Here is a 102851-nt window from a genome sequence, read left to right on the forward strand (position 1 = left end):
TTGTGTGTTTTCTGCATCAATTTAAAGTGGAAACAGCAGCTGACAATTCAAAATATGATGGATAACAATGCAGTCAGGCTCTCAGGAAAGTGGCTCCTCAAAATAAAAGTCCTGTTACTGCAGGTAACTTCTTCTTTTACTTATTTTTGTAGTAGCATTTTCCCCCAGAAAACATTTTCTAAATATTGAGAGGGACCTGTCCCCTTCTAAGGTTTTTATTAATTGTTTTTTTTAATCTTGAGTTGGATGGAAAGTTAAATAAATAAATAAATAAGAGCTGCCAGAACAGCTTCAATGCTCCTTTGTAGATTCTTCATGTCCCTGCACCACAGGAGGTATTAACAGCATTCTTCCAGAAGGTATTTTCTCATTTCATGTTTTAATTGTTATTTTATTACTACGTTTAATTAAACTTGAAGATCAATGAGGACAGGCCCTCATCTACAATGATGCTGAGTAACAGTTTTAAATGACAAATATTTAATGATTAAAAAACATTTAAAAACATTTCATTAAAACAAGTGTATAAATACAGTTCATAAAAGATACAAGATACAAAAACAATTCATTAAAACAGGTAGAAACAGAAGCTGAGTAGTTGATTGTCGTGGATTTAAATTCACCAAATGGCAAACTGTTCATTTTTAGGGTGATTGTAATGTTTTCCCGGTTGTCGGGGCATAAAAACTAAAAGCAGACCTTTCAGTTCAGTGCAAACCTGAAAGCCTGCCACCAGACCAAGTTGGATTAGGTCCAGAGGACAGGGGTGGATGTTACTAATTACAGCTACTCAAATCAATGTAATTAAGTATGTTTTTGGGCATTTAGTTGTTTTTTTCAAAATCTCACTCATACTTAATTATGCATTACACCATGTAATTTACTTAGTAACTTTTAAATCATAAAATGAGAACCGAGTACAGTTTGAATAATATCCAAACCTTTAGCCAATAAGGCTATCTGATCACAAACGGGCTGATGAAACCCTCACATACGGACAAAAACCACAAAACTCTGCAGCAGGCCCAGGTTTGGAGATGTGACCATGACCACTGAGCAGAACAGAGCAGAAATGTAGACTGAATTTTTTTGGAAACAGACACCTCTTTGATTGAACGCCTGCTATAATGCATTAAACATCAACAGTTACAAAGTAACTCATACTCTGAGTAGTGTTTGAGAAGAATACTTTGTACTTTAACATAAGTATTATTTTAATACCAGTGGTTTTACTTGTAATTGAGTAATATTTCAGTAGTGTAACTGTACTTGAGTTATTGATGAACAAATATAAATGTCTTTCATGTCTCACGGACATTCAAATAAATGTAGTTGAGTAAAAATACAAGATTTCCTACAAAATGTCGTGGAGTGTAAGTCTAAAGTGGCAGAAAATAAAGCCTCAAGTTAAGTACATGCACCTCAAAATGTACTCTGGTACACTAATTACGTAAATGTACTGTACTTAGTTACATTCAATCACTGAAAATTAAATGGTTGAGATCCTGTGACTGAACATTCAATTCAAATGAATTATGTCCCTTCAAAGCCACCATAAACAAGCAAGTTTAGATTTCTTTTCCTGTAAACTAGTAATTGCAGATAGAGAAGAAATTTGTTTTCAGCTCCACAATAAAAAAAAAGAGTACGCTCAAAACATACATCAAATTGCATATGAGTGTCTGAAACCAATAAAAATTAAAGTTGATGTAGCAGACAATCCTTCACTAAACTAAAACTACTTTGCGTCCCAGCCCACAGCGTCAGGAAGACTGATAGTCAGCAGTAAAAGCCTTCTTTATTCAGCAGGTGTTTTTACCACTTTGGCTGTAAAGCAATAATGAGTTTATGCCCTCTTTGTAAACAAGCCGTCTCCTGTCCATTTATTCCCACAGGCATCTTCTCAGCCTCTCCCTGGACGCACCATCATTACACCATTAGACTTCAGTGTGCTCTGTCACCCGTGACCTGATCACACACTGACTGTTGAAGGCCAACCAGCTGACAATGTTATAATAGAGAGAGTGTTTGACTTTCTCATAGAGGCCTCGGTGTTAAGAGGCACTGTTCAACACGTCTGTTTCCCATCCACCACTTAGCATTATGGTCAGGATAGATGCACGAACGAGGAAGGCAAATGACCCACTGTCTGAGATCTGAACACTTTCTCATCTGCACTGACCTGATCTGAACACTGGTGGGTGAGATCCATAGTTCCTAAGCAACTGCAGTATTACCAGTAATGTAGGACGTGTGTGGATGTGTTCAGTGTTAATCTTGGACATGATTTCCCTCCAGCTGCAGGATAAATGTTTCCCACAAGAGGGCAGAGTTTACAAAGTATTATCACTCCTGCTGGTCCCATGGCTCTGTCACTGTTTAAAAGACGCCCTGTTCTCAGTGAACTTTGGATGACATTTGAAAGACTAATAAAACCGTTTTGTTTGAGCCTCTCACTGGGGTTTAACACAGTTTAACGTGGCAGTTTGAAGATGGCCTAATGAATCCTCTTTTCAGAAAGGGGAAAGTCAGTTTAGAAACAGTTTATTCAGCCACGTCTTTTGTGACAAAACAGAAACAAGGGTCCCAAACCATCTTTCCCTCAGTATTATTGACTTTATTTTATGTCGACTTCCTGCTCCTGCCGCTGATATAGCCAAGAGAATTAAAGTCAATAAAAGCAGATAAAAAGCTTTGTGTGACGTCTACAGCGTGAACATGAAACTGAAACATCTGAGCTGTGTGAGGTTGAGAAGTGAGGTGGCCAGATTGAGAAGAAATTAAGAAAACCTTTTTGTTTGATTAGATTTGACTATGTCACTGAATCTCAAGAAACAAGTTACATTTTTTGTCATACTTTTTAAAACAGGTTGCATGCTGCAGGTGAAACTGACGTTTATTGGGTGGAAAAAAATGTCTGCACAAGAAAACGTAGTGTATAGCAGAAATAGAAGAAAACAGCGTTGCTGAAAGAGTGGAAACATTTACTGGTTTTAAAGGTCGGCTTTGCAAGATGTTCTCATCCTGGGATGCAGTGAACACCTGTGAGATCTCCAAAACACCTTTGATGATAAAAACCGATGCCAAATAACAGGTGGAAAAAAAGTAATGTTTGTATTTCTCCCCAAGTTTTACACTCAGAAGTCTAGTGTGTGGCTGGATGGCCACAGAGCTCACACTGATACAAAAACAGACGCTGCCACTTCTACTCTGCAGACTGTGATGCCACTGATGAGGGTCATCAGGTATCTATGACACAGCATGTGACAGCCAGCAGTGAGCACACATTACACTTCACTAACTAGACACACACTCACGCTGATACACTGTAATCTGTGTCTTGTTATGTATCAGTGATTAAAGCACTTTGGACCATAAGGCTAGACCATATGGCACACACTCACCTTTCCATTTCGCACATAAGGCAATTTAATAGCTGCGTTTTCCTATTATTTATTACTGAGGTCCGACTGTATAAACTATCTGTGCTAATGGCCAGCCGAACTGGCAGCAAGAAGTACCCCACAACACACAGGATGTTTGAGATTGGAAGGCTTTATGTGAAAAACTGATGGACTTAAAACCACAAATGTTTCTATCAGGGCTATGAAAATCATGTGCTCCTTTTCTTATTCAGCATGTGTAGATCAAATGTAAAGAAGAGTTACTAAGTCTAGTACCAAGAAGGACTGGCCTCAATCTCATGATTTAGAAAATCTGTAAAAACAGGCCATTAAACTTGACACAAGTTTCTCCTTTAAATTCACAGTCACTTTTTACACCCTTAAACCTGCATTACGAAATTTTTTTTGGTCACACACGGGTAGCCGATACAAGACACATAAAGTTGATGATGCAAACCTGCGAGCAAACAGTTGCTTATTTACCCACGTAAGAGTTACAGTACAGGTCACATGAGCTGTCACTCATGTCTCTGGCCACAAGAAGGTGGATACTAAACTCAACCTTGTTTTTTTAAGGGTGTTTCAAGCCTTTTCTTGGAAACAGCTGCCCGCTGTGGCTAAAACAACTATGAGAATGATGAAATTAAAGTAACGCAATAAAGGCCTGAAAACCATATCAATGAGCTAAAAACACATTAAGGAGCGCCACAGAGCTGAGAGCCGGAGTGTAAAGCAGATAATTATCCATGGATTGTGACCCATTTCATAAACAAGTAGTCATGTGATCCTTTGGGATATAAATACAATGAAGCTTTAATGAATAGTCGGCAGTTTCTTAAAGGTTGACACGTCTATTTCGTCTGGAATACTTGCAAATGTTCTTTCTGCTTAGTATGTATCAGAAGGTACAACTTCTATCGGTCAATCATTCCTAGCCACATGTGGTTTGGAGTTAGTATTGGTTAAAATAATATGCTAGATGGAGTAAAAGTACTTTTAGTCTTGTTGATGCTTGATGTTTTCCATTAGTGCGATAGATATGTGATTGTGGGATCAGATAAAACCAGCAATTCCTGGCAAAATTCCTGACATAATTGAAGTCAACCTTCTCCTGAATGATCATCTACTCAAAGGCAGACAGTTAATATATATGTATATATATATATATATATATTATGTAGGTGATATATTTTCCATTATCATCTGACATAGTTTTGCTTTTAATCTTTTCTGACAAATTAACCAGAATCAACATACACATGAAAGAACAAGTCAAGATTGTGATCTTTATTATTTCAATATGATCAAATATACAAAAATAAATGTGTCATATAACTGAAGTGAATGTGAGGGACACAAACAACTGTTGGACTTTCTGCCCTGTGCGTCATTACACATGATATGTATCAGCACATATAAAGTCAGCTGATCACAGCCCTTTCTTAAAACATAAATAAATCACAGTATAAATCTGTACAAATACAGTTTTGAAGAACACATCAACTCCATTGACGACCTCTTCATCCAGGATGTCATAACAATGCTCTACATGCCATTACACGCGAAGAGCACTAAAAGTTTATCTGCCTGTTTTGAATCACATAAAAAACCTTTTTACATAGAAAACTGCTTCCAAGTACAATTTCTCCACAAATCACAGTGTTGTTATCTCATCCCAGACGGGAAGCGTTAACCCTTGTTGCCAATTTTCTTGTAGAGAACCATCGAAACGACCATGGCAGCAATCTGTAAAGACAACAGATCATCAGCATGTCACCTGAACACAGTGTAATGCAGGCATGTGCAGAGGGGGAGCTAACAGTGCTGCACCTGCCCCTTTGACCCTGATGTCCAAAGTGCCTTTTTTTCGAGCAAATTTTATTGTGTGCGAGTTTGGCTGAATCGCAGGAAATAGTTCTCCAGTTGTTTCGCTAGTTTGGAGAACAGAATAACATCCTTCGCAATCAATGTGTGATTTAATTGGTCTTTTGGCATCTTAAAGCAACATTATGTAACTTTTTTACCTGAACCCTAAATCTAGAATTCTGATTTAAAGCCACAAATTTTCATGGCAGCACATCTATATAGACAAATCATTATTTTTTTGAATAATACATCTTCAGATCTTGTAGAAAGGTGCAGAATAAAAGTATCTCTTTTCCTTAAAAACAGTATTATGATTAAAAATTAATAATTTTACAAACTTTTTTTGGGTCCAAAATATTTGTTTAGTTTATGTCTGTGTAAGAATTCTAGCCAAGTGGCCGACACAAAATGTTATTTGCTACAGATTATGAAAATCACTGAAACTCTTAACCAGTACACCAAAATCTGCAATCCTAAGTGGCCAAACTCATATAACAAGCAATGAAAACAAAAACGACAATTTCTATTCCAAGACCTCTGTATAAAAGCAGCTATGGGGCCAAAGTAAGCAGCACTCTGGTGGCCGCTTTTTGCGGCCCAGATCTAGCCGACACCAGATATATTCATCATACAGCGTGGAATGATCGCACTTGGGCGGTCCACTCCTACTTGTGGCAGCGTGGCCAGATGTCAGCCAAGAGTGAACCAAATAACCCAAAACTGGCCCAAATGTGGTTTATTCAGTGCCATCATTCCAGGCGGTATGTGGGCTGGATGAGGGTATCTGGTACATTTTGATGTCTGGGTGAGAAAATGTAAAGCACCTGGGCTGTTTAACGTGGTTTTCTGTACCTCAAGAGCAGTGATTCCAAGAGCCACAGCAGCAACAATCACAGCGTTGTCCTCTAGCAGCTGCACTATCTTGTCGATGCAGCCATCAACCATAATGGCCTGGAAGAGAAACAAGAGGTTTTAGTTAAGATATTGCTGTTGCACTTCATCAAAGTTAAAGTTAAATCAAAAGTAACTTGGTCTCGTACCGAAGCGCTGTTTTCGTTGCATTGACCCTTGGGGGTGGTTGCATTGCAGCATGCATCTGGATAAACTTGATTTTTATTGAAAAATGGGGAGTAAGCAAAATCTGTGTAGTTCTTGCCTCCACAGCACTTTAACTAGAAGAAAACAGAGAAAAAGAAGTGTTAGTCCCAAATCTTAACAAAACCTGTTTAATAGTCGTGTCAATTATGAAAATGAATTAAAAAGTTCTCAATTTTTTCATACGAGATCTCTTAAAAGAATACAATATTGGTTATAATTTCTTTCAATTAGGGAAGAAACAAAGAAAAGACAATGCAACTCATAGTGTATGCTCAAAGAGCCACTGCTTTCATTGGTTCAAATGATCGCCCGTGACTATAGATATCACCGTAAAATATCATTTCAAATACACTACCTGCTCCATGGTGCTGTTCCAGAGAGAGGTCACACCTTCATCCTCCCCGTACTTGTCTGAGATGTCTTTTCTAATTTCATTCTCCAGACCCTGAAGGAGCTGATCAGCCTGAGAAGGTGGACAAGTAGACAATCATTGGTACTTGGTTGCTAATTCTGACAACTACTGCGGAGCTGATCCAATTCTGTTTTTTGTTTTTTTTTGCAAGACACCTACCAAACCCTGGAAGACGAGCAGCACCACAGCTCCTGCAACCTCGATGAGGAACAGAATCAGGACAATACAGAAGAACTGAATGGGGACAAAATGATAAATGACACTGTAAAATCAAGCCTCGCCAACAGAGTGATGAACAGACCTGAACAAACAACATTTAGGCCATCAAACATAAGCATGAAATATTTCAGCATTTACTGCTATCAGAATTCAAATTTCCAGATATGAAGGTAGTTTTCTTTGCTTTCCAGGTATAATTTAAGAATTGTTTTGTATTGATAAAGAAGGCAGCTTTATACAGTATGTAACTTAGACCTCATACAACCACGACTTTAAAGGTGCAATATGTTTTAAAGTTTTAAATTAGTAAAATTATCAACAGAATGTGAAGGGATAACAGTTTTGATTATGGTTGCATGTCGGGTGTGGTTGTGGCAAGGATGTCTATGTATTATGTTGCAGAGAAATTTATTGAAGTTAGCATGCTCAACAGCTAGCCCCTAGCCATTTTGTACCTCCCAATCTGGGCAGTCAGCTACTATGACCGCTAGCTGCACGGTTAACTAAACATAGCTAACGGCAGCTATAGTTAAGTTGAATTTGGCAGGTGGCCAATTCTTACATATTTAAGTCCCAAATCAAATGATTAATTCGATAAAACATTTTTTTGGTCACATACTATCTGAAAGTTTTCAATCTCCAGCTACGAAATCTGTGGCATTATTTAAAACATATGAAAGCCCAGATATGTTCCGAACATAAGTAAATAATAATAATATTTTTCTTCCACAAGCTTTTCCAAAACTGACATGAAATTGAACTCCTTCAGTCTGTTGACCTGAAGTTGACCTATCAAACATGGCTCACCGTCAGCAGCATACACCTGCTCTCCCTGATAGCTCCACAGCAGCCCAGGAAGCCGATGACCACCAGCACAGCACCCACTCCGATCAGCATGTAGCTGATGTTGGCCAGCTGGGATAACTCAGACGGAGCACCTTCCACGCTATCCAGTACACCCAGCAGAGAACCACTGTCCACCTTCACCCATATTCCCGTACCCAGGATGGCTGCACCTGCCACCTACATGACGGGTGAGGACAGAGCAGAGAGAGTGAGAATGGACTTGGCATTAAGACTGAATAAAATAATGTAAAAGTTGTGAAAAGATACAGTACAGACAGGTGACATGACTAAAGGAGTCACATTTATCATAATCAAGCACTAAAGAGAGAAGTCACGCGGAGCTGTACCATAAAAGACAATGTTTCGCTAAAAAAAAATACCTGTTCTGTTGTGAGAGCTACAGGTATGAGACGTCATTAGCAGGTGAGCATGAGTTCAGCCTGATAAGGGTAAAACATCAATAAAACAGAATGTGCAAAACCTTTTTAACCCCAAATCCCAAACGATTTGGGACAGGGGTGACAAAAGACCGGGGAACAGGGAAACATCCGTTGGGAACATTCCCCAGGTAAACAGGTTTATTGGCAAGAGGTGGTAGTATTGTGATTGTGTATGAGAGGGGCAGCCTCACCAGGTTCACTACTTTGTGAAACACATGATTGTATAGGGGACAAATACACTTAGCTTTCTTGGCAAGCATGTGACGAAAAGACTGATACCACCCTCATGTCTTTATGGTAAGGTAGCTGCTGGTTAGCTTAGCTTAGCATGCAGTTTATGGCAGGTTATGTGACTTCCTAGAGTTTCGTCGGAGAACCTATTAAGCTTCATCTTTAGCATAAAGACTCAGGAGTGGTATTTAACTTCTTGTAGGCCTCATGTCTCGGCAAGAGAGCCATTAAATGTAAAAGACTATGTTCAAAATGTTTTTCTTTTTCAGGTTTAGCTGTAAAGGAGAATGTTATACAAAGTCAAAGGTAATGGCTTGCCCTCTTTGACACATGCTGTTCAGTGTGTTTTCCTGTTGGATCTGGACTATGAGTATGAGCACGACAGCAGAAACTGAAAATGAGTGGTTATCTTTATTCCAACTTACAAAGATGCCGCCATTGAAGATGAACATCATCATTTTGAGAAAGCCGGAGCAACACATCTTGGCTGATTGTTTGTTGTCTGTTACAAAAAAAAAAGGAAAACATTGTTAGTTCATCTGCTCACTAAATGACACTATATCGCTCACATTTCCTTAATTATCACTGATTTTGGTTATGTGGCCAAGTTTGCATTTTATCTCTCATAGGAAAATCGATGACATGAGGATGGCTTTCAACACAAACAAGCACCAACATGGGTCGAATGGCATTTGCTTTGGTTATACATTAACCACAGTCACCGGCAGAAACAGAAGGGGTCTGAATCTCCTTTAAGTAAATAAAAAGTGCTTCAAACTGACGTAATCCAAGGTTTCGGTTGAAGTTTGAGAAGACGTAACCACACTTTATTTTTAAATTTGTCTTGCCTGCGAGTTAATTCGCAAGAAATAACTTATAAATAACGTATAATAACGTAGAATTGAACACAGAGGAAGAGAAATTCACTTCCCCCAGCTTTGAACTTGTATACTCTTCATTGTAAAACTGTACAGGACGTTTTATAGTCTGGTGCAATCTATCAATTAAACCTTAAAATTATAACCCCTATCTATATTAGCAGAGTCCAAAGCTCTGTTCTGTTCAAGCTCTGTTAAACGTTAACAACTTAAATATTCCAGTGCAATAAAATGAATGGCAAACAGGATAAAAATGACATATCATCATGATCTGGCTCCAGTTAACCAAATGCCATGAGTTCATGATTAATGAGGTCAAGGTGTCTTCTTATCAACTTACTGGTAGCCAAACTGCAAGGAGCCCAGAAGAACCATAAAACACACACACACACACCTTGTCCCCAACATTGCACCACATGTTTTTCCATCTACAATCTGCGTCAGAGAAGGGAGCTCACTTTTATGGTTATTGATCATATTTTTCTTCCTTATTGCAACTTTGACTGGAACTGTCTGTTAGCAGCTGTTCCTTGTTTTTTTAAGAGGCAATAAAATGTTTCCATGACACAGAGAACACCCAGTATATGGTTTGGCTGATATCATCGGCAGATATTGGCCTGTTACAGATACAGTATATCTGTATTGGTATATATACGTGGTCCGATATCAGTGATAGGAAAAGTATTATTTGGAGAGGTTACAACACAGAGCAGGATGGAGGATCATTGCCATACAAGTGTATATATCGCTCCATGTGTCGATTTAGAGACTTTTTACCAGTGTTGTAAAAAGTACCCAGAAGTTATACTTGAGGAAAAGTTAAGCTCTCGTAAAGAAATATAATGTCATAGTATATTATTACCTGATTAATATTCTAGATATTACCTTTCTGAATTTCTAAATTCCTTTTTAAAAAACTACATACAGCACCTTTAAGTAACAAAAGTAATTTTCTGGCAACAAATGTACTCAAGTATCAAAAGTAGAAGTAAAAGTAAATTATGCATATATTTATGTTTGTATGTATAATATACTGTTTTTCAAATCTAATTGCTGATAGAATAAATTAATTGTAAAGTGTGCTACTTCCGCTCTGATGTTACTTATAATCTGCAAAGTTACTAGCAACTAAAGTTATCAAATAAATGTGAGGAGCAGAAAATAAAAATACTTAAGTGAAAAACAAGTAAGTCAAAACTGCACGAGTACAATACTTAGTTACATTTATCACGGCTTTATAATCCCTAATATCAGCATCGGCTCCAAAAGTTGAGTATCGGTCCACATGACCTCAAGATCACATGCTGTTTATTTGAATACATTTAATGGAAGACTTGAGGCGTCTAAACAGGACAAAATGCAAAGTCAGAGAAAAACAGTTTAAGGTTCCTGCATCAGCTCTGTTGGTGCCAAAGGAGGAAGTTTAGTAGGTAGAGTCCAAGTTTTTTTATTATACATATACTATTAAAGAGGACTGGGCTGGGTGATACTTGGCTTATGAAGTCTGTAGGTGGTTATTATTGTGTTATCACCCATTAAACAAGACAACAGCTTCAACAAAATGTCAGTACTCGGACATTACAGGGAAATGGACATCAGGTAACCACCAAGAACCTCAATTATCAAATAAAAAGTATGTGTCACTTCTCAGCCTCTCTCCCTTTGTTAACTCTTAAAAGCATACCAGATCAAGTCATATGCTCATTCACTATACTGTGTTTTCAGGTGGGTTTAGACGTTTTTTAACTGTTAATCATAGTTAATTAAAAGTATGAAAGTATGAAGCTCCTACCTGTACTGCAGAGAAGTCTGTCCGTCCGCCGAGGTCTGATCAATCAGGAGTGTCTGCTCAACGAGGCTTGCACATGCCCCTTTATCTTCTCGTGGGTTTCACACACACACACACGCACACACACACACACACACACACACACACACACACACACACAGAGTTCATGCCCTACATGACACACACGTCACCGACTTGCAAGCGACACTTCCTGGTGACCAAAGTCCCCTTTTAAAAATAGAGGGGAAACTTTCACAACCACCAACTTTACAACCAAGTCATGGTCCAAATAATAATATTAACCTTCATTAATGATTCTTTACATTTAACACAAAGCTCAAGGACTGTTTCAAAGAGAGCCGCCAATTCAAGGAATTATATCATTTTACGATGGGAAAAAACACAAAGTTGATGAATGTTTCATTTTGTAATGAATGGGAAAACACTTTGTGGATAAAATGTAGCGACTGACGACTAATAACTGTCGACACTGTGTAGATACTTTTCTTATTATTTAAAAGAGTTGTTTGACACAGAAAAGTAGCATTCATTGATTTTCACAAATGAAAACCAACAGACACAATGTATTGATCCACATCTTTTAATCTCGACTTTTAGAGGGACATGATAAAACTGGAAAATGAAATATTGAACAAGCATTAACCATTAAAACACAAGCATTAACCATTAAAAAACACAGAAAACTATAAATTAAAAGCAAATGAGAATATCCCTCCAAAACATGGATGGATCTGAAATGACACAGCACCATCAAGGTATGTTTGACCTCAACCTTCAGGTATGTTTGACTTTGGACTGAACAGTTAATGAGCTTTTTCTTCCTCAGCAGGATCACACGGGGCAGGTTCACAAGATACACAGTGTGCGGTAACGAGTCATAGTGATGTATTTTCATGCAACACCCACAGGGGGGCAGCATGATTAAAGTAAATCACAGTGATCTCCACACCGTGCTGACCTGTTTCATCGCCTTTCATTCACATCCTCGCCTGCAACAGGTGCTGTTCACCCACTAGACTAGAGAGAATAAAGCAGAGGTGTCGGGCAGAAGGCACAGCAGCTCTTTGGCATCTCAGCGTAACAGTCGCATTCAAATTACAATGAAGGTTCGCCACCAAGTTGGGAAAAGATCAAATGAAAAATAAGGGAAGCCAAGCATCCGTGATAGTATTGCAGTAACATATGATGAAGTACATTCACAATGAGAGATCTTTGACTGTGAGTATGAAACCCGCTTTCTATGAATTTCCAGCTATCAGCATGAGCAGCCACCCTGGTTGCTGCGGGGCGTCTCCTTCAGGTCGGTTCCCTTGTTGCTGGCCATTGGACTGACCTCCCCGTTGGGGCTCTCGTTCATCTTCTCACAGATTGCGTCCACCAGATTGTCAAAAACCTGCTTCACATTGATGTTGTCTTTGGCACTGGCCTCGAAGAACTGGAAGCCTGGAGAGAGAAGGGAGAGGAAGAAGAGTTAGAGATGATTAATAAGTGATGTTTGGTTTGTGTGTTTTTGCTGACTGTGATAAAAGTGTGTGTGTGTGTGTGTGTGTGTGTGTGTGTGTGTGTGCTGACCGAGCTCTGTAGACAGTCGTTGGGCATCTTCAGTTGGGACCTGCCTGTCGTCTTCCAGGTCCAGTTTATTGCCTACCAGCGCTACTTGTGCGTTCCCCCACGAGTACGTCTTGATCTGGGTTGCCCTGGGAAACACCAACACAACATTTCACAAGTATTTCATTGCTGTGCTACTTTATTGTACTTATACTCCATTACATTGATCTCAAAGGTAACGTCAACTCCACCTCAACCAGCTGTGACATTAAAAATGAGCCATCAGTGATAATATTCCAGTCTTGCATTGGAACTAACCAGATTTACTTACATACAGAACTTAAGTGCAATCTTGAGGTACTTGTACTTTACTTGAGTATCAGCATTTTCTGCTACTTTCTACTTCAATACTGCTGTTGTTTTGTAGGATTTAAATCAGTAGGTCTTTATGCTTTGACTAGTAAATATTTTACAAGTTGTGGAGGTAAATTGTCAGATATGTGCCTCTATATGAACAACTTTTTACTGTGTTTGTGGTCATTTGCAGCTTTTCTTCGCTGTATGCTGTGAAATGGAACATTTTCTGCCAAGTTTTGTTTTGTGTATTTACACAAAGCAAAAGAGCAGCGGGGTGTCTCCAGGTCGTCGACACCAATAACAACAAAAAAGACCAACTCCAAACAAGTGTCTTCACCTGCTGGATAACAGACACATACAGGCATACATGGTGGTCTAACAGCATGACGTACCATGCGGGGGTTTACTCACCAGTCCTGTACAGCACAGAACGACTCCTGGCTTGTGATGTCATACATCAGCAGAAACCCCATGGCTCCTCTGTAGTAAGCTGTGGTGATGGTCCGGTACCGCTCCTGCCCGGCTGTGTCCTGTAAAGAAACGACACACCTGAGAAATTCTGGGTCTTTTTTGGGACTTTTATTGTTTAAACCACATCTCAATCTCAAGAGAACAGCACAGTCAGAGTTATATTATTCCCCTTCCCACATATACAGTATAGGCCTTATCATTAACTTTAACAACAAACGTATTCCTCCCATGAAAAGATTCCTGAGGGAAGAAAAGAAATGGTTAACCTGCTTCCTGAGGAGGAACGGTGAATCATTAACTCTGTTGTAACAGAAGTTAATCCCTCCCTGCATGTGTTGATTGTTGCCACACCCTGTAAATACACCAGGATGTGCTCCCTGCTCTGTAGCCATGCCTCAAGGGGCAAAATTGAGGCCTGAAGATGTTATTTCTCTTGTTAAGCCTCTTGTCTGATTGTGGGAAAACCAGTAAAACATTAAAAGATATATCTGGTGAGGATAAAAAATAAGGGTTTAACTGATGAATCTAAGGTGTAAATGTTCACTCCGAAGGTGAGGATTTACGGCTTGCAGGGACCCACATTATATGTCAGAGCAGTCACACTGTGAGAGTCACAACATGAGATGTTACCACCGTCTCAAAATTTGGTGCAGGGTTTTATAAAAATGAGCTCATCTTGTTTTAATGGCCCCATGAAACCCATTCAGCAGCCATTTTCCCTTCCTTGCGAAAAAGTATGCAACCGTATCATTGTTAGGCAGAGCAGAGAAGCCATGCTATGCTGAATATATTAAGCTAAAAAAAAAAAGAGAAGATGTATTACTTTCATCTAATAGCAGTGCTGTGGGTGAGTCCGTGCCTTCCACTAACATTCAGTAATAGATCTGTCCTGGGTGTCAGTCTGCGCAGTAAGCACATTCAGCTCCAGCAGCTCAAACACATGCATCTTTCATGAACCCTGCCGTCTGGGGACGATGTTAAACATCAACTGTCATTAACTCCGCAGTGTGAGAAATTAGTTTACGCCACATCCATGACAGGCAGCAGAGTGTAAGAGGGCAAACTAGGGACGAGACGGGGTGACGATAAACAGTGTGTGTTACGTAACAACACTTTCAAAAGCACTTTTCACTCTGCTGTGTTTTAGAGGTAAATGCCGTTAATTACCTCGAGTAAATTACAGCTCTGACATTAAAGAGACTGCAGCGTTTCATACTCAGTTTTGCTGATATATTATGTGTCAAACCTGTTTGCTCTCCACAGTGTAATTTTTATCTGTTGTGTGTAATGAAAAAGCTTCCTGAGCTTTCTACTGGAAATTATGAGGAGGCTCTTTAGACCTCAGTTGTATGAGTGTCACAGCTTTTTATAAACTGATATCTCTGCTGTAGGCTAACTAGACTATTAATCCTATAGACCAGGGCTGCCCAAAGTGGAGCCCATGGGCCAAAGTTGGCCCGCCACAAGGTTTAAATCGACCCACCAGATTTTTCAAGAAGAAGAGAAAAAATATATAATTAAATGTACAATATGTAAGAGTTTTAGTGTGAAAGATTGAAAAACTAACTAAAATTATCAACAGAATGGGAAGTATCATGTTGAAGAGGTCTCTACTGAAGTTAGCATGCTAACCAGCTAGCCCTGGCCTGTCCTGGTGCAAAGCTCCCGTGCTAGTGGTGTAAGCACCTACATTTCCCTGGTGCTCCCAGCTCACAGTCTGGACCTCTAGCTCTGGCGAAATGCTGCCCCCTATCATCAGTTTGACAGGTGGCAAAATCTTACATACTGCACCTTTAGATAATTATGATATAACTGTCTGTTCATTGCTGTTTATTTTTTAAGGAAAAATATGCTTTAACTATGCAGGATCTCTAATTCACTTTTCATTTTCACAGTCCGAGAATGCAGGTAGTGACACTTCAGAGTCAGTTGGGATCCTAGTTCCATTTTACATATTGAAATTGCTATACTATAGGTTTACCTTTGGACCCGGACCCTGCCTCTCAGTTTCAGTTTTGGCCTTTCTTTTGGTCACGAGGTGGCCAAAACAGACATTTCTTGACCTGATTTATAAAACAACCCTCGGTGTTGAGATGTACAGGTCAGTACAGCATGATCCATATCTGGCTTTTCTGATATTGAGGGTCAGTTGTGGCCATTTGATCAGTGCAGGGTTTCTTTTTAAACACCAGGCACGTGAAAAGGTCAGTAAAATCTGCCATGGATTTGGATTTCCTTGCACATCTGTATGCATTTAATTGATCAATAATATTTCTTAAAGACCATAACATATCACAAAAAAATCATTTGTAAGAATGTGAGAGGCAGCTAGTTATGTGCTGATCCAACTAAAACAATCATATCTGGGTTTAAATTTAGAGTGTTTGTGTGTCAAAGTCTCTGAGTTGTTTTCAATCCACAAACAGAGCAAAGGGCAAATAATTTAAAGCAAAAATAATAACAAAATTAGTGTTGTCATCCAGTTTCAGTGATCCAAATCTTTCCTAACAGTGTCTAACTGTTAAACATGCACAGAGGTAAATTAGTCTTGAGATTACAAAAACTGAGGCCTAAACAAGGTCACCAAATCCAATTTCTTCCAGGCTGTCTGCCATTTGTGACGTCAATTCAAATACAAGGCTACTAGCAGTTCATAAAAAACGCGATAAAACAAAACTACAGACATTAGGCTTTTACACTCAGCACTCAAACTTTTGTGTGCAGAGTTAAATCGGTCAAACTGTAACTCAGCTTCTGCGCTGAGTAAACATCAGTTTGTATAGTTTCTTATCTGCCAGACTTCCACTCATTCTTCCTGCTGCAGGGGAGAAACTAGACTGTGCGCATACAAACAGTTTGAAAGCAGGAAGGTGAAGGAAGGTAAAGGATAGTTCAAACTTTTCTCTGTGAATCTTTTTCCATGTCAGGACACTTTGCCACAGTTGCAGCTCCACAGCACAACAGCCATCTATTGATTTTTTAAAAATATTGCTTTAAACTACAATAGATTAAGATAGTCACATATCTTCGTCTGTAAAGTATGGCTTTTGATATTTCTATGAACATTCATGCATCTGTCGACAAGGGACAAGATTTGGTGTCAGAAGCGTTTGTTTACGTTTGCAAAGTATTATATTTGAGTGGGCTTTGGTTACATACAGGTAAACTGGGCCAAAAAGCTATCTCAGAACCCACCAGCCAGTGTGTGGTGATGCTTTTTTTAAGAAATAATCTGCATTCATTGGCAGACATGTGTTTATAGATATTAGCCAAATATGGGAAATATAGGCTGTTGCTGTTAAATCAGATGATAGCTGATGGGCTCGATATCAAACCACTAGTGATCACTAATTGGTCCTTGGACAGGAAATATCTAAACTACAGTCCTAAACGTCTGACCAGCATGTAGAGATTAATATTGTTTATATATCATATTTCTGGGATCAGTGTTTCAGTGTATTTTTCATACCCAGATCTGAAGTTTGACCCTCTTGTCGTTCCTGTAGATGGTCTTGACTTTGAAGTCGATGCCCACCGTGCTGACGAAGGCTGAAGTGAAGGAGTCGTCTGCGTAGCGGAACAGGAAGGAGGTCTTTCCCACGCTGCTGTTGCCGATGATCAGCAGCTTAAACATGTAGTCAAAGTTTTGGTCGGTGGCATCTTTCTGCTCCTGGCCCGTCCCTGGATCTCTGGCTAGTGCCATCTGTGGAGGAGAAGGACGGATACATGGACTATGCAAACAAATAGTGCTGAAACAATTAATTTATTAATTAATTGGCAGAAATTCATCACCAGACATTTTTTCTTCCAGTTCTGCTGCTTCTCTCCGATATACTTGTAATTTTCTTTTGGTTTCAGGTGGCATGTTTGGGAGGGAGAGAAACAGAACCGCTCTGTCATTGGCCAATACAACATTTTTGTTTGAGATCTTAAAAGATTTAAGGATTGTTGAACGCCTCGAGGGTCGAAAGGCTCAAAACAAGTTGTTCGAACAAGCGTTTGAGACAATGAACAAAGCCGGAATCCACTAAACAAGAAACACGATCGGTCTCTGAATATTGTATGAACATTGTGAATGAATTGAATGTTCTCAGTAAAGCTTCTTCTTCTTCTGCTGTTGTAGTTTTAGCAGATTCAATGCTTCACAGCAGGTAGAACTGCTTTGCAAACACAGAGTCGGTGGTTCAATCACCGGCCCCCTGCAGTCGACGTGCTGAAGTGCCCATGGGCAACACACCGAACCCCAAATTCCATCCATGACTTCTCCATGATGTCTTCCCTACATAGTGAGTGCACCTTTAAGTTGGAATCTCTAATCAGAATGATTTCAATCGGATTAAAGACATATTATCCCTGTAACCACCCAGCTACTGGGTCACAACATGCAACAAGTATGTCAAGTATTTCTTCAGCTGATAAATAGTCTATTCTGGTGAGAACATGCAGCTAAAGAGCTGATCTGGAGGGCCGGCATTTGACATGAGTGGTGAGTATGATTTGGCTCCATCAGGCTTATTTAAAGACTGTGGGGGTTGGATGTCAGAGAGGAGGGTACTGATGTGCTCCAATGTCAGAGTGAGGAATCTCCGCTATTTGAGAATTCAGGTTTGCCCTCACATGCCTGAAATTCATCCAGCTGAGCGGATGCTGGAAAATGGAAGTGTTGTTTTAAAAATCGTCCGTCTTCCTCCCTCATCCCTCTTGAGCGCTCTCATCCCTCTCGTGCTATGAATCACGGCCGAGGCGTGCTCCTTCCACTGTTTCTCCCCCTATCCCTCACCCACTGCCCTCTCTGGACATCCGTCACGTGGACGCAAACTTATGGGATCTGTGGACGCTGAGCGGTGGGCAAGGGGCAATAGATCCTCCGCCCCTCCTTGTATGTTTCATCCATCACACATCTGACCATTCGTCGACACACTGACACTCCCATTTAAGCACACACACACACACACGCACGCACGCACACACATACACACACATACACACACACATTTATCATCCTTTACTCTCCCTCATATTCATCCATCTATGCATCCCTCCTGTCATCATCCATCCATATCTAACCCTCTCCACACTCTCTCCTTCCTCCATCTCTCTGCATCATGAGGAGGCCGAGCCATCCATTCAACCACACATCCACCCCACCCACCCTCCACCCTCCTCTGTCATAGAGCCTGCACTACACACTCCTCCCTGATTGCTGTGATCTCTCTGGAGACCAGCTCAGCATTTACCGCTTTCAAGACCATAAAGTAGGGACTGGCCGCCGGGTATCTGCTGTTGTACACCGATATATATTCACGCATGCGCCTGGACATGAGCATGAAAAGAAGTGCAAACTGGTGTGTGGAGGTTTGTAACGCTGGGTGAAGAAAACAGGTCGTCATGATACAGGAGCGACAGATGTTGACATCTGGTCTGAAGTGGCTGAAGTTGATGGAAATGGGGTGTGCGCACTCTGGATGATGACACTTGTTGACACTCTCATTATTTCTTTATAAAGCAGCCTGATACTCTGTCAACACAATAGTGAATGAGACGTAGGCTGACACTGTAGTAACTGTTAGGCTAATTTGCCTACCATACGGCAGCTCAACCACAGCCTGGTGACATTTAAACAAACCCTCCGCCGTGACTGAAAGCTCTGTGAGCGCCTCTCACCTCGGATGTTGTTTACGAGTCTGTCTCCTCCCTGTCTGTCCTTCCTGCCGTCTTCCACCTCGCCCTCAGAGCCGATGGGTGTGCGCTGCTGTCGGGCGCTCCTCTTCAGGCGCTCCGCTCCCGGATCTCCAGACTGTGCATGTGCCTGTCACCGGGACACGCACCGTGTGAGCACGAGACAAGTCAGCCGGAGTGTATACACGGCGCTTCCTGTGCACACTTTCAAAATAAAAGCAGCCGTTTATAAAACTAAATCCATGTTAATGCAAATATGTGGCATGTCTGTAGTCTGTGTATGTATGTCTATACATACAGGCAGTGCATATTTACACCGTGCACCTGCCCTGAGCAATACCTGTTTGTAACTTGTGCAATTCAAATTTTTATACCTGTTAAGGTAGTTTAAGTTCAATTATCCTGTGTATATATCCTTCTGCATGTGTCATATCTGCATGTTAAAAGTGAATAGAGTGTGTATGGTCTTTATTGATAATAATAATAATAATAATAATATGTTAATTTCTTAATTCTTTAACTCTGTCTATTTTCTATTACATATTTCTTTTCTGTATTGATTTTGATTTTTGTAATCTATCACTCTATAATTTATAATCTAATTTGGGCTTTATTGCTTGATAAAAACCCTTAAACAACATACCAGTTAAAATTATTGCCAAAACAAACTTTAATGCACCAACTGATTAATCACCAAATGGTTTCAGCAAAAGTAACATGCTACTACAGAAACACATTTCGCTTGAGCAACTGACCCACAAGACCTTTAATCTGAAGGTTAAATCACCATATTTCCGGTTTCGCCTTCTCCCTCACTGGCTACTTGACGCAGTTTCAACACTAAACTTCAGGCGGCCCTGCTGTTGTGTGTTGAATGGCGCAGGCGTTACGCACCAGTAACGCATCCAAACTCATGACCTCCAAGTTACATTGATCATTTGTACCGTGGATAAAATATAGCAGCTGATTCGTGAAGTCTATCATTCCCATTTAGTACGCTGAACTTCCAAGTAGTAAACTGCTGAATTATTACACGTCTTCAGTCAGACAAACCAGTTCTGGCCTTTATCTACAAGCATCAGCCTGACTGTTGAGCAATGCAGGGGAGTCATGCACCCAGGCACATTTAATCATGCCCAGACCAGATCAAGTCTACTTGTGTTCGCAAATCTAAAAGGATGGTATTGTCAAGTAAGGAGAATGCTGGTGTGTATTTGTTCTGTAAAGCCTTTTTGTGATTTCGAGACAGAGTAAATCATGTTGGAGCAAGAGAAAAACTAGAGCTGCAGGGCAGTGATGCAACAGACCTGCCAAAACTGCAGTGTGGAAGAGGGGTTTTTATTGGTGCTTGGCACAACATCGTCCCTGAGACAGCAGGAGCACACCCTGAACTATACAGTGTTGTTTCTTTTCTTCCCACAGTGTAAATTAGAATTATACACATGAAAAACTGTGGATTGTTTATTAAACAAAGACATTAAACTCAAATTCCTAGATAACTCCTATAATTCTGATAGGGAAGGTGTATCATGAGTTCATTATCATATGGTATTATATATTAATAATATAGCATTATATATATTTTGATTATACGATGACCATGAAGAGAGAGTATTATATTGATCACCTCAGTGGAGAACTGTTATACTGCTTAATGTCAAACTGTGATGTAAACTTAAAAAATTAAAGGATAAATTCACCCAGAAACGAAAATTCAGTTATTATCTATTCACCCACATGCTGATGGAAAGTCAGGTGAACTTTCATAGTCCACAAAACATTTCTGGAGCTCCACAGCAAAACAACATTGCAGCTTTCTCCTAAACAACTGAAGTAGATGGGGACTTGTTTCAAAATGTAAAAAAAAAAAACAGAAAAGAAAAGAAAGAAAATCTCCCTACAGCTTGTCCAGTGTAATCCAAGTCCCCAGATGCCTTGAGATCTCAAATTGATGTGAAAAGATGTAATTTACGCTCTTGAGGTGCAGTTGAGCTAACGCTTTTAGCTTAGCAGCGGAAATAAAGAAAGGGTGTAAATAGCGTCTTTTCCCGTCGCTTCTGTAGACTTGGATTACACAGGACGAGCTCAGGAACCATTTTATTTACTTATTTTTGTCAGTCGTTTTTTTTTATGTTTTAAAACAAGTCCCTGTCTACTTCAGTTGTTGAGGAGAATGCTGCAACACTGTTTTGCTGTGAAGCTCCAGAAATGTTTTGTGGACTACAAAAACGTTACTTGACTTTCCATCAGCATAAGGGTGGGTAGATATTGACTGAATTTTTAATTTTTGGTGAACTTATCCTTTAAAAAACAGAGGTACTCCCTTTAGAACTGGACCAAATCTATGCTGTGGATATTTCCCTCATTGCAGGGTTTTAAAGCACAACTATTCTCATCTTACGCCTGTGACCAAACGGTTCTACTCAAGGTCATTGTTCTTTATAAAACAAAAGAAAAAAAACAAACCAAACAGGAACTCTTAACTGCAGAACGAGCCTGACACAGTTACATATGAAACCATCATTCAATAATAGACAGGTTTTCATCTGAGGTATATTTGAAATAAAGCACCATCATCTTGAACAGTAACAGACACTTTAACGTAAACAAGTCGCTCAAAACTAGAAGTAACATCTCAAAAAAAGATAAAATTCAGTCGACAATTTGTGGCCAACCTTACAGTCTTAAGCTTTAGCTGTAAAGTGAGCAGGTTTTCTGTCACTCGAGCTGTGGTGTTGTGCCGGATCATTCAGCGCCCACAACTTGTGGAACTCCTTCATGAAGGGTTGCACCAGGTCCGGCTCCTCAGTGACGAGGATGTTCTCCATGTTCCCCTGCACTGCTGTCAGCGTCCAGTTGAGGGAGCCGGTGATAAGCAGGCGTCCGTCCACCACCGCAAACTTGTGATGCATGTACACACAGCCCACGCTGCAGCGCACACAGATCCCTGCGAAGAGGGTAGACGGGGGAAAGGGTGGAGGGTAATTCTTTAATGCCTTGGAGATGTGTAGAGATGTGGTTCTGCACAAAGAATATCAATGAATATTCCTGCTCTTTAGAAGTCTTCTAGAAGTTTCTTAATAGACAGTGCTGACATGACCTGAGGAGTTGTAACAGGGTAAACAAATTTAAATGCATTTAAACTGCTGCACTTTGGCTTCATAGACTATTCAAGCCCACGGCAACACTGTTTCATCAAAAGCCTATGACAGTCAGCAAATAACATTCTCAGTCACATGAATGTTTTCGTCTTCTACATAACATCATGAGACACTTGTTTATTTCTTTTATCCAGTCTGAGCAAAGGAAACGCTTTGGATAGAAAATTTGCAACACAAAAGTGGAGAAGCAGCCATCATGTCTGACTTGTCTGATTTCTTAAATATTTACAGCAAATATTTGAGCATTACAACTTGTTTCCAACAATGTTACACAAGGTAACGTCTCATTTGGTCATCCATCGCTACTCAGTTCCTTCTATTCTTTTCCCCTCTCCTCTCTGTAATGTCTTCATGAAGTAAAGTATATCTCACCTCCAGCTAAAACCGGCAGTCAACATTACAGTGGCTACATAAACACTCGACAATGGAGGTCAACTCGCAGATCACTGCTGCAGTCAGGTGAATAATCATGAGTGAAGATAAATCCATTATTTAATCCTTAAAGTTAAAAAGTAATCTCTGAGGTCCAGATCCGAGCAGAATCCGATGAGGTGTTAACTTTTCTGAGCTGGCCGGCTCTGAGCAGCTGATCAGCAGCTATGCCCCCCACTCCACACGGCCCCATGCACACAACGCTCTGCAAATGTCCTTTGTTTTGTTTTGATAGAGATCCCCCTAGCGGCAGAAGTTACATATTGTACATTTAACTGAGTACATACGTTATAAATAATAATAATACAATTTCTAACAGAGAGCTTGATTGAAATGCTTGTTTAATCTTTTGCACAGTTTCACCTCAGCTGTGCAGAATGAAAAATATCTGAGACAGAGGCATTACTCTAGGAGATTTGTTATGCAGAATACTAATTAGATACTGCTATGCAAGTTCCCTCTTGAAAGGTTAAGTGCATTTCACTTTAAAAACAAGTGAAAAACAATTACCAGAAATTAGTTTGTAAGAGTCAATCTTCTGAGCATTTCTCTTAAAAGTGCCACGTCCCTTTGACCCCCCCTAATCGCTCCCTGACTTTTTGGCTTTTAAAAAAATATTCAGCTCAACATGAAGAGAGCACAAAAAAATGCACGAGAGTAAATGCAACTGGGAATGTAAGGTTTTCGTCTTTCCAGTTTTCTCAGAGACAAGCAGTCCAGAGGATGCCCCTTTAATAACCTTTCAGAGTCCACATACATCAGTGAATATCCCCCTTATGAGGGAAAACTACCCCAACCAGTGACAGCAGATAAAAGTAGAGCACTGTGCTTAGTGCCAGTCACATTCAGCTATTTGGGGATAAAAGGTTTCTGCAGACAATGACAAAATGTAACAGAGACGGTATGGAAAGAGGAGTTTATTGTCCCTCGCACCAAAGTCATTTTCATGAGGTTTGCAGTCAACATACACACACACACTTGAAAACACTTAACCTAATGAAATTCGCTGTCAGGTTGCCAATTTCTTACTTACTTAATTCTTACTTAACCATATGCAGCGGCAGTAATTGATTAAATGCGGAGGGCTGAGGGAGAAAGCGAGACAGTGTGAGTCTGACACGTGACACAAAATCTTTCAGAGCTTTGGGAGCGTGATTACTCTGACTGAACCTCCATTCACCCCGACAGTTCCTATCATCTCTCTATTCACCACTAAGGAACCCCTGTGAGACTTACTGACAATGACACTGATGGTCCGAGAACACAGAGTGAGCACCGTTAGTTGAGTAGTCCCTTCCCGTACTTCAAGTGAAAATTGTCTATAATAATGATCCCACAGAAGTTGGTGTGACTTTTTTGACAAAAAATATCTCTGTAAGTGTTAAATATGTCCCCCTTGGGCTGCATTTGTGTATTTTTTTTTGGCAAAGGGATGCTTTGTCATAGTGACAATTTCAGTCACAGAGTATAAAGACATTTTTTTCCCTCACCGGCCTTGCGGAGGACCCCTATCTGGGTACCAGTGACGGCGGCGTAGTCCTTGTCAACAATGACTCGAATGGTGATGCCCCTTCTGTGCAGCATGAGTACAGCCCTGCTCAGGTCCATGTTGGAAAAGGCAAAGATACACAGGTCCAGAGAGGAGGAAGCAGACAGGATGTGTCGCAGAAGACGGGACAAAGAGGTCTCCACACCATGAGGCAACGAGCAGAGGCAGGTACTGGAAAAGCAGAAAACAAGATAAGAAGAGAAAATGCCTACTTGTTTAATCATCTACTGACCTTCTGTAGGGTATACTAAATATGTTTCCAATTTATATATTCCATCTTTCACCCAGATCCTAAGTGCTCTTGTTCATAATTATGTGTAAATTTGTTTTCTGGGTGTAATTTAATGCAAAAAAAAAGTATTCAGTAGATAAAAGAATAGTCCTGTGAGGTGAAAAGGGATTTGGATGAGGAATAGTAATCACACCGACTAAATCCTCTTACTGAAAGCATCTTGGGGCTGAGAATATTTGTATTAGTGGCTATTATCACAACACAGTTAACAATGATACAGAGAAAAAATATACAGTATATTGGTTCCTGTAACTCAAAACAGAGATTATGTCTCACTTACTCAGATGAACGGGGTGTGAAGATGTGCTCCACACAGGCCATCTCTGTGGGAAAGAAGAGGACCTCGTTGAGGGTTCTTTGAGGCCTGAGGCGACGGACGAGCAAGACGATCAGCTCCAGACTTAAAGAGAGGGCCACCACACCCAGACCGACCACCTTCACCGTCCACATCACTGAAAGTTACCACCGAACAAATCAAACATGCAGAATAATACAAACGTTTTCATCCTTATACATTAATAGTTTTTGTGAGTTTTTTGATTACGTGATAATGAACATTTTCACACTCATGTCTCATCAATAATAAATTATAATTATACTATCTGTCTGAATTTTGAGGTGCTGCAATTCTTGGCGTTATGTCATTTTAAATTCAAAAGCTTGACGATGTCACACATATCCAACATTTATTAGCATTTTCTCACATTTTGCAAACAAAAACAAAACTCAGATCAAGAAAATAATCAGCAGATGAGTCAGTGAATAAAATAATCATTATTTGAAGATCAGATGTCGTGTATATATCAAAAACAGAACATCTATAACGCTGCACCTCAATTAATATTTTTATAATCATGTCCAACAAGAAGGTTTATAAATTTAGCAGACACCCTTTTTGTCCTTTTCCAGTGCTGTAACGGAACAACGTACATTTACTCAAGAAATGTACTTTTTTTTACAATTTTTATACCTTTTGTGTACTTTTACTCAGTAGGTGATTTGTTAATTAATAACATCTCTAGTCACGTCTCCATAAAAGATTTTGTTACAGGTGGCTTAGTCTGGGGTGTATTTTCCGCAGCATTGACTGAGTGATAATAAAACAATTATAGGCATATTACAGCACGAATACGTTGATGACAAGAGTCTATAGAGTGTATAGGCTAGAATATAGTATGGAGTTGAGTATTTATTCTGTATAGTTTCAAGAATATTACAGATCCAAGAAGAAACTGACAGGAATGCCATGGACTTATCAAGATACAGCAGAGTTAGGTTACTGATATTTCGAAGCCAAGGTTGGGACCACAGATGCTCACTTTCGCAAACCTCACTCAGATGAGAGATCAATAAGTCAGGCAGACTAAGCTAACATATTCAACTAAGAAACCCCTCTGTCCCTGAACTGTCTGTGCTGTTATGGGGATGGAGAGTCGGCATGGCAGGTTAACAAGAGGGGTGCATTTTGGTCATTTTGTGAAAAGGAGGGTAGCATTTCGGTCATTTTGTTAACCAGGGGGACGCATTTTGGTCATTTTGTTAACAAGGCGGATGCATTTTGGTCATTTTATTAACCAGGGGGATGCATTTTGGTCATTTTATTCACCAGGGGGATGCATTTTGGTCATTTTGTTAACCAGGCAGATGCATTTTGGTCATTTTATTAACCAGGCAGATGCATTTTGGCCATTTTGTTAACCAGGCAGATGCATTTTGGTCATTTTATTAACCAGGGGGATGCATTTTGGTCATTTTGTTAACCAGGCGGATGCATTTTGGTCATTTTATTAACCAGGGGGATGCATTTTGGTCATTTTGTTAACCAGATGGATGCATTTTGATCATTTCATTAACCAGGCAGATGCATTTTGGTCATTTTGTTAACAAGGGACATGCATTTTGGTCATTTTGTTAACCAGGCGAATGCATTTTGGTTAACCAGGGGGAAGCATTTTGGTCAAGGAGAGAAAGAGGGATGGCATCTTCCCTCTTTCTCTCCCTCAAATTGCCAATTTGCCAACTTTTGAATACAGGAGATTTACTTTTCCAGTACATCAGTACTTTCCAGTAGTTTTTTGACTATTTTCTCTTGATTATTGTTATGCACGAAACACAAACCCAATCGTATATGAAAGCCTAACATTAATAGGCAATAAACTCGAATCCGATTCACTTTCTTTAGTGGGATTCAGTGTATTGTGTAAAGTTAGCTACCATACTCATGTTAAACTCACTAGCTTCGTTGACATTGTTGTGATGGTCGGTTGTAACGTCATCATATCGCATCAACACCAAACACTGAGGACATGTGACGACACCAAAGCTGTTAACACCAAGCTAACTACCGACATAAAGAGTTAACTTTGACAGCATGTTGGAGGGCAAGTCTAAACATTAAACATGGAGCATTTCAGGCAACACACCCAACCTGTCTTAGCTTCTGTCGCCACCACGCGGGAATAGGCTGGTGTCAGACGCTGTTACGTCACTGCCAATCATCTTAACTGACATGTCAGTGAGCCAATGACTGGCCGTCAAGCGCACACGCTCTCCTCCAATCATTTAACGCGAACAGTTACCGGTGGCGGGTCTTCAGGAAGCCTTTTCCTCATAACCACAACGTGAATTTTCTACCCCCAAAGGTAAACAAGACTGAACTTTTATAAAATAACTTTATCACGATACATTTAGTAGCTACGACCAGTCGAGGCATAATGAAAGTCGTTTTCTTACCAGCAGCTATTTAACTCGTCTTTTTATTGTGAAGCGATTAATGTTTTCCTGGGGATCAACAACAAACATGCTAACGTTAGTTAGCCTGCTAACTTTGCCAGCAATGTGGTACAGCAGCTTCTGACCCGAGTTGTTTCCCAGTCTGGTGGCCTCACATACTTTGTGTTGTGTTCTCCACGTTGAAGCCGCCGTGTTTTTTGTCTCCTTCACGCAGAGACCTGCTTCAGTTTGTGCACAATGGGTCGCCGCAAGTCCAAAAGAAAGCCCCCTCCGAAGAAGAAGATGACGGGAGATCTGGATTCTCAGTTCACCTGTCCCTTCTGCAATCACGAGAAGTCATGCGATGTCAAGATGTACGTACACTTTCACCACACGCTCAACCCAAGACAGCTTGACTTCAAGTTTCATTTGTTGATGAGGTGATTGTTGCCAACTTTTTAATTTCTGAATCTGTCACCAGGGAGAGGAGCAGAAATACTGGGATAATATCATGCACCGTCTGCTTGGAGGAGTTCCAGACCCCCATCACTTGTATCCTCACTCGACATAATAATTACACAACTGTGCAGTTTGGAAATCCAATTCTATCAACTTTTGGCACGAAAGTTTTTGTCTTGGTCCTGCTCATGGTAGTTGAACAAATCAATCTCAAACATCCACTTACTTGATTTTGCCGGCCCTTCGACTGGATCCTATTAAGGGCCAATATACTCTGTCAGAAGTGCCTGTCAGTTGGTTGAAAGGTTTCAGAAACTCCCTTCCCCCACAGCTTTCGGATATCAGGTTAATCAGGGATGTGTCTGACCATTTCTTATCAGAAACTGACGTTCCCATCACGTCACATTGTGATTGATCAGCTTTGTTGAAGTGGAGAAGGAGCCAAGGTCGGAAATTCTCTAGCTGCATTTCATCCACCGAGCAGTGCAGTTCAGTTTGTTACACATTAGATCACCAGTTTGCGTCTGTTTGATTTTAAACGCCATCAAACAAAATGTGTTAAGACCAGACTCTGACGGAGTATGCCCCGGTCCACCGTCTTTATCAGCAAATGGAGTTTGCTCACTTGTCGTGGCTGTAACTCAGTCTGCTTCAACACTAACTTGTCTTTTTTATAAGATGCTGTGTTCGTGTTAAACAACCTGCATCTAAACAATTGTTTCCAGGTCATTACTTTAAAGGTCTCTTCCTTCAGTTAAACACTTAAACGGCTACATTTCTTCTCATCATTTTTGCAGTTGGCATACAACAAAACTGCACATCACAAAACGAGAGATCTCAGAAAAGGTTAGAGGTGACCGAACATTGTTAACTTTCCTGTCACGCAGCAGATTTCCCTGCACATACTGAAACAACAGGCTGTGTTTTTATGTACAAACTCTGGAGACTGTTCTGAGAAACCTCTTTTTTTTTGTCCGAATGGACGGCTGACAGAAAAATAGCAGATATTTCTTGACTCACTCTGTTAAATGGCGTGGAGATTCATAATGTGATTATGACTGGAGGATTGTTCGCCCTACAAACATTCTTTCCTGGCAATCGTTCACATTTTGTTTTCCCTTCTGTATTGATTTCCAATGTTAATATCCCCGTGGTCTGCACTGATATAAACTCTTTTATTTTAAGGATTTTTTGGCCTTTCGTGGCTTCATTGATAGGACAGTATAGAGAGATGACAGGAAACATGATGACTGAGAGGGGGGATGGCACGCAGCAAAGGGCCTCTGTACATGGGACACGCGCTCTACCAACTGAGCTACTGGGGCGCCCAAAAACATTCCTTTTATCCTTAATCCATTGCTCTTCAGATCTGTCGGAGCCAGTTGACGTGTACAGCGATTGGATAGATGCCTGTGAAGCAGCCAATCAGTAGCCCTCATGGAGCTGGATGTCTTTCAGGAACAGGATGAGGATGTGTCTGGTGGTGGTCGTGGGCCCAATACGATCAGGCTGGTCAGAGGACATTTATGAAACGCTTCTGCACAAAGTGGCTCTGAAGTGTTCCTGTTGTCTTCTCCAGTTTCTGTTTAAGCCACAACACTAGTTCTGACTGCCGAGATATATTACATCATCTGTTCTCTTCAGTGTAACCTGATTTATCTCCACACATTGACTGTACATTGACAATATTTGTTTCCTTTTTTTAAAAATATTTTGGATTGTTCTCAAAGATCCTTAAGATGCAGCTCAGACGAGCCTTTAAACAGTAGCTGTTATTATTATTAAATTGCGTTCCTTGATTTTTATTTTGTGTTAAACTGCTTGATATCGTGAGCTGCACACATATCATTTAAATACAAGAGGCATCCCATTTTGGCTTTTTAATGTGAAATCAATAGAACATAACATCTTTTTGGTAAACATGAGTGAGTGGTGTGAATGTGTGGATCTTAATAGAAACAGGTTGAAAACACTCATTCTCTCTTACAAACTGAGACTAGCAGCAGGACCTTAATTTCCAGGTTGGCTACACAGTTCAGGCATAATGTTACGGGTCTCGTTCACAGTAATAATTTCCCACAGCTCTCCTCATCCTCATAAAGAGTTGTGTCACAACATTAGGTCATTCCAACGGAGAGAGGAATGACTGTGTGTAAGCTTAGCTGCTACATTCAAAAGTTTTGAATTGTGCTTAAATCATTCAGTTTTTTTCAGTTGATTGTACGTTTTTAGCTTACATGTTCAAGAAATAAAATTTTTCAAGAAGTACAAATGATGTTTGTTGTTAAGCGCATATGTACAGAGAAGTGTAATCTAATCCAGAAATCAAGTTATAATATTGGGTGTTATTTTCCTATGCAACAGCCATCAGTGTTAATAGCAACATTATGAATTTGATAAGTGTGATCTTGGAAATAAAAGAGCAATAAGACTTGATACCAGTAAGTGTTGGTTGGTTTTTATTGTGTAATAAATTAAATGTACTGTATTTTGAGTGCATGATAATGCAGATGTTTAATCTGTTACATGAAGGATTCCAGTTGAAGCATTAAACAGTGAGTAACATATTCACAGACCTGACAAACCCTCTTTCTGTTAGTGATCAAAATGTGTTTATGCAACCTTGATTTGGTTTAATCAATATAACTCCTATTTTTATGTAATTATTTATTGATTAAGGGGACAGGAAACCAAACAAAGTGATTAGATCTGATGTGGCCACATCCTGTACAGCACTGAGCACCACCAGCTGGTGACAAATGGAGGGACAGCTTAAGAAATGCCAATTAGGCTTTAGATGAATAGTCAAAGAACCTGAGATTTAATAAAGACAATTAATAAAGTCAATAAAATCAACTATACTTTTACAGGTGTCAGTACCGGGATAAAATAAATTAAATGACTGCCTTGTAGACTATAAAACAGATTGAATAGTAAAATTTGAATGAGGTAAAAGAACAGACTCAACTTCCAAATGTGTGGTTTTTATTTGAGTTCGCACTGTTCCAGTTTTGATTCATCATTACACACAGATGTGGTGAGCCATTAAAAACAGGCTTTTTGATTGGACAATGGGACACTCTCAGCTCGTGAATGGATGGAGAACCACCCAAAACACATTTTACTTTAATTACAGCACTTAAATCCAAAGGCATCAAAGACGCTGGCAGTTTCAAAGTGAAATATCTAAGTAAAGTAAAAGCTTCTGATCTACTCTCCTGTGGCATCTGTGACCGTGGCACATTTTCAGGAGTCCAGCATCCCATTCATCCCCGCAGAGCACGGGATGTAGCAGATCACAAATGAAAGAAGACACAGTGTAGCAAGGCTGTGCACCAGGCAGCGCTGAGTGATAATAGATGAGATGTGGAGTGCCTGCCTAGGCTCTCTCCACCCAGGAAGAGTGTGTCCGTGCATGCGCGCTCTGCTCTGTGCATTGTGTTTGATGATGGACCCCAGCTGGAGAGGTATTGCCGACGCCTTATGAAACATGCTGGAGGATGATTACAATGGAGAGTGATTATCACTTAGTCTCTCATCTGTCTCTGCACGTCCCCTCCCACTCCCTCCCCCTCTCTTCTATTTCTCCTCTCCCATTCAGCACGCGAGGTCAAGTGTCACCCCGTCTCCGTTGTCAAGGCTGCCAATCACCCACACAGTGAGTGCGCGGCAACTGTTGCCAAGGAAACAGAGCGATTCGGGTTGCTAGGCACCTGGAGCTGTGCTCACAATAGTCATTTTGTTGCTTAGAAGCACACACACACACACAAATACACACAAAACCAGAGAAAGAGCTTTGCCCAATCAACAAGTTTACACAACGTGCAGATTTGTATAAATATAATTACATACTGCGCTAATAAATAAGAGATTTGCTTACGCAGGAGTAAGAAATCATGAAATAGTAAATGATGGGAGTGTAATTTATCATGGGCACATTTGCGAAACAGATGCTAATATATTGCTGAATTTGCAATGCAATGTTGATTTTCTAATTTATAATACTTAGCAATAATGCTAATGTACCAAAAATGTAATTCAGGATGTTTTATTCCAACACCTATGCTACCTGATTAATCAGCTTGCCCCGGCGTCCAAGATTTCTTCAGACCTACAACTCAACTTGATCAATAAAAGACATAAACATCCATCATTGTGACTAAAAATAGTTACCCATAAAATCAATCCATCCCTTATTTCCCCACTGGCACACGGACCCAGTGAACCTAGCTGCGAGGCGTGTGCATTCATATATGTAAGGGGGTGTATCTGTGTGCTTGTTTTTATAAGCTCCATCAATCCCCCATTTCCCTACTGGCATGTAGATCATATGAACCCTCATGCAGTTTATGTATGTGTGTGTCTGTGTGTGTGTGTGCGCGCGCCTGAGTCTCCGACATGACAGCCAGTCAGCTGAGCCGAATGCTGAAATGTCAGCAACGGGTGCAAGCCTTGACATGTCCTCATGTGTTACTGTCTCCTGTTGCTGCTACAGGCATCAAACTCTCACACATTTTTAGCTTGAGCCAGGGAGTCAAAAATAGGAGTGCAAGAGTAGTCGGTTATGCAGTGGGATGATGGTTATGCACAGTTAAAATGTACCATCCCATGGCATCGCAGTTGCACAGGAAGCCGAATATTTCAGCACCGGTTTTATACAAACTTTGTGAGGGAACATGTTTGGCGCAGGGTGTGAAGGGCTGTGAAAGACACTCATCAACTGATAAGATTATAGGCTCACCTGTGTGCACGACTGACTGACAAGGGTATGTAATCAAGAAGGTTTGGAATTAACGTCTGAGTCTGGAGACTTTTGTGTTAAGCTCCCTGAACTAATGCCCGGGGGGTTTAGCTTAGTGGCATGCTGCGAGTCTTCCCCACCAGCACCTCTGCACGAGAGCCCGAATGTAGCCAGCGAAACAAACTCATTTCCTCCACAGGTGTAAGGAGTGACATGGTTGATAAACCTACGATGATAAAACCTTTTCAGCGGCTGGATTTTGATTTGGCTAGCCCTGATTGCGTTCTATTTAAAAACCTTTCTGATTGAACAAAATAAGCCCCCTTTTTCCGTAAAAAAAGTCACCTCTGGGTGCTTCATTAAAAAACACCCCCATGTCTTGTGTCACCTCCTCAGCTTGGCTATACGTTGATATGTGTCTGCCATTGTACTCGACTGAATAGAGTCTGCTTTTGGTCCCATGTAGATGATAAAGCTTCCACTCGACTACGCGTATTCTCAAGCAATAACATCCACATCTGTATTATCAACCCAAGAATACCCGTGGTCGAGACCGGAGCAAAGAGGCCCACCTCCTCCTCCCCTCCATCCCTTCCTCTCTCCTCTCGGCTCTGGAGCTCTTCCTCCTCGTCTGCTTGCATCCCTTCGGCTCCTGCACTCCTGAATGAGATTGCAGCGTGGAAGGGAGGAGGAGAGGTCCGTGTGGAGGCAATTTCTTTAAGGGCTGCACCTACGATGAGAGAGACAATAGACATCATATTTATCCTTGAATAACAATGCAGCAGGAGGTTATAATACACATTTCACGCATGCTTCAAGTCACATCTTGAGCTCATTGTTAGACTAATAAGCCGATTGTAAGCTTTACGCACCAGCCGCACACACACGCACACAGACGCACACACGGGCAGCCTGCTATGCATCTTTACCTGAGCTGCACCAAGTAAACAGATTGCACTGCCAACAGCTAGTCCCTTTGCTCTCCCAGGTATCAAGCAACCGTTTAGCCGAGCGCTGAGGGAGAGGGCAGGCTCACCAATTATCAAATAGGTGTCAGTGTGTGTTACACCACACTGAGGGGGGAGACTGATTACCAAACAGATGTTCAGCCCTCACCTCCATCCCCTCCTCCTCACCTCATGCCTTCCTCCACTCCATTTTCCATTCCTTTTATTCCCCCCCAGCATCCATCTCTGTCTACCCATCTTTGTCTCCTCTCCTCTCTCCTTTAGACTCTCCCCCACCTCCTCCCCCGGTTTGTCCCACGGAGAATAAGGCCGACTCTTCCCTATCCACACTTGCCAATTAGAGACTCGGTAGTTGTCAATCAACAGCTGAGGAGGAGAGAGAACAAGAGAGGAGGGGAGTCATTGGGAAAGGGGGAGGTTTGGGGGAAGTCGGGGGGGGGTTGCATCAGCACCACAGACAGCTCCCCCTGGAAAACTCGGGCTAGTTCAGAAACATGACTTGACTGTCTTTCTTCTTCTCCCCACTTCTTCTTAACCTCTCCTCTCTAATCGCCCTGATCCCTCTGTCGTCATTCACGTTCTTGCCCTGCGTTTACCCTTTCACCCCTCTCCTTCCTGCCTCCCCAGTCCTCCATCCTCAGATCGGCGTGTTCCTCCGTAAAGCCCATCCAAAAAAGAAAAAAAAATTGACACTCCCGGAAAGTTCCCATTTGCCACCGACAATCCTCTCACCTCACTCACACCTGTGATAGTCTACATCCGAACCCGCTGTCATTTGCAAGAGGAGCTGCCAAAGAAACTAGCCGGAGCCATCACGTCGGGAAGATCTTGACACTCGTCTCCCTCATTACCTATCCTCCTCTAGTCCTCTCTCCTTATCTCATCTCATCTCCCTCTTTCTCTCTCTCTGCTCGTCTCTTCCTCCATCCCAACTGTCCATGTCTGGGGCTGCTGATGATGACAACTCAAGTGGACGTGTCTTCTGTTCTCACCAAGAGCTGTGAAGAGATGTACGTAGGTGTCAGAGATCTGGTGTAAAAATACACCCTGCTGCTGCCCTCTTCACTACACAGGACCGGTCTGTGTCTGCTCGGTGTCACTGGAATGTCTCCGTCTAATTTGAAGACATGCTTTAGTGTAGTTTTAGCTGTGTGTGTGTGTGTGTGTGTGCATGTGTGTGTGAGCTATGAGAGAGTGACTGTCACATACAATGGGTGTGCCTGCAGAGCCACTATTAAAATATGTTTTCTGTCACTTGTCTGTTTTACCTTTGACAGCTTATTCCCAATAAAAGCTGCACGGGCTGCATAGAGAACTTTGTGTCATGGCGAAAGACATCTGGTTTGCATTTAAAAGAAAATCCATTTCCTGAATTGACTTGATTGAAAGTGGACTGGCTCCAGCTGGAGGGCCTAATGAAAGCCAATCGGTCTGCGCTTCATATTTGCGTCTGACGCACGCAGACCTATCAATCCTTTAATGTACCTGGTGCTTCGGATAGGATGCAGAGTCACAAGTGGCCATGCCAGAGAGCAAGAAGAGAAGACAGGCCTGAGATGGAGACAGAGACTGAGCGGAGGCCAGGCTGCTGCTCGCACATTACCGCTTAATTGCTTGGAACTAAAGGCGCTGTTATGAGGATGTTTATGCCTATGCTTGCAACAGCAAATCTTTCCAGTCATTTTGGCTACACCGTGCAGCCTAATAGTCGCTACCCAGACAAAAATAATAAATAAATAAATGACCAAGTGATGGCCATTGCAACAATTTCAGCTTAGAGTGCAGAATAAGAAACTTTCAGCTGAGACACTTTGGTTTTTCTTAATCTTGCTGGGCCTGAGTGCACACAGGCTCCAGTTGGCCTACTAGCCCAGATAACCAGACAACCAACACACCACTGTAAAATTGCAGATAGCCAGCAGCAGCAGCAGCAGCAGCACCTGTCTTCTACGTGACAGGCTTGGATATTAAGCTTTCTTTGTTTGTAAATACATCCGCTTGCACTCACAAGGAGAACCCAGTTCAGAGTGGCACGCCTGGATTGAATCTTTAACCCTTCGCAGGGGGAGTGTGAAAGAGATTTTTTTTTTTTTTTTTTAACCATCTTTTGTCTTTTATCCAACAGGAGGATGACTGACTGACTGACTGACTGACACGCTGCTGCTGCTGCTGGTTAAATATTAAGCTGCGTGCAGGTGCAATTCTCCATCAAGTCGTTTGATAGGAACTTGAGGGAGTGATGCTGATGGGACCAACCTGTTCAGTTATCAAATCACAAAGCGTGCCAGCGAGGAATTGATCGTCGGGCGTTCATCCCGTGCCGTGCCGTGCCGTGCCGCGCCGTGCTACAAGCCGGCTCCCGAAAGCTTAAATCTACAAGTCTTGTTTTGGCCACTTCAGAATATGCGCACACATATCTCCAAATATCAAGACGGAATAAAGTGATGGAGCAAAAAAAAACAAAAAAAAACCGCGCTGTGAACTGTGTGTCCAACAACAAAAGGAAAGAAAAACGCTTCTCATGGAGGAGGTATGAGCGCAGAATATTGAACTTACCGCTGTGTCCATCTGTATGTCAGCTCCCCTGAAGATGCAGCTCCATATGCCATACATTGTATCCATGCTGAAGTGTGAGAATAGGCTATACTGTGCAGGGAAACGCCCCCCCTCTCCTCCTCCTCCTCCTCCTCCTCCTCCCCGCTATCCCTTTCTCTCCTGTGCGCTTCTCCTCCTGCTTGTGGGGGAATCACATAACCACTCCTTGTTTTTTCCATTCTCTCCGAGGGAGGGATGGAGGAGCGATGGAGCCTATGCAGCAGCAGCAGCAGCAGCAGCATCACCACCAGCATCCCATGCAACTCAGCTGCAACCTCTCACCTCTCCTCCTCCTCCTCCTCCTCCTCCCCTTCTCCTGCTGCTCACGCTTCCTCTCTCGTCCATGCCTCCCTCCAGCCCTGACGCCGAGGAGCATGCCCCATAGTGCAGCGGTTCTCAAGCCGTGGCCCGGGGACCACAGAGGGTCCGTGACGGAGCACACGTAGTAAAAATGGAAAAATGAAGTTTAGGGGTGGGTGTTGTGAGTGCACTTGAAATCAACACAACACATGGGGACAATTAGTACATCTGTCTTTACTGTGAAGTCCAATCGGTGGTGACTTCGAGGGCTGCAGGAGATGCAGCCGCTTAACATTTAGAAGATGTGCATTTGTCAAAAAGTGGAAAGTAGCGGAGGACTTCTCGCCGGACAGCCTTACTGCATTGTATTTCATTATATTTTCGGTTGTCACCATGGTGCCTGAATTTTGTGATTTTCTTTTAGGTTAATGGATGCAGAAAAGACATCTCCAAAATGGAAATAGTGTCTGACACAGTGAAACTAAACCAGCTCCCTCTACAGGGGCTCTGTGTAGCAATATTTAGCAATTCATACGTGTTAATCACTTTTTTATTGACCGTATGTGAGCTATTGGTTATTTGAAGGGGCACTATGAGGAAATTCAAACTCAGACACTGTTTGAAGCCAGGAAGGTGGCAGGGTCCGCCAAATATAAACAAAGTAAATCAGTATGAAATTGTGTTGTCCTTTAAGGTCAGTTTGTAAAATGAAGAGCGTTCCCCAAAACTACATAGTGCACCTTTAATGCTGCTGGACAGTGGATTTCTTTGCAAAAGACTCGGGTCGCGTTTTAAACGACAGTCTAAACTAAAGGATGTGACTTTATGTACGTTCTCGAGTGCCTTTCCTCAGTGCCTCTCTCCGCTCCGCTAACAGAGAGCAACAGTAGCTAATGCTAGTTTAGAAATGGAGTCTGCTAACATGAACTAATGACCGGCTTCCAGCACAACACAGAAGTTCAACAGGGCCGCTCCAAACTGAAGCTCACAGGAAAAGAGCCCTGAGACAAAATCTGAGGTAGTGTGGTTTCCTTACATTGTCTGCTTTAGGAGTTTTATGCCTTATGACTTAAGATGTGTTTGTGTTTCTCACAGAAGAGTTTATTGCACCCGATCTATGATGGTTTTTATTAGCCTTTTATGACAACAAAACATAAGCTAAAATGTTAAGACATGGTGGTTTATGTTGCATTCATAGCGCCTCCATGCTGTGTTGTGACTCCTGTAATATTCTTAATAACGGGGGTGGAGAGACCTGTAAAATACAACGCAATCCTGTGCAATAGCCATGCAATAAATAACCTAAGCCAGCTGCCCTTTCGAGGCTTAATATAATGGTGTAAAATATTGCTTCAACTCATGCATTTTTTAATTGTGCTGTTTACACCATAAAGGTATGTTAGCATTGGGCTAAAAAGCAAAATGCACACAATGTAAAGCAAAGCAATATGACAATACATTATATAGTTGCAACACTGGACGCAACAATAAGAAAATAATAGAATACACTCATAAAAGAGGTTCTACATTAATGCTGCACAAAACAAGCACACACACGACACATGAAAAATCAGCTGACTGACAGGATTTTAAGGATTTATTGCTGGGCTGCTGCAGTGCGATACATTTTGCATTTCATACACTTTTGGTTGTATTAATTTTAAAATCTCTCTCTGATTTCTGTCTTTGTAAATACATTCTGCTACGTTTTTTTACGCTCCTGTTTTCTCGTATCTGTCTTTTTAAGTGACTTATTTTTATTCCAGGCATATTTAGGGTATGAGTGAGTACAATTAGATGCCAATCCTTAAAAAAATAAATGCTTCAAGTGGATTCAAATAGGTTTTATTTAACATTGAGTTTGGCTTGATTGAATTAAAGGGGGCTGTTGAGCCTTGGCGGAGGTATGCACACTACCATTATAGTCATTCTTTTACAGTTAATCGTGTTGTTGTCTTCACTCTTGGATATACTTTCCCGCTTTGTAATATATATTTATTCATATACATAATACATCAGATACAGAAATAGAGGATTATATTAGACAAAGCTGCCACTCAGTCGGTCATTAGTGCTGAAACCGTAATAGACTGAAATGAGACTCAGTTTGCGTGTCCTGAATCCTGTTCCCAGCAGGGTCTTAACAGAGGTTTCTACATGGCCTGTGGTGAGTGCTTGTGTGTGAGTGTGTGTGTTCCTACTCCTAATCCAGTCTCTGGGGACCTCTGTATCCGGTTGATGGTCTTCCTTAGCAGACGTGCTGGATGGGATTGATGGTAAGGCTCTTTCTAATCCTCTCCTCATCTGGTGGCCTGTAAAGGAGCTGCCCCTTGAAACCCAAAACGTGTGTGTGTGCGTGCTGAATGCTCAGTAATGACCCACACAAGCTCCATGCAAGAGCTAAATTGACTTTTGTTTTTGCCATAACTTATCTTTAATTCTCATCCATTTCTTCTCTTCCTCCTCTCTCTGCTCTCTTCAATTCGTTCGAGGCATCAGAGACCGAGCCGCAGACAGGCAGCAAACATGTAAATTTGATGTTCGAGAGCCCACAAGGCTGATGCTGTAAGGCACTGGAGCCTTCAAGGCCATAAAAAACCGATAGCATATTTCCTCAAATAAGCAGAGTCTTTCTCTCTCGCTCGCAAACACACACACACATGCACGCACACACACTCTCACACAGTGTTAATGGCTTCATAATTGTCAGAGGCAGACCATTGAGCATAATCAGGAGACTGCAGCAAGGCGAAGACCAATATTTGTAATTTACTATGACAGATAGTACATTTTTATTACCCAGGGGCTGCTGGTTTGTTTTGGGATGCGATAAACCACACTCATCTACAGACTTTTTATCTCTCTCAGCTCGCATACTCACTAACACTCACTTTTTTCCTCTGCATTTCTTCTCGTTCTTCTCCATCTCTCTCTCTCTCTCTGTCTCTCCATCTCTCTCTCTCTCTCTCCCTCACACACACACACACACACACACACACACACATACACATACACATACACACAGCCCCAGACAGTGTGTGACCTCGGGGTCAGGAGCATTACACCAAACAGACAGACACTGAGTCAGGGAGCAAAGTTCAGCCCATCACAGGAAATCACAGGTACACACACTCAAGCAAACCTACGCACACACACACACACACACACACACACAATCACTCATATATCACCCTCTTACGTATAAATGAAACGCCTCAGAACAGTTTGGTTTTGGGTTGAGGTCTGAAAATGCTTTTTCTCTGGATATGTAAATGCTTTAAAGAGTACACCAACAATTTAGGACTGTGTGACTCACAACAGACGTTTTTTAAAGATGATCAGAATCGATGCAGGAGAACCACAGATATCATCTTCTTTAGTCCACACATTCTCCTCCCTGTCAAAACCTGTTGACATTACATATGATACAACTCGCTCATCAGCAATTAGGTAGAGCTACCATCCTCAAACAGAAATGAGTACAGAGGTCTGGTGGTAATTTATACATAATGTTGCTTTAAGGTGCTTATAATGAGTCAGTTAGGTTCAGGTTCAGGCTCAGGTTGCTTTATATGTGCCTGTAGGTAGATCTGGTTTGCAGAAGATGGATTCAAAGGATTCAAAGGCACGTTATCAGTGCAATTATATTCTTAGTTCACTTTGTCTCTACCTAGTGCCATAATTAACTTATTTACAAATGTATAAACTCTCATTCATACACACTCTCTTGGATAAACTCATACATAGAAAAGAAGTCTTTCATGTTGACACACATTTTTCAGCAACACCGACAAACATAATAAAACCAGATAAAAGCACTCATGGCTCCACTAATCAGGACTTAGCAAAGAATAAACAATAAAAAAAAACAATAAAATAAATACCCTCTAGAATGAATGGGACCAAATTCCATTAAAAATATGAAATAAATAAATGAATAGACCTTGCTTCTGAAGCATTTGCAAATGTTAGGCCTCATAAGCTGCTTATTAATATTATGTGTTAATAAGACTATATGAGTTGATATCAGAGAACTCTATACAAGAGTTAATAACAGCAACATAAACACTTCTAATTATTGTAAGATTGATTATCAGACATTCGTAAGCACTTAAATTAAACTTGTTAACAGTTTATAGACACTTAAGCCTCATGAGTTTCTAGTAATTCTTTATAATAGCATGAACAATCTATTTATTGAGTTTAAAGGTGCAGTATGTAAAAATTAGTGCTGGAGGGCGGCGGTAAGTTGAACCAATATTTGCCATATTTGTGCCAATATGACACCTGATTTTCTGTCCGAAAATGCAAAAAGTTTAAAACATTAAAAAACTAATTAAAATAAAAATATTTTATGTCAAAGACGTCTATGTACTGAAGAGATACTTGGAGAGGTTTGCATGCTAACCAGCTAGCCCCAGCATGTCCTGTCTGGTAATAGGCTACCACTATCTACCTTAGGGGGCAATAATCAGATAGTGAATGATACCAACACTCCCTCGGTGCTCCCCGGGCCTGGCAGAGTCAGCTGATAGGACGGCTAGCTGCGCTGCTTACTTAGCAAACTAGCTTACAACAGCTACAGATAGCAGCAATTAGCAGTAACTCTGGTGATATGCTGCCCCCTATTTGTTTGGAGTTTGAATTCGGCAGGTGGTCAATTCTTACATATTGCACCTTTAACTAACTTCGATATTACCCTTGCTAACCTTTACTAAGCCTTTTTGTTGCTTTATTAAGATTAATAAGCACTTTATTATACATTTAAGTGAAGTTAACTATAAACTTATAAACAGTTAATTATGTTTTTTTTAGCCACTGGATTTAAAGTGAGAACAATGCCTTATTAAGTAACTTATTAACAGTCTATTTGCAGCTCTCCATTTGGTATGAGCCCTACGTACACATTCAAATGTTCTTCCACATAAGATGAGTATGTACCATGTGCATGAGTACATGTTCATCACATGAACATTACACTGCGTCATGTCACTCCCATTCACTAAAACTAAGTGATGTTAATGTGGAGGCGACCAAAGCAAAAACAAATCACTTGTGTCTCACAGGAATGGCTTTGAATGTTTAATATATCACATAACTGAGACAAAAACCTTAAAGCACTAAGTTGGAAGAGCATTTATAATTAAAAGCTCATTTCTACAGTTTGCTCAAATCCAGGAAAACGCTGAATGAATCACCAAAATGAGTTTCTCACTCGTCTCTGAAGGCGTAAACCTGGCCTGTTCACTTCACTTCAGTGACATGACATATTATGAAATGTCTTGTTTTCCCAGTGTGTGGCTTTGAGAGAGAATTATTCACGTCCAAAACATTGATTTAACACTTGCACGCCATTAGAATAACACACGTGAATTATTAAATTGAGTGGTTTTTGCACTCTGGTGCAGAACTTTAAAATGTCAGTGATTCATACTCTAATTGGAGTGGAAGGATGCTTGTGCTGCTCAGTAGTCAGTTTGTAGGATTGGGAACGGGGGAAGCTGGCAATCAGGATGGAGAAACTCTGTGTGTGTGTGTCAGCGTTAACAAGAGAGACAAACAGGACACACAAATAGGAAGAGAGAGAGAGAGAGAGAGAGAGAGAGAGAGAGAGAGAGGGAGAGGGAGGGAGAGAAGCAGGTGCATCACTAATGGCTTTTTAAAAAGGTTACAGCGTAGAGCTCTTCTTTTCTAATGGGGCTCCGGCTGTGCTTGAGAAGCAATTTCCGGAAAAGATAATGTTGTCGAGAGAGTGCATAGAGTTCTCTGTTTGTGTGAGTGTGTGTATGTGTGTGTGTGTGTGTGTGTGTGTGTGTGTCTCTTGTCGTTAACAAGACTGACAAAAGCATACTCAAAGGGACACAAGGAGGGGGGCGGGGAAGGATTGGGCCAATTGAGGGAAAAAGCAAAAGACATAGAAAAAGATAAATTGCCAGTGTGTCTACATTTCAAAGTTATTGTGCCATTACATTACATTTATTAGCTTGATGACTAATGCCTAATGTGGGCCAGCGGAGGTCTCAAGTGAAAAACATTTAAAAAATGCTCTTTCCTGTTTTAGCATATTTTTACATCCTTAATGTGCCGCGTTTCATTTCATAAATACTAAAACTGGTGAAGTTCATAAGCTTCTCTCTTGGTTCTCCTGTCTTTATGATAGCGTGGTGAACACTGCCACCCTGTGTCTACAGCACACAACTACAGCTTTTTGAGCTGAGCTGGTCCCATATTTCACTCTGTGCTGGTTTTCACAATCTCCCGCCATGTTGGCAGTAGTAACTGTCGATCACAGCATTTACTGCTCATGTGCATCCTTCATAATCAACCGAGTCAAAGCGAATCATACATACTGATATCTGATGTTCATACTGTATGCCATCTCTAAGAATATGTTGGGTAATGGCCACTAAGAGGCAGTACTTTCCCATTAGTGTTTCCCAATTCCTGATTCTGCTGCTACTGCTACTACTTAAAATGTCATACCACAAACTAAATCTGAAATTATTATGTACTGCACAGTACTGTGGGACTTTCTGGCATGCCAGAGTTTAAATATTCACTGAATGATGGCTGAATTCTATTTAGCAGCTTCATTTTAGAGACCTGGTATCGCTCAAGCCAGCTCACTGTCACACTGTCAAGGCTTACTGGGACACTTAAATGTTATTAGTAACGCCTGTGTTTCCCCTAAAAAGTCTGCAGTGAAAAAGATCTATTGCTCGTAGTTTGACTGACTAATTGATTTAAGACAGGTGGATACAACACAAAATGTCTCTTTGTACTGAAGCCTACGTCCATGGCTGCTGTATGTCAAGTTACAGCAGTGAACAACAGCAAAGATATATCCTTACTGAAGTGTGCGAAGAATAGCAACATATCAGGTGAAAAATGTAATTCAGGCAGCAATGTGTGGTAATTGCAATTTATTTTGGTATATAAATACAAAACAGAGACATTTTAACATGAAAATAACATTATTTGGACAGTTATGGTGTTCTCTATCTCTATCGTCAGTTTTCTTTTTCTTTCTTTTTCAATTTTTTTTTTTACAAAAAATTCCGACTGAAAAGTTTTACTGTAGGTGATCTCAGAGCTATAATGAGCACCTTCTGCTATAACAGGCATTGTTAGGACGCCTTGGCAGGGGTCCTTTGAAGGCCTGCAGTTCCACACAAGCACAAGTGTGTAATTATAGCAGCTACTTTTGACAGTTTAACTTAACAAAACAGATTGCCAAATTAACAGTTATGCTGCCATACAGTGTGCTCATTATAAACATACACACAAACCCCTAGAAGCACACACACACACGCACACCTTACACACACACACACATAAACACACACGCTTAATAAAACCATAGCATTGTCTTCTTTATATAACCCATTGTCAACTCTCCCGCTTGTATCACCTGCCTGAAGTGTCCTTTTGAACTGAGCAGAACCAAAGCAGGTTGCGAGCCAAACACGGCGGCCGTATGCTGTTAGATTTCACACCTTTCTCCACTGCGCTACTTTCCTGCTTTAGACCAGGCGACTGCTCGTGTTCTTACAAGACGGCTTCAGATAGATTCACATCGTTCACACAATTTAAACATAATGATAATGTAGTTTACTATACTGTGTAAAGAAACCTATATACTGTACAAAACTATACACAACTCAGAGGTCTTACCTCGGTGTTACACACTGGTCTGTGCCATTGGTTTTCTAAAGTCAGCGTGAGGAAAACGATGGCGGACTGAAGCATGAAAATCTGGACGTAACTGAACAGGACAGATGGATAAACAGTAGCATCAACAACGGATGCCATACTACACTTATAAAACATTCATTTTGGAAAGCAACGGGAGAGAATAATTTAACATTTAGATACAGTTAAAGAAACAAAAGTGGTATAAATGTGTTGAAGCGGGTAAGGGAGAGAGAAAGTGAGACTTTTGTGCAAACTAACACGAACAAGGAACACGGTAATAGGCCGTCAGGAAAATGATAAAACTTTCCAAATATTTCACAGCGTGGACATAACACTTATAAACACACACACCTGAATAGTAAATACATAAAATATATTTGGAAAGTTAATGGAAATCTAGTTCAGCTCACCTCAGGGATAAATTAAGTGATGCCCCAAAACAAATGTGGAATCACAAGCACAACTCTAGCATGTATAAATCTCTCTTCTGTCACTTCACACAATGTACAGCAAAAGATCAGACCCATAGTCCCCAAAACAAATAAGTTACAACACAGTTGACAGAACACTTCATCTGTGCTATAATTTACAAAAGTGCTTTCCTCTTTGACAGCGTCTCTTTAGTTAGTTTTGAGGACAGAAAAAAAAAAAATCTGTACCATAATACTTGACGGTACCTGCATTTTGATAACATAAAGGTTTTTGTTTTTAATCTTGTCCCTTTTTTCCATTATATTGTCCTGAGTGTTACAAAATGGTCTTCTGAGGACGATCCACCAGCGATTGGGATTTTCTTCCATCGAAAAACCCTCAGCTCCGCTTAGTTTTTTGTTTTGATCAAGTGTTTTATCAAGTCATCACCAGCCAACAGTCTTTAGAGTCACTGATGGGTGTTTGTGGAAAACAGGACAAGCAAATAGGACACAGTATTGCTTCAACAGCTCTGGCTTTGGCGAGTCTTTCATTGGTTCTTTTACACCTGAAAGAAAAAGGAGGCCATCTTGGAGGACAAACAGGTCAGAAGAGGACGGAAGGACGTGTATCCATCTCCTTTTGGTCCTTAGCGGATGACAGGTTACAGCCATGCTCGCCATGCGCACATGTTGCTGTTCTGCCTCCTGTGATTGATGGACCTTCAAACCTGGGTGGACTTGACTCGTCGGAGAGGATGTCGTCCCTCGGGATGGGCACGGCAGGGCGGGGGGCATTCAGAGGGCAGGTCTAGACTGCGCTGGTGAGGCAACGCCGTGAGGGAAGGAGCACATCGGGAGGGGTGGGGGACAGGATTGGCTGATGGTCATGTGATCTCAGAATACGGTAGCCCTGAAGCCTAACAGGCAGGAAACGGACAAAAAGAAGATTAGGAGAGGTAGCGAGGAAGTGAAATGTACAACATCTCAAACATTTGGGACGTGAAACATGAAGGGAATAGAGCAGATAAACTTTGCTTGACTGAGACAGTGAGAGACAAGAATGCAAAATGATGATGTCTAGACAACAGATAGGGTGTTCGCAACAGAGATATCAGACAGTAAGAAGCATCTATTACATGCAGATACAATGAGACAACACAAGTGACAACAAAAAGAGGAGTAACAGATACACCTTTAAGACCACTTAGAGCCTACAGCCATGCTAGCATGTCTCTGAGGCTGTACTTGAGGTACAGGCGAGTTATGTCTGTTGCTAACAACACAGTACCTGACAACACAATAAGAAAGGAGCTCATGTATGTGGTGTTAAGTACATTACATAGTTAACATGGGGAAACACTCACCGTTTGCCCAAAAGCTACTTGATTAAGATGAAGCTAGTTAAGTTACGTACGTAAGTATGTAAGGGGAGCAGCCTGACGTTCCGAAACACCTCCATTGCGAAACCCCTCCATCCCGACACACCGCTGTTCCGAATCCGACTTTCAACTTCCAATTACTTCCCAATATGGTTAGGGTTAGGGGTTAGGGTCAGGGGTACTACAATAGCCTTTTCAGAATAGCGGGGTCTTTTGAAAAAATGGGAAACCACGCCATTGCGATGAATGGAAGTCTATTTTCGGAACAGCGGGGTTTCGGAAAAGCGGGGTGTAACCGTATGTAAGTACTTTTGAGCAAAGGACAAGGGATGAGGTTGGGGTAGATTGGTGAGTCACTCCCAGGACCTTTACGCAGGTGACTGGGATTTAATTCCTATGAAGGGTGAAGCTGTTTTAACGTGTTGCACCAATCACATTGTGATCATTAGCACACTAAAGCTAACGGGGATATAAATGTCTGCACCAAAAATAAGAACAATCTTCTTAATAGTTGTGACATGTTACAGTAATAACCACACATCAACCTCATGGTGGCGCTAGAGGAGAAATCTGGGGATCAGCGGTGAATAAGATCCATCCGCATTGGAACATGAATTGTCTGATAGCTGGTGAGATATTTAATTTGGACCAAAGTGGTGGATGCTTGGCCAATACGTAGGCCTATTTGCGTCACCAAAAGACACCTTTCAGGCAAAAACAAATACATCATGGACACTATCGACGATCTCAGCTATTTATTTATATTCTTCCAGAATGATTTCCCCCATCCCTTACCTGGAGGCCACTTAACTTTTCGAGTGGACTCTCCACGCGGGGCAGGGTGAGAAGAGGCACCCCCATAGGGGGTTCTTGGCGCTGTGGAGGCGGAGGAGTCGGCATAGCAATCTGGGTCGGCTGGAAATTGTTGATCACACATGACACCTAATGGAGATCACAGCAAAAAAAGGTTAAAAGAAAAAAGGAGGAGGAGAGATTTGTTCCACTGCAGCACAGAGATGGATGATTTTCTGGTTCTCAAAATGCTCCGAATGCCATGGGAACGGATACTGAAGAGGACACTTGTGTGAGGGAGAGAGATAGAGAGATAAAAGAAAGAGAGAGGAAGAACGAAATAAGGGAGGAGGCTTGAAAAGATAGGAGGGGCACTTTGATTTTAAAGTGAACCCTAACCCTAGAAGTTTTCCCAGAAAATTGATTCAGGCCAAGAGATCCATTGTGCCATTGTAAAGATTCAGATCAGCCCATTCACATTCATGAGTGTAAAAACGTGTATGTCCTCTATCACACAGGCTCTTATGCCTCAAGCTCACCTCAATCATCAGTCCATCCTCCCACCATCTCTCCTGCGCCCACATCACACCAACACTGCTCTCTCTTTGAATTCTCCACCGATTCAATCTTTCCCTTTTCTCTTTATCATACCATCCTATCCTACAAAGGCAAAACACAACGACCTACGTATTTGGTCAAAGTTGAGATAGTTCTGGTGTCTGTTGTGCTATTTAAAAATGATTACAACACCAAAACTACCGCTCCATGGTTTGCAAATCTCTGAGCACTGGAAGCTACCCTCAGCATTTAAAGCTAAAGCCAAAGAGTGAGCTAGCCGGGACTGAACTATTTCATGACAGATTTTGTTTCTGTGACTGAAAAAATACAACTAATTAACCAGAATCATCAGTTTGCAATTCTACATGACTCAACGAGCCAATACAGCAGCTAAATTCAACATGATGGAGAGGAAAACTAAGCTAAGCTTCTGCTAAAGCTGACTAGCCAAAAGGGAAGCAGTAACTTATATGTTGACTCCAGTGAAATTAATCTGATTCGATTTAAATCCCATATTTAAATGTATTACATTGTAAATGAACGTATTATCAAAGCAGATACTTAATTACTAATAACTATGGATTGTTAATGATCAAAATAAATCTTATTTTCTTCAACATACGCGTAAAAATGGACAGAGTGGAATAGAGTGCAGTATCCTCTAGTCTTTTACTCGTGTCTTTCTCCCCTTTCCATCCATCCATCTATCCTCCTTCATCCTTTTGTGATCCCTGAATCCATCTCTTCTTCCACCCTCCTCTCCCTCCCCATATCTCTACCTTCCCCTGTCCTCTCCTTCTCACCAGGAAGGCAGCGATGGCTCCTCCGGTGACAAACCCAGCCAGGACATCGTTCCAGTGGTTTCTGTGTTCAGTCACCCTTATCACCCCCACCAGCACGGCCAGAGACAGCAGCACCAGGCACAGGGTGGGCTTGGTCAGACGAGTCCCTTTGGTCCGGAACACCAGGGTCACGTACATCTGGATGACAGAAACATATTTGAAATAAATACAATAGCATATTATCTGTTCGTGGCGAGCTGAGCCAGGTGTTGAATCCACAGGTCTTCAGTCAGCCAGTTGAGATTATTCGAACGGTGCTACAGCTTGAATGGCTTAATGGGCTGAACAGCTTGAAAGAGCCACAAGAGGCCGCACTCTGCAGTGATTTTAAAGCATCTGGAGGATTTGATGGGTACACAAAGAAAGCAGCGTGAAAAGACTGCCATGATTGGTTTAATGCTTCCAAAAAAATAACAGGAACATGGCACTGTAATTAAAAAGAGAACAAACGCTCCGAGGTTGTTTTTTTTCGCTTGCGGTACTTAAATCATAAATAAATGTTTCCAATTATTTAGTACTTGTGTTAAGATAAGGTGATGACTACCACACATTTAATTTTAAAATTACTAAGTTAAAGCAGTTGTTTACTTCAGAAAGTAGAGTCAAAGTGGGTTTTTTCTTAATATCTTCTTATTCTTTTCCATATTAAACTGCCACAACAGTAAGTTGAAGCTTTCCTGCCATTTTAAGGCTCTGACACACCAAACTGATGAAGTATCTGTGTTGAAGACTGACTGCTGTGATGCCTCATGTCTCCTGTGCTCAGGCCAAAAAGCTTTACTTGAACACAGTGCAAAGACGACAGCCGACAGTTAACAATCTTGTATGTTCTGCGAGTCACAGGAAATACCTCTACGCCAATATACAAACTTCTAATTGAGAATGTGTCTGATGAAAAGTAACAAATGGCAGAGGAGAGGCAGAGGAGAAAAATAAGGAGAAACCGCCTTAATGGGTGAAATCATGGATACTACAGCCACAGGCTCAAGGGGTTTTGACTTTTGGGGTTTTTTTTCTTCTCATGCACCGATCCATATACCATAACTAGGATTTTTTTAGTCAAACTTTAGCAAAGAAAAATTATGTCGTGTGGTACACTTTCTAGTTTTTGTTTGACCACACACCATCATCACATCCCACAATTACCCTTGTGTGTCTCCCTTCACACAGCGCCTTAAAAAGGTTCCCTACCACTGTGTAGATGGCTGAATAAAAGCTGAGCGCTGCGTCTTTGGACGGGAAGGATTTGCGGGCAGACACCACCAAGTACGGGTTTCCTGTGCAGGCTCTGCGCTCTGCGATGTACTGCAGCGGAGACTGGCAGCCCAGAGCCGTGTAGTTTGGCCTGCAGGCGGACAGAAAATGAGGCGTCTGGTTTCCTGTCACCACTTGACCTGCGTTGGCAAAGATGGTGGTGGTGAAGAGGCCGAAGGAGTAGACACCTGTGGAACAAAAAGAGAGACGAACTGAGGGAGAGAAAGGGTGTGTGTGTGTGGAAGCTCAGGATAAGTGAATCAGTGAGACTGGTAGGAGTCAAAAACGAGCACTTAAATGTGAAGTAAACGGTTGGGCTGACTGGTGTCTGTGTGGGAGGGAAAGGCCAGGGAGACATAGCCTTTGCTTTTATGCTTCATATCTAAAGTCCATCACTTTAAAAGTCTCATAACTTTGATAAACAGGGATGATGAAAACGATCAAAGAACATCAACAGAGCAGGACATGAAGAGAAGGGCAGGCGAAATTAGTCCACAGGAGACCTAAACTAAGGACGAGGGCTCTTTCCGGCCTCATGACAGAGGAGCACCAGCATAAGACTTAATGAGCCTTGGTCCCAGAGTACAATGGCTTTATTTAGCCCATAGACTATAAAAGAAGTAGCCTCGGGGTCTGAAAAGTCAGTGTGAAGTGCCTTAAACCTGCATTCTCTCTAATGTCCAGCAAGGGGCGCCTCAACCGGTGCCAAGAAGAGGCTGGGGAAGCGAAGATGATTGAATAGAAGGATATAAGCAGAAGGATATAAGCAAATGACTATACTTCTCGTTTGATTAATCACCTCAGCAAACTGTTTCCTAATGAGTTTCTGATCTCTATGGCTTATTTCAAGTCTTGTTCAGTGCTTGGTTGCACTAAAAGACTCTTAGGGAGTCAGACTAGGGTTGGGCGATTTCATGTCCACAGTAAAACATCATGATGGATGATGGGTAATTAGTGTTTCTGAATTTGAGGTAGTGTGTCCCCTCAGTGTTGCCGTAAGCCAGGAGCAGCTCTTTAGCACACCACTGTAGTCAAAATAATGAACAAGACATGAAGACGTGACGTAAGTGCGACAAACTTTTAATATTTTCTACCACATGTCACAAACACCAACAACTCTTTCCTTACTGCAACTCTGAGGGGACACACGCTTTGCTGTTGATGACTGTCAGCCGTCAGCGATGGACGATGGCATCGTAACCAAGCTAGCTAACTATGGCTAGCACTACATGAAAACTTAGCTCCACCCTCTTGTCCAAGATGGCGACAGTCAAAATGCCAAACTCAAGGTTTCAAAACACTAGTCCACAAACCAATGGGTGATGTCATGTCACTGGCTGCATCCACCTGTTTGATGCAGCATGTGATTTAGTGAGAGCCAAAGAAACTGTGATCTTTGGGACTATAACTGACCCAGGAAACGTACGATCCTTCGGAGGAGAGGGTTGAAATAACAGCAGTCAGCGGTCACTATGGTCTTCTCCTGAGCTCCCTCGCTCTTCACCAAGAAACTGGTCACTTCCCCGATCAGAATCTAGGACAGAAAGAGAGAAACAGACACACAAACATTTTAGCCAAACTGTGTCGTTAAGGATTGAGCATCTTCACTGAATATTGTGTCAGTTAAATATGGTGTACAGAGAAATTATTCATGAGTGTTCCTCCCTCAGCCTTGTAACGATTACAGTTTTCCTTGGCCAGCCTGCTTTTATATTTCCCTCACCATTTGGCTGATTTTATGCTGCTTTACTAAATCCCAACATTAACACCTCCCATCCGCTCACTCATTCTCATCAGTGGGAGTTTGTCGACCTCAGTGTCTCATAGATCTTCTTTCTCGCTGTTTCTCTTTTTTTCCGCAGCTCCATAAAACCATGACTGTACTTTGATTAATAATGTCATGTGGGCTAATAAACTCAAAAGGGAGGATTAGATTTGGCAGAGGACATGAATCACACACATCTTATACTACTTTTCGTGAAATATTTTAAATATATTAGCAAATATTTTATCCCACCTTTATCACACCTCAATAAAACCTCCATTATCATTACAGCCTTAATGCATTTTGAACACCCGTTTACAGAGCACACACCCCGAGCCTCTGGCAGCCGTTTGAGAAGCCGTTTTAAGAGTTTAAGTCAAATCAGCAGGACATTGATCTCTTTTGACAGGGAAATAATTTGACTTAACACCAAGTAACACGTCCCTGGACACCATTACACCCTGCATACTGAAGCTGTCTGATCAGGGGACCCCTGCTGACAGAAGCATGGATAGATGTAGGTTACACGCTCATACAATATGCATGGCCCAGAGCCAGCAGTGTGGGACGAGGCTAATGCACCAAAGCTCAGTGCGCTCGGTGTGACAGGCAAAAAGGCCGAGGTTTACCCTGATGTTATGGGCCAAGAAGCACTGAGGGAGGGTTTGGTGAGAGTTGTGGAGCTTGCGTGTCAACAGAAATCATTTCTTCTTTGGAGTATGACATGACCTGCAAAACTAACCAGCCCTGAAGTAATGTGCGCTGGGCTGACAAGGTTCTCAGGTATTTAAGACGTCATATCACGACTCGAAGGCTGTGTGGTTGTTGTTTCCTGCTCACCTTCAAACTTTTGATTAAATTTACAGTGACAAGTTCTACAAGGTCCTTTTATAGGTTAATTGGATCGTTAACTCTGACTATGAAAGAATCAAAAAAACAGTATGTGAGTGATTTTTTTGGTTCTTTCCTAACGATGGATGATAGTTGGCTTTATAAGTAAGTAAAGAGAGATGAGTCATATAGAGGACAGCTTAAAATGAAAGAGTATCCACTGCTAAAGCTCAGCAAACCCTCCAAAGAAAAATAAAACTAAACTAAAGAAAGAAAAATTTGAGCAATGAAATGTTACTGCACATGAACACAATCATACATTGGCCTCAAATTCTTCAAAAAACGTGTAAAATAAGACTCAGCTTCTCTTATATTGGGCCTTCTTGAAGATTCTCCCCACCAAGCACACACGCAAGTTTGACTACACTTCAGTCATTCCTGCAGGGACGTTTGTGTGAAGGGTCAGCCATAAATCATTATCCCCAGAGCCGGCGGAGGTTCGGTACCCGACTGCAGGGGCTGTGGCAGAGCTGGTGGGTGCCAAAGATTAGACAGCTGGATTATGTGTAGCACATTTTTACCTCCAGGCTGCTCCGAAATCACATCAACCACTGCCTGTGATGAAAATGACTCTGTGCTCCCACCAATGCTACAAGTGAAAGCCTTAAAAATAACCACATGAATCAGGTACTGGGTTTGGATATACAGTATGTTAACATTAGGTGGTGTTTATTATGTCAACATCACTTTTTTCAGCCTTTCTTGGAGGGGACTTCCTAAAAGCTAGATATTTCATCCAGGACGGCACCTTACATCCTGTGTCACACTGTTTTACTGTTGTGTGCCTTATTGTGCGTTGTCATTGGCTCGCATTTGGTGTCTCGTCAGTTCTAACTTCAAACAGATGATTTTTTATTTTTGTGATCGCTGATTGTGTCCTGTGTGACATCAAAAGTGAACGTTGGCTTATTATTTTAATCCAAACTATGATCTTTTCCTAAACCTAAGTAGGTAGCGTTGTTGCTGAAACCTAACCAAACTTTGACTGATTACTAATAAAAGATTCTTTTAAACATCTGAAAACAATAAATTCAAAGTTAAAAAGTAACCTCTACGCACACACAGGACACAAACTCGCCCACATGACAGTCATGTGCAAGATCCATTCGTCCAACACTACATGCTGTGTACAATGTCTTTGCCCGTCTGACTTCCTAAAGGCAAAGACAGCGGAAAGTTTCTCATATAACCGTCCAAGGCAGACTATAATTTTCCATGCACATAGATGTGAGGTCAAAAACACAAATTATTAAAAAGCAACATGCACTCAGTCTGGAGCTTGCAGACGCGTGCAAGTGCTACATCCTGCAAAACCAATCCCAAAGTTTTTACCTGGGTCAGTCTTCTACTGGGCAGGGACTCATACAATTTCACAACTTCACCCTGCAATGCTGGCTTCAGAGTGAGATTTGAGTTTGAGATGCTTAAGTAGTACGTGATGGCCTTATATACACTGTACAGTGGTATAATCCTGCGAGAACACTGCCTGCATACGTACAGTGTATGTACATTTCAATTGTCTGCTCATGGTCATGGTATATTGAAAGAGAACTACAAAGGTAGGTTATAAAACTAATGGTTCATTTATACAGAGGACTGAACCTGCCAAAATAAAAAATAAATGGCTCAATAAACACATGAATATGCCAAAAGTATAATTGAAAATGAATGTAAGCATATTTTTTTTTATTTCTGTATTTGCATTATGAAGCAGAAATGCATTAAGAAAAGTAAAAAGGAACAAGACCATGACAACATTCAAACACCACGATGCAAGTGTTTCTACAACATAAAACTATGTAGACTCACTTTAACATAAAGTTGATGTGTGCTCTCTCAACCTGACTCAAGAGTCTTGACTAAACTGTTACTGTCCTCATGTATTTCTGGGAGATGCTCTTGTGAAGTGAGTGTGGGGGAGAAGAGGAGGAGTGGAGGAGACGGCAGCCACTGATGACAGTCAGCTCGCAGCCAAAGGGGGCAGAAGGCATAAGAGACTTGTAAATGGTGTTGTTGGCGAATAATCACTGTGAAACTGAGATAACGAGAGTAAAGAAAAGAGGTTGATTGTAACATAATTAAAACTATCAAAGGATCATTCTGAGCGCCAAACTGGCTTCAACAGCTGTCTTTGCAAAGCGGCCAAAACAAGTTTCTTTTTTTTTTTTTTTAACCCGAGGGAGTTTCCCACTTTAAACGTGTAGGACTGAGGAGGAGGCAGAAATATAATATAATAATATAATATTCAAATGATGTTTTTGTAAGTGTATAATAACCTGAAACTAAGAAACCGTGGTGGTTTTCGTTTCTTAAAATGAGCCTTTTATATCTTCATGAGGTCCGCCATGTTTTTACAGTAGCCCAGAATGGACAAATCAAATGCTACCTTAAGAGAGAGCTTTTCTCATTTTTTTCTGTTTTTACTGGCCGCTGCAGGTTCTCCTACATATTTGGAAGGAGAGGCGAGGTCATGGGTATTCAATTAGCTGCAATCTGCAAACTCACCAATAGATGCAGGTAAATTCTACACACTGGACCTTTAAATGAGTTGCCTTAAAGCAGGATACGCATGTATTAAAGGAGACATGTTGTGCTTTGTTTTTTGTTTTTTTCAAAAAAGAGAGGGGATATAAAGAGACAGGAGCTAAAACAGAGTGTTTAGACAGGGGGATAACACTGTCCAGTGCTGCATCACTGGATAATATGAGAAAACTGATGTGTTTTTGAGCACTAAAGCATGTAAACCTATTCTAGCAGTAACCCAAAATTAAATTATGAACCTGAAAATGAGCATAATAAATCTCCTTTAAGAGAGTTTTAGAGTTGCCACAAGCATTCCCTCAAAGAAGACCTCTCTGCACTGCTACGTGTGCTAAATGGCTGCAGCACATGCATATGTATGTACATTCACAATGAACAAAACATAAATGTAGTGATGTTGAAAACTGCGAAAAAAAGAAAGAGAATTCAAATGTGAATCTGCTGTGAAATCATTTTTTCTTCATGGCACTTAAGACTGGAGCCATACTAATTATTCTGATATGTTTTTACATCATCACTAACCAATTAAGGGACATAGTAAGCTATGTTTAGAGGTAAAAAATACGCATCAACTTGTTGGAAAGGACCAAGTTGGTCCATCTCCAGCTTATAAATTGCTTTTGACTGAATTGACAGGTTTAGTTACACCGACTTTCATACTTTTCATACCATATTTTCGACAGCACGGAGCACGACTTCCTTCATGATTCCTTAACGGGGACTTCAAACAAAATCGGAGAGACTGAGGGGCGTGTAGAAACAGAGAGGGGGAGATGTTTGTGATGTGCACATCTGCACATGTTTGTTAATAATATAGAAGCTCCTGGTGTTGGCTCTGACTTGTTGACACATCCATTTGAGGTTCTGCATTTGAGGTAACAAGCTATTAATTTTGGTATGACAACAGCGCTGTTTGTCGCTTTAAGTCTAGTGTTGTATCGTATAAAGCAGCAGCTTCAGATAATCCCATTGGACACTGAACGTTCTTGTTTCTTCTTCTCTGGCATGTTCTCTCCCTGTTTCTCTGTGTGATGGAGAATGAAGTCTACGTCCCCATTAAGGAAGCAGTTGCCATGTCCTTTCTTTCATCATTCGCTCAATTACTTTTATTTTTTTACCACTCCCAAGCTAATGTGTTCACGCTGACGTTCGATGGTGATGGGCTCCCACTGAGATGCCACATTTCTCCCACAGCCGTGTATTCAAAAGTATCTAGAGTCAATACTAATCCCTTTTCATACTGATCTCACTGAAAGGTTGCTTCCTGCTGCTCCACTGAACATCCACTTTAGTCTCAATAAAAGGTCTGCAATAGAAAGAACCAACAAACGCATTGATAGCACAAGGCTTTGATGTAACCTTGGCACTATCCAGCAGCTTCTAACTGAGAAGTCTCTGTACAATAATCAATGTCCATGCAACGAATACACAAAAGCTACAATCTCTTGGCCTTTTCACTAATGCTAGCACAAAGCTTGGGGAAATTTACCAGATGTTTTCATGGCGGTTCGTGGTTACTTTTCTGTGTTTGAAATAAATTTAACAGACAGAATGAAGGTTAGACCGGAAACTCATACAAGTTTTTATCTTCTGTGGCTTTTAAAGCGCCTTTGTACGCTGCTCATAATAATAAGCATATCTCAAACACTAAACGATGTAGATAGTTCGAAATTAGTTGTTAAAAGAGTTTTCAAAATATGTTGTTCATGTTTCTATTCAACATTTTAGATCAGTATGTTTTGTGTTTTCATTTGGTAAAATTTGATGGAAAAACGCTAGATTTTTGATTGATTTATGATATTTGTTTATTGACTTAAATAACCCCTTAGGTTAAGTTTAGGTTGTATAGATTACAGGGCTATGAAGCATTTGAAGACACTTCAAGCAAGCAAAAATACCAATGCAGACAACAGTGGATCATTTGTATTGCTTTTATTGAGTGCACAGGGTTCAGATTTATCACACTGTGTATTTAAAAGGTACACCAATCATCATACTTATATCAAAGCTATGGTTGGTAAGTTTTTATAAATATTTTTGTTATATTTCTAGAAAATCTCTTAACCCTCTTATCCTGACTGCAATCAACTAGTCAAATGCTCTGACACATAAAATAAACAAATCCAGTATCTGTGGCTGTTGCAGGCCTCTAATAAGCAAATCCAATCATCTTATTTGGCTTGTATGAGAAATTGGACGGACTACCTGCCTGTCTACCTACTTACATGCCTGCCTAGTCTTCCATAAGGCTGCAGATGTATTTTTAAAGCTATTAGTGAGCTAGTCGCACAAGAATGTCAGAGAAAGTGCAGCCAAAATTTCCCAGTGCTAACGTACAGCTTGACAGCGATGAGTACTAACATTAGCCATGTTCGCTGTTTACGTTCATCATGATAATGTTCGGTGGTATCTTACATGTGAGTGAGATACTGTATGAGATAGTTGGGTATGGTTAGAGATTTCTCACAGTAGGCCTACAGCCTCTGAGCCTGTTGTTCAGCAGCTAGCTACCTCAGTGGCACTAAGCACGCAGTCCCTGAGCCAAAGAACGAGTGAGTGGCAGCAGCAGAGACAGACTGTTGTTCGGCTGCTAACAAAGTAGCACAAAGCACACAGCTGCTGAGCCAAAAAGCAGACCAACTGCGGTAGCAACAGACTCACTCAGACGCTAACGTTAGCACAAAGCACACAACCCTTGAGCCGAGCATAGGGTGGGCTTTTCAGACTAAAGTATGTTTGTGACAACTATTTTGCTTGTGTTTATATGATTGTGCCATTTAACAGAGTTGTTAATTCATGTGTTTATCGGACTAAAAGAGCTAAGAGAGCTTCTTGAACGTAGCTAATTAGCTGCAAACACATCTCCCAGCTGGCTGGCAAGAGCTATGGAGCAGTTGGTGTCTGGTCATCTTTTTGGTTGGATATTTTCAAAATTTAGCTTGCTTTTGCTTTTCTACAATCCTACCAAACCAAGCTTAAACAATGGATTAAATGACTTTGTGAAAGCAGTGTTGCTCTGAGAATCCACAGTACACCACCAAAGACACTGTTAGAGATTAGCTGGTGAGTATAGTGGAAAATCTAGCAGCTATAGAGACAGATATTTCTCCCCAGAGTTGGTGGAGACGAAAGCAGAGCTAAAAGGAGACTGAATATCGGACTCACATTCATCAGGTGAGCAAAAATGAACGCTAATGTTGCTGTGTATCAAATAGGCAACTATTTGCTAACTTTTTCACCATTAACAGCTTTATATGGTGATGATAATATGTTGATGTTGTTTTTAAAGCTGGTGTGCTGCCCCAAGGTACAGAAGGTTTGATTATGTACATATTGCATATGTACAGGTAGATCACAGGGCTTCAAATACAACACTAGCACCACCGAGTGTTTATCCCAACATACAATAGGATGTATCGTGATAACAACAGCCTTGAAAAGAGCTCATTTGTTGCAATTAACTCCGAAAAACATTTAGTTTTTGTAAAGTTATCCATCTTTTATAAATCATCAGCGTGGCTCTCTGTCTGCCTGCTTTCATCCAAACTACAGCTTAATTTCCGCAGAATTTCTGTCAAACAGCAGGAACATGTCAAAGCAACTACAGTAACTCCCATCTGACATTTACAATACAGCAACTGCTGATGTCTACAGACATGCAAAACAAAAAGAAGTGAAATTACACAAATTGAACAATAGGGCATCTGGGAGAGAAAAGCAAAGAAAGAAGACAATAAAATAACATGTGAATGTACGTATGTGTTTGTGTGTACGTGTGGGGAAAGGAAGGGAAATTCTTAAGCGATAAGAGGATAGGGAGACAGATTTGGAGACGAGCCAGAGCTGCGTGGAAGAAGACGTGATGGACCGACATTCAGCAATTATGGGATACAAAACATCAGATTTTCAAATGCACTAGTCTGCCTCTAAGGGGAGGATGGTAAAGTTTGAGAGTATTTTTTGAGGTTCGGCGGATGCTTTTTGAGGCGCCAGCATGTGGCTCACAGCAAAATGACGCTCCTATCAATGCTGAGGTGTCTGCTGCTTCCTCTCTGTGTGTCATCAAACCAGATCCTTCAGGCCTGCCCTTCTTCAGCAGGTCGATCTGAAAGGGCATTTTGAAGCAGCAGTGGCAAAACATGTATTCATCTTTCATGAAATATGAAACAAAAACACCACAGCACCTGTTACACACTGAATAAATGTAATTCAAGTTTTCTCTGTACTTCTTTGATATCATCGTGAAGCAGTAAACAGCACGGCTCACAGTGTGGCACTCTCCAGTATTTCTTACACCTCCTCTAAACTCAATTAATTGACAGAATGTGTCAGTTTTTATGTTGGAAACTGGAATTACATCTTCAACTGACAATAGTGCAGCAGCCTTCACGTCTGTCAATCCAAACAAAGGTCTGGCTACACACATCATCATTGTGCTGTAGGGGAAAAATGTTCTGGTTTGTTTGTATTTCTTTTAACCAGTCACAGTCGTCTTGGGTGGTGCAAAGCCCAGGATGCAGCCTGCGAAATAAATTTGAAGGGAACTTGTTTTGGTGTAACATTTAAACTTGGGGGAGTCCTGACGTTAAAATTGCTGAATCCACACAAAAGAAAAGGTAACAGCTGCATGCTTGTAGGGTAAGCTCCACCAATTTTACACATTAAAGTGTTTTTACAGGTCTTGGAGAGTACGACTGCATATGTGAAACAAGTAGTACAAAGACTTTTTATGGCTCCAGAGGAAGCTGCATGTAAGTGATGGCACTCACTGGCTAAGTTGCATTTTGGGTAACGTAGGCACCAGATTTTGAAAAGGAAAAAGAATCTGTGGAAAAAGTCGACATCGCTGGCTCTGCTGTATTGATTTAGATTATTTGTTTTTAAACTGTCCATTATGAGTTTGACAGTGTTAACAGAGTACAATGCAGACCAAGGGACTACTTTTCAAAACCTGGTGCCTACATGACCCAAAATGCAACTTGAGTGACATCACCAGAGGCAATTAATCAGATTACATGCAGCTTCTTCTGGACCCACAAAAGGCTGTGATGTGTAAAACTGGTGGAGGTACCCTTTAAATTTGTACCGTTAGGGCCAAGACACATCAAACCTATAGCAAAGAGCTAGTGGCAATGAAGGCTGACTTCGCATTACTTCATGTTGCTTGGGTCTTGGCCAAAAAGCTGCCCTTGAACACATCACAAAGACTAGAGCCAACAGCTTACTAGCTTGTACATGCTGCTCCTGTGTGAGAGGACATAACTCTTCATACCAGGTGGTGGTGGTCTGTATTTTTCATTCAAAAAGGGAAAAACTCAAGCTACAAAACTTAAAATGTTTAAAATTGGACTTGATCTCAGCTCTGTTTGAATTCCCTGATATGTCACATGCAAGATTGTGAAGTCAAACACTGAAGTATGGTCGCAGTGTGACAGATCCTGGTTGACATGAGGACACTTCACTCTGAGTAAGACTTTACAATCCCTTTAAAGCAGAATGTTTCTTCCTTGTTAGGAAAATAAAAAAGCATCCAGTTTCAGGATGTTTCAGTTCTTTAAAAGAGGATGAGAATATGTGTGACAAGGTGCTCATAACCTGAGAGATGTGTTTTCCCAACATCTACTTACGACCTGCCAATCAGTTCAGTGATAACTTTCAAACTGTAATTTCTTAACTTAGTCTTAGTGGAAGAGAAATTTTCATACTCCACTGGAAATATACCGGAGCGAGGTGTAAATCACTTGGCAGCCAATTAGTTTTGAGCAGATGTTGACTGTGTTCTGGAGGCAATCGCTATGTTTTTTTTAGGCGGCATTTATTTCATCCTTGAATAGTCAGAGAAATCTCAACTAGTCAGAGGAGGTGGTATGATTAAGATACAGGCAGACGTTTGTGCGTAAACACCGGCAGAGGCAGAGAGATGACGGAGAGCAGAAAAAAGGGTAGGAGAGAGTAAGAGAAAATGGCGGAGTTGATGAAAAAAAAAAAAGGCAGATGAAGAGCGAGACGAAGAATGACTGACACAAACTGCCTTCTCCTGCCTCAGAGAGCAGAGATCACATAACCTTTGTTGAGTGTGTGTCTGTACTGTAGATTCATCAAGAGGGTTGCAGCTCTGGAGTTTTTCACCTCTGACAACTATATGCGATAAGTTGAAAGGATGCTGGCGGGAACAGAGGTGGCACAGAGACATAAAGGTGTTTGTGAGAGAGTGATGGGAGAGTCTCTGGAGGTTGAGTGAGTCTTAATTGGTTTTCTATGATTTTTCTACCTATTGTGACACCATGACAGCCGATTGTAGGATGCTCTTTATCTTTGTGGGCAGGACTCCGAACAGTGTGTTTGCGTGTTTGGGGAGTCTTGCTTGATGAAAGCTGACAATATGGATCAAAAGGAGGAAAATGTGAAGAAAGAAGTTGATCGTAACACATAAGGGCGCTTCAGAAAAAAACACATTCGTTGACAAGCTAATTTTCCAAGAATGTGTAGAGGGACAATAAAGCATGTATGGAACGGTAATGAAAGATGTAGCTGGAGGTTTATTCAATCACCACTTTCAATTTACAGCTGCTCCACGGAGAAAAGAAAATATACATCAAACCACAGGGGTGTGTACACAGATCCATACTGTCTCAGAAGAGTAAGATATCCTCACAGCATGCGCTATGACTAATGCCAACAGCAATCAGAACAGGAACAAGTGACGCAGCAACCGATTCCTGTTTGACGTCACAACATATAAAAAGCAACCTAAGCTCAAGGCGGAGTGTGGAAGTGTACGCTACGTGTGTATGCGTGTATTTATTGCAGATGTGTTTGGGATTTTTCGCTCATCATTAACAGCTCCAAGGTATTGTGAGAAAACACTAAATTTAGATACGCGCTTACGCCGTGGAGTGTTTCTCAGTGAATCATCTCTGTCGCAGTGTCGAATCCGTTCACGGATGTATAATGTGTGCCTCGGCGGAAGTCCTTTACTCTTACGCACCTTCTGAAAATGATGCAACGCAGACTGAAAGCAGCTCTTCGGCAGTTATAGTGAAAAGAAAGACTGAAAACCTTCACGAGGGTCACACCGAGTCTACATCAAGCTTCTGCAAATATCACATGACATTTGTTGACATTGCGAGCCCAGTGCTCTACTTTAAACACACACACACACACACACACACACACACACACACACGTTCGCAGGCAGCCTTCTCACACACCAGCGATGGTAACCATGACAATTTAGCTGCTTCAGCTTCATCATCACCCACACTCTCTCCATCCATCTCCTTCTCTCTGTCTCACCCTGCTTTTATTCGCTAATGGCCGGGCAGCTTTCCCAGGTCTTTGTGGAGGAGAAACTAGGCTACCAGAAACATCTTCCTTTTTTTTCTCTCTATTTTTTTTCTTTCCTGATTCAAATATAAATCATCCTTTCTGGCCTCCTTCTTACTCTCTCTCTCTCACACAATTCAAATCCTGTTTGTACTCGGCGAGGTTTGAGGTATGACCCCATTCGCCTTCTTCCCGCTTTCCTACTTTCCTTTTCTAGTCTCATTGCATTTTCCTCCCGCCTCTCCGCCCCGTCTGTCCCTGTACTCTTCTTCTCTCCACCTCCTCATATTCTCCTTTTCTTCCAATAAATTCTTCGATCTGCCAGCCCATCCTCCCCGTTCAGAAGAAACAGAGGGATCCTGGATCAGTGTGGGAAGGGACCTTGCAGCTAATCTGCCAGCGTTAGAGTGCTGCTGGATTAGGGTTCTCATCTACGGGATAGAGCATGTCTTACAGGCTATCACAGTGGGAGTGTATAGCTGGTCAGGCGCATCGACATGGGGCTACATGGCCTGCTGTCTTCATCTCTCAATCCTCTACCCAGTGTGATTGGCAGAGACGGGATAAAGCCGTGATTATCCCTTATTATCCGTGCCCTTTTGTCACTGCTGTGTCTCACGGGCACGACTGCTGCAGCACTGATCTGCCCGTCTGCCTTTCTCTCGGTCTCTCGTCTGCACAGAGGAAGAGAAACACATGGATGGACGGACAGACACAGACGGACAGTTGGTGACAGTCGATTGCAAAACTAATTATACCATCAACCTTGGCCCTTTTGTTAGGATGGTTAGGATTAGATCAGTATAATAATAGTAATACACTGATGCAAGCATCCGTGAGAGTCACATTACCTCACGTTTCTCTCATAGTGGCTAAGAACAAGTAGTTCACCCCAAAATCAAAAGCACATCATTTTCACATTACCTATCGCACTCATTATCTATCTATATTGTTTTGGTGTGAGTTTAGGAGATATCAGTCACAGAGACGTCTTCCTTCTCTAGAGTATAATGGAACTAGATGGTACTCCAATGCGCCGAAAAAAAAAACTCAACAGCAAAATCATGACTCAGTTACTCAAGATAATCCACAGACCTTGTTGTGAGCAGTTTCATGTTCTACTGAACAACACCCATATCACCACGCAGAGAGAAGAGGTCTACTCATGGACAAGAGGCTAGCTGGTCTGACTCACCGGATGTGCACTGTTGGTGTAAAGCCTGTCATTGGGCACCATTTCAGGCGGCATTCCCCTCTTCCTTCCACTATCTGGCATTACTGTTTTCAAAATCCCCGTCCCTATGTGACACAACAACAACCTCCCACACCAATCGACTTGTTTAAATACTTTCTGTGCCAATGTGACGGCCATGTTGGTGTCAGTGACGTATAGTGAGCGAGATAATGTAGTTCATCGAGCAGTTACACACAAAAATAAATGGTATTTTGTCTTTACGACAAACTGCGACTGTGTTGACCTGCGAAATGACCTTTTAAATCGACAAACATCACATGTGTGATTCATGGCACAATTCAAACAGGATCAAAACGCATTTGCCGTTCCCCATTGAGTGCAGCACAATTTTCGGCCTGATGTGTAATGCTGCGACGGCCATGTGGTTTTGGGAGAAGCTGATTTTGGTTTGAGGACAAGTTGGATGAAATGCATGAGATACGTTCTGGTTTTTGAGTCGTCGTGCACAAACATGTAAACGCTGTAACAGGGTAAACATTAACGTGCTAAACTGCTGTGTCAATAACAGTATTTGTACAGATTGACTTTTCACAGCACCAAATACATTTCACACCACCACTAAAATCTCTTTTGCCAAATTTGTGGCGTCTCCCTTTTTCCTCCACCCTTTCTGACGAGTATCATCCGATGGATCAAACGATGGATTGTGAATCCACCGCTTGGGACAGAGAACGATAGGAGAGTTTCTCCCGCTCGATGGTTCACCCCAATCCTCTTCTGCCTGTCATCGTGACTCCATTATTCATAAAGGATCGTCCCGAGGCTTAACAGTATGCAAACTTCTGGAAAATTTGCATATGGGCATTGGGACTGATGTGTGAAGTCTGTGCGTGTGTGTGGGTGCTCTTTCCTGGCATGTGTGATAAAATACAAGAACGATGACAATCGCAATCAACTCGAAAATGCCAGGAGAAAAGGATGATTGCACGAATGATCAAAAAGACGATCTATGAACACGCTTACTTCAGCTTTACTTTACAGAGCATTATGTGTGAGTGTATGTGTGTCTGCGTGCGTTGGTGTGCGATGTCGCTTGTCAAAGATGACAACTCTGATTACAATAACAATAGGAGGCAAATATAGAATAGAGAAAGGCGTAAAATGAGAACAGGAAAGCCCGGATTTTCTGAACATAATTTTCTGAACATTAGCATAACAATGGAGCAGTCAGGGAACATGACGGGAGCCATCTAATACAGGGGAACTAAGCTAACAACAGGGCTTACCTACAGCCTCCCAGCATGTAAGCGAGGAAACACATATGCAAGGAGTAAAGAAGGAAACTAATTTCCACATCCAAGTGATTATGACTGAGAGAAGGGGAGGGGGAGTGTTGCTGGCTGCAGTTAGATTTGACATTTCCATTTTAATCCTGAAGTCTAATCAAGAAATTAGACGTTTTTTGAATACTGCTGCCTGTTCCCACAGCTGGAAGCGTAGCCTTGTGGTTAGAGAGAAAGTACGCCTTAAAAGCAAAATCTGCTCGAGCTCAGCGACAACACATTTTGGAACGGTTTGGATTGAAATCAATTCATTACAAGGACAATACCCCAGTCAGCAGGAGGGAAACAGGGGCAAGTTTAACTTTGGTGAACTTGATACATGAATTCAAACTAGAGCAAGGATTCCTGACCCCAACCCCTCAGGCCCCGAAGACTTAGAAATGATGTTCTGGTTCTGCCTGGCTTTGGTCACATCATCGATATAAAATAATACATTTGTGCATACTACAATGCCTTTTTTAAAAAACTGTATTTTGCACTGCACGTCTGTAATCAGGAGTACTAGGCAAGTTGTAACCATGGTAACAACTGCGTGACGGGGTAACACAAACTCAGCGCTTCAGCCAACATTAACTGCGTCGGGCTCAAGTCGGGTTCAGACATGAAAAACAGAACGCTACTCTCTCGGACTTGGAAGGGGGTTTTTTTTGAGAGAAGATTCCTACTAGGCTGTTTACATGTCTGAAGAAAATGATTATTCCACTGATATCCCTGTTCACACGCAACAGCTGCCTTTTTTCATTCGCTCAACCGCCTTCCAGAAAAGGCAAGCGCTACAATACCTGTACATATCCACAAACCTGTTAATCTCCAAGTCTTTCATAATCTTTGGAAGTATGTGTGTTTCTTTCTTTTGTGCGTACGTCTCTACGTCCCTTGCAAACGGTGGGCAAGAGGCTGAAAAACCCTATTTGAGATGCATATTCTGAATGCACACGGTATGTGTCAAACGAATGCTCCTAAAAACTGAATAATATTAACTTATTTTAAACGGAAATGCTACATTCAGAATACATGAATAGAATATGTTGTTTACATGACACCTATTAAATTCAGTATACTCTCATATCGAGAAAACAGTGGAACGTATGATTGTTGATCTTTGATGGAACAGAGAGAACAAGAGTCTGATATGAACTGATGTGACTACCTAGACTAACTGATTCACACCTTAACAATCAACTAAGGACTCATTGTATGCTACAGAAGTCTGTGCAGTATCCTCAGGTGTTATTGTGTGTGTTCAGAAAAGTGAAGTACATGTGGCTACATCTCTAATAATGCCTGCTTTATTGTAACATTTCATCGTTGGTGGCAAGTTAAGTGTGATGAATTTTCAAGCATCAAAAAGCATTGTGTGTGTTTATGAGTGAGGTCATTATGAACGCATTATAATTTAATATTTACCATAACTCACTCCAGATATTGGCTTCATAGAAAGTGTAACCAAACTACTTGCCGCAGGCTAACTCTATTAGCTTCTAATATGTCAGAATGACTTTGGGAAATCTATGTTTGTCCAGTTATCTGAAGGAAAAAGACAAACCATCAAACAACGAATAAACATTTCTTGAAACGGAGCCCTGTTTAGTTTCCTCATTTTCTCTTTACCTCACCCTGACCTTTGACTTTTAGAAGGCAAAGAAAAATATCCGTCTTAGCATCCTGCAATTATTCAAATCTGCATCTGCTTTACTTCTGCCACTTGTTCTTTTCAACTCAGACTATTGTGCCTCCTCATCTCCTCTCACTGAGGCGGAGCACATTTAGACTGTGAAAAGTCCAAACACAATGTGCCTTTGACCACATCCAGCATCTGCTTTTGAAGATTTGACAGCAACAACAGCACAATGCAGTTTTTTTTCACGTATCAAGAGCTCTCACTTAATAAACTCTGGCATGACTGGATGATATGGTCTGCCTCCGTGGTTCGCCCCAATCCCCGTCTTTCTGTCACATGGAGCTGCATTATGCATGAAAACTCTTCCCAAGCTTTAACCAGCAGCTGCAAACAAACTTGGCATCGGACAGACTCTCTTGTTCCCACTTTCCTCGCCTTCTCTCTTAGTCCTTTAGCTCCTCTACGTTTCTTTTTGTATAACTTCTGTTTTCGCTTTGGTACCTCATCTATTTCACACAACCTGTGTTCCGCAACCTGTGTTTCTCCCTCCTCCTCCTCCTCCTCCTCCTCCTCCTTCCCCTCTTGTGGTGTTTGTTGCATTTTGAACTCTTCACTGTCTCCTCTCGAAGAGTGGCCTCGCTTCGCCTTCCCATTCTGTTTGAGAGGCTTATATTTAGCAGCATTAGAACGGAGCTCTCCGGGGCAAAAGTATTTAGCATTATGCTTCTGACCCACATAAAAAAAGCTGGAAAAATAAACCTCTACATTCAGAAGTTCATTCACTCCCCGCCTCATATCCTCCTATTTGAGCTTACAAGTGTGTGTGTTTGTGGGGCGCAGTGTGAGTCTCCACGTGCTGTGAAGGCTCATTCTTAAGCCTACAATTACTATTTGATCCTGTGATTGGTCGCAGCTTAACTGTATCGACTGACTGGTGGGTTGCAGCGTGCAATCAGCACACACTGTGTTACACAATACACACCCTCACAAAGAATTAGCTAATGCTTCAAATGGCACTTTTCCCTGCTCTTTCGGCTACCATGGCATGATATTTGGCATGAGTGTTGAGATGTCACCTGTGCTCCGTCTGCTGAGTATATTGTATATAGGCTAAGCACAGTGTGTGTGTGTGTGGGAATGGAATTAGCCACGGTTGTGGAGAGTCATAGAGATCGCCTGTAGCCACTCTGACTACTTCTCAGATCTAGTCAGACGCACACACACACACAGACTCGCACACGCAGAATCCGTTTTCAGCGGCGGTGGAGGAGAAGATGTGCGCCGTCATCCACCCACGCACTCACCTCCACTGATGCACCGAAAACTTGCAGCACATTTGCCGAGTACCGCACAAGTGCCTCTATTTCACCCTCTCACTTCCTCTCTCGCTTTGTCTGCCTCACACACACACACACACACACACACACACACACACACACACACACACACATACAGTACTCTGCTCTGGTTCTAATCTAGTAAGCACATCAGTATTCAACTGTGATCAATGCCGGTGTATGTTGCTTAAATCTTACAGGTTCAATTGGACGTGAAAGCCCCCGGAGACGGCTAGCTGCTTTTCAACATCGTCAGTTTCCAGACAGGCTTTTGATCCGGCCCGAGAGACTGGATTCTGTTTTAACCTGCAGACAGGGTAGCATTTAAAGAGCCCAAACCCAACTGTGAGAAAACATTTTCATCGTGGCCTGTGACGGTCCTTAGAGGATATTCATACAGTGAAAAATGAACAATATCTTATCACTGCTTGAGATGTATGTATGCCAAAATGTATGAAAGCTTTAATGTACCAAAACAAGAAACCCCAAGAAATGTTTGTGGTAAATATTCTAAATGCAAAGTCCTCTTACTTTGCTATTCCCCAAGCTTTTGGCTGTATCTCACATCCTTCTTCAGAGGAGAGAAACAGCTCAGATGTTGGCAAATGACCTAATTACTGGACTTTGATCAGGTGATGAAGAGGTGGTCATATAACCCAAAAAATTATTTAGAAAATCTACCACATCACTCTGGTAGTCCCATGCTTGAGAACAACACTCCACAAACACACAAAAAAAGTTTAAAGGATAAGAAAGTTCGCCCAAAAATGAAAAATTCAGTCATTATCTACTTACTTTCGTGCTGATGGAAAGTTGGTTAAAGTTTTGTGTTGTTATTTAAGCATCCTTCTAATATATTTATTGCAGTGAGATCACAGAGAAATCTCTTAGTTTTGGGTTCATACCGATGTGGTTTGCGGTTATTTTTATTTACGTTGCTCACACGACGCAAACATTTTATTCGTGTTTGGTCTGAACATGGCATAACGCTTTCAGCTTCGCAGCTACAGTGAAGATTTGAGCTTTAAAAGGGTGTAAAGAACATCTTTTCTAATCAATCTGGGATCTCGGGGCTTCTGGAGACTTGGATTACATTGGATGAGCTGTATGGAGCCATTTTATTTTTCAGTGATTGTTTTGTTTTTTCAGTTGTTGTTTTACGTGTTAAGGAGAATGCTGCAATGCGGTTTTGCTGTGAAGCTCCAGAAACGTTTTGCGAACAACAACATTTCACCGGCCTTTCCATCAGCATGAAGGTGAGGAGATAATGACATGATAATAAGATAAAATAAGTGGAAAACTTAAATTGAAATAGAAATAAAGAAAAACACATCCAGTGTAACTCGTCAAAACAGTGTGCATCCTTGAGCTCTAACAAATCGAATGTTGCGTCGAATGCATTTTCTTTCTCATAAAACATCTGCAACCCTGATTTTCATTTGCTTCTTATCTTTGCACATTACTGCCTCTCATCAGTGAAATACTGTGAAACCACTGGCAGTGTATATGGAATCACGCACAAATGCACGAGACAAACGGGTACTCTCCGTGGAGCTACCCGAGGTTCAAAACTCCACAGGGAAGCTAGTGTTGATGAAAGGTAATTTAAAAGATGTTTGAACTTGCAACAAAGAAGACAGGGCATCCAGAGCCATGCCTCGCCTCACTTTGAGTGCCAACAGCCGTCTAGCACATCAGGTACAGTCTGAAATAACTTATTACTTCTTCATGAAATTGCACAAAAAGTAGACTTTTTTGATATGAAAGTAATAGACCATATTCATATGGTGATCATTTTTCCTTTCACATCAGGCTCAGGGCTGGAAGCTCAAATGTCATACTGCTGCTGTGTTCCAGGTTGCATGTCATATGTCAGATCGTTATTTTACCGCTTCAAGATTGATGACAATTGAAAAGATGAGGGCTAGTTAACGTCTGGAGGGACATCAGGCCAAATTTTGAGGAGAAACAACATATTTGATTGCCCATTAGCTTCCTTCCGACAGCATCTAACGTTAGCATTCAACATCACCATTTGATATTGTTACACGGTATGATAGGAAAGGTGACAATGAATTCTGAAATATCAAAGCACATATGGACACATTTATTTAAGATGGGATTTAAAATGCACTGGATGTAATCAAGCTTCAACTTTCAGTTGCTGATAACGATTTGTCAGATTTCCTATGTTTATATGACTAACAGCCTGGAAGACAGCAGTATGAGACATGGGAACCTGGGAGCACTGTCGCTCCTTATCAGGTCCCAGGAAATAACAATCTAGGGACAGAGGCCTAGTCCACATGTACACAGGTATTTACCCGTCTGTGAGTCAGCATTTGACCCTCACAGCACTGTTCTTCAGAGAATCATCATGGATAATGCTGTTTTTATTCAAATATAAGCCCTTTTCACACAAAGGCTGCATTATCTCCACAGCGAAGGCTCGCCAATTCTCCGCATTTGTTTGTTCACACAGAACCAAGCAGCTCCGGTGTAAATCCACACCAGTGTGTCAATTCATACAGCACGCCAGCGCTGCAGATCCAAAAGAGGCGTGACGGTACACATCATGTTTGACATCTTTGTGTTTTTTTCAAGGTGTTTCCCCCGGAGTCCACCTGTTAATCTAAACATGTACCTGCTGACTGTTTATAATCATATGGATGCTGTTATAATGTGTGATTGAGATCCTGGCCCACCATGCATCCTGGAAAGTGACAAAGTTACGTTTTTTGCTCTAAATTACATAATTACATAATCACCATCAGTAAACAGGACGCTGTCTGACTCTCTCACTCGTGGGGAGGGAGGTCTCGGTCAGGAGGGCTGACTGTCGCAGTGATTTTTTTCAGGACAGTAACTACAACAATACAATAGTGGAAGGAGACAAACACATGGTGAGTTAAAGACACTACAGACATTACAGACACTTCTCCATGTGTAACCGCGGATTTTCTTTCCTCATATAAGTTGCCAAAGACGCTACCAGTTACCACAGTACTGTTGTTTGGTCCTGTAACGCTACTTTGCAACTCATTTCTCTTTTATTTGATGAGTGATGGATCTGTTTAGCTGTCAGACTGAACACCATCAGATCGACACGCCCCCACATCAGAGCCGCAGCGAAACTGTCCCCCCTCTCTGCATCTGAAACTTTCACACAGAGGACAATGTGGAGAATCGGCGTATGATTCCCGCACTCAAAGGGCAGTGTGAATGGTGCTGTCGCCAGCAGCTACTTTGTCTTTCTTCTCCATCGATGGATTATCAATGTCTGTTCATATCTTTCTATATATACACAATCTGACATCCATTCTGTCAGTGTACAAACTCCAATATCATAACACATACTCTGAGCTCACATTTGTCAGTGATGCTACGTACGGCCCAATTAGGTGTCTGCAGACACCTACATATGCTGCATCATTGTTTCTTAAAAATCTTCACTTCTGCCTGTCCAGATATAAACACTGAAAGTTTCTGAATATCTTCACCCTGGAAGGAGTTTTCCAAAAGGTCCATTTGATCAGTGACCTAAAATGCAGTTTAAGCTTTTGGGTTGCATCATGGGAAGTGTGGGATCCAGAATGTTTATCAACTTGACCCACAGCCAGGAAGAAGAGTCATGATGTCTCAGTCTCTGCTGCAACAATCTGATCTGGATTGTCTTTCTAACGTGTCTGTCTCTGTATGGAAGCACTAATCCTGTCTCTTGAGTACGGTACTGCAAATGTTTCAACTTGAACAAGGAACAGCAGAAATCCTGACTTGTATGCCTCCTCATCATTATACAAAGAGACAGCAGCAGGGAGAGAGAGCAGGTATGTAGGAAAAATAAGAGAAAACTTGTGGCGTTTCTGCTAAGTTTAAATATCAGTTGGAGCTGTCACACACACACACACACACACACACACACACACACACACACACACACACACACACACACACACACACACACACAGTAAACACACACACACTAAGTCAGTATATGTTGTTACAGAAAACGTCTGTACTGTCAGCAGAAGAACTCATCCATTTTCCATCCGTGGCTAAAAGCGTGAGTCAAAAATTGAGAGAAAACTGGGATGAATAATATCTCCTTTCTGTTTTTTTTTCTTTTATTGTATCTGAACAGAGGCTCGTGGGATGGAGCAGTATCTTGGAGCGAGAGAGAACACAGATGCTCCGACTTTCAAAAAAGCCGCTTCACACTCCAGGCAAAATCACGCCACTCCGCTCCCACTCTGCACAGATCGCATAGCCTGGTGCCTGCAGCCCCCATCCATTCCAGAGCATGTTAGGCTCCAAACAACACACGCACACACACGCACACACACACACATAGAAAGTGCACCTGTTCATCCGTCATATGTATTGAATACATGCCTGTGTGTGCATTGCATCTGATAAAATCATCAAAAGACAGAAAATAACTCCTATATTGTCGGACAAGTCTCAGATTAATGTCTTAAAAAACATCTACAACCATGTTATTACTGTTTTTATCAATAAACGCATCTATATCTATCAATATGATACATTGAAGATTTGGGGGGCAGAAGAGGGGATTGGTCTGGTGTCATCTATAGAGAAGCAAATGACCCAGGACTGCCTGGATCTACGCGATTATGTGAATATGCTTGTACTTGTGTGTGTGTGCGTGTGTGTGTGCGTGTGTGTGAGGGTGCTGCCCTAATATGTGGCTCAGAGGCAACCATGTCATAACACCACTTAACTGCAGGACATCAAAGAGACAGGCCCTGGGGGACAAGACAGACAGCCATGGAGACAGAGCTTTGATGAGGATCTGAAGCTGTGTTTCATCATTAATAATGCCCCACTGTTCTGAAATAGACAGTATGGCCGCTGTGATGGAATCCAGTACATTCTAGATGGATAATAATGTTACTGTGCCTTACAAGATTCACTTCAAACTGCTCTAGTGCCAGTGGAGATGAGTGAGTTACCACAGAAAATGGCGAAAAAATAAAGCGATTTGTTTTCGATTCGGTGCTGCCAAGCATTTCATGACCTACAAATTGCAATTCTCTATAGATGCTAAATTATTAAAGGTGCTTCAATATGCATTTCTAAGTGTTGGATGAATCTGGTGGAAATAACGTAACCCTGCGTCCTCATGTGCGCGGAGGAGGGAAGCCATTTAGAGCTGATGTTTTATGCCCTTTCGGTAGCGTGCCGTCTTGAAATAAGGACAGACTCTGTTCGCTGGAGCTATCTCTGACTGCTCTGTGGAGGACAAATATAGTGCCCGTTGCCATGGTTATGACAAAGAACGCATCCACACAAACAGAGCGGTGAGACCACGAGGACACACACCCACACACCTCTCTCCTCTTTCAATCCACAAACGCCACGTGCAGATGAGGAGGAACTATCCGTGTGTGTGTGTGTGTGTGTGTGTGTGTGTGTGTGTCTCACATGTAGGTGAGATATGTGTGTGTGTGACCACCTGTGGAAGTACGTTTTTTTTGGTGTTTTTTTTACAAGTTGAACACAGACTCACCGTGACAGTGGGGATGGCAGTGACGAGGGAGTAGACGAGGACGGGCGGCGCCTTGCTGTTGTCCTCCGGTCCTGGGTACGGCTTGGAGTAGGCTTTGTCGAAGCAGAAGAAGCCCTGGATGTGCACGGGGAACGTGTCCGTGTACTCAAAGTAGTACGCCAACAGAACGGTCCCTGCCATGATGACCAGCTGGAAATAAAACATATTGGTTCCAGCTTTAGGATTGGATCCACGGGAGAGAGAGTAGGAGTTGAGAAAGAAAAGACAGCCGGGAAGAGAAGAGTGGAAAATGTTGTCACGGATGAAAAATGTAAAAAAAAAAAAAAAAAAAAAGGAGAGATTTTTTTCCTTCTCTGAGCAAAATGATGGATGCTTCCGTAATGTGTAAAATGAATCAAGTGTGCGTGGAGAGATAGTGAGGGATGAGGATGAGAGGGAGAGGGAGGATGGGAGGGAGGTAGAGATAGAGACAGAGGGAGACAAATAAGGAAAAAGACAGATAGAGAGGGGGGGAGAGAGAGCAATGACAGAGATAGAGAGTGAGAAAGCGAGAGAGTGAGAGAGAGATCCCTTCAGCGGTGTCAGTATGCAGAGTGGGAGGGTAAAGAAACAAATGGAGAGCGATCAAAGAAAATAACGCCGTATGGAGGAAAAGGAGAACTGAACAAGGGTGGGAGAGAGGAGAGGGGAGTGTGGGGGGGGGTGAGACACAGATGGGGTGAAAAAGAGCAGAGCGGTGGAGAAGACAAGAAGAGAGGAAAGAAGAGAGAGAGAGAGAGAGAGAGAGAGGGGGCAGGATGACAAGAATTATATATGTGTGTGTGACTCTGCATAACTTATGTTGTTATTGTACCACACTGCTCTTCTGCCATCTAAAATACCAGCTGTATGCAAAGCACAAGCCACGAAGCATGAAATATGACCTTCATAACTATTTAAAGAGGAATTTGATAATCAAAATATATTAGCAATTCATAACAGATTGTATGCATGAGGGAGAGATAGAGAGCAAGAGAGGCGGTTGTAAACATAGAAAATGTAAAAAAAACACAACAGCACAGATGAGACAGATGCACGAGTACTAATTATTCATTTATACTCCAGTAAACAGCACGCTAACTCCTTTCCTCAGTTCTCTCAAGGAAAAAAGAAAGAAGGAACATTTACAACCGCAGAGCGAGCGTCTCTAAATCTGTAGGCTGGAGGTTTGTGCAGTATTTGTTCGCCCTGCGGGGAAAAGGCCCGAAACAAACACTACGAGTTAAAAAAAGGAGCGCGAGTTTAAATATAGCGAGCTGCTGATTAGCCTCGTCGTAATCTGCAGCCTAAATGTTCGCCCGATTGACTTCTTTTGTGTGTGAAGGACAAATTTATCAGCAGCAAAACACGAGGAGCCTCTGCTGGCAGACTGAGCTGCTTTATAGCTTGAGGGACGTCGAGGCAGGGAAGAAACAGCAGTTTGGTGGGTGTTGGTAATGATTTGTTCTTACCTTAGAGGGCGTACAACATGTGTAGCATTTAAAACATTAACACTGTAAATTAGCATATTAATAATAGTAATTATTAATCGAACAAAAAGAGGAGGATTGGGTGATAATTAATATGTCAAAGCCAGATCTTAAACAAGGACGTGGGCTGTTTAGACCTTTTCACAGCGGACAGTTTGACCTGTCTAACACAGGTGGAACTAATGTTTTTATTAATAAGTGCATTGCATAGCAATAATTGCCGAAAGGACATGTCATTCCTGTAATTAGTTCCACCTCTGCTTTTCATGCTTTGACAGGTCAAAGTGTCCACTGTGACTCTGATTCATCTGGAGAAAATAAAGGAATAAGAGGGCTCTAGTTGTAGGTCTGATTCAGGTTCACAACACTCGATCAGAGAGCAAAAAAACATGTTACGTCAAAGATGCGAAGTGTTTTGACAAAGTCAAAGAACAACAGGTGGTGGTCATCGGCACACAACGTTGGCGAAATGCAAAATATAAAGAAGTCCATCTTGCTTTCAAGTTCATTGTCAATCTACTGGGGAAGCCTTTTGTCATTTGTGTAAAGACTCTGGCAGATTGGAAAAGTTTGACCTAAAAACTGTTTTCATTTGCACGATAGAAACTAGTGAGTTACTCATGTCTCAATTCAGAGACCACACCCTTCGGCGGCTGCATTTAAAGACCGAATGTGTTTCAGCGGAGCAACGAGGCCGTCCCATTTCAAATGCTCTTTCAAATGAGGCAGAGGAATGCAACCTTTCTTTTCCTCCAGCATCCAACTATCCCAAGATGGTGCTGGTGATGGTTGGATATGTTTTTCAAAGGACAACTATGATGGAAACAGCAGCTGAATATGCTTCTAAATGTAAGTGAGGTGAAGTAAATGCGGGTTTCAAATCACTCAAACAGCCAACAATACAAATGTTGACAAAGCAAAGGACCCCAATTTTGTCATGGTTGCTAGACAACAGGAGTGGCGTTTCATGACTCAAGGGTAAGGTCGGGGAGAGCTGGTGATGTAGATTCCCCGTGGACTGAACCATCTCATTTAACAACGCTCAGTGCAGCCTTCTCAGTATATGAAGACCACGCCTTCATATACTGCATCCCTCGAAGGATACGGCTAGCCATTCTCTGTCCACAGGTGAACTAGACAGACCTCTGAGCACATCTATAGATCACACACAAAAAGATGTTGTTTGTTTAATCTTTGCACAAACGGTAAAGGGAAAAAAAAAGGGAAAAAAGACATGTTGCGCTGGTTGCCTAGCAACCACACAGTGATGACAACACTCCAGGAAGTCACTGTGCCGGGTGATCCTCTCATTTTATGCTGGACAGGAAGCAAATTATTCAATTTAATCTTAATCTTTTATTGTGACTACAAGAACAAAACAAATTTGTTTAAATTACAAAATGTAAAAAAAAAAAGGATGGACAGCACTAAACAGGAAACGTTTCAAGGCAGCAGATGGCAGAGCAAGTGACAAACCACTGAGAGAACCTCCTCCAACATGTTTATCCTCTTCAGCAAAGTGACAGAAGACCCACTTGGACTAATGCTACAGGGAGGGGAGGGAGAGACTTGTTACGCTAACACGCTTCAGCTTTATTACACATTGAAGACAATGGGCACGGCAGGAGAGAGGGTGACCTCATTCAAAACCCTCTGCTCCACTGTCACATCTGCAGCTCTGCGTGTTTCCTTGTCCTGTGTCCTTTACCGTTGCTGAAAACCTGTGGATTCCCTTCACGAATTTCAAAATCAAATAACTGATCTGTTCTTCTCTGTGGCAAAGTTCAAACTTCATCTACTTTAGTCTGTTTGCCGGAGACTTCTTAACACTGAGGGTCCTGAGCGAGGAGTGCATCACACCGGGGGACGATGTACTCAGTGACAACACACATGCCCTGAGGCCGTTAAAGCAAAACCATGAGGGACACAGAAACGCACACATACATGCACACACGTAGCCGCACTCGCTGACAAACTACACAAACACCTCCAGCCTGTAGTTTATATATAGACTATCAAGCAGCTCCATGTTTTTCCATGTTTGTTTCCCTCTCCACGCGCTTTGTGTGTTCGAGCGAGTGGGCGTGTGAGTATGTGTTTCAATGAGCAGAGGGTGTTTGAAAAATGTCTGCAGGCATGTGGGTGCATTCCCATGTCTGAGGAGGAACTCTGACACAGGCACGCTGTGTCGAACATTTCTCTCCATCACCCGCTCCTCTCCTCCTTGCCGAGCTACAGAAGGCTTGAGGGAGGGAGCGAGGGAGGGAGGTGTAGAAAGGTGGGAGGAAGAGAGCGAGGGACCCATCAAAGTTTAAACAAACATTTGAAGACAACTGCAGCAAACCTCCCTGGGAGATTATGCATGTCATTTTGCATCTACTTTTGAACCACATAGGCATTAAATTTGGGTATGCTTATTGAATGTAGCGTCAGTCTGAGAGATCTAACCAGCATGTGTGTGGAATAAAACATGAGAAGACACTTTATATTCACTCCAGGACAAAATTACACATTTAGAAGAACACTACAAATTTTTCAGTATGACTTCAATTCTAGTAAATGTAGTTGTCTAACGTCTCATTAGCCTTCCTACTGAATCCAGGCTCAGAAGTCTTACATGACAGTTCGCTCCCACACGACAAAATAACCAACTTCCTGTACTCTCTGCAGCCACAGATAGTTTGTCTGAATATTAATAAAGGTCAAAGCAACTCCGAGTTGATGGCTTCTAATTAGCACAGAGACACATCCTGCACGAGTCACCTTGGAAAATTAATTTGCATAAAAACTCATTTCCAAAGCATCACATGCACGTACGGTGTGAAGCTACCGAGGAGCTAAAGCTGCAGAGGGGGTCAACACAGGCCGACATCCCTCTGTCACGAGTCATCCCTGTGCAGGCTGTTCACCCAGGGTCAGTGGAAGAAAGCAAACAGAAACTCTCTTTTCACATACACATTAATTCAGCTTTATTGTCCCCAAAACTCCTGATCTTGCGCCTTTTGATTAAAAAAAGATTACAGAGAAAAGCCAGCCATAGGAAGCTTTCAGTCCCTTTCAATCTCTTTCCTTGTTATCATCCAGAATTCAGACCTCAGACCTCAGACTGCCCCTTTCACATCTGTAAGAAAAACAAATCTTTAGAGATATCTCATAGCTTCGTTTCACCTGTGGGAGAAACGTAACACAGCAGCTTGTTCAAAGGCTCTGATAAAATTTCACTTGCACTGGCACTCTGGTCCTTTACTCTCTCAGCTCCAAATCTTAAGTGATCATATGGGAAGCCTGGCCTGCAGTCAGAATTTGAGACAAAGCAGCTACGGTAACAAATCACCACATCGTATAGAGAATCGCCAAATTAATAAAACCAGCAGTCTTCCAACTCAAACAACAAAGTACAGAATTGACACAATGACACATGGAAGCGTTGATCGATTTGATGCCCCTTTCTGCAGGATGACAACGTTTGTCTCTTCCAAATCAGTTGACCATTGTCAACATACTGATTTCATAGTCGAGTCTATATTAATGAGAAGCTCTGTCACTCAATTTAAAACTACAGACAGCTGCTCCCGGCACACATCGGCCCAGGCTTGACCTGGCTGATTATCATGTGATCATAGTAGGTCTCCGTTTCTCTGCTGTGTCTAGTTTATTCCTGTCCTTTTACAGTACGTGCAGTACATGTGTAACATGGAGATGTGCTGGTTTGCTCACACCACGGGTGATGCCCCCCACATTTTAAACCTACGACTGCTTTGTTGTACACATTTCACACAGTGGGATTTTGTTTGTATATACCAATTATAAAAGGATCAATAGTGGCTGACAGATATTCCAGTTCTGTATGATGGGATAAATTAGGCTATTAGTAACAGAGTCAAGGCAGATCAGACAGTGAGCTTTTCAGGGGAAGACAACTGTTAGCTGAAGAGAAGCAGAAGTTCTGATCCCATAATGTGAAGCTTAAAGCTGCTGTAAGTGATATTTTTATTATAATAAGTGTTAACTAGCGCTGTATTCCAACATTAATCAGGCGGCCCTGTCTACTCGAGGATCCTCCTGTTTGCTCCTATGTCTGGTGATTACCGCTGCGCATTCTTGTGGCGTAGAGAGGAGGGAGGGGATTACTAACTGCAAAACGGACAGGAGGCCAGCTAAAACGCCTACAATGCTTCCAGCAGCTTTAAATATGCTATTCATTCTGCTCCTGGTAGAAGCAGTGTATGTTTCACCGGAGGTGCAAGTTGTGTTTAATGTTGTATAAACTCTTTCAAATGTAAACTAAGCATTTTCGACAAAAAATGCACTGGCCACAACTCAATTATGTAAAATATCAGATTCATCTCACATGCAGGCCTCGTGTCAATGCTCGCTCATTTAGATTGCAAGTCAGTTCATTTGAAAAAAGAGCATTTTAAAGAAAGATGAGTTATGGGACTATGATAAATATTCTTAACGTTTATTTATGAACATGCACCTGGCCTTCTGTCATTTGCAAACGTGGCCCCCAAGCAAAGCAAGTTGATATTCCTGATCTAAAGCAAGCTAACGACCCAGATTATGAATACAAGACGTCAAACATGAATTAAAAGGATCAATTTGAATACGTCAGTGGAGTAAGCAATAAAACTGGTTTATCATTTCCTGTGAAACTGCTGAGAAGGTCATCATTTGTTAAAGCAACAAAATGTAACTTCCTTTAGAAAAACAGTTGAGTGTTCAGTCTCATTCCCATGTCGTCAAAAACAAGAACAACAACCTGAGGATGAGACTCAACAGTCGACTATCTTTCTCCAGGAAGTTACATTTTGTTGTTTTAACATCACACCAGACTCTGGCCCCTCAGCTCTATCTCACGCTGTTTCATATCTCACGAGATTTCAGCCAAGCACATACTCTTATCTTTTCCTTTTGAAAGACAGTGGCCTCTGTCTACGCATGTGTTTGAAAAAAAAAAAAAGTCACTGTCAAGATACTGTATGAACCTTTCATTGATGAGGAAAATAAAGCAGCCGTGCAGTTTGAAGGCACAACATACAATGAGGGTTTAAAGGCTTGTAGATCACAAACTCCCACTCAGACACAAAGAGCCTTGTAAAGATGTGTGAAAATAAGACCAATTTAAGAGCGTCTTTTTTTTTTTCTTCTTTGACTAGGAGTAGAAAATGTTGGCCAGATAATCAAATACACACATTATGTACGGGTTTGATGTTCTCAGTAGCTATCCGCACTTTGACACCGGATTCTGCTTATATTACAGCAAACGTAGAAATGTTAATTCTCCATGATTCATAAAGATTTGGTTTTGCCAACTCATAAATTAAAAATCTAGGCTGGTGTCATGATGACAAATGAGGGATTATGCTGTTATGCAATGAAACCCAATTTGATTTAGCTACTCAAATCTGTCAGCGTAAATTTAGCCACAGGATGAGTTTATAAAATGAGGCAGATTTAAGCTGATGACCCCTTTCTGGCTGACCCAGTAAACTTAAAAGACTTATCAGGCCGTGTAATTAAGGCTTAATGCTCGTACCTCTGCACTTCAAAGGGAGTAAAAGCAAGGAAATCAAAGAGACTAATATGGCACTGATATGACAGAAACAGAGGGAAATCTCTTCCCATAAAAGCCCTTGAACCAGAAAGGGAGGAAAATAAAATGTGACAATAATAACGTGGTATGGCTAGGGGAAAAGGTGGTGAAAATAGATGTGGGCATCGCTAATGTCTCCTGGGATCAAACTGTGAGCTTGAACATAAGTGGTGCGTGTCTTCCCTCGGCCTGTGCGGAGCGGCCAGATGGCAGAAAAGTCAACTGATAAAGTCAAACATGTTTACGAAAGGTGAGAATGTGTGGATGGAGGCTGGTGTTGAGATGACAGCACACTGCTGGGAGAAAACGAATGTCACACTGCTCAGGATCAAGTGGAGACACGCTGCTTCGTCACGCTCTCGAAATGTTTGATATGTGTCTGAATGAGTGCAAACTATAGTACGAAGGAGTCCTACTGAGCATGACGGGACTCGTCCAGTTTGACACTTAAGTGAGAGTCACGCCACTGCAAAATTTAGACACGTTTGAAAAAGCAACACCTTCATTTTGATGGATTTCTTGGTTATTTACAGGTTATATTTCCAACCTGACATTCGAGGAGTCCCATATGAGATTACAAGACAAGGCGTATGAAACATCACACAAATATAACATGCATCTTCTTATGCACGACCAAATGAGAAAAACCTCAGCTAAAACACGACACGGTCTTTCAAAAAACATATTTATGTGAAACTTGTCGCATAAATTGGTCACCGAATAGCAGGAGAAGGAGAAGAAATGCTAATCAAGGATGATGTTTATCCTGATTGAGGGCTTTTTCTCTCAAGTCTCTCTTTTTCATCTCGAGGCTTCCTCTGAGTCTAATTTAAATGTTTCACATCCGACAAAGTCTTTGTGCATCATTCATATTGACAAAATCAGTGTCTGTTTTGATCATAGGAAACAAAGTGTTGTGCAGTTCCCAGTAAAGGGGACAATCGGATATCAAACTGAACTAATGTTGGACGTCATTGAGATGCCGCATTGAACATCTCTGCTTTTGTTTTTCAATCAGAGGATAAAAGTGAGTTTATCCAATAATTTAGTCTACAGTCTATTTTCTGTTCAAGGAGACATATTATGCTCATTTCCAGTTTCATCATTTTATTTTAGGGTACTACAAGAATATGTTTGCATACTTCAACGCTCACATTGCAAAGCGTTCTGTCTCAGCTCCTGTCTCTTTAAGAACCCCTTCCCGAATACCCAGTCTGCTCTGGTTGGTCATCTCACACATGCCTGAACCAGCACTGCTCACCGTGTCTCCCGTTGGCACTCTGATATTCAGCTTCCAGTTACACTGTAGCATCAATTCTACCTTGAATATAGACGTGGTGACGTAGTGCGATGTCTGACGAGGCATTTTGTCCCTTTCCTTCGGTGTGTTACGGAGGTCCTTGTGCATATAAAAGGTCTTGAAAGTTAAAAAGTCCGAAGTCCCCGCCAAAGGGTGCTCCCTCCCCCACCCAAAACACTGCTCCTGAAATGCCTCGTCAGTAGTCCCGCCTTTAATTCTGTGACATTGTGACATCACACTACATCCCGATGTCACATATTTGCATGATTTATGCCTTTATTCACAGTAGAAGTGAGGCTAACCGGAAGCTGAAAACACGGACCAGGTGACTGGAGACACAGTGAGCGGTGCGGGCTCAGGCGTGTGAGCTGACCAATCAGAGCAGACTGGGTATTCAGGAGGGAGGGTCTCAAAGAGACAGGAGCTAAAACAAAATGTTTCAGACAGAGAAACTGAATGTCTTTGGGTTGTGGACAAAACAGGAAACAATCATAATTTTCTGACATTTTATACGCCAAGCAACTAACAGCTCAACCAAGAAAATAATCAAAGGAATAATAAAGGATGAAAATAATCGTTAGTTGAAGCCCTACTCCCTGCCATATTTAATAATGATAATAATATCTCTTTTATTAAAGTTTGCTCATTAATTGGCCTCAAATTAATTGACAAATTACAAACATATCTCCACACCATCTCACTAAATTAAGCGCTTATGACCAAAAAACCCGGCATCATCAAGCGCAACAATTTTTTCCATTAGTGTCAGGTTGGTTCCACACCACAGACTAACAATCCTCACAGCGTGCAGCACAATAAGCTCCCTAAATTGTCATGAGACAAGGCTACAACACCTCTCCTCCCTCTCCTTGTGATTTGGTTTCCTGATGAGCTCACATAATCGCTCAGTCACGTGATTACATTTTTTTCACAGGCTTCATCTCTCCGATTTCCATCTTTATCATGATTTGAAAAAAAAAAGAAGGTCTGATTTTGGACCACAAACACACACACAAACACACACACACACACACAGAAGGACACGTAGCAGATGATACACACACCATCCTCCTCTCACACATACTCATTTGCATTAATAACATGTAAATGACGGAGCAGAAAGCCAAAAAACAAAAAACGAGGACAGCTCATAGAATCAACAGGGATAACAAGCAAATGAATGGGCTTGACTGCCGCCTGGTGTCGCTGGATTGTATTACAGCACATTGAGAGAGACAAGATAGATGGGTCCACTGATTGAAAACAGTGGACAGGCCGGAGGGCTAGAGCCTTAAAGAGACGACTGGGAGAGGCAGCGGAGGGAAAGTGGAAGAAGATAAACAGACGGATAAAGCAGCTAATGAGACATTAGTATAGCGCACACTGCGGTGGGGCAAAGCCGAGCGTACCGCTGGGAAATAAAACTGAGGAAGGCAGCAGAAAACAACTGGGGAGAGGAGGTGAGAGTGAGTAAATGAGGATATATGAGAGAGGGTGAAGTAGAGAGAAAGGTAAAACACAAAGAGGGAACAAGGGAGAGGAAGAGGATCAAAGTAGGCATTCATCTTTCGGGCAGCCACGTGCACTTCCTCCCCCTTTCTTTCCTCTGTCTTTCTCCACCTCTGTTGTTTGTCTGATTACTGGGTGTATTTTATCACCATGCCTTGTTTATCTTAAACTCGTGTGTTTTTTTGTTTTTTTCACTTCCCTTATCTGTCAGAAAACATCATTTTCATCCCCACCCCCCACCCCCCCGCTGCATTTTCTCTCAATAATCATCCTCGCTGACAAAACTCTCTATACATCTGTTGTCCGTCTGCATCGACAGTATGTGCTTCCCCTTTCCCGTTCTTCCTCCCTTCTTTCACTTCTCACTCTCTTCAGAGCACAATAATCACATAATTCGAGAAAATCCCCTGTCCTCGAGCAAACATGCCCCCGCATCTTACAAAGGAGAGAATAAAAGCAGATGCAGGCTCACGCATACAGACATGTTTCCTGAACAAAGCCCTACAGTGCAATTAGAGGTCTCATTCCTCATTTCCATATATAAACAAGTATTAACATGGATTAATTGTTAAAATAAACTATTCTTTGTCATGCTTTCCAAATTTTTTCAAGAAATACATTTATTTTCGCAGCACAGGCAAGAAAATCATTTCACTAACTAGTCTGACTTTGGTGCAATCTGTCCTTGAGGCAGAAAATATGCCAAATTCATGAATTGTGAATATCTTGATTTTGGGATTAGACTCCTCTGTTACAATTTATTTAGATGACCTCATTCAGAGCAACATGCAGCACGGGCAGCGGCAGCAGCGAGGATCAGTCTGCAGTTCTGAATCCTATAATTGCATGAAGCTCAGACAGTAGCAAGAGCGAGGGACAAGATTATATCTTGCATAAGCAATTTTATTTTAGAGGCTCACTCCAGCGAGGATCTTATATTTCTCTTTATGATAAGATAATCTGGCCACGGCGCTGCAGCCTAGATAGGTGACTCCTCTACTCAACGTTTGCAGACGATGTGAGCCTATATGGTGATATGCAGCCTCTCTCATGCCTCCCTTCCTCCCTAAAGTGATAACAGGTGGGAAGCAGCCAGCTAACAAGTGTTTCAAACATGCACCCAGAGTGCTGAGAAATCCCAGAGCAGCAGACAGGCGGGCAGGTGCTATTCATGGAGTCTGGGAGATAATGAGGGGGAAACTAGGGAGAGAATAATGGGAGAATGAGTCTCTGTGGCGGTGTGTGTGTGTGTGTGTGTGTGTGTGTGTGTGTGTGTGTGTGTGTGTGTGTGTGTGTGTCAGCCGAAGAGGGAAGGGACACATAAAAAGAATTTCTGTGAGCATTTCTTATAAAATGAGAACGAAAACCAGAGAATTAATGAATGAGATATTCTCATATAAGATGCTGTGTTCAGAGCCGTGATGAAAACTGAATTATCATGTGTTGCTCTCTCTCTTAGGTGGCAATTACAGATGTTAATGTCATATATAAATTGCCAATAAAAGTGACTGCGAATCAGAGCACTTGTGGTTGAGTAAGCATATTTGGTGCTTAGATATGGAGAAATTGTGAGCGGGGTTTGGTTTGGCTGTGTGGAACAAAATATCTTTAGAAAAGAGTAAATACACGCACAACAAATGTGTTGCTGGGAGGAAGAAGATGTACTGAGGCTGTGTCGTACCCAGCAGGAGATGTGGATGAAGTAAGCACATGCAGAGATGAAGACGCTTTGTTGTAGGGAGCTGAAGGCTTGATGGATTGAGGATGTTATTCATTATTGGAGCAACCTACGCTGTGCTGCCTTCACACCTTAGCTGAAAAAGCGATGCCAGAGGCTGTCCGTGTTCAGACACAGAAACACATATGCTGTCAATAAGCAAGGTGTTTCCTCGAGTTGATGCACTTCAAAATCCATTCTATGATCAGCAACAGCAGTAACCAGGAGCAACCCTGTCTCCAAGAGACCATCGTTAAAGGCTTTAACAAATGGAGGACAACCCAGAGGATGTTTGTGTACCACACACATCAGGGATCAGGCGATGTGGGAGCCAGTGCTGAGCTCTCACATTGCAATACATTACCAACAATAATTATTTTAATCACTAATAATGGATTTTTTAATGTTATGAGTATTATTTAGGAGGATAGGAGGACAGGATTTTGATAATGAAGACAAAACAAAAGCAATTAGGGGGTAAAATAGATCTGGTTACATCAGGGACGTGGGAAGTCAGTCACAGTTGAAGGGTCAGTCTACATAATGACGTCACTTTAAACGGTGCACAACATTCATGTTTTTTTGTTGTAATTTGAATGGCCAGGATAACTTATATCTAACAGTTATTAACAACAATTCATAACCATTTGAATGTTTTGCCCAACAGCAGACGGCACACGTGAACACCAACATATTACAGGACAAAGCAGCCACAGCAAACACAGTCAGCATCAGCAAGGAGATGAAGCGGGACTAAATGTTCCACACACTCCCTTATAAAATCACTAGATTTTGTGATTTGCTGAGTTAGGAGAAACTTTATCAACTTTGTAAAATGCTGTCAGTGACAAATTCTTAATTATTTGGACCTTCTTGTACTTTCAGCATACATTATGTTCCTCCTTCCTCCCTTTTGTAAAAGAAACAGTTTGTCTTCTAAGTCCTCAAGGGTTTAGGGATATCCCACTGTCAGATCCTTAAGTGCATGAGGGCTCTCTCGCAGACATTTTGAGCCCTTTGTGGCCACTTTCCGTAAGCGTGCATTTCTGCAGACTTTGCTCGAAGGTTTTTATAGTTCATAGATTTCTTTTCATTATACTTGCAATGTTTTTTATTCACAAACAGACTGTTAATATACTCTACCTAAGATCTCAACTCTTCTCCTTGAACAGATTTTCTACTTACATCACTCAGTTTATTAAACAACGGAAAAGTAATAAGCTCTTGAAACATTTTGGAACTTTTATCCCGGAAACCTCTGACTGAATATGTTTCTATTTGTGTATATGTGTACTTTGTCTTTATTATTATACATTTTAAAACATTAAATAAAAACTCCAAAACCCACAAGATTGGGAAATGTCACAAAGTGCTGTCCTGACTTAAACACTTAACGTCTTAGGAGAGACATTGGGATTGGGCCCTCCACCACTCAGGGCTTCATCTCACTCATATTTCTCATCTTTATTGCATACATGGACATAAAAATACTATTTATTCACTCAGACTGAAGTCTCTCCTGATCGAAGTAAACATTTGTGTAGTGCTTCAAGTTACATTAGACATTTTCAATATTTAACCGAGACTGCAGTTTATTCCCTGACATTTATAGAGTGCTTCCAGTTCAGCATTTCACTTCTATGGTGGGATCCACCATGGGACGCCTTTTAAAACAGGATCAACATTGATGCAGCAGAAGCAGAGACATCGTCCATTTTACTCCCCACATTCTTCTTCCTTCCTTACCTTTGCTTGTAAAACTTGGAAAAATTGTCAGGATGGTTTATTTATTTATTGCTATTTGGAGTGTAAATGTCGCTTCTCTGGTTCCTGGTCTGTTTATTTGTTGTTGTTTGTTTTTTTATAATGGTGTCTCGTAAGCCCTTTGGGTCTGGGCACATTATTTCATAAAAGAAAAGTCAATCCTTGTTCAAACCTGGCACCTACATCAGCTAACGTAGCCTCAACCACAGATGAGGAGCAGGCTACAGATGTCTGGTAAGCTAACTCGTTTCTTACCCAAACTTTAACTCCACAGCCCCAGATATTAGTCATTTTCAAACTTGCAGTCTTCAAACTCAATTCTGGCTGAAGTGACATCAATTGCAGAAATGTATCAGATCTCGTGCTACTCCCCTTGGAGCCACAGAAAGCTCTTTGCAACTTTTAATATTCATTAGAACCCTCAAAGACCGATAAACAGACTTTGATGTGTAAAATTGGTAGATTTCCCCTTTAACCAAATTCCTAAACATAACCAAAAAAATGTTTAATCCTTCTTTGGTTGCTCCAAACAGATTTTATATTGCACAAATTGATTTTTCGAGTGAATGTTTCGCAGCCACACTGGCAAACAACAATTTGGGACTTGCCAGATACGTCCAACAACATCTCCTATATGTTGATTCCTGCAAATTAGCAGTACGTGAACTAAGACAGAAACCTATGCATCACATTTTTATATGGAGCAAAATAAAAGAAGTAAATTACTGACTGTGCAGAAATTACTGAGCAGGCACAAATGAGGGCATCTGCAGGGAAGCTAGGAGATGAGAGATGCAAGCAGACATGAAGCAACACCTCATAGTATCATGAGAGACAGCACAGGCCGTAGACCTGAAACATTATGTGGTCCGATGCTCAGCAGTCTGTTTACTTTACAGAACTCGCTGTGCCACAGGAGGATGTAGCCAACGAGGCATGAGGAAGGAGCGGGGAGGAGGAAGCCGCGCTGCTCCGAGCTGGCAGTCGAGGCTGAACGGCAAATCTGGGAAGCCAGGATGCACGCTGCAAAGGCTGGGTGCCACGGATTAGCAGCTACAGTCTTGCATCCACTTACAGTTAACAGTAAAGATTATCACATCTGACTATTGTTACAGCCGATATAGCTGCTGCTCCTGGCTGCAAGTTGAGATCCAATCAAAGAGTTCACTCGTGGTCACTTTGTAGCTCAGCTTCAGTGCAGATTTTCATTGTAGGTCTGCCTGGCTCAGATCACACCAACACACGAGCCACCAGTGTGTAAAGCAAGTCAGGAATCAGTTGTATCAAAATGACTCTTTAAAGAGGGTCCTTTGAAGCAGAGCCTCTGTTAGACCCCTGACCAGTCTCTTGTGTGGCTTCACAGCAAGGCGGCAGTGACAGCAGCAGCATGGAGCGAAAACAAGAGAGAAGAGCGACACATACACAGACAGAGAAACAGAGAGAGATGTTGTTTCGATCCCATGCAGTTCAAATTGTTTGAAATCTCCCTTGATGAGGCCTGTTCTCATATTTTAATCCAGAATAAGAAAGAAACGGTGGAAAATGGGAACAGAAATGTATCGTTATCAAAGTTAGAGATGGCAGATGAGAGGAGCGATGTGCTGAGAGTGGCACTGGCAGAGACAGAGGACAAAAGGCCAACGTCGTACAGATAAAGTGATACAGGAAAAGGAAATGGAGAGAGAACGAGACAGAGAGTTTGGATTCTGAGAAAAAGAGGGAAAGACAGAGGGGATCAGCAACAAGATCATAAGAGACGAAGAGGAATGAGACCAGGCGTTCGAATTGAAAAGAAATGGGTAATGAGATGCTAATGTAACAACAAAGGAGCGAGTGCCCTCCGGGGGGAGCTATGCTACAGCACGCTGCTTCAGTATGAACACAGCAGAGGGGGGGAATTTAATTTAGAAATGCCTTTTATTAAACTACTGCAATGTACACAGATTCACTCAGGTGCATATGCAGTCATTAAAGTCAGATCTGATTCACATCAGCCCACCTCTGGCCGTGTTTGAACAAGATAAAAAAACAAGAGGTGCACCCCTGGAGAAGGGAGCGATTGAGGTGACAAAATGGCACGAAACACAAAAAGCAGAGACAGTATTAGATTCACATAACACCTTCTCCCCAGAGGTATTTCACCTTCCAGTCTGTGATGTGAGGTGAGCATGAGGACAAAGTCTACTCCCCCCTGAGAGGGAAAGAGTAGGGGAAATGAAAAGAACAGAGAAGAAACGATGGAGACCCCAGAGGAAATGTGAAGCTGGAGAGAAGCGTTGAGAAGAAGCAAGGAGAATGGAGGTCTCTGCAATAGTGGACAGGCTGGTGAGTGGGGGGAGGGGATGAAGGTTTGCAAGTAAAGGGGAATAATGGAAAGATCCGTGGTGCTAAAGATGTAATTACTCAAGGGAATAAGTGCTGGAGGAATGATGTGGAGGATCTGTATGAAAAGAGTGACTGGGCAGTGCTCAAGAGACCGTCAAAGAGAATACCGGAGGATGGGAGGAGCACCACTGACAGATAGAAGCCTAGAGATATTATAGACGCACTATGAAAAAATTAGAAAGCTGGAAAATCATTATAACAAGTCCTCAAGAGGACGCTGAGATTGAGCCAATACCAGAGCACAATGAAAATAAAATAAAAGCAAGATTAAGATGGTGCGTAAACCTGCAGGGATTGTGGGCTACTTGTGCTATAAAGAGATGCAGCGGTAACAGTGGTGTGTTGGAGAGCATTGTAATGTGGAAAGAGATGGATGGATCCGTGTGTTGGATGAGGCACAAAGAGCAGATGAGAAAAGCTACAGTGTGATCTCAAGAGGACGTTGTGAATTAGTGAATGAGTACAAAGGAAGACGGTTGACAAGAATCCTTCAGGAGACTCGGAGCGAAAAAAGAGGAGGTGCAGCTGCAGGTACGCATAAAAAAAGATGCAGTTTTGCCCCCAAAAAAATGTACACAGGAAACTTAAAAACAAAAATGCAACAAGATCTTTGTTTACTTACGTTGGCTGTTGGGACAAAAGACATCCATATCTATCTGTACTCCTGTTTGCCTGGAGGCTTTATCTATTATTGCAAAACCTGAACTTATGACTTATTCAGTCAACTCTCCGTGGCCCCATTTGACTCAACAATTTTCACCGATCGCAAAAGAAGAATGCAACATCATATTTTCAGGGTGAATCCAAAAGCAACGATACAGTTTTAATGCTTTAAAAAAAAACCCAAACAGCTAATTCAGCTCCTTCGGTGTTCGTTGCTCGGAGGACCTGCAGACTTGGAGCACGTTAGCGGTGGCATGGGCTAATTGGGTTTCCGCTCGTAATTAGGCCAATTAATTAGGAAATGCGACTGAGGCCATGAGCGTCTCCTCCAGGTCATTTAGGGATTACATGCAGAGAAGAAGAGTTGTGGGAAGAGGAGAGGAGCGGAGGAAAGGAATTGAGGAACTTATGAGCCAAAAGGTCACTGGAGAGGGCCTTTGTTGTGAGAAGATACCTCCCACTGAATGTTATCGCTGACTGATTCATGGGCTGAGGGTAATTACCCGTTTGTGACAATTTAATCAAATCAATCACTTCTTTTGGGAGTCAGTGGATTGAAAACAGAGCCGGCTAATTCACACAATTTCCCAAGTGATGCTTATTGTTGCTAATCTGCCGTGAGAAACGTGTGAAATGATGGAAAAAAAGAAAAAGAGGAGAAGAGGAAGAAGACATTCACAGGCAGAAGACTGTAAAATGTGCTTTCATGACGCGTTCATCAGCGACTCCGAGCTCCCAGCGGATTCTAAAATCTCCAACGCCTGCAGAGTTTAAAGCTAACTCTTCATCTCTACCCGCTTTCATATACAACCATGCACACAACTGGTACAACATCAGCACATGAAGATTGAGGTCATGTTAGGATAAATATGACAAATACAGTCTTTGGTTGTAGAGTTCAACATTCAGATCAGATCTGGGTCAACTTTTCAGATGTCAGTCACGTCTGATGAGCACAACAAGCCATCACTGCTGCTGTACATTGTTCCCTTTTGAGCAAAACACTCACCTCCACAAAGAGGAAGCATGGCACGATGTAGGTGCTGGTCTTCTGCAGGGCTTTGTCGTCAGGAAAGCTCTGCACCACCCTCCTCGGCGCTGACAGCTGACCGCCAATCATCTGCAGGGTCAAAGGTCATTACAAAGCTTTAGGTTACTTTGCTCAGTTTGTGTCAAAAGGATATGCTGGACGGACTGTGCAGTGGGAGGAAACGGTACTGCATGCATTGCAAATGTTGAACTTGGCATTGTAAAAAGCTATTATCACACAAGCACAGATAAACATGCAAAGTTGATAAAGTTGTGGAGCCTTTTTGATCATTTTTAACCTGGGATTAATTTAACCTAAATAATATTGGCAGGTCATCAATATCGGAAGATAAAGGCTTTCAAATTATGTATTGCCATTGGCCCTAAATGTACGTTTTGGTCGATGCTAAAAAGTAAATTGTTTACCAAATAGTTTTCTTTTTTGTCAAGTAAATGTGTACATTTTAAAAAGTATTGTATGTAAGAGTCAGCAAAGTAATATATTAATTCACCTACAGGAGAGACGACAACAATCCAATACCATGCATCCCTACTCGAAGTGTTTTGTCAATGTTCATATCATCAAGTAATAGATGCAGGATTTGCTGACACTGTGAGAGCAGCCTGGGTGATTTTGAGTCTTCTTCAAGCTCATGCCTGTGGACAATCATTGACTTGCCTTGTTGGTAAGGAAACAGACCTGACTGGCACCTTTAGAGAGTTCAACTTTGTAAGTCACTAAACAACTCGTCTGAGTTCCAGGCGGTATGAGAGTGTAAATAGTCATCTATTTATATTCAGTGCCTGGCTTAGAGTAAATCTGAGGGTGAGGGTTTCATATTCTGATGAGGCACAGCAAAGAGGCAAATAACTTATTGAACAATTTCTTTGTCAACTAAAAGTTGAGTATTTATCCCTAAATTTACCACAAGCTATAAAAAACACCAAGAGGTTTTAAACCACATCTGTTGCTGCTCCCATCTCTCAGGTTATGCAGGGCAACACAAGTCTACGCAGGAATGCATTTATTCACATTCATATTAGATGAGTCGACTGGATGTGATTACTTTCACTGCCAACGTTCAAGGTGAGAGGCGCATTCAATTTAACGCAAGGCTAAAATTCCCATCTCAAATAATTAACTTTACAAGCAAGCAGTGCTGAAATGTATCGTTTACTTTACTCAGGTACTGGACTTTAGTACAGTTTAGAGGTATTTAGAGTATTTCCATGTTATGCCACTTCATACTTCTACTCCACTACATTTCAGAGGAGCACATAATACTTTTTACTCCTTTATTCCTCCCTAAATCCTACACATCAGTACTTCCCCAGGGCTTTTACCTGTTAAAGAGCATTTGTACACTGTGGTAAAATAAATCCTTCTTCTACCACTGAAATTAATCTGCAATGTAATCCTTACTTTAAAGGGTAAGTCCACCAATTTAAGGGTATTGAGGTGTACTACTGTATATAAAAGTAGAATATAGTCTTTTGTGGCACCAGAGGAAGCTGCATGTAATCTGAAAGATTGCCTCCAGTGATGTCACTGAGTGGCTAAGTTGCATTGTGGGTAATGTAGGCACCAGGTTTTGATAAGGAAAAAGAATGCATGGGGGGAAAAAGGCGATATCGTTTTACTGTATCCATGCTGGTAATGTTTTTAACCTGTCCACAATTAGTCCAAAAGTGGCCAGTTGACTGCTCTACCCACATTACCCACAGTGCAACTTAACCACTGTGTGACATCACTGGAGGCATTTAACAGATAACATGCAGCTTCCTCTGAAGCCACAGAAGGCTTTAACACACGGTACTCCCCAAGACCTGTGGTGGAGTTACCCTTTAATCTCATCTAACGTTCACAGATGTGGTGTCAAACCTTCAATGTAAACAATGGAAGCACCATGTGTCCTGCATCTTCAATCCTACACCTGGAGCTCATAATGTGCCATCCATCCATAGATACACTGCTGGTAGCCGTTAAGTGCTTCATGTTGTCAATTTTACAGATAATCCGTCCGAGCACATAAAGAAAACCTTTTACCATCTGTCATCAGAGTAAAAACACCTATTTTTATGTGCACACTACACTCATACACATACACAACACACACAACCTCACTCACCCATAAGCAGAGATACCCAAAAAGACAGATTTTGCATGAAACATCAAAAATGCACACACACACACACACACACACACACACACAGGTACACACACACACACACACACATACCCACAAACCAGTACGGATAGGCAATCAAAAGTGTCGGGGGGGAGAAAATGAGGTTGAAAGGAGGAGAAGTAGACTGGAAACAGAGGAGCGATGATCAAAAACAAAAGCCTGACAGAAAGAGATAAGAGAGAGACAAAGTCATGATGCAGACATTCGGAGACTCTTCAGAAGTAAAGAGGATGGGGGGGAAGCCAGCAGACTCAGCAATGGGAAATAATAGCGATAGGGGGGATAACAGGTAGAAGTTGAACAAAAACAGCTTCAGTCCCCAAAGTGAGAACAAGAGGGAACAGGGGAAGAGATGGCAAGGAAAGTTAGAGGAGGGAGGCCAGCTTATGGGAGGCTCAGGGCTGTCTGACATGCAAATGACTGCACTGGTGATAAATAATGTCAGCTTCTCCTCTTTTAAATTTAGTGATGCCTCAAAAGGCATTCAAAGGCATTTGAATCAAACGGCAAATGCATTTTTTCTCTAAGAACTGCAGACTTTGAAATCATGATTTTATCAATCATAAAGCAAATGCCCTCAGCAAGTCTTCAATATAATTTCATTGAGTCAAACACCAATTGGTTCTCCTCTCAGATATCGAGCCTGCTCGCTCATCTCCTTGACAACAATTATCTCGCTGTCTTTATGGCTCAGGGCGAATCTCTGCTGCCGTGTCAGCCCTTTCCCCGATCAATGGTTGTTTTTGGTGAGAGGGGAGGGAGCCACTTCATGATGTTGGAATGCGTCCATGTCTTCATAGAGCTCCTGAACACCTATTAGTGATATAAGAAAATTTGATAGGTCCAGTGTGCAGGATTTAAGAGGATCTGTTGGCCGAAATGGAATATAATATTCATAATCGTGTTTTCATTAGTGTATAATCACCTGGAACTAGGAGTCATTGTGTTTTTGTTACTTGAGCCTTTTGTATCTACAGAGGGAGCAGGTCCTCTTTCATTGAGTCCACCATATTGATTCGCCATGTTTCTTCCAGAACGGACAAACCAAACACTGGCTCTAGAAAGGGCCTTTATACGTTATACTGTATGTTACACAGCTTGCAAGCTACCACTTTAAGGTGAATATGCCGTGGGACTTTTGACTTAGATAAAATATATAAACATAGCTGTATCACAGTTTGCTAATTTGTTTATGCCGATGTTGTTTTTGCACACATACTGTACATGTGGTCTGTGCAAAATCTGCCACAAAAGTTTGAATTTTCAAAATATTTGAGGCAATTCCCAGACTGATGATGAGATGAGGGTTCACTCTTAGAGGAAAAACTGAAGTAATCTGATCACACTGCCAAAGATCCTCGATTCATTTACTTGAGAAGATGGTTTACTCTCAACAGGTTTGTAACAAACTGTATTTTTTGTTGAATTTTTATTTCTGGTGAATATTATTTAAACTTATCTCACTCTAGCCTGCAAATTGCACAGGAAGTCAAGCTGTTGTTGTAGAATATCCCTATGATCTCGAAGAGGAATTTGAAAATGTGAATGACAGTTGTAAGGGCGTAAAAGTCTAAGTCTAACAATAGCAGAGATGTCAGTGCTGAAATGTTTTACATCGAAAATCACATTGAATCATGACCTTAAATCAAAAGTCAAATCTTATTGCGCATTTGGAGAATTGTGACACCCCTATTGAAAAACATTAATTACTAAAGCATTGAAGGTGTGATAATTAAACCTGAATTACTAGATGATCTCTGATCCATAACAGTTTGACCGAACAGGAAGTTGTTGTCTTGAAACAGAATTCTGAGGCAACGACACGCTGAGCTTCAAAGAATTGTGCTCAATGTAGATATCCTTTCAAAGCATATGATTTGTAAAGCAACCTACACACCAGGAATGCACCGGAGCCTCTGAATAATGGTCCCTTCAATTTAAAAATGGAGGATTTGGGGGGATTAGGAATCCCTATTTCTGCAAAATCACCTCAGGTGCTCCACAAACTTGAACTTCAATTATCTGGCAAAGAAGTCCCTCTTGGCATTGTCTGTTCCACGTCATAGATTCATCATGGGGTCCTCTATTTATAGCTTCAAATGAGACTTGTTTATGGGCTTAAATGGTTGAAATGTCCCAAAATGTAAAAAATGTACACACATAGTCAGTGTGTCATAGTGTGTCTACTACACACATAATTTTGTCTTTGCATCGTGCAATATTAAGCTGAGTGACATGTGCACACACACACATACACGCACACACACACACACAGCTGCACAGACTCTGCTCACTGTGGTTAAGAGTGTTAATTATTCATGCTGTGGTTCACATACTCGTTTTCACTCCTCTTCCTCCACTATCGCCTGTCTGCCTCATGGGATTCACTATCCTACTATTATCACACTATTTAAATATAAGTACAAGCCTCTACTGTAGTCCAGAGTCAGCTACACAAAGTGCTTTGATTGGTGAAACGGCGTTCATTGATGCTAAGTAAAGAGAGAGAACATGTTGTTCAAGTTGTGTTAGAAGATAAGGGGATTGTAAACACACACACATGCATACACACACACGCACGCACACACACAGGCGGAGGTTGTCCGCTGTAAATACAGTATTTGGGTCTTCTTTTATGTTCCCATTTTCCAAAGCGGTGAGAAGCAATCAGGCGTAAGGCTGGCATGACTGATTGTCTCTTATGTTGCTGTCCAATGTCGTTCACTATGATGTGCAGACTTAAGCTTCACACTGGTACCACGGCAACAAAAGACCCACTCACTTTCTCGCAGGCACACAAGCACATTCACAAGTGACCGTCATCCAAATATTCATTCCATGTTAACTTGGATGTCAGTCCAACAAGTGGTGCTGCACAGCTGATGCCTCTGTGTGTGTGTGTGTGTGTGTGTGTGTGTGTGTGTGTGTGGCAGACAGACAGAGAGAGAGAGAGGGAGAGAGGGAGAGAGAGATCATCCTGCAAAAAATCCATCCTGTGCTGCACCTCAGGTTCACAATGTGGGTCACAGAGATGCACAATCACACTCAAACACTCTCTGTCACACATACAGACACACACACTCATGTTCAGGAAAAAACCCAGAGAAGAAGCAGAAGAAAACCAGAGCGGTAACTGATTTGAAAAACTCTTACCTTAAATCTCTGTATGTTGGAAGCTGCTGCACAGTGATCGCTGCCTCCTGCGACTCTCCGTCTCTAGGAGGATTTGCTCCTGCACCGGTCTCCCATTCTGTGGTCGAGTTGTGGTCTCGGCTTGGCTCCTTTTTTTTTTTCCTTTTTCCCCCCTTTCTCGTCTCTTTCAAAGCAAAACCGCCCCTCACTTCCTCCGCTCTGCCACTGAGAAGCCCTCGGCACTGAGTGTGAATAGAGAGCGATAGAGAGCTCGCAACAGTGCCAGGCACCCAGCCTCCAGCCAGCCCAGTCTATATCTGTCTGCACTCTGCCGCTGGGTCGCTAAGCTAAATATGATGATCTTCAACAGCACTTCAAGGCTAATTAGTCAAGTGAAGGGATCCACAGGCTGGTGAGGGAGGCTCCTCAGCGCAGTTACTGGTGGATACGAGGAGAGGAAGACAGAGGGAAGGAGAGAGACATGAGAGTATGTGTGTGTGCATCTGTATGCAGAGAAAAAGAGAAGGAGAGGCAAAGAGGAGGAGGAGGAAAAAACAGAGAGTGGGAAGAGGGAATAAGAGAACGAGACAGCTGGAGTGGAGAGTGAGAGCAGGAAAGAGCCAGCGTGTGTGTGAGTGTGAGAGAGAGAGAGTGTGAGAGACAGAGGAGAGAGAGAGATGCAGAGAGAGATAGGGGGAGAGAGAGACTATGTGTGTCAGAGGCTGAGGCAACACAGTGGCTAAAACTGTAGACACTGTACACTTTAGCACCCCAGGAAACCACTTTGTTACTGGCAGACACGATGGGCTCAGCAAGAGTGAGTGCACAGGTGTGTGTTTCTCTTGCTTTGTGTGTGTGTGTGTGTGTGTGTGTGTGTGTGAGGTGAGAGAGAGAGAGAGAGGGAGAGAAAGAGAGAGAGGGAGAGAGCAATTATGTCAGTCAAAGCCGGAGATAAAAAGCCAAGAGTAATCTGAGGGTGTACTGTCAGTGTTTTTGTGTTTTTCCACTCACACGTCCCTGTACTAGACATGAATGACAATAATGACAATGTGAGCACAGGTGACAACAATCCAGCTCAGCGGCTTTGGATGGTAGACAGCGGGTTAATGATGCATCGCCAAGTGGTAAAGTGGGACGCATCCTGCACATGGCCCTATGTGGGTCAGAGGCTCCCAGGTGCACGCTCACCAGCAGCTTTTGGCTGTTTGTGTGTGAGTGCGTATGTAGGTGTGCATTGTTATACATGTAGAACGGCATAGGTTTGTGTTCAACACATTCCCTGCATCCCTGAGGACTAGCACAAAGACAGTGTGCATTTCTGTACGTGTGTATACGTACATGCATACGTACATGTGTGGGTACATGTTAAGACATACACTGACATACACTGACACCAGTGGACTGAATGCTGGATTCTGGGATGTTTCCTTCTGGCATTGCCACGCAGACCTGTACTTGGTGTGGACCTTGCCCCAATTATAAATTAAAGCCCAACCGATTTTTGGGGTCAATACCAATAATAGGAAGTAAAAAATTCTAATATTGATATATCGGCAGATATAAATACAGTTTTGCCAGTGAGCCCTCATGTAGTTATCAAACTGTGTGATAAAGATTTGCTTCACCACCAGATGCAAATGTTTTTTGTTCCCCTCTGCTCACTTAGAATGGGAGGCGAATGATGATATTGCATATGTATGACCATGATCTAAGGCATGAAACCGCTGTCTGCCTTTCTTTTTCCTTTAGCAAGGGTGACGTTCACCCAGCGATGGGCTCAGGTGTCTGTTAACTGGGTTGGAAAAGCAGTCGTCGTTTTGAGAAGTGAGCGAGCCACAGCACTTAAATTAGAGGCAGCCAGTTAAGTGGGTAAGATCTGATGCCATGTTGCAGCAGGGTGTGCATTCAGGGTGTATAGTCCAGTAGATGGCAGAGCTTGTGTGACACAGGTTACGACATGGTTACCCAAGTTCTATAAGCACAGACGGAGACCTCTACCTATGGACCCTGTCACTCCATCAAAGAGTCTGATAGAGGGATTCACCTGTGCTTACCACCTGCGTGGTCAGCATAGCGTAGCGTTTCTTCCCAGTTCTCATCCCACTTGATCAAATATCAACACTGTCTTCTCTTGCCCCTCCAAATCTCACACGGACCCACAAGGTATTCTTTGAAATCTGTGTGCCACGCACAAAGTTTTCCTGCCAGAAAGACTGATAGCACATGGTTAATGTGTAATCCCTTTGGTTATGTTTGGCAACAAAAACTAAGAGACCCCTGACATTTGATGGGACATAAATTATGATATCCTGGCTGCAGGTCCTGTGAGTGACCGTCCACTCCACCCTAACCTCCACCCCAGGTGCTCTGATCATCTCATACCGCAACAAATGGGCTTACAATGGAGTTAATGTAATGTCTTTGCATTTTTATACAGAGCCTAAAGGGTACCTTCTGCGTCTGTATTAGATGCCAAACAACGTGACAAAATGGTGGTATTTGTCACCCTTGACTGTTACATTGCACTGTTTAAACTTTTGGCAAATACGCTGATTTGCTTTCTTTGTCGTATCAGTAAAAAGAGGTTCTGGTGGTTGGATTTTGTTTGAAGTGACCACATTTCTGAAATGAAAACCTGGGACCTTTCCAGTTCTGCACTCATGATAATATCGATGAATTAAAAACGAGGGACAAAAGTAAGGTTGGCTACCTAGCTAACATCAATCACAGCCTAAATTCAGCATTTTGATTGACATTAGCTAGGTAGCTAACTTTTTGCTCAGTTAAAAAAAGCCATCCAACCGGAAGTCCAAAATTCTTCATTTAATGCCATTATGAATCTCAAAGAGAACCTGTTATGAAGAAGATAGAAGAGAGTTGGCAGCTTGTGAGAAGTGCCAGTGCGTAAGAAAAAGGTACACCGAAGAGTAAAATGTTAAAGTGCCGCTACTGCACACCAGTGAGTACTGAAGCAAGCACTGAGCTGAGCTAACAAGCTGCTGGAGGTGGATCGTATTTACTGCACAGCTACAAGAGTTGACTCAATCTTCTTGATTCATTTTTGGCAAGAATAAACGTATTTCCCATAATTATTTCCCCAACTATTTTACTAAGATTACTAAGATTAAGTTCCAAGTAAATATTATCTCCTCTCATATTTTACCCAAATAATCCATTCAGAAAAAAATGGACTTTTGACATCCCCCTCCATTTGAAATGTAGTTTGACTGGGGAATTAAAGATAAATTGTGTAGTGAGAGTATGCTAAGGTAATTGAAATCTCAGGAGAATAGGTGGACAAGGTAAAAGTACAGTAGAGCAGCCCTCTTGCCAATCCAAATTACATTTCTTACAAAAGACTTTTATGCCAAATGTGTGAGGAAACAGCAGTATGAAAGCTGCCCACCCACTTGCTGCACTAAAAAAAAAAAAATCCCTCACGGCTTGAGAGGGACTACGGACCACTCACAGTAAAGTGTCTTTTTTTTCTGAGAATGAAGGATAAAATCACGTGGTGCCAAGGATGTCATAGTTACCATGGCAACACTGCATTCATAGAGTGTAATGACAAGCGAGCAAATGTGCATATACAGAAGTACACACACACTTACACATTTAGTTTGCACGTACAATGTAGATGAAACAAGTGCCACTTAGAAATGGTCTTGCTCGCAAACCATTGAATTCCCGTGGCTCAGTGAACCCCCACTCACAAGTTCACACACCTAATGTACCTAGCCCGACTCAATGCTGTCTGTGTCGACAAAAACATTCAGCGCGCAGAAGGTTAAAGAAAAGACAAAAAAAGAAATGAGCTCAAACACAAAACTCAAACTGAATGACCCAGTTTGTAATTTTTAAATCGCTGACATTGTGATCAAAAGCTCCAAACTTAAATAAGAAGGAAGTATGATATCAAGTGGGTTAAAGCGCTGTAATTTCTTCCTCTTCTTCTTCTTTTTCTCCTCATTATCATCACTCTTCCTGCCATTTGAATAAAAGAGTCCACTAAGGCCATCTCCCATTGTGCAGTTTCACTAATGCGCAGGCATTAGAGGCAAAGCATTGCTTTTCAAAGGTTTATATGTAATGACAGCACATGGTTGCTGTAAGGACATAGAAACAGTATGTCTCAGTAACTATGTATCCGTCTTTTACACACTCCCAAAAGGACATCTACAGCATATTATCCACCCCATCACTTTAACTCATACTCTGCAGGTGAGCAGTTTTCTTTGGCATCTCTATCGTGATGGCTGACGCCTTTAGATATGCTTGTCTGGTCTCATAGAGCGATGAAATAACTCAAGTAGCAACATACAAAGGAAGAATGTAAAGACTGAGAGGAGCTGACAAAGTCAAGGGCGACACAGGGAAGGTAAAACGCTGTAGGACTCTGTAAATAGAGCAAGTACACAGAGGTGTGCACGTGTAGCCTACAAACAGACACACGCACATGCAGTACACCTGTCCTTTCTTGACTTTCACTTTTGCACACTCCTTTGAGCCCAGTATCCCTGGGAATAATAACTTTACTGGACACTTCTGCATCTCATGAGTTACATCCAATGCCAATGTATTGGATGTATGTGTATGTGCCCTTTAGCTAAGGGTGTGGAGGTTGGGTTGTGGGTTTGTGTATGCCGAATCAGATTTTCATGCAGAGTTCGTCTCCTGTCACAGATCAGCACTGAATGCTTTTTCGTTTTTATGAATCATTAACAAAAATGACAACCAAGTGTGACATTAATCTTAAAGAGGCTATAATCAATATCTCTATGTAAAGAAAGGACAACGAGGGTGACAAACACACTGAGAATTATGAGTATTTTGTATTACTGTTTTGGTTCACTCTCACTGGTCTTATCAGTGTTGTTTTCAGTAACAATGTGTAAAACACCACTGTACGCTACCTGCTCAGCACCAAACACACAGGAAGACAGACAAACTACCTGGTCAACAACACAACATGTCCCAAGCTTAAACCATCATTTTGCATGTGTCTATAAGTGAGAATTTCAAAAATGTTGCGTCCAGCATCTGATACTGACACTCATAGATGGTCATAGATTTCAGCTCTCCTTCATATATTGGGTTTTCACATTAATGACAATTTTCACTCTCACTTATACAAGTGGTTTGACAAACCATCCTTCAACTGGTCAAGACAAGCTCATGGTTTTTTCTCTACAAACATCTGGGGCCAAATTACTCATGGATGCCCCTATGGTAGCTAAAACATGAACAAGTGCCTCTAGGGTGCCCTTGTAGTGGAGAAAACATGATAAAGTGTCCTATAGGGTGCCCTTCCACCTGTCCTTTCTGGGCGCTGGTGGCCCAACGCATACAGCTGGTGACCTTTTAATTTCTTTCACCCCTGCCCCTGAAACATCCTGAGTCCCCTATAGGCTGGATGTATACAAATTATCTACACACAAAAACCATGCGTACGCCTTTCCCCACATATAAACTGATATTTATAACGGAAGAACGTGCGTACCCCATGCTGACATCAGACCAAGTGTACACATGTTTCTCATGTTAAAGTTTTTCTCCAGTTTTTTTCTACACAAGCTCTATTGAATAACCTTTGACAATCCATTACAATGATTGAAATATTATCGCAATGACGGTTTACAGGTCAAGCTAATCACAGCTGTTGCGATGCTCTCTGATGCAACACAATCAGTTGTACTTTTTCTTTTTTGCCATTCTTCTTCTTACTGACAGGTCTAATGAGTGGTGCTGATGTTTATGGGCGTTTATGGATAATTGTGGGGGTGGAAATGAAGATGAAGATACACGTGCACCCATTCCACAATGATTGAGATTGATAAAGCAGTATCAGGCGTGCCCACAGTTTCATAAATCTCATGAAAATAACTCTTATTCTTATTTGTCTTTGTGCGTACACACAGTTTCAGTCATGAATCCACACAGAGTTTTATGGATCTGGCCCCCGGTCTTTCAGCAGTTTCCATGACATTCTTCTCGTTCTATCTTCTTGAAAAGTATATGCAACCTAATGAGCCTCGCCATTTACATGCGTATTGTATGCAGGTGAACACAAATGGGGCTCTTTCTATATGGTATGCTACACAAGCACATACAAGCACACATGCAAGCAAACAAAAGAGCAGTGTTTAGAAGGTGCTGGTACTCTTATGCATGAACACACAGGTACAATAGCACATGCAGGCTGTATTGTTAAGGAAAGGTTGCTATTCTAACAAATACCGGAGCCCCCGCTCCAAAAAAACACACATAAAAGACAGTGAGACAGTTTTGCCATATTTGTAAGGGAAAGCCTTGTGATACGAGCCTGTGTGCTGCTGACACTGTCTGGCTGCTCATGTGAAGACTCTCTCTTGTCTTGGGGAATCAGAAGTAGGCCGAGACAGTGGATGTGCTCATTTCATACACCATCACTGTGGATCACAGCCAAGGACATTCTCGCTTCAAACTGCCATGCTAGGGAATTTCAACCATAAAGTATTAATCAGATTTTTAGCAAAATGGGATTATAAAGAAGATACAACACAAGTCAGCTTAACTGTAATTGATGTAGCTAAAATACTGACCATCTCTAAAGACACTGTTAGGCCTTGGCTTCAGGGCTTCAAACTCAAGATTTGGGCACATTAAAAAGGCAGTTAATCATGAGAAAATGAGCCTGAAGTATATTGTGTATAAATTAAATATGAGTAAGCTATAATGAAATATACATAAAAATAGCTTGTCCTAGTTTTAAATCAGGGAGCGACAGTATAAAGTCGTTGAATGGTGCCTTTGGTCCGTCTTTGGTGTCACTCAGGAGCTAAACTTTTCATCCTTCCCACTACAGTGTAAACATAGTGACGTGAGGTAATATAGGAAACCCTAAGAAAATTATACTTTTTGGTTTTTGTTTGAACAGCATGAAGCCAAAGCTCAGCCAGTATGTTTACAGTCATATGCAAAATACACTCTAAATTAACTTCTCATCACTATTCTTTCTAAACAAACATTGCAGATTATTAGTTTGTCTTAAATGCAAAATAAAAGTAAGCAGGGGTGTTGCAAATGTAATCAGCATAAACACGTCAAGTCATGTAAGTTCACCGTAAATC

The 102851-nt window shown here is 41.7% G+C and overlaps 4 protein-coding genes, 1 long non-coding RNA gene and 1 pseudogene across 10 annotated transcripts; 1 reads left to right on the forward strand and 5 right to left on the reverse strand.

Annotated features, from left to right (window-relative positions):
• Positions 1 to 4764: 4764 nt before the first annotated feature.
• On the reverse strand, positions 4765 to 11218 carry tspan34a (tetraspanin 34a). The gene is made up of 8 exons (XM_084373341.1): positions 11187 to 11218; positions 8942 to 9018; positions 7807 to 8022; positions 6940 to 7014; positions 6724 to 6831; positions 6311 to 6442; positions 6123 to 6221; positions 4765 to 5150 (listed from the first exon to the last, which is right to left on the reverse strand). The coding sequence occupies exons 2-8, from the start codon at positions 8996 to 8998 to the stop codon at positions 5094 to 5096; spliced, it is 744 nt and encodes a 247-aa protein (XP_084229467.1). The 5' UTR covers positions 8999 to 9018; positions 11187 to 11218; the 3' UTR covers positions 4765 to 5093.
• Positions 11219 to 11768: 550 nt separating this feature from the next.
• LOC311252535 (ras-related protein Rab-3D-like) lies at positions 11769 to 19399 on the reverse strand. The gene is made up of 5 exons (XM_084345749.1): positions 19245 to 19399; positions 17050 to 17283; positions 13521 to 13639; positions 12777 to 12901; positions 11769 to 12647 (listed from the first exon to the last, which is right to left on the reverse strand). The coding sequence occupies exons 2-5, from the start codon at positions 17281 to 17283 to the stop codon at positions 12460 to 12462; spliced, it is 666 nt and encodes a 221-aa protein (XP_084201875.1). The 5' UTR covers positions 19245 to 19399; the 3' UTR covers positions 11769 to 12459.
• A 1177-nt stretch (positions 19400 to 20576) lies between these two features.
• Positions 20577 to 27670, reverse strand: pld6 (phospholipase D family, member 6). 5 transcript variants are annotated; one of them, XM_084378201.1, is made up of 5 exons: positions 27122 to 27153; positions 26928 to 26991; positions 24974 to 25145; positions 24343 to 24572; positions 20577 to 22206 (listed from the first exon to the last, which is right to left on the reverse strand). In XM_084378201.1, the coding sequence occupies exons 2-5, from the start codon at positions 26977 to 26979 to the stop codon at positions 21944 to 21946; spliced, it is 717 nt and encodes a 238-aa protein (XP_084234327.1). In that variant the 5' UTR covers positions 26980 to 26991; positions 27122 to 27153; the 3' UTR covers positions 20577 to 21943. The 5 variants fall into 5 exon arrangements, with proteins under 5 accessions (XP_084234327.1, XP_084234326.1, XP_084234328.1 ...); XM_084378200.1 differs by having other exon boundaries at positions 27117 to 27138; XM_084378202.1 differs by lacking the exons at positions 26928 to 26991; positions 27122 to 27153 and adding an exon at positions 27586 to 27670.
• LOC311272099 (transcription elongation factor 1 homolog) lies at positions 27240 to 30300 on the forward strand. Its single transcript, XM_084378249.1, has 4 exons — positions 27240 to 27335; positions 27641 to 27779; positions 27887 to 27957; positions 29232 to 30300. The coding sequence occupies exons 2-4, from the start codon at positions 27664 to 27666 to the stop codon at positions 29294 to 29296; spliced, it is 252 nt and encodes an 83-aa protein (XP_084234375.1). The 5' UTR covers positions 27240 to 27335; positions 27641 to 27663; the 3' UTR covers positions 29297 to 30300.
• Positions 30301 to 30827: 527 nt separating this feature from the next.
• On the reverse strand, positions 30828 to 36296 carry LOC311264856. Its single transcript, XR_014623498.1, has 2 exons — positions 36130 to 36296; positions 30828 to 33335 (listed from the first exon to the last, which is right to left on the reverse strand). It is a non-coding gene; the product is annotated as an uncharacterized lncRNA (long non-coding RNA).
• Positions 36297 to 43374: 7078 nt separating this feature from the next.
• LOC311271873 (phospholipid phosphatase-related protein type 5-like) lies at positions 43375 to 96346 on the reverse strand (annotated as a pseudogene). The gene is made up of 8 exons (XR_014624944.1): positions 95764 to 96346; positions 90402 to 90512; positions 72951 to 73139; positions 50815 to 50935; positions 49339 to 49589; positions 48109 to 48285; positions 46751 to 46897; positions 43375 to 45493 (listed from the first exon to the last, which is right to left on the reverse strand). The product of XR_014624944.1 is annotated as a phospholipid phosphatase-related protein type 5-like (transcript).
• Between the last annotated feature and the right edge of the window lie 6505 nt (positions 96347 to 102851).

The sequence above is a fragment of the Pagrus pagrus genome (assembly GCF_965226575.1).
Source record: "Pagrus pagrus genome assembly, chromosome: 2".
In the NCBI taxonomy this organism is placed as follows: domain Eukaryota; kingdom Metazoa; phylum Chordata; class Actinopteri; order Spariformes; family Sparidae; genus Pagrus; species Pagrus pagrus.

Bases quoted from the DNA above. Each gene is read 5' to 3' on its own strand.
- pld6 (XM_084378201.1), bottom strand. From the start codon at position 26,979: ATGCGATATGATGACGTTACAACCGACCATCACAACAATGTCAACGAA. The intron at 24,573-24,973 runs GTAAGTGAGACA...CTGCTTTTCCAG, and splicing joins TTCACACCCCGTTCATCTGA to TACCTGCCTCTGCTCGTTGC. The intron at 22,207-24,342 runs GTGAGGGAAAAA...CCCTCTTCGCAG, and splicing joins AGGGGTCCTCCGCAAGGCCG to GGATCTGTGTGCGCTGCAGC.
- LOC311272099 (XM_084378249.1), top strand. From the start codon at position 27,664: ATGGGTCGCCGCAAGTCCAAAAGAAAGCCCCCTCCGAAGAAGAAGATG. The intron at 27,780-27,886 runs GTACGTACACTT...ATCTGTCACCAG, and splicing joins AAGTCATGCGATGTCAAGAT to GGAGAGGAGCAGAAATACTG. The intron at 27,958-29,231 runs GTATCCTCACTC...ATTGCTCTTCAG, and splicing joins GTTCCAGACCCCCATCACTT to ATCTGTCGGAGCCAGTTGAC.
- tspan34a (XM_084373341.1), bottom strand. From the start codon at position 8,998: ATGTGTTGCTCCGGCTTTCTCAAAATGATGATGTTCATCTTCAATGGC. The intron at 8,023-8,941 runs GTAAGTTGGAAT...CCCGTCATGTAG, and splicing joins TCTTCAATGGCGGCATCTTT to GTGGCAGGTGCAGCCATCCT. The intron at 6,443-6,723 runs GTAGTGTATTTG...GTTTTCTTCTAG, and splicing joins GGAACAGCACCATGGAGCAG to TTAAAGTGCTGTGGAGGCAA.
- LOC311252535 (XM_084345749.1), bottom strand. From the start codon at position 17,283: ATGGCACTAGCCAGAGATCCAGGGACGGGCCAGGAGCAGAAAGATGCC. The intron at 13,640-17,049 runs GTATGAAAAATA...GTTTCTTTACAG, and splicing joins GGGTCAAACTTCAGATCTGG to GACACAGCCGGGCAGGAGCG. The intron at 12,902-13,520 runs GTGAGTAAACCC...GGTGTTTCCCAG, and splicing joins TTCTGTGCTGTACAGGACTG to GGCAACCCAGATCAAGACGT.